General features: G+C 38.2%; 1 long non-coding RNA gene across 1 annotated transcript; it reads right to left on the bottom strand.

The window, feature by feature from the left end:
* Positions 1-17,090: 17,090 nt before the first annotated feature.
* Positions 17,091-95,571, bottom strand: LOC111090432. Its single transcript, XR_005371868.1, has 4 exons — positions 95,459-95,571; positions 93,041-93,418; positions 91,034-91,121; positions 17,091-17,218 (listed from the first exon to the last, which is right to left on the bottom strand). It is a non-coding gene; the product is annotated as an uncharacterized LOC111090432 (long non-coding RNA).
* Between the last annotated feature and the right edge of the window lie 26,325 nt (positions 95,572-121,896).

Here is a 121,896-nt window from a genome sequence, read left to right as displayed (position 1 = left end):
AGAAATAACTTCAAAACAAATAGAGAAAAATTAAATACTAAGCTATGTAGACTTAAGTTTAGGAGTTCTGGGAATGTTGGGCTATATGTGTGGCACAGTGTATGAAAAAAAGATTTCATGGCACAGCTGGGAATTTTAACTATTCTCTTTTCTTGATGGAATTATATTCAAATAAGTTCACACAGCAAATGCCAATAAAGATAGGCATTTAAAAGTGTGTTATTCATAATGATTTAGAAGAACATCTTCTAGAACTTCTGGTCCTCAGGACTTGTCAAGCACTCTCCGGTAATTTAACATTATTTAATCAGGTAGGATTTAAAGAGGAGCTGGCTAAATGGGAATTGTAGATGGAAAGTAGAAGGGATTGACACAAGTATAAAGCACAAAGGTAAGAAATACCCTGGCACACATAACGTAGAGCAGAATTTCATTTCTCCATTTATTTTGGAATGCTGTTTTCCTTCTAGATAAAAACAAATACTGATTCAGAATATTAATGGGACTTCTCACCCAATAAAATTATTTATGGTCTCACACATCTAGAGGTCTATTTTTCTGAAATGATCAAACTATACTTTTACTGAGTCTGATTTGTATATAGAACAGTCTTTTTACAGTGTAGGTCTTTAATATGAAAGCTCAGGCAAATCCAGCAATAATCCAAAATCCCTTTGCATATCATAAAAAGAATGTGTTCAAATAAAAATTTGACTTTTGATACACTTCTATTTCAAGAACAGTGGAACCCCGATATTAAAGACATTGTTTAAGGGTACCTGGGTGGCTCAATCAGTTGAGCATGTCTCCTTATTTCAGCTCAGGTCATCTCAGGGTTCTGAGATCAAGCCATACTTTAGGCTCTATGCTCAGCAGGGAGTCTGCTTAAGATTTTTCTCTCTCCCTTTGCCCCTCCTCCCACTCAGGCACATACACCACCTTTCTCTAAAATACATACATAAAATCTTTTAAGAACACTGTTTAACCACTGTGCCACCCTTACCAAGTATTATCTGCAAAACTGTCAGAAATCTGAACTAAAAATCTCCTAAAGCTCAATGAAGAACATAAAAAAGCATGTTTCTAGGAATGTAAAAGTGGTTTTATAGGGAGTGGGAAAAGAAAAATGGAAGTGAAGGAAACTTTAACTTGAACTAAGCTAAATTGAAAAATAATAAAGATCATAATGGATCTATCCAATAGCTGAGATGAATGAGTGAGTCAGGGGACCAAGGTTGGGATCAATTGGGTTTATCAGGAGATAAAAAAGAATGAAGAGCAGGCATGTGAATCCAACTTGATGTTTCTACAATCTTGAGCTTGACTCTCTTAAACCCCACCCTACCTTGGTCAGTGGAAGCCCTGACAGAAAGACAAAAACAAGACTCCATGAATCTGTTTCTCTAATACTTGAAATCCTTAACTCACCAGGAGACCCAGTGATAAAATTCTTCCCTCCTAACAACTTTATTCTTTTTTGAAAGACTTCCATTCAAACCACACACAAAGCACAGCTATTAAAGGGCTTTTTAAAAGTCTATTGACCCCTGATGATTCAGAAGAAAATCTCAAAAGATTTCTGATCCTAAGGATTTGATAAGAAGTCAATTTCATCTAAAGACTCTGACACCTTGGGGTGTTCAAGAACTCTTTGCCATATAGAATCTGTTTTTGCCGTTTTTTCACCCTTTGTTCTACTTCCTGAAGCTAGTAGGAAAGATAAAAAGAATACTGTTCTAAAATCAAGACCTGAATTCTGGCCAAGGATCTACCATGAATTAGCCTATGGCATCAGTCAAGTCACTTAACCTTTCTGTGTCTTAATTACGTCTTCAGCAAAATAACAGTTTAGGGCTCAGAAGTCCTTTCCAGCAATATGGGCCTGATAGCAACTGAAGATCATGTAGTGATTATTATTCTGTATTGTTACTGCTCTTACAGTACTTCTGAGCTCCTGTGGAAACAATCTTAAAGAGTGCATTTGGGAAGGTGGTAGGATGTAAAAAAGCATTTGAATTTGGAGTCAGATACCTAGGCTGACAAAGTTAAAAGAGCTGCTCTACATAAATAATCCATGTGACCTTGAGCTGATTACTCAACCTCTTTGAGCCTCATTTGAATATAAGTGTATTGTGAGAATTACATAAAGCAACATATATAAAATATTTGGCAAGTTGCCTGATAAATGTCAGGTACATAATTAATGTTCATTCCATACCCTCTTGACCCCCCCCCCACAACTGATTAAAGATGAAGAAGAGAGGCAAGAGTTGAAAATTATAAGGGCTTGACCAAGAGTAACTAGTATAGCGAATAAATAGAAATAGAAATTTGGTAGAATAAAATGGTTTGAAGGTAGAGAGAGTTCAGTTTTAGGAATATCAGTTTGAGATAAAAGCTAAGCAACTCATAGAAAATGTCTAGTTAGCAGATAAGAACATAGAAAGTAAAGCTTATAAGAGATAAAAGATGTGAGTGTAATTCATCAATTCTCTAAAGTTTTTCAAATATTGACTGCAAGCCAACTGAAGAAATACATTTGACATTTTTAACTAGTCCTTGTTAAAGTATGTGTGTGTACACACACACCTATAATTATATATAATGTATATTATTATATAACATTTTAATATACAATGTATACAATATAATATATACACATTTAAAAGTTTGTTTCCTTACTACATGAAATACATCTATTTTTCTATTCTAGCCTATTCCACATTGTCTATTTCATTAAGGAGAAAAGCCTTGGTGACAACTCTAAATTGATTGCAATTCCCAATAAGAAGCTGAAACATAGTTTGAAAAACACTATTTTGGAGGACACAGTCATTATTTGTAAACTATTATCTAAACCAACTAAGTTATGAACTCAATGACCTCCTGGCTTTCTCCACAGAATGAGAACAGTCCCTGCTTTCCTGTGACATGGTAAACTATACCATGTGTCTGCTAATTTGGTAGATGATTAAATGTTATGCCCTTGAATAACTGACATGAATAAAAGCCCTTAACAATTTTAAACTGAGTTCATCTGTACTTAAACCTTTGATCTTACGAACCCTAGGGAGATCGAGGTCCCCAAGGACATCAGCTGTGAGGCCAGATTTCCTGTCCTTCACAATACAGCTTGCATTGCTATTTTATTCAAAGCACCATACAAATCAATAAATTACAGATAAAGTATTCTTATTTAAATCAATTCTGACTACTGCTCAATAGGCAATCGTTTTACAAATTCCATCCAAAACATAGTATGATTTAGACTCGTATCTCCCTCCAAAATGTCTCCAAAGCCAAGGTTCTAGGCATCTGTCTCCTGTCTGCAGCTAGGCTTCAATGCTCTGCTGTTTCCAAATAACAAGAGGATTTGATCATAATTATCATTTCCCCTTAACTCTGAGTGGTTTTCATTAAACCAACTCCTTAGCTAGTCTCAATAAGACATAATTTCTTAATTGAGTAAATACTTCAAATGCAGAAAAGAAGGCCTTTTCTCACAACTCTCCACCCTATAAAAAATTTCCACCTGACAGAGAGAAACGTGAAGAATGTGAATTGGTCTATTTTGATCCGTTTAGATTTCTGCTCTACCCCTTTTATACACTTTGGTTATTTGGTGATTTAGCCTAATTTTATCCAATTTTGCACATGATTTTCCTCTTTAAATCCTTCTCCTTCAAGATCCACGGTAAATGCATCTTTTTTTTTTTTTTTTAAACAAAGATTTCCCTGGCTATAATTAATGACTCCTCCTAATGCCATATAACATGCTTTATGCATCTCTATTTTATCTGTATCATTCTGCTTTCATTAAAGATTAGCAGTCCTGATAGTTCCTTGATAAAAGTATCTCCAATGTCCAGTGATAGAAGTATCTCCAATGTCCAGTGGATTTGATCAAGGGAAACCAAATAAAATCAATATCATTATTTCAAGTTGGGGCATAGGATACATAGGGAAATAGTAAGAAAGAGGCAGAAATTAGATATGAGAGGTGGAAATTCAAACACATTACATCTGTATCTGTGTTTATATTTCCTATTAATTGAAATAGGAAAGAAAAACTATTTTAGACAAGCAATGGTGTAAGGGCAAAGAAGAAGGGATTTGTATCAGACCCAAATTTAAATCCTGATTCAAGCACTTAAGTCAGTGCAACATTTGCAAAGTGCTTAGCTTCTCTGGGCTTTAGTCTCCTTATGTGGAAAGCTAGGTCAGCTCCTTTTGTTGTACTAGTGAGAACTAGGTAATGCACTGTGTATATTTGCAGTATACTAGAGTTTTAGTGAGTGCTAGGTCATTCCCTCCAATTCTTATCTTATAGTTTTACATCTTTACATTGATTTCTACGTTAAATGTTTTTCTAAGTTCCCATTCACCTTCTTAGCTGTTTAATTATTGGAATTCCCCATGGTTGACTGCACGCTTCTTGCTTTGCCTTCTATTGAAGTTTTTTCTCTACCTAACCTTTAATCATAGGCATCTCAGGACAAGCTTCCTTAGGACTTAATATGGAAACAGTAAGAGTGAGGGCCCCCAAAGGGATAGGAAGTCTTGTTTACAGGTAACTCAAGCTACACACTTCCATTGGTTTGGGGCAGATGCTGGTAGGGCAGCGGTTTGGGTACCTGAATAATCAGAGTTTTGTATCAACCTACGATTTCTTTCCTTATTTGCACTGATTGTAAGAGTTGGAAGATCAAATACTTAACAGAATAGCAAATAAGATTTAGCCTCCTAAAAGGCAGTTGAATAAATTATTCTAACCCCAGCCCTGAGACGTTAGTATCTGATTAGAAGCAAAGCGTATCCCTGGCTAAATACAACAATAGTCAAAATCCTAGAAGTAGAGAATAGAACAGTGGTTTCTAGGGCCCGAGGGTGGGTGGGAGGATAAATCTCATGTTACATATTCTTGCTTCCAGGAAGAAAAAAGGACTTATACTATGAAGAGAGGGATCTCAGAGTTCAGGATACCAGTTTTATATACTGAGCCTGTCATCAGCTTCTAATTTAAGTTTCCCGTATTTAATTTGCACAAATGAGCAGATATATTTTTTCCTCTAGTTCATTCTTACATGAAGAATACTGTATTATAAACCTTATTTGGACTTTGTTTTCACTTAACCAATATATTCTGGCAAAACACTCTAGTATCAGTTCATAGGGAACTTCATTCTTTTCACAACCACATGGAAGTCCACTATGTGGTATGGAGGTACCACAGTCAATGCAACATCCCTACTGTGGATGGGCATTTAGATTTTTCCAATATTTACAGTTACTAATGATAAGCTTTGTACATTTGTATTTTCATACTGTTGGCGCTGTATCTTCAGAATAGATTCCTATAAGTGAGATTGCTGGGTCAAAAGGTAAGCACCTATGTTGTTTTGTTAGGTATTACTAAATAGCACTTATGAAGGTTTATATGAGTTTACATCACAAATGGCAGGTACAAGAGTAATGGTCTCCCTACAGCCTCACTAACCGAACATGTTGTAAATACTTTGATTTCACTAATCTTATAGGTTAAAATGGCATCAGAGTGGGGTTTATTACTTTGCATTTCTTCAATAATGTGAAATTTTGCTGTGTTCAAGGGCCATTTTTATGTTAATTTGTGAATCATCTGATCAGATCTCCATTCCCACTTTTTAGTTGGGTTTTGGTCTTTTGTTCCTCATTGTTTAAGGTTTCTTCTTTACATGTAAGGAAGTTGGTTTTTGTAGTATATGTCACAAATACTGTCTCCTAGTTTTTCAGTTCTGGTGTATTGACTGCAAAAACATTTTATGTAGTCCAAGTTATCAGTCTTCTTTTACTGTCTATAGATTTTGAGGCTTTTCCTACAGGATTAAAGGTGAATTCACTTGTTTTCTTACAGTACCGAATGGTTTTACTGTTACATTTAGATATTTGATGCACACTGAGTTAATTTTGTGTGTGGTGTGAAATATGGAATCTAATCTTTTTTCCAAGTGGCTAAACCAGGTTGTCCAAGCTTCCTTTATTAAAAAGCCCATCTTTGCCTTTTAGCATATGCCAAATCTCCATATGAACTTTGGTCTGTTGAGTTTTTCTAGTCCACTGATCTATTTACATTCCAGTACTTAATCATAACTGGCTGTATAGCAAGTTTTAATGTCTGATGAAATTCATCCACCCTTAATTTCTTAATTTACCTCTGAAACTAATAATATACTATATGTTAACTAAATTAAATTTAAATTTAAAAAAATAATACAGTACATAATACATATACCAGAAAAAGTATTCCTCAATTCGCCTCATAAATTGAATTCCAGCAATGGCTTTATCAGCATCTACTGAGAGAATTACATGATTTTTTTCCTTTAGAGCTATTAGTAACATGTATGATATTAATGAATTTCCTAATATTAAGCCAAACAGAATAAATCCCATTTGATCTAGTATAGCATATTATTAATGTAGTACTAAATTGTATTTACTATTTTTGCATCAATATTCATAATTACTGGTCTTTTATTTCCTTTTTTTGTAGCATGTTTATCAGGATTAAGTTCAATATTCAATTTTGCTACATAAAAGTTAGGAAGTTTTCCCTCATTTTCAAAGCCCTGAACAACTTATAGAGCATTAAGACTACTTGGTCTTTGAGGATTTACTAGAATTTGTTTGTGAAACCATCTGAGCCTGGTCTTTTTGTTGTGGGATAGTTCTTTAATAACTCACTATTTCTACTATGAAAATGGAACTTTCTAACTCTAGTTAGGACAATTTTGGTAAGCTCTATTCTCCTAAAAATAAATTCTATTTCATCTAGATTTTAACATTGATGTCAAGGTCTATAGTCATTGATAATTTTTAAATTTCTTGTTTCAACAGTTATTTCTGCCCTGTCAATTCTTATTTTGTATATAAATCTTTCCTCCCTTTGTTCTTGATGAAGTTAGCTAATATTGTTGATTTGTTAAGAACTGGATTTTAGAGTCTACTATTTTGTTATTCTTTACTTCATTAACTTCTTTTATCTTTAGGATTCCCTTATGTTTTATTTACATCATTGTTCTTTTAGTTTATTAAGGTAAATATTTTCAGGATTTCATTTTTACTGGTAAAAGTATTTAGGGATATGCATTTCTTTGACAACTGCTTAAAAGAATCCCATAGATTCTGATCTATAGAGACCTCTCCTTGTCTTAATTTTTAGTTCTATAATTTATTTTGTATTTCCCCTTTCACTCAAGAGTTGCTTAATAAAAGGTTTTTAGATTTCAAGATAGACTTTCTATTGATTAGAAATTTCTAGTTTTATTGCTTTGATCATACAATAGAAATATTACAAATGATACGCTATGAAAATGAGTTGTGTGTGCTAGAGCAGACTTGTACTTGGCTTATGAAAGCCAATTGTATACCTCACTTCCCAACTTCCTGATCAGTGACATTACATGGGTAGCTTCAAATCAGCTACAGGAGGATTTATATCAGAAAAATCAGCAAGTACTATAAATCAGAGCTTCCCCACCACCACCAAAAGAGCTGATTATTTACCATCCTACTGGTGAACTTACTTTGTACTTGAAAATGTACAAATTATGTGACTGTTACATGAGCTTGAGAAAATTTACTCTGTATTGTGCAGGTATAGAGTTTGATATTTATTCATATGATCTCCATTGATCATGTTAGGTCTTCTTCTCATTTTTTGTCTACCTTGTCATTCCTGTATTAAGAGTGCTATATAAATAGGTCCTATTATTTTTTTAATAGGTCCTATTATTACTGTGATACTGTGATTCTATGTTTCCTTCCATCTCTAGTATTTTTTATAAAGATGATTGCTATGTTATTTGATGTAAAAAAATATTCACAAGGCTATGTCTACATTGTAAATTGTGACTTTTCCATCAAAAAGTGCCCATAATTTTCTGAGGTTTTTTGGTTGGTTTCATTTTGCCTTTGACAGTGTGGTTGGTCAGTTTTTGTTACCATACTTTAACTCCTACCTACTGCTTATACAACAATCAATAAGCTTATTCTCATGTTCATAGCAGCATTATTCACAATAGCTAAAAAGGTATAAATGATACAAGTTTCTAAAGGATGAATGGATATTCCAACTGTGGTATACACAAAAAACGATATTTTATTCAGCTTTCAAAAGGAAGGAAATTCTGACATGTGCTACAATATGAACCTCGAGGAGATCATGCTCAGTGAAATAAGCCACTCACAAAAAGGCAAATACTCTATGATTCCACTTTTAGGGGTTACCTAGAATAGTCAAATTCATAGAAACAAATTAGAATGGTGGTTATCAGAGGTTGAAAGGGAGGGTTATGGTTTAATGGGTATAGAGTTTCAGTTTTACAGGATTAAGAAGTTCTAAAGATGGAAAGTAGTAATAGTTGTATAACACAAAACAATGCATGTACTTAATAGCACTGATCTGTGCATTTTAAAATGGTTAAGATAGATTTTATGTTACATGTATTCTATAATAAAAGGGAAAAATACCCTCTGTTTACCAATTCTATTTTGTCTAATATCATGCTTACTATACCTACTTCCTTATTTATTCATTTTCCTGGTGTGCTTTTTTCACCCATTATTTTTAACCTTTCAAAATTACTTTGCTTCAGGTATATATCTCTTATATACAGTATGGTATATGTTTTATGAGCCAAATTGAATGTTTTTCTCTTAGTACATAAGTTAAACCTATTCACACTTATTGATATGACTGATGTTTTGTCTTATCTGTGGAAAATATATGTATTTTATTACATTTGCTATGCTTTTTTTTTTTAAGAATATATGTATTCTTTGCCCTTTGAATTTTTTTTTTTTGATATTTTGAAGTGTTTAAATTTTTGTTCTGGTGATTATCATTGTACTTGTTAGTACTTCTAATTTCTTGGTATTTTTTGGTTGGATTTTGCCTTTGAAGATCTGGTTTACCACTTTTTGTTATCCTGCTTTAACTCCCATCTACTGCTTATACAACAATCAAAAAGCTTATTCTAATTCTCCTCTCTCTCCTTTTCCAGGGCATTATCTACTTTGTCACAATATACAACATTTGTACTTTAGATTTCCACCCTTCTCCCCACCAAGTTTTTATTATATCTACATTTATATACTGAAATATTCACCTGAGTTTTAGGATTTTCAGTAAAATCCTTTGGCTGAAATTTTCCTAGTTAATATTTTGGTTAGCTGAAGCCTATCCTCTATAACTGGCAAAAAAACAATCAAACCTCTTCAATTCATTTTGTTATTCTGCAGCTATGTTGCTATTTTCCATAAACTGAACTAGTGGCAAAATATCAACTCTCTTCCCTTCCCATCCACTTGCCATAGAAAGAATTTTTAAGATTTGAGAGAAAGAGCACTAGCAGGAGAGGCAGAGTGAGCGGAGGACAGAGAATCCCGAGTAGACTCTGCACTGAGCACAGAGCCCCACAAGAGGCTCAACCTCAGGACCCTGAGATCAGGGCCTGAGCTACAACCAAGAGTTGGACACTTAACCAAGAGTTGTGCCACCCAGGCACCCCACAGAAAGAAATTTTTAAGCCCATGGTAATATGTCTTTCACATTGAGGAACCCACTTAGGTTAATGTCATTAAAAGCACATACATATGTGACACCTGGGTGGCTCAGCAGTTGAACATCTGCCTTCAGCTCAGGGCATGATCCTAGAGTCCCAGGATGAGGTCCCACATCTGGTTCCCTGCATGGAGCCTGCTTCTCCCTCTGCCTGTGTCTCTGCCTCTCTCATGGATAGTTAAATAAAAATCTTAAAATAAAAAATAAAAATACATACGTAAATCCTATGGTCGATTTGAAGCTATCCATGTAGTGTCACTGATCAAGAAGTTGGGAAGAGAGGTACTGGCTTATGAAAGCCAATTATATATAAGTCCACTCTAGCACACCACTCATATAGAGTATCATTTATTTGTATTTTATGATCAAATCAATAAAACTAGAAATCACTAACCAATAGAAAGTCTATCTTGAAATCTATGAACCTTTTATTAAACAATTCTTGAGTAAAAGGGGAAATACAAAACGAAGTTACAGAATTAAAAATTCAGACAAGGAGAGATTTCTATAGATCAGACTCTATGGGATACATTTTAAGCAGTTGTCAAAGAAATGCATACCACATGTTTAAAAAAAATGTCTTTCCAAAGACCTTGTAATAATATACCCACTGAAGCATTTCAGCATAATCAGCATTTAATCCAATCTTTACTAAAACCTATAACCTTAATAATGATACTCAATGCTGGCTGGCATCATCCCCAGTCGATTGCAGTTCTATTTATTCATTTGATACCTTAACATTTAGTTGAATTATCTAACCAAAACATCCTAAGAAAAAGACTGGAGTAATTATATAAACAGAGCAAGATGATTATAAAGCAAGACCAGTTAACATTTAGCCAGGTTAGAGAGTTAATTTGCATATGCATATCTCTGGAGGTTTGGGCCTTTGCTATCTGTTTTATTATGTCCTTTGATTTCTGCATCTTTATTCATTTTCTTTAATGAGATGCTATAGGGTGTTTCCTTACTTAGGTGTCATTCTTATACACATATATTCATTTTGATTCAGAGATATGCCTGGGAGCCTTGGAAACATAGGTGGGGTGTAATTACAGGACACTATGGGATAACAACAGGGAAGAAAAGCATGAGAGTGTTTGTCTGGAATTAGACCTTCCATGACCACAGAAGGCACAAGGTCTTAGATTAAAATCCTAAATGGGTCTTCCACTACATGTACACTAGCTTATCAGGAAAACCTCTAGCATTTAGCTGTAAATGAAAATGTCATATAATTTTAGAAGATCTTTTTGTAGTTCTAGGTCCATTTCTTTAGCCTGAAGGGAAACTTTTAAAAGGAGCCATTTCTCTGACCTTATTTTCTCAATATCCTATCACATCCTTTTCCTCCTTACCATCCTCTTGCACAGAAACTATAAATATATATTCCTTGAACCTACATGCTTAGGTCCTTGGCAGCTTGACTCAGTTCCCAAGGAAGATGTGGTTTAGATTCGTGTGTCTAAATCACTTGCTTTAAAAATACTTTTCTCAAAAATACACCTCTTGAGTCTAAATGAAAGCTAGAGATATATAATGCAGTTTGTAAAACTAAAATTCTCTTTGGAAAAAAAAAATTGTCACTATGGTATACTGTTCTGCAATGAAATGGTTGAATAAGTGTCAAGGACAGAACATATCAGTACATGATGTTCTGTGCACAGACAACAAATATTCAGAGGTGTATAACCAGAGCAGATTCACTGTTAATCCCATTTGTTCTATGTACCCTAAAATAAGAAAATGAAAACCTTAAAGGCAGAGACATTCCGTTGTCTTTATGCCCTAAGAATTTTAGGACAGGTGCATGTGAATTTGAATCTTGATGAGGTGGTTAGCGTACAAAGGGAACAGAAATGATTCATTCTCAGTGATTCACTCTCTCAAATTTTTAAAAACACCATGTAATTTCAAAGGTTCAAATTATGTGACTGATTTTTCGATGACATGTGTTAAATCCCTCAGCAATTAAAAATTTCCTGGGATGGAGGGTATGATAGTTATCTATCAATATCTTCTTTATATTAATGTATAATTTTTCTAAATATCTTCAATCCTTTTATAATTATTCTCTAAAGTTTTCTAATAGTGTAATTTCCAGCCTTCTCCAGTCTAGATGAAGATAGGACAACAAGTACACCTAGGAAAATGATATACCGCCAGGATAGGAAGGAGAATAGTCTGAATTTAGGACAGAAAGGGCAAGCATATGATACAGAAGACAGAGGTTTTTGCCCAAAATGGGCAGGTTGAAAAGAAGCCTGAAGCCAATTGGACATTACACCTAGATAAATCTATCATGACATGGTTCTAATTCTCAACCTTATAGTCCTTGGTATTGGAGACTCAGAAATGAACAGATTATGACTAATAGGCACAAAATTAAACTCAAATGAGACTTGTGTATAAACCAGAAGGTCAATTTGTGAAATTTCCTGTTGGGGTGTGGTAGCCATGGAAGTTCAAGCAAACCTGACACAATGAGTGTGGTTAGATCCTAGGAATCTGCTGCAGCGGCTATGCTTTACCTGGCAGCCCCTGCCAATTACTGAGTACAGCACTGAGCAGGGAAACTGCCTAACACAGACTTTCCCTTCCCATAGGCCTGGCCATTTCTGCCCAACCTAGGTCTTCCTTCTATAGGAAATTGCTAGAGCTCCCCTTAGTTTGGAAAACATTTTCTTAGAATTGCATCACAGTCTAAGGCCTATCCTACCCGATTTTCCTTCTTTCCCCCTCTCCTTTAAGAAGTGTGAGATTTGCATTAGAGTGGTCTCTGCCTTCTCCTGTTCCCTCTCCCTTTTGTCTCATATAGACCCCAATAAGTAAATCTTTTCTCTTTCTTGGCATCTTCTAGTATTAACTAGTCCTTAATAAATGTTTGATGTGGAAAGGCTTCTGATTTTGAAGTGACAGCAAAGTAACTTGGAAATTCTCCCACTACAAACACCTACAAATACTAATGAAACCTAAGAAATCTTTAAGATACATTACTAGCTTACAAGGAAGGGGAATTCCCAAATGTCAAGTGAAAACAGTTACAGCTTCCATTTGTAAATCCCCACCGTGATCTAAAATATACAAAAAAGAACACATAGGTGGCTCACTCGGTTGAGCATCTGACTCTGGGTTTCAATTCAGGTTATGATATCAGGGTTGTGGGATCCACTCCCCATTTTGGGCTCCGTGCTCAGTGCAGAGTCTGCTTGTCCTTCTCACTCCCTTGCTGCCCTCCCCACCATGCTCTCTTTAAAATAAATCAATCTTAAAAGAAAATAAATACACAAAGGAACAACCCATTTTGAAATAGAGACAGTTAAGTATTCTCAAAGAATCTACAAGAAAATATGAAACCAGTATTTTTAAAATTACTACATACACCAATGGAAGAATCAAAGTCCTAAGATGATACTATTAAAAAAATACACAATTCAGGAAAACTTCACCTAAATGTTACAGAATTTCAAAGAAAATATAAAATGTTAAAAAGAAATAAAAAGGAAAGTCAGAAGCTGAAGAATGAGACATTATAGGAAAAAATTAAGCCACCAATATATCTCAAAAAAATGTAGGCAGTGAAATTGAATAAAAGATTAAACAGTTTTAGAGACTTAAGCTGGAAAACAGATCTGTGGAAATCCAGAATGAAACAGAAATAGAGTTAGAAAATATAAAAAGTTAAGAGGAATAGAAGACAAAGCAGCTCTAATTTACATCTAGGGGTAAATGGAAAGGAGATTTCAAGGAAGTAGTGGCTGACATGGCCTAGAATGACAAAAAAGGCACTAATCCTAAGATTCAAGAATCGTAACGAGTCCCAAGAAGAATAAAAAATTCTGAAATTGCATAAAACACATGCAAAAGAAAAATCAGAATTAACCAAGGAAAAAAGGAACAATTAGACTAGCAGATTTCTGTTCAAGAACAGAAACTAGAATAAAATCTTGATGGAATGAATTTAAAAAGGAGTTTGATTTAGGCCAGAGAGGACAAGTAGGTTTTATTTTGTATGCCCTCCTCCATTATTTAGTTATATCTCCCTAGAAGGCTTTTAAAATTCATTTAGTTCTAACAGGGAAAAAAAATCCCTTAGTTATTGTTGTCTGTCATTATCAAAAGAAAGGCAAGTAAAACTCCAGAGTGGGGGGTTTGAGTGAGATCCATCTAAGATACAGGTCATGGTGAGGCTCAGTGAAATTACTGCCTCACAGCAGAATCTTTCCTCTATGGCCAGAATCTCACGAAACATGGCCTTTATCTAAGGAGGTTTCAAGAATCATGATAATGTATAGAACATGTCTCTGAAAAGATTTGTGTTCAATAAATGGAATGGCATTTGTGAGGACACTACTGTAAAGCCTTCAGCAATGGCCTCTGAACCCAGCACTTGGCACCCAGACGTGGTCTCTTTAACTCAGCAGAAGTTGATCCCTGTGTCATGGAGACTGAAGATGAAACTTCAGGGAGCTAATACCAGACTAGCCCTGATAAGCTGCATTTTCCTCAACAATGGCTTAGCATTTATGAGTACAGATGTCCACATAATCATTATTGGTTTTAGTTTTCCAAATTAAGGAAATATTCTAACTAAAATACTATGAAGTACATGTTAAATCACTATATTGTACACCTGAAACTAATATAACCCTGTATATAACTATAGTGGAATTAAAATTTTTTAAATTGAAAAAAAATTAAGACTATGAAGTACGTAAAGGCTTTGGAACCTGGAATATATTTTCCCATATCAACTATGTAACACAGAATGATTGATATCTCAAACCAACTTGACATAAATCTGCATTGCTCCTAATGAACCTGAAACAGAATATGTATTACTGGATCCCACTTCACTAATGTGTCTTGTCCCTAAGGCAACGTCCACATGTAGATGCAATGTAAAAACGTTAGATCTAGGACCAGAAGACCAAAGTCCTTACCTCCAGCCCATGGCTTTTCCACTACATAATCCACCAGTCCTCCTGCCTCTAGACCCTGAACCCCACCCAACCCCAAACCAAGAGGAGGTTGAATTAGAGATAAAGGACTCCAATAATGCCTGTGTGGACTTAGGAGTAATTTTCAAGAATGATTTCCTTTCTTGAAGAAAACATAGGTATGCTTGTAAGCTAAAACTTTAAATAAAAAAAAAAGATAAGGACAAAGTGACAAAGGTAGGATGCTTCCATAAACTTCGTGTACTGAAGAAATCAGTGTATCAAGCTCTAACTCAAGTAATAATGTTTGAGATTAAGTACTTAAATGAATCTGGTAAGGTCCTGTACTAACCATTTTTTTTCTCCTAGCTACCTATAAGATAGGTATTAATATTTTCCCCATTTTATAGAGGAGAAGACAGAAGCTTAGAAAAGTTAAGATGCTAGTGTAGGATCAAAGGGCTAGCAAGTGGTGGCAATAGGATTTGATAAGACAAAGATAAAGTCTGGCTCCAGCTGTACCACTACACAAGTCTCCTGTCCAATCCCATTCAGATGTCAGAAAGAATAATTACACACAAAAATGGCAAACGGGTTTTTAACTAATGCCAACTCTGATCTATTTGTGGTTATTTTGATAAAGATTCCAGTGCTCCATCAGGGCTCAATGACAAAGAGTGTTATGATTATTTAGCAATGTCTGCCATTGGTGAGAAAGTGGTGGAGTGACAATATTTGCTACATATTTGCTATTCCCAGAATAGTGAATTCTTTAAAAAGTTTCTATCTTAAATACTCAAGTTAAAATTATGAGGAAAGGAACATTGACAATTGCTGCCACTCCTGATTTTTTTTTTAATGGAAAGACACCCATCTGTGATATAAAACTTAAAAATGGAATACAAGCTGCTAAATTGTTCCCAAGTCTGTATTGGTGAAGGTTAACCTCAAATACTATTCCTCCCAACATTCCATAACTTTAAATAATAAAAAGGTGATAATCCAAGCAGCAGAGACAAAATGAAGTTGTAGGCTTTTTTTTTTTTTAAAAAAAAAAAAAAAAAAGGACAGGAGGAGAAAAAGTCTCATAACTGTCAACCAACTGCCAGGAGTTTCATGAGTCAAGATTAATAAATCCTTGTTTCCTCCTCAAATCCAGGGAAACACAGGAAAATCACATCCATATAAATATATCTAACTACTTCTCATCACTATACCAGCAACCACCACCCTTGTCTCTCATCAGAAAGATTAATAATCCCCCTACATAGTCCCATGGCTTCTACCGTTAGCCTCTACAGATTTTAGCACAGATGCTAGAATGATTCTAAAACCATCCAATGACAGGCCATAACATTCAGTAAAAGTCAAAGTATATATAGTGGCTTACAGGGCTCTCAGAGGCCCCTTTTCCTATCTTCAAATATCTGTTCTCCCCTGCCCTCGACAACTACACCAGCCTTCTTGCTATACTGAAAATGTGCCAGGCTTCCTCCATCTCTAAGCTTTTGTATGTGTAATTCCCTCAGACTAGAATGTTCTCCCTTTCAGTTATTCCCACAACTCACTTTGTCACCTCCTTCTTGTCTTTATTCACCATGTCCTCTTCTCAACGAGGCTTTTTGATCTAAAACTGCCACTCCATACCCTCTTACTATACTGCCTTCTCTTCCTAAAGAAGTATTTTTCTCTGTATCCCTTATAACCACTTTACAAGTTACATATTAACTTTTAGTGTGACTCGCCCCTTCTCTTCACCCCCATTAAACTGTAAACCTTACAACAATGGGGACATTTTCCAGTTTGCGCTCTGCTCTAAGTTCAGGGTCTAAAATTGTGGCTGCCATACAGTAGGCACTCCTATGATCCATAATTCTGTTTCCTGGGCAACAGGAAAAAAGTAAACTCAAATTTTCCTTTTTTTTTTTTTCCTTTTTCTTTACAGTGGGTCTGAAACTCAAATATTTTCCTAAATGTTGCTTTAGGTGCACTATTTCTTGACAGAGATGCCAATTTCTAGAGTCCACACTAAAGCACTCAGACCACAGTGACCACAAGAATATATTCCATTCCTACTACTGCACATGCAGTCCAGAGACATGGAGCATCAGCTACGAGTTTGCTAGAAATGCAGATCTTGGTTCTTATACCAGAACTTATGAGTCATAACGTGCATTTTAACATGTATACACAACAAGGTGGTTTTTATATGCACAAAGTCTGAGCAACATTATGAGTTACTGGCAAAGGGCTCTCTCTCATCAAGAGTTATCAAGGAAAGCACAAGCCAGTTTTTGAGATCCAGGAAAACTCAGATGTTGCTTATTTCCTAGAAAATCAAGCTTCAACAAGTAGTGGAGTCCACGTGCCAGCCTTTCATTTCTAAGTCCATGTGAAATTTCCAAAAGTAAAGAAACCACCAACCACAACCCTTAATATCCCATGCCACCTTTAGTTAGTGTCACACTGCCAGCATGCATCACAGCTTAGGCAGGAAAACAATGCATGGAGAAAGTGATGTCTCAGCTTTTGAGTTGTAGGCCCTTAGATTAATCATATTCTCCTCCTCAGGGTCCAGCTGATTCATCTGTTTAGATGAGTAGGAATACAAAGCTCTCCCTTCCTCGAGTCTGTTTTGAGTTTCAGATGGGTTCGTATTTGTCAAAGTTCTCTGAAAAGAAAATAGTGTTGCATAAAATGAAGTATTTAAGCACTAGTATTTTACTTGCCATTTCCTAACACATGCTTGGTTCATGCTTAGGGAGATGGATTCACACCATATCACGATTGGCATTTGAGGACCAACTGTTGTTTGTTCTTGTACTAGAAGCCATAGCAGCTAAGGTAGGACATCTTCCAATTATATGATTTTGGTTCTAATTATCTTGCACCCACACAGCAATAAGTTTTCCCTTGCCACTAGCAGAATTACAATTATCATCATTCCTTCCTGAATCACTATAATCATTAAAACTGAACTCCTCAGAGAATTTCACCCTTTTTCTGTGCTTCCACTACTAGGTCCCTCATGACTCTTGCCTCACTTTGAGCAGCAAAATAGCCCTGTAACTCACCAACAAGGAAATTTCTTACCTATCATTGGAGATAATGGTCACCCTTGGATCAACAGGCAAGCCACAGCTTCAGAGTAGCACGTTGTCTATATGTAGAGACATGCTGTCTGACCTCCTGGACTGAGCCCTGTCTACCATCTGTTTCCAGGTATATGATCTCTTGCCCATGTGTAAATTTAATTATCAAACTCTTCCATTTCCTGAGGATAGTTGGTTGTCAATCTCAGCTCACCTATTCTGTTTTGCATTTGCAAATTCCTTTCTGACCTCAACATTGCTCTCTCAATTCATAGGATTTACCCACTGTCAGTTTCACTATCCCTCCAAATCCTCCAGTTGTGATCTTTATCTATATGCTGCAACATAAGTGAGAGCCAAAGTACTTGGTCCTGGCCCCCTCTGGGTCTCTTGATCCCAGAACCACCCAAGACCTGGTATTGTGCACCAACATGCTGGTTTTCCTAACGAAACAATATTCTTTTTGCTACATTTTAAGTGCCTTTGTTATTTACAACCCCATGGCTGATCTTTGGGAAACTCCAACAGCTTCCAGGCTATACTCATTTAAAAAAAAAAAACTTGGGGCACCTGAGTGACTTAGTGGTTGAGTGTCTACCTTTGGCTCAGGTCATGATCCTGGGGTCCTGGGATGGAGTTCAGCATTGGGCTCTCTGCAGGGAGCCTGCTTCTGCCTCTGCCTATGTCTCTGTCTCTCTCTGTGTGTCTCTCATGAATAAGTAAATAAAGTCTTTATTTTTTTTATTTTTTTTTATTTACTGAAGTATCATACATACAGAAAAGTACACAAGTCATAAGTGGCTCAATAAATATTCAGAGTGAACATACCTGTATAATGCCATTCAGATTAAAAAAAAAAAAAAAGAACACTTCTGGCATATTAGAAGCCCATCCATGCCCTTGGTCATTAAAATCCCTAAGATAAATATTTCGTCCTCCTTGTCATCACCTACCTCCCCCAAAATAGCCATTCTCTTGACTTTTCAGCACCAGAGATTAGTTTTGCCTGCCTTTGAATTCTATATATGGAATCATGCAGTACGTGATTCTTTTATGCCTTCTTTTACCCAACATGACATTTATGAAATTCATCCACATTGTTGTGTGCAGTTTATAACAATGTAGCATTTAATTTTATGAATATACAAGGGCTAACCAAATATCAAAAATAGGTAATTTCCAATTTTTTTTTCTATTAACAGTATTGCTATAAACATCCTTGTGCAGGTCTTTTGGTGAAGATAATGTACACATTTCCTGTTGAGCATATAAATGGTACTGAGTTATAAACCTAAATAGTTCCAGAAGATAATTACAGGAGAAATGGATTAATAAGTGGATGTTGAAATATTTCTATTTTTCATTTAATTTTAAGTATGATTATATCTTCATCAAAATAATATCATGAGTGTTTCACAGTTAACTTTTGTTGGGTAGCAAACTATCCCAAAATGTGGGGACAAAATAATTACCATTGATTTTTTTTCAGGAATCTAAGGGTCAACAATTTAGGCTGTGCTTACAGGAATGGTTCTTCTCAACCTAATAGGACTCACTCACTTTTAAGCTCATCTAGAAATTGGCTACACAGCTCTGCTCCTGGGGTTTACTGGATAGCTCCTGGGATGACAGAGTACCTGGGCCATGTGCATATTATCCAGAGGGCAGCCTGGGCTTACTCACAGGGTGGTCCCATGATCTGAGAGCAAATAGAAATGTGCAAAGCCTCTGTGTAAGCAGCCTAGGCTCAAAAAACAGCAAATCATTTTTGCTAAATTCTATTGGTCAAAGCAAGTCACACATTGTTGGAGATCATGGAGAGATTGTGACTACTAGTTGACCTGGGGAATCAAAAGCTCCTCATCCCCTTCTGTTCTTGGAAGGTAGACCACACCTATTATTCCCATACTAGCAACCATTTCAACATATAGTCCTGAGAATAAGAGGTTGTTGAGATACCATCTAACTCAAGACTAAGCCCTTTTAAGACCTCTATATAAACTTTTAAGATGCCAGTGAGCAGCTGTAGATATCTACTCATCTTTGCAAAAACACATTGGGAAAAAGGTCACACTGAAAAAGTCAGATATGGGGAAGGAAAAATTGTGGCCATTTTTTGAAAGTATTTACCATAATATATTAGATAAGCATGCTAACTCTATCCTTGTTTGGATTAGAATTCCTGTTATCTTTTAGTAAAAAAGCTTTCCCGGCATTCATTAAGATGAGGATTTATATTTTTCCATCACATGAACAAATACTGAAAACTTAGAATACCTAGAGTTCATAAGGGAGGAAATGGGCACTTTCATATATGGATAGGCATCAAAGTACATTATTTTGAATCAGGAATTCCATGATGATGAAGTTTTTTAAAAAGACCATGGGTTTCATAAAGATATGCCTCGATGGCTATATATTGAAGCATTTTCAATACTGAAAAACTTTAAATTAAACTAATTTTAATTTAATTTAATGTCCAACAAAAAAAAACAACTGGTTAAATACATTATGATATAACTACATAATGGAATGCAATGCCATTAAAATGAAGATTTAGTAAAATATTAAATGATATGGGAAGACAGTAATAACATTAAGGTCAGAAAGACTGTTGGTGTTATTTACTCTACTTGTACTTTTTTGGTATAGCTTTTCTAAAGATATTACAATTAGTTTTGGTTTTGCAATCAGAAGGATAAATGCCTTTTGACAATAAATTTGTCCATCCTCATTTGCTGCAAATACAGCATAAAAAAACATTCCTGATCTACCTTCATCAAGATGGTGTTACCACTGAAGAACTTACAAATCTCATGTACCATGTGGCATTGTTTAAAACTCAAAGCTCTGTAATGAGTCATGACCCTGTACTTGCCAGTCGTTTGCTGTTTTAATGCTCCAATAACTGGTATAGGCAGTACAATTTATTTGTAATAGGAGACATAAAATGTTAATAGATCCAGCTTTGCCATGTTCTGGTTGAATGACTTGGAGAAAGTCACACCATCTCTTCATTTCATTTTCCCATCTGTCAAATATAACAGATTTCAAACTCCAGAAAAGACTTACCAGGCCTAATTCAACTTTGTGTCCTCAACTTCATTTGTGGATACATTACATATGCTCAACTGGTGTATCTGCCTACACATTCATAGAGGTATTTGGGGGGGATGGTACAGTGGAAACTGTATGAAACACAAGTGTACCATCACTCTGCAAGGAAGATTTCTACAAGGAGGGCAGATGAACTAGAGACTTCTTACATACCAAGTCATATCCTTTCATATTTGCCTATCCCTAGGGCATTTGGCCAACCTCAGTGGCTCCAGCAGCTACCAGCTCTGTGGGAAATTTGGCACCTTCACATGAGCACAACCCAAAAACATCTCACCGCGTATTTCTATCACATTCCCTCTTGCCTTCTGCCCCAAGTTTTCACATATGTGACCTAAAAGTACGTAAGAATTAATTACTTGAGGTGAAACCCTGAGCATTAGAAGTCTTTGCTTCCTCTGCAAACAGACTGTTGTGAGAATGGCCATTTATAGAGTCAATATTACTTGATACCAGTTTGGTAATATGCCACCATGGTAGATTTTCCACCTTTCTTGCTGCACTACTCTTTTTCCTGCACTCCTGCTTCCTAAGATTTCAGGCTCCCTCAGGGACAGCTCTAATGGGCAATAGTTCAAGAAATCCTAACAGTCAGAGCTGTGGGTATATTTTATTGTTCATTTTGTAGGAGAGAAATTCCCTGAAGTATAGATATACAAGGAATCCTGAGGAGTGGTGAATGAACTGGCTGGCTGGTCAGAGGCCTGGCAGGAACAGATTAGAATATTGGAAAGAAAAGTCTGTAAAAGGAACAAAATGGACATATGAGCATGGGCAAAACTGTCTCATATTGTCCTCCAGAGAACATGCAGCACTGAGAAGACCATTAAAAATGAAATGGATAGAAATGACTTTTCCTGTGGCCATCAGCCAGGAAGTCTCCTTGACCACTTCAATATAGCATAATGGGACCATGAACAATTACCAGAGTTGTGCAGGAACTCTGCAGCATGGACTCCCTCTCAGCAAGACTCATCTAGTTCTACTACTGCTGAATACACAAACTACCAGCAGTAAAGACTAATGCTGATCCCTCATATGGTACCATTCTGCAGGAAATCCAGCAACCATTAATGACAGATTAATTAAATCAGATCCATTCTATCATAGAGGAAGTAGAAATTAATTCCAACTAGAATCCATATCTATTCTGGATACAGGCTTGCCTTCCCAGCTGCAGTGTTACTTCCAGTATTGCCATCTACAGAGATTATAGAATGCCTGCCTTACTAACATGATATCCCATATAAAATTGTTTTGGACCAAAGGACCAATTTCTTAACAACATTCGACAACGGGTACATGACCATGTGGTCAATTGCTCATTACCTTCCTACGCACAAATCAGCCAACACAACAAAACAGTGAATAGCCTTTTAAGGGCTCAGCTAAGAGGTTAGATTGAGCACCACCATTATGGGGTTGGGGCTCTCTCGTGTAGAATATAGTATGTGCATTTAAGGAATAAATATTATGTCCTCAATACTTAGACTATGGAGGTTCAGAAACCAAGGAATGACACAGGATTGGCCCTTATTCTTGATGACTCATGGAATTGATGTTTCTCATCTTATTTTCCAATTCTAGGTGAGAGTAGAAATGGGATGAGTAGAGTGAGCAACAGATTTTTCCATGGGAAAATGTGCACATAAGGATTCCAGTGAACTGCTCACTGTAATACCAAAGGTCAAAGGCTTCCTCATGCTACTAGACAAAGTCATTCCGTTGGTAGGAGTGATTTGATCCTGAGTGCCATGGGGAGCTAGGAGAGCTGTTACATAAAGGATGAAGGAAAGAGCAAGTCTAGAAGCAGAAGATTCCCTGGAACATCCCTTAGTACTTCTGTGCTCAGTAAGAACAAGAAACTGACAATTGAAGCACTCACAACCTGACATCAACAAGACCTAGAAGTCCATAACCACTAAAGTGTTGGCCACAGGTGGAGAAAAATCTAGAAGAGATGGAAGAAGATGGTAAATATCAATTAGGGACTTATGACTTGCTATAAAAACAGCAACTACAGTTTGCTTCATTAACCCCTTTGTCAGGAAACCTGGGTGGCTCAGTCAGTAGAGATGCATCGCTTGATCTTGGGGTCATGAGTTCAAGCCCCATGTCAGGTGTAGAGTTTACTTAAAATAAGTCAAGAAATACTTATTTTTAAATACCTTTCAGAAAAACAAAGCCCCTTGTCCAAGTCTTTTCAGAGTTTGCAGCTGGTCATTACTGTGATGCAGCCCCTTTGACAGCACCCTCCTCCCCAAGAGGGCACCATTTTGTAATATAGCAGCAAAATGTAACACCTCTTCTCATACCTGCACCAAGTACTTCTTGCCTCCTGCCCAGGGTTTCTTGTTAATACTGAGATGGGACACACGGCAGAGCCCACATATGCATATTAAAGTAGTTCAGAGAAATTAACATCCAGGTGGTTAACTTTTGACTAAGGGCAAATAGGAAGAATTTATTCAGTGGCTCCTTTCTTCCTGGGACACACCTCTTCCTGGCTCATTCACATAATCTCAGAAGGTGATACTGCAAGACTGAGCTCTCAGGTGCTTTTAATACCAAGTGGTAGCTGATTTAATAATGTACCTTTATACAGGCTTTCCCTTCTTTCCTGATTCATTTCCATTTTCCTTTCCTGGTTATGGAATTCTAGGTCTTGTTGATGTCAGGTTGGTATTGCACTCCCTAATAAAGAAGTAGCACTTAAGTCTTTGCTGGAGGCTCTAATTTCTGGCAAAACTAGGATAAGACCTAAAACAATTGGCAGGCACAGCTGTGGTATTCATACTAGTGGAAAGAGATTTGTGGGACAATCATCAAGCTTCCCATCCAAGAGATGGAAAGACACAGCCCACTCTTCCCAGAAACAAAGCAGTCTTCATGAATTTCTTCCAGGGACCTAATCCAATGCCAAGATTAAGGCAAGGAGTAGCCCTTGCTTAAACAAATGGATAGTCCCATAATTCCTTTCTTGATCAGCCTTAGATCATATCTTTCCTATTATGATGGTGCTGGCCCCATCTTCACCCCAAATGACAGTCATGAAATTAGGCCTGGCCTATCAAGCTCCATTTCCCCTAAGTATCATGATTGTGTCAGAAATTATTCTCTGATTAGTGCCAAGCCAGTCAGACTCCTCCCCCAAGATATTCCTACCAGTTCTACAAATGCTTTTTCTCTGCTGGGGATAGGAGTCTAGTGGCCTTCACCAATGCCACATGGAATCTGCCCAATAATGAAGCCAGCAGGAAAAAGCAGAGCTTAGAGGTGAAAATAGAGACTTTTGTTGCTGTCCCAACTGCTGTGGGCCCAGCTGGGATGATCAAGTGATAAGCATACATTCACCTGTAGGAAAGGATCAGGGTTTAATGACCATGGCACTGGAACAGAGTATTGGGACCTTTATTAGCCAAGATTTGAAGGCTGTCAAAATGCCATTAAAGCTAGGATAAGCAGAATAATCTAAAAGTAGTGCTGGCCTCAGACATGGCTAGATCTGGAGGTCCAAACAATATAATCATGACTATCACTTTTCAGCTCTAAGCTCTACTTTTTCTCTTTTGGCTTCATTATTGGACAGATTCCATGTGGAAAGCAGCCATATCCTTTAGGCTCAATGTGGTTATAGTAACAGCAGTACCTGGTGGCTGCAATAGGCAGGAAGTAGGAGAGGGAGCAATTCTGAAAAGGTAGCAGCAGGTCCCTCCCCACGTTAAGAGTAATAGTTGACAAGGGCAACAGGGAGAATAGATGCACCACCCTACTCCTGGATTTGGTGGAGGAAAAGGCAGGCAGAAATCAAAGTCTGAGTTCTAGGGATCACAGTGAAAAAAGCAAGGGAGAGAAACTATACTTTTGATTGGCACTTTCTTCTTCTATAACTCCATCTGTATCCTGCTATAAGCATGAACCAGATCAAACATTAAGCAGATGACATTTGACAGTCATAATGCAGTATTTCCTCTTCTCATTACTCTACCATTTCCTTGCTATACCATTTGGATTTCTCACTCCTGCCCAGATTTCTAACAGCTGAGTCATGAGAAGTGACAGACTTAAAAATACTTTTTATCTTTTTAAGTTGAATGTAAGCACCTAAATGTAAAGCCTGAGCATATAGGAAATTTAGTTTTACAATTAAAACTTCCAACAGAGTTCATGACTTACGCTCCACCATGTATACAGATAGCATTCTTCTGATGCCCAGGAATTGAATATGTGAGATGAATGGCCCAAGGAAATGACTATTGTTGCATTTTTCATCAAGTCAAATCAAATGTGTTTGGGTCTGTTGTAAAGAGGAGAAAGAAAAATGGTTCCCTCTTTCCTGCCAAAGAAGCAATGCTTGGAGGAGATAATCATTGCTTCAAGAACCCCAGCCCCGGGGATCTCTGGGTGGCTCAGCAGTTTAGTGCCTGCCTTGGGCCCAGGGCGTGATCCTGGAGTCCCGGGATCAAGTCCCACATCGGGCTTCCTGCATGGAGCCATTCTCTCTCTCTCTCTCTCTCTCTCTCTCTCTTCTCTCTCTCTCTCAAGAATAAATAAATAAAATCTTAAAAAAAAAAAAGAACCCCAGCCCCATCCTGCCCTTATCGATCAAGGCCAAGATTATGTTCAGGTGGTAACTTCTAGAATGACTGTAACTTCCATCCACACACACAGAAACCTCAGGAGTATCTTCACTCACCCCATAACTAATCCAAGGGATTCCAGGGAAGCTCCCTGTTTCTTTCAGGGAACACAAACTTTCAACAAAGGGATTTTGAAGTTGGCAAGAAGAATCCAAAATGTGTGATAAACACGGAGTTTTGCCAAAAATAAGAGGTTTCCTGTTACCAATGATTTCTGCTTTCTGGAGGATTTTAGTATACCTTGAGCACAAAAAAAAAAGCAATATAGGGTGAATCACAAGCCTTCTAGGATATATAAAATACACACACACACACACACACACACACACATATATATATGTGTGTACAAGCAGGGAAACGCAGGGTATACTGCAATGTTGAGAAGGGGTCCCTTACCCAGCCTCTTAGGGCCAGAAAACCTTTCTGCAGAGTTTAGTCAAAAACTAAAAATCAAGTTTTAGGCAAATGGGGAGGATAATGTTCCAGGTGGAAGAATGACAGATTAGTATAGAGAGGATAGACTCCCTGAAAGAAGTTCAGGAGAGTTCATTCACTGGAGGGTTGGAAGGAGAGAAAAAAAGAAAATGGGAAAACAGGTACGGAGGAGAGAAATGACGAGGAAGGGAGACAGGAGCCAAATCATGGAGAGTTTTTAAAGTCATGCTTTGACTTTCACAATTTATCCGAAGAAAATGAGAAGACATGGAGGAGATTGAAACTGGGAAGAGGGATGAACATATGTATTTGAGAATCTTTATAATCCCAGTGTCTAACAGCAGACTCTTAACAAGTGCTAAATAAATACAGGGGTTATGGGGTGTGGCAAGTATGGGAGAGGGGACCACCATTATAACAGTCTTTATAAAAATCTTTTAAACAAGAAATAAACAGCATAGAAATCTGTAAACAGATACTATAAAAGAGTAAACTTGTTAGATCACAGTCATAAAACTCACCAAAATGTTTAGGATGCCAATGTTGCATCCTAAATATTAAAAACAGAGCCATAAATTATTCATGAGTGGTTCCTCATTGCATAAATCATAGTTTTCCTAATGCTAATATTAGGGTTGCTTTCTGCAGAATAGAGAAGAATAGTGTTCTGGAACCTGGGGCAGGGAGAGAGGCTATAGTTAGAAAAATACAATTTAGAAAGGAAGAGAGTGCTTGAGAATCCTGATCTATTCTGACTTAAAGATAGGCAGCCCCACTTCCCCTTTGAGAATTTAGAATTGAAACGAAGTTTTGGCTTATGGTAGGTTTATTCATTTCCCCAAACATTTGTTAAGCACCTACCATACACTAGGCACTACTTTAGTAACTAGATATTTGACAATAAGGAAAAAAAAAATAGATCAAAAAGAAAAAAAAAAAAGGAAAATTAGAGTAAAAAATTATTTCAAAGAAGCTTTATACTCACAAAAATGAGATGGAGTGATCTGGCTGGGGTTCTTAGATAATATGTGAAAAATGGGCTTATTTTTATTTCCCTAAGCCTAAAGATGAAGTATTGGCAGTAAAAACCCTGAGCCAAGTCAACACACTGACCAACAGAATAGTAATGACAAGTAGCTGGAGATATAGTAGTGAGCACAGCCAGCAGGTCCTGATGTACTGATTAAAGTCCCAGAGTTGGGGCACCTGGGGGGCTCAGATGGTTAAGCATCTGCCTTCAGTTCAGGCCATGATCCCAGGGCCCTGGAATCAAGCCCCACATCAGGCTCCCTGCTCAGCAGGGAGTCTTCTTCTCCCTCGCCTTCTGTCCCCCCCACCCCCCCATCCCCACCCCCACTCATGTTCATTCTGTTTGTCTCAAATGAATAAAATCTTTTTTAAAAAAATAAATAAGTCACAGGGTTGGCAGAGTTTGTGGAGACTTCCTGAAGACTCTTTTCCCTAATTCTTAAAATTTTTGTAAAGTAGAGATAGCACATAGAATGTTTTAATACATTTTTGTTTAGGCCAACAACAAAGCTCAAGGAAAGGTGGTAGAGTACCTGCTCAAAAAATAGGGGTGGGGATGGGAAAGGAGAAGAGGCAACTTTTTCAAAGGTGCTAGAGAACTTAGAGCCATGTGTAGAGGATAGGATATGGGTGAGCGGGTATACAAGTGGGATCAGACTAAACAAAAGAAGAAAACCAGCACAGTTGCCTGGATCCCATTAAAAGGAGAAGGGAAAGGAAGTCATTAAGAATTATAATTCACATCTGTTGCTCAATAAGCATCCAGGAGAACATCAAAAGAATAGACCACAGTTTATAGAAAAGTGAAAACTACAAAGTAATTTGTTTTATCAATGTAACCAGTGTGGGTCCATCTCTCTCATGAATCTTCAAATCCTCAAATTACAATATTTGAGATCCTTATCCTATTTGACTGGATAAGTTTAGTCTTTACCGAATTTCCATTCCAAATATTCTGGACTCCTAGGGAAATGCTTACATGCCCTTCAATTCTATCTTGTCACCTGATACCTGAGCCAGCCACCTGGCTCCAAGCCTTTTATGTGGAACACTGCTTACATATATGACCCCCTGCCACTTCCTCAGAGATTAAAACAACAACAAAACTATAATCAGGCCACTCCTCTCCCTTAGACTGTCTGAAGCTTCCTCAATTCAGTTACAGCAGAGATCAAGTCAACCAGATTTTATTGCTGTTTGGGGGATAATAGATCAAAGAAAGGAAATAAGGCAATAAAATTGAAATCATTTTTACATACGATGCTCTCAAAACCTCCAAGCCAAGACCCAAGACTAACTCCAAGAGATCCATACCTGTAGCTCTCCCAACTAAACCATGTTTTAGGAGCCAGCTTATGAATCATAAATATTTCCTAGCAGAAGTTCCTTGAACACATTCCAATTTTCAGTGAAATGGGTTCTTAATCTCAAGGCCTAGAAAAACAAAAGGAGTTTACTCTTCACTTCCCAGTGCTCATTTCATGACCTAAAACCTGCCTTTCCCCTTCAAGGTAAGACTCCCATGGTAAGGTTTTGCTCAATGGCCTTTAGAATGAGTGTTGGGGGAAGTCATTAAGAAAATGTGACCACCAGTTGACATACAACTGGACCCAGGCAATGAGAAGCTCCTTACCCCTCTTTCTTGTGCTTGGAACATGCATTCAGCTTGCCTAACCATCCAGAAACTTCCTCAAGGACATACCCTTGAAATAATGTGTTGAGATCATCTGGGTGATATATGTGACTAAAAACCAAGTTAGGGTCTATAAATAAACTTTTAGGATTTGGCAACCAGGTATTGGAGATGTACTTGTCTTGTGGCCACCCAAGATAAGCCTTGTAAGTAAGTCTCCTTGCTTATTAAAATTGCCACTTATCAATCTAGAGTGATCTGCCCCTTTCTTTGGTTTCTCCCTGACCTCCACATAAGGCAGCCATTTTGAAAACCAACGGTGAGCCCCAAAATACATAAGAGTTTATGTAGATTAATTCCCAGCTCTGGATATTAATTCCTCAATGTAAGATGTGGAGCCTTAACAGTCTAGCTTATGTTGAGCTGCATCAGATTCAGACCACATAAACTGAAGATCATATTTACACATGTTTTGTAGCCAGGTCTTCTATTCTATTCTCCTATCAGCAGTGGTTTAAGCAAATGCACGTGAACTTATTTACAGCAAGGCAAGACAACACTGCTGTAGAGATATCCAAATCTATACACAGGAAAGAAGCATATTCTAAAGAAAACAATTTTCTGAGATGCAATTCTGTCTGCTGTAAAACACATTTCAAAACTATAAAGTCAAATTGTTTTGTCTTTGAGACCAAGAAGTCTCGACCCTCAATGCTGTTTAGGTAGCTGCTCTTTGTGAGACTCTAAGATTTTTCAACTTCTACTCACCACACTGTTAGGGACTGTCATATAAGGGCTCTGATATATAACCAATTTGATATTTGTGAAGGTTTTTTTTACTATTGTGACAGTAAATATGTATATTACACATTTATCTTTTACAACTAAAAAAAATGTGGAAGGGCAAATATTTATGCAAGAGTTTTAGCAAGTATAGGGTTTTGCCTTAGCAACTCTAAGGTCAGTCTTTGGAAAGCTGAAGACAAACTAGTTTAAAGAAAATGCAAATTAAAATAAGCCCAAGACCTTGCATATCACAAAGAGAGGACAGTGTCCTCAAATTCGTTTATATCCCAAATTATATCCTTAGTAGATCTTGAAAACCCATTGCCACATATCCCTGGCTGGAAGTCTTAGAAGCCATTCAGCTCACTGAACCCTAATCCTTAACTACTTTAAAGTAGAGTCACTAGTTGATCAGTTGCTACTCAAACTGCATATGCTCCTTGTATCTCAAGTCCTCTGACAGAAATGGTATTGAATATAAATGAATTTTCCATCAACCTCAATATCAGCCTTGGGGTTCCAACTAAACATAACTTAAACACATATCTTTACTTATTCCTGACTCCACTGAAATTGCAATGAACTCATTTCAAAAGACCAGCCAAATTCCTTAGACACAGGAATTCCCTGGAGATACCAAATGCCTCTGAAGTCATGGGAATTCAGTAAAAACCCACATGTTGAATGTGAAATCTCTAATTCTTTTCCCAGTTTAACTCCCCAAACTCACAGCAGTGAGGCATATGCTCCTCAGCCAGGAGACTGGAGAATTCTCCTTAGGAAAAACTGTAACTCAATAGAAAGACCCACATATGAATTTTGCATACAGCACTCCCCAGTGAAATTCCATCTCAAAAGTCAGCAAGTCCCATGCTTACATGAGACTTTCCAATGAGCATTTCAATATCCAACTCTTAAAATGCACAGCCCAAGATCACGAGATGTTTAGGAAATACTTCTCAAATGAAGTTGGACCAAAACAGGAATACACACACACACACACACACACACACACACACAAGGAAGGAGAGAATATTTGGAGAGAACTATCAGTCATTATGTTCTAAGAGATAAGAGTTTAGAAAACATTACAAGAATGAGGTACCTGGAGGGGATACTAACATCATGGTGATATAAACTATTTCTCATGTTTGCCCACCTTCCTGACACACACAAATTCAGCATCCATCCATGGACAGAAGAACCTTTGAAGGAACTGTGGGATCTGGTGCCAAACACCAAGGGACCCAGGAAGAGTCTCATCCACCTACAACTTGGGTAGTGAACAGAGAGACCTCAACCTAAGCTATAGACCAAGCAGTGGCCCACAATCCAGTTCTAGCCAGCTCAGCTGCAATCCAGGAGCCCTTACAGAACATGGTCTCAGACACTCGCCCATGGATGAAAGAGCTCTTGCGGATGACCAGAAGATATTTCTGGAGAAATCCCAGCACCTTATTGGAGAAAAAAAAATAGGAATTTGGATGCATTGTAATGGGTAAGAGAACACTAATTAGTAACATGAAAATACACAACACACCGGTAAAAGTATATATCTTTTATGTAAGTCTCATAGTAACTACAAAGCAAAAACCTGCAGTAGATTTGCAAAAAGTAAAGAAGATATCAAAACATACCATTACAAAAATAATCAATTTACAAAGTAAGGCAGCAAGAAAGAAATGAACGAGGGAATTACAAAACAGCTAGAAAATGGTATTAGTAAGTCCTTACCCATCAATACTCTGAATATAAATAGACTGAATTCCACCTCCTCCCAAAAAACCCAGAGTGGCTGAATAAATTAAAAATAAGAAAAAGGACTGAACTATATATGTTACTTACAAGACACTCATTTTAGCTTTAATGACACACAAAAAGAGCAGGAATAGTTATATATGACAAAATATACTTTAAGCCAAAAATGGTAAGAGATAAAGTCATTATATAAGGATATAGGAGCCAATTCTTTGAGAAGATGGATCATAAATCTATATTTTCCCAATATGGGACACCAAAATATATTAAATAATAAAGTCTGAAGGGAGAAATAGATAACAATACACTAGTAGTATGAGGACTTGCATATCAACTTTCAACAATGGTTTTCTGTCTGAATGATCAATCCAACAAAAAAAAAAATTTGGATTTGAACCATACCTTAGACCAATGGACCTAAAAGATACAGAACATTCTATCTAACAACTGCAGAATATATATCGTTCAAGTGCACATAGAAATTTTCTAGGGTAGTTCATACAACAGATCACAAAGCAAATCTTAGCAAATCTAAGATTGAAGTCATATTACCACAAATATTTTTTCCACCCTAATGACATGAAACTAGATATCAATAACAGGAAAAAAACTGGAAGATTCATAAATACATAGAAATTAAACATGCTCCTGAAACAATGGGTTGAAGCAGCATTCAAAAATGGGCATTAAACATCTTGAAAAGATAAAAATGGAAACCTATCAAAAGCTACGAGATAATGCAAAAGTAGTTCTAAGAGAAAAGCTTACAATGATAAAGTCTACATTAAGAAATGAAATATTTCAGGGATGCCTGGATGGCTCAGCAGTTGAGCGTCTGCCTTTGGCTCAGGGAGTGATCCCGGAGTACCTAGATCAAGTCCCATATCGGGCTTCCTGCATGGAACTTGCTTCTCCCTCTGCCTATGTCTCTGCCTCTGTCTCTCATGAATAAATCTTTTAAAAATGAAATATTTCAAATAAACAACCTACATTTACACTTCAAGAACAAGAAAATTAAGCCCAAGTTAACAGAAGGGGGAAAAAATGAGGAAGTAAATTAGACCAGAAAAATATCAAAGATCAATGAAAGAATTGCTTTCTTGAAAAGATAAACAAAATTGGCCAATGTTCAGCAGGACTAAAAAGACAAAAATCAAATGAAAGAGACTTTGCAACTGATACACAAATACAAAGCATCATAGAAGACTACTATGAGCACTTTATGCCAACAAATTTTATAACCTAGAATAAATTCCTAGAAACATACAGCCTACCAAAACTGAAAGAAATAGAATATCCGAGCAGATCAATAATGAGTAAGGATAGTGAATCAGTAGTTAAAAATTTTCCAGACTGTCCAAGAACAGATGGCTTCACTGGTGAATTCTACCAAACATTCAAAGAATTAGCACCAATCCTTCTGAAACTCTTCAAAAACAATTGGAGAGAATAATGCCAAAACTCCTGTTGGGAGGCGATCATTATCCTGATACCAAAGTCATATAAGAACACTACAAGGCCAGTATTCTTGATGAATAGGCCAGTATTCTTGATGAATATAGATGCAACAAAACATTAGCAAATTAAAAACACCACATTGGAAAAAAAAATCATACATAATGATCAAGAGGGATTTTTCCCTGGGATGCAAGAATTAAATACATGAATATCAATAAATGTGATACACCATATTAATAGGATAAAAGATCAAAAACACATGATCTCTAGATACAGAAAAAGCATTTGACAAAATACAACCTTTCACGATAAGAACTCAACAAATTCAGTATAGAAGAAATATACCTCTATAGTTATAGAGGGCATATATGAGAAGCCCACAGCTAACTTCACACTCAATGGTAAATAAAGGCTGCAAGCCTTTCCTCTAAGATCAGGACCAAGACAAATGCTACCATTCTAACATTATTCAACATAGGATTGGAGGTTCTAACCAGAGCAGACAAGAGAAACAAAAACCATCCAATAAGAATAGTAGTAAAATAGTCTTTTCTTGCAGATTATATAATCTTAAGTTTTTATAAAATTTCAGTTAGTTAACATATGATGCAATATTAGTTTCAGGTGCACAATTTAGTGATTCCACACTTCCATATAGCACTCAGTGCTCATCACAATAAGTATACTCCTTAATTCCTATATAATCTTTTATATTTAAAATGCTAAGACTCCAGCACCAAAAACACCCTGTTAGAACCAATAAACAAATTCAGTAAAGTTGCAGAATACAAAAAAAAAAAAATGTAGAAATCAGTAGCATTTCTATACTCTAACAAGATATCTAAAAAAGAAACAGTCCCATTCACAATATCCAAAACAAAACAAAAACACATAAGAGTAAATCTAAATGAAGGTGGCAAAGAACCTACACTGAAAACTACAAGATTTTGGTGAAAAGAAATTGAAGAGGAAACAAATAGAAATCTATCCTATGTTCATGGATCATAAGAATATTGCTAAAATATCCATACTACCCAAAGCTACCTACAGATGAAATGTAATTCCTATAAGTTCCAATGGATTTTTTCATAGAAATAGAACAAAAATCCTAAAATTTGAATGGAAACAAAAAATCCTGAATAGCAAAAGCAATCCTGAGAAAGATCAAAGCTGGAGGCATCACATATCCTGATTTCAAACTATACTACAAAGCTATGGTAAAAATAATAATAATATGATACTGGAAAAAAATAGACACACAGTTCAATGGAATATATACAGTCAACTAATATTTGACAAGGGATCCAAGAACACTCAATGGCAAAAGGATGGGCTCTTCAATAATTGGTGCTGGGAAAACTTGATAACCACAAGACGACTGAAATTGGATCTCTATCTTATACCACTCTCAAAAATTAACCTGAAAGAGATTTAAAGACTTAAACATAAGACCTGAAACTGTAAGACTCCTAGAAGGAAACATAGGGGGGAAAAAAAAAAAAAAATCACTCCTTGATTCTGGCAATTGGTTTCCAGATGAGACACCAAAATCAAAAGCAACAAAAGCAAAAATTATTAAGTGGGACTGCATCCAACCAAAAAGCATTTCAACAGCAAAAGAATCTACAAAATGAGAGCACAGGGGTGGCTCAGGCAGTTAAGTGTCTGCCTTTAGCTCGGGTCATGATCCCAGAGTCCTGGGATCGAGTCCTGCATCGAGCTCCCTGCTCAGAGAGGAATCTGTTTCTCCCTCTACCTCTGCCCTTTCCCTTGCTCGTGTGCTGGTTCGTTCTCTCTCTCTCTCTCTCTCTCTCTCTCTCTCTCTCTCATAAATATTTTTTAAAAATAGAATAAAAAAGAATCTACAAAATGAAAGGCAATCTGCATAGTGGGAAAAAATACTTGCTGATCATATAACTAATAAGGGGCTAATATCCAAAATATGTAAACTGAGTAGCAAAAACCACAATCCAATTACAAAACAGGCCAAGGAACTGAATAGACATTTTTCCAAAGAAGACATACAAATGGCCAACAAGTATATAAAAAGGTACTCAAAATCATTAATCATGAGAGAAGTGCAAATTAGAATCACAATGAGATCATCTCACATCTATTAGGATGGCTATCATCTGAAAGACAGGAGATAAGACGCTTGCAGGATGTGGAGAAAAGGGACCCTTTATACACTATTGGTAGAAAAGTAAATTGGTACAGCTATTATGGAAAACACTATGTCTGTTCCTCAAAAACTTAAAACTACCATATGATCTAGCAATCCCACTCCTCTGTGTGTATGTGTATATGGACACACAATCTAGCAATCCCAGTCCTGTGTGTATATGTACACAAACATATGCAATTAGAATATATATATATATATATACACACACACACACACACTATGTAAACATATATATGTTTACTATATACACTATATATATACACACTCTGTAAACACACACACAGAGGAGATATGTGTATACACACACACACACACACACACACACACAAGCAAATGAAAACAATCTTGAGAAGATATCTGCTCTCCATATTCATAGCAGCATCATTCACAATAGCCAAGATATGGAAACAACTTAAGTGTCCATCAACATATGAATGGTAGGAAGACAGGTATTAGATCTATATAATGGACCATCCTTTAGCCATAAGAAATTTCTGGTGTTTGCAAAAAGACAGATGGACTTTGAAGGCATTATGCTAGTGAAATAGGTCAGAAAGACATAAGTTCTCACATGTGGAATCTAAAAAGTCAAACTCACAGAAAGAATAGAATGGTGGTTACCATGGGCTGGGGAAAATGGTGAAATACTGCTCAAAGAGTACAAACTTCCAGATAAGGTGAATAAGTTCTGGAGATGTAGTGTACAGTGTGATTATTTATACTGTATATATTGTACTATATTACATATTTGGAAATTGCCAAGAGATTGTATCTTAAATGTTCTCACCACAAAAAGGAGATGGTAAATATATGATGTGATGGAGGGGTTAGCTACTGCTATGGTAATAGTCATTTTGCAATATTTAAGTATCAGATCAACATGTTGGACATCTTCAGCTTGTATATCAATTATATCTCAAAGCTAAAAACAAAAACAAAAAACACCACAACGGCAAAAGCTATGATCAATAAAATTTGATATGTATTTAAAAAAATGTATGGTGAACCAAATTATGAACTGATCTCAATGGAATATTTCAGAAAAGTAAGTATTTTTAAATTTTAAAAAATAGGTGCTTAAAAGAACAAAAGGGAACACTATGGAAGAAATATGGTTTGTGATAATTAAAAATACCAATATATATTAAAATTCAGTGCACCTTAGAAGACAACAGTTGAACAAATCTCCTAGGGAGACAAGTAGCAGTGGTTGTTTCAGAGTGTTAAGCCGCTGAAAAGCTGTAACATGAGTGACTGTCACACAAACGGCTGCCACTGGAGTTGTGCCATGTCTGGCCCTGCTCCAGAACAGAGCTTCAAGGGCACTATATAAATTTAGTCCATCCTAAACAATCTGAAGCAGACAAAGCCTTTTGAGCTTTTGTTCCTTCCTCTCAACACAAAGCACCAAAACATTGTAATCAATGTGATTATTTACCTCATTAGACAGACAGTTGGAATGCAGGATGCCAAATATCTCAATACTAGGTTCAGTCTATATAGGCACTACTCTGAAGTAGGGAGAAGAGACCCTCAAATGTCCCATTTACTGTGCAATGTGCACGGCAAAGCAAGAGGGCATTTCCCCCTTCCATAACCAGTTCTAAAGAAATGATTAAAACATGGGAAAATAAGAGCTTTTGTCACCCATCATTGTTGAGTAATGATCACTTTAGTCACGAAGGAGTCTGCTCTGATAAGGAAACACACTGCCTGGAAAATGTAATGTTTCATACTCATGCATCTGCGCTCTTGCAAATGCTTTCTTGGCACCATCATATTTTGTATGATTAATTTTCCACTAGATTTGCAGAGGAATAAAATTCCTTCTTTATAAAAGTTTGACTTGTATTTTTTGAGTAACTCCTGACACCAAATGCTGAAATTCTGCCTTAGTGTCCATCAGGAAATGTTATTTTCATCAGCTGGACATTTTTGTTGGACATTATCTATTCTACTATACAATAGAAGTAGTACATAGTCAATTAGTTATATCACATTTAGCAAAGCACATACTGAATATGCATTAAAATATACTGAGTCATCAGGTCTACTGTAGGCCTCCTAAACTCTTGTATAAAAAGACAACAGAGTAAAATAGAGGATCTCCATTGTTCAGTCTATGATGTACAGAGAAGGCTACTGAAGATCCATCAGAACATAATTCCAAGAATGCAAGCAGGAGAGCTCTATAGGAGAACAGCATGGCACTGAGCTGGGCTTGCTGTCCATTCTAAGAATACAGAATTATCCTGCTTATGAATTTGAGTCATAGTCATAAAAAAGTGATAGAAAACCTCAGGATCGTATGCTGAACCAAGAGCCAGGAAGTAAGCTATATATACTAGGTGCCATGTGTATAGATCAGGAGGCAATAGATTTTATAGACCATTTTTGTAGACTGTGATTCAGAACCACAGCAGTTTTTTTTTTTAATTGGAGTTCAATTTGCCAACATACAGCATAACACCCAGTGCTCATCCCATCAAGTGCCCCACTCAAACACAGCTTCTTTTCACACTCCTTTAACCCACCTTGCCCTCACCATACACTTAACATACACAGACAGAATTTAATTCATTATCTAGAAGATGGTGCTTGAGAACCTATAGCTTTTTAAAGCTCCCAAGTGATACCAATAATCAGCTAAAGAACCACTTTTCCAAGTGATCTTGCAAGTCCCTCTCAGGGCTTTGGTAGACAAGACGGCTATGCCCTCCAGGAACTTGAAATATAGTTAAGACAGAACAGGGAAATGTAAGGTAATATATGAGCTAGGTAAGTATCTTAAATACAAGAGTCCTAAGAATATAAAAGTTCAGAAGCACTTCTCTGTAGGAGAAAAAAAAACCCTGATAGAAGTCTCAGAACTTTTAGCATGCACAACAGGAGAGATGGAGGAGGGTGTTCCTGGAGAGAAATAGAAGAGAACCGGCATGAGGTGTTGCCCACCCAGCAGGGGAATAGTGGCTGAGAGCAGTAACTGCTTGGTCTGGACCCAGTAAAGTCTCCCCCTCTGGAGAGTCCTTTCCCAAGTTTGCTTTCCTAAACATTTCCTTCAAGGAAAGAAGAGATCATCTGATGAGTACTCATCCTACTCATTGATGAAAGCTATACCAGGCTGACTACAGGCCCCAAACACATCTTCTTTCATAAAGCCTTCTCAGGCCAACCCAAACTTTTCTTCTTCCTCTGAATTCAGCTAAAGATGAATTAAAAGCACCTAATCCAACTCCTTTACATGACAGATCATCATACTGAGAGGTTTAGTTGCTTCCTAGTGTCACATGGGTAAGTAGAAGAGCCTAGAGAAGTAGCTCCATGGTCTCCTGTTGACAACTCAACATTCTTTGCATTACTTCATATTCCATATTACCACAGCACCATAGGCTTACCCCAAAGAACAAATCACAATTGATGTTAATTCTTCCAACTGGACTCTGAGCCACTTACAGAGAGGCACCTTATCTTTCACCACTTCTATATCCCCACTATCTCTAGCATGGTCCTGATAGAGAAATAGAACCTAACTGAAGAGTAAATGAATTTTTGCTCTCCATACCCAGAAGTCCATATGACAGGTGCCCTCCAATGAATCAAAGTCATTCATGTAGTAGACAAATAGATGCCACTAGGGAAAGGCAACATACTAAACAAGTTATAGGTAAGTATAAATTAAAACATTTGGTCTTACTAAACTAAAAAAAATTTACACTCAAGTACAATTTTTCAATATTTTATATTTTGTTCTGTAAAGTTCTAGCTTAAAAAACTTTGTATAATCCTATTTTAAGTAGGAAAGTAGTATATCCATGCAATGGAACATTATTTGACAATAAAAAGTGAAATATTGATACATGCTACAACATGGATGAATCTTGAAAACACTGTTAAGTAAGAATCCAGTTGTAAATACACATGATTCTGTATTTATGAAATATTCAGAACTGGCAAATCTATGGAAAGGTAAATCAGTCTTTGCCTAGGGTTAGGGTAGGGGGTAGGGATGAGCTAAGGGGTGATGGCTAAGGGGCATGGGGTTTCCTTTTGGAGAAAGATTTTAAAATTGATTTGGTGATGATAGCACAATTCTGTGAATACACTAAATGCAACTGAATTATACAGTTTAGATAGGTGAACTGTATAGTATGTGAATATTTCTCCATAAAGCTGTTACTAAAAATGTCAGACTTCCATTTTGGGGAAGATGAATAGACCTACTTTCCCCATTCCCTTTATTCTTCCAAGTTTAACTGAAAAATCTTTGGACATGGTACATAAAACAAACATAAGACTTTGATAGGTAGAGAGAAGACTCATGGGTGCCTGGGTAGCTCAGTCTGTTAAGCGTCTGACTCTTGATTTCTGCTCAGATCATAATCTCATGACCCTCTGAACTGAGTTTGGGCCTGCTTAAGATTCTCTTTCTTCCTCTCCCTTTGCCCTTTTGCTTCTCCCCCCTCTTAGAGAAAGAAAAAGAGAGAGAGAAGATTCAAAAACACTAGATATTTCAAAATGCTGAAAAGTTGCTCAACTATGCCATAGAAATGCAGGAGAAAAAAAAACCAAAATGGGAGATTAAGGCCCTAATATGTACATATTTTTAAATTATATTAAATATAAGCAGTGTAAATACATCAATATAAAAGATTCACAGACTGGATTTTAAAAAGTGATCCAACTGTAATACTATCTACAAAAAGCTTCCTTTAAATACAAAAATATAGGCAGGTATCCGATAAAAAGCTAAGGATATATAATGCAATTTTTAATCAAAGGAAAGCAGGAATAGTTATATTAATATTGGATAAGAAGACTTCAGAGCAAGGAAAATTACCAGCGACAAAATATAATGGTAAAAGAGATAATTCACAAAGACAGCAATCCTATATATGTATGCATCTAACAATAGAACTGCAAAATATTCAAAGCAAAAACTGATAGACTAAGAAAAAAGTATACAAATCCACAGTTATACTTTGAGGCTTCAATATTTCTTTCTTAGTACCAACAGGACTCAGAAAATTAGCAAGGATACTGAAGAACTCAATCAACAAGACCTAATAAACACAGAACACTCCACCCAACAACAGATTACACCTTCAAGCAACTCACAGAACATACATCAAAATAGACCATTATCCTGGACCATAAAATAAATCTCGACAAATTTAAAATAATTGAAGTCATAGAGTCACTAACAACAATTAAAACAAACTAAAAATCAAACTAAGCCACCCAGCGCCCCCCCCCCCAACTAAGGAAATTTAAAAATACACTGAACTGAGGGGCCCCTGGGTGGCTGAGTTGGTTACATGCCTAACTTTCGGTTTTGCCTTAGGTCATGATTTCAGGGTTGTGAGATTGAGCTCCACCTGTGGCTCCACACTCAGCATATAGAGTCTGCTTGAGATTCCCTCTCTTCTCCCTTCACCCCTCACCCCACTCACACACAAACTCTCTAAAATAAATATTTAAAAAAGAGGTTCTCAAAATTAAGCTCATCCCTCATGAAATAAAAGAGCAAAGTAAACAAAGCAGAAGGAAAAAAGTCAATGAAACTGAAAGTAGAAAAATAATAATTGCGAAACCAATGAAACAAAAAGTTGTTTCTTTGAAAAGATTGATAAAATTGTCAAACCTTAAAAACTGACAAAGATGATACAAATTACTAATTTCAGGAATGAAACAGGTGATATCATTAGATACTGCAAACATCCAAAGGATAATGAGAGAATACTAGGAAGATCTCTGTGTGCATAAATTTAACAACTTAGATTAAATGGAACAATTCCTCAAAAACACCAACTACAACTCACCCAATACGAGACACAAAGTTTGAATATCCTCTAACTATTAAAAGAAATTGGATTGTAATTTTAGAACTTCCAAAAATATTTAACATCCATTCTACGTAATCTCTTCCAGAAAATGGCAAGAACACTTCCCAACTCATTTTATGAAGCTAACACTGTCCTGATACAAAAACCAGACAATATTTTTAAAAAGAAAACTTACAGAGTAATATTCTTACCAACATGGATCCATAAAGTCCTTAAAGCACTAGCAAATATAATTCTTTTTGTATTGCTGAATTCTAGGTCAATTATACTTCAATTTAAAAACTTAATTATACACCATAACTAAGTGGAGTTTATTCTAAGAATATAAGCCTGGTTCCATATTTGATAAGTCAATATAGTCTGCCATATTGACAGGCTGAAAAGAAAAATCCTGTGATGCTATTATTTTGGGAAATGTATTCAACAAAATCTGACACCCATTCAGGATTTAAAAATAAAAACAAAACCTCTCAATAGGGAGGGAACTTCCCAAACGTGATCAAGAGAATCTATAAAAACCCCACAGCTAAAAATCATACTTAATGATAAATGACTGAATGCTTTGTCAAATTTAGGAGCAAGGATGCCTGCTCTCACCACTTGTATACATGATCATACAGGAAATTCTAGCCAATGCAAGAAAAAAGCCACACAGATTGAAAGAGAAATTGTCCCTGACTGTAGATGACATGACTGTCTATATAAAATCCCAAGACTTACCCCCAGCCCAAAAGAAAAATATACCTCTCCTAGAACCGAGTCTACAAAGTCACAGAATACAAGATAAACATAGAAATCAACTGTACTCTTATACACTAGCAATGAATACTTGAACACTCGTAATTTAAAAATGTAATGCCATTTACTATTGTTCAACAACAACAAAAAAAAAAAAAAACAGAAGGTGTAAATCTAACAAAACCTGACAGGACTTGTAGGCTGAAAATTACACCATGCCAATGAAAAACCTCAAAGAAGATCTGAAAAGTATTACATTTTTATTAGGATAACCAATAGTGACAACAACAAATGCTGGTGAGGCTGCAGAGAACAGGATCATTCCCACATTGCTGTGGGGAATGTAAGTGATACAGTCACTCTAGAAAACAGGTTTGCATTTCTTTAAAATATAAAGTTACCATATAACCCAGCAATTGCCCTCCTGGAACGTTATCTCATAGAAGTGCAAACTTACACCACAAAAACCTAGATGTGAATGTTCGTAGCAGCTTTATTCACAATAGTCCAACTAGAAATGACCCAAATGTCCTTTAAGTAAATGGTTAAACTACAGTAGGTCTATACCATGGATTACTACTCAGCAATAAAAAATAATAAATAGATACACTCAATGAATGACTTAGATAAATATCCAGAGGAATCTGATGAATGCAAAGAGACAATCCCAAAAACTGATATACTGTATAAATCTATTTAGATATCATTCTTCAGGGGCACCTGTGTGGCTCAGGGCCCAAGCATCTGTCTTCAGCTTGGGTTGTGATCCTGAGGTCCTGGGATTGAGTCCCGCATCAGGCTCCCCATGGGAAGCCTGCTGCTCCCTCTGCCTAGGTCTCTGCCTCTGTGTCTCTCTTGTGAATGAATAAATAAAATTAAAAAAAAAAAAAAAAAGACCTTTCTTCAAATTACAAAAATCCTAGAAAATCAGGGCAGTGGCTGCAATCAGGAGGGAAGTAGATATGGCTAACAAAGGACAACATGAAGGATCCTCGTGGTGATGGAAATATTCTGTATCTTGACTATATTAATGTTAATATCTTGGCTGAGATATCGTGCCAGTTTTACAAGATGTTACCAACAGGGCAAACCAGGTAAAGAGTACATGGGATCCCTTTGCATTATTTCCTACAACTGCATGAAAAGCTACAATCTAGAGATCTACCTTCTCAAAATAGTTTTTAAAAATAGGTGGCGAGGAGGGGCGAGATGGCAGAAGAGTAGGGTCTCCAAATCACCTGTCCCCACCAAATTACCTAGAAAACCTTCAAATTATCCTGAAAATCTATGAATTCGGCCTGAGAATTAAAGAGAGACCAGCTGGAATGCTACAGTGAGAGGAGTTCACGCTTCTATCAAGGTAGGAAGACGGGGAAAAAGAAATAAAGAAACAAAAGGCCTCCAAGGGGGAGGGGCCTGCGAGGAGCCGGGCTGAGGCCGGGGCGAGTGTCCCCAGGACAGGAGAGCCCCGTCCCGGAGGAGCAGGAGCTGCACCAACCTTCCCCGGGCGGAAAGGGGCTCGCAGGGGAGTTGGAGCAGGACCCAGGAGGGCGGGGATGCCCTCGGGCTCCCGGGGACACTAACAGACACCTGCGCCCCTGGGAGAGTGCGCCGAGCTCCCTAAGGGCTGCAGCGCGCACGGCGGGACCCGAGGCAGCTCGGGGGGGCTCGGGCGGCGGCTCCGTGGAGGGGGCTGCGGGGCGGGAGCAGCTCGGGGGGGCTCGGGGGCGGCTCCACGGAGGGGGCTGCGGGGCGGGAGCAGCTCGGTGGGGCTCAGGGGCGGCTCTGCGGAGGGGGCTACAGGGCGGGAGCGCAAATCCAACAGCACAGGCCCCGAGCACAGGGCACCGGGACACAGCCCAGAATCCGGCCTCCCCCGGGACAGGCAGAGGCCGGGAGGGCCCAGGACAGCGAGGACGCTCCTGCCCTGAGCTGAGCAGATCAGCGGCCCCGCCCCGAAGCCTCCAGGCCCTGCAGACGGAGTTCCTGCCGGAGCTGAATCCAGGTTTCCAGAGCTGCCCCGCCACTGGGGCTGTTCCTCCTGCGGCCTCACGGGGTAAACAACCCCCACTGAGCCCTGCACCAGGCAGGGTCACAGCAGCTCCCCCAAGTGCTAACACCTGAAAATCAGCACAACAGGCCCCTCCCCCAGAAGACCAGCTAGACGGACAAGGTCCAGGGGAAGTCAAGGGACTTAAAGTACACAGAATCAGAAGATACAAAAAAAAAAAAAAAAGGAACCATGGGGGAGTTTGTTTCTGTTTTGTTTTGTTTTGCTTTTTGATTTGTTTCCTTCCCCCACCCCTTTTTTCCCTTTCTTTTTCTTTCTCTTTTTCTCCTTTTTTTTCTTTTTTTTCTTCCTTTTTTTTTTTTTCTCTTTCTCTTTTCTTTCCTTCTTTCTCTCCTCTCTTTTTCTCCTTTTCCCAATACAACTTGCTTTTGGCCACTCTGCACTGAGCAAAATGACTAGAAGGAAAACCTCACCTCAAAAGAAAGAATCAGAAACAGTCCTCTCTCCCACAGAGTTACAAAATCTGGATTACAATTCAATGTCAGAAAGCCAATTCAGAAGCACTATCATACAGCTACTGGGGGCTCTAGAAAAAAGCATAAAGGACTCAAGAGACTTCATGACTGCAGAATTTAGAGCTAATCAGGCAGAAATTAAAAATCAATTGAATGAGATGCAATCCAAAAGAAGTCCTAACGAGGAGGGTTAATGAGGTGGAAGAACGAGTGAGTGACATAGAAGACAAGTTGATGGCAAAGAGGGAAACTGAGGAAAAAAGAGACAAACAATTAAAAGACCATGAAGATAGATTAAGGGAAATAAACGACAGCCTGAGGAAGAAAAACCTACATTTAATTGGGGTTCCCGAGGGCGCTGAAAGGGCCAGAGGGCCAGAATATGTATTTGAACAAATTCTAGCTGAAAACTTTCCTAATCTGGGAAGGGAAACAGGCATTCAGATCCAGGAAATAGATCCCCCCCTAAAATCAATAAAAACAGTTCAACACCTCGATATTTAATAGGGAAGCTTGCAAATTCCAAAGATAAAGAGAAGATCCTGAAAGCAGCAAGAGACAAGAAATCCCTGACTTTTATGGGGAGGAGTATTAGGGTAACAGCAGACCTCTCCACAGAGACCTGGCAGGCCAGAAAGGGCTGGCAGGATGTATTCAGGGTCCTAAATGAGAAGAACATGCAACCAAGAATACTTTATCTAGCAAGGCTCTCATTCAGAATGGAAGGAGAGATAAAGAGCTTCCAAGACAGGCAGCAACTGAAAGAATGTGACCTCCAAAGCAGCTCTGCAAGAAATTTTAAGGGGGACTCTTAAAATTCCCCTTTAAGAAGAAGTTCAGTGGAACATTCCACAAAAACAAGGGCTGAATAGATATCATGATGACACTAAACTCATATCTGTCAATAGTAACTCTGAATGTGAATGGGCTTAATGACCCCATCAAGAGGCGCAGGGTTTCAGACTGGATAAAAAAGCAGGACCCATCTATTTGCTGTCTACAAGAGACTCATTTTAGACAGAAGGACACCTACAGCCTGAAAATAAAAGGTTGGAGAACCATTTACCATTCAAATGGTCCTCAAAAGAAAGCAGGGGTAGCCATCCTTATATCAGATAAACTAAAATTTACCCCGAAGACTGTAGTGAGAGATGAAGAGGGACACTATATCATACTTAAAGGATCTATCCAACAAGAGGTCTTAACAATCCTCAATATATATGCTCCGAATGTGGGAGCTGCCAAATATATAAATCAATTATTAACCAAAGTGAAGAAATACTTAGATAATAATACACTTATACTTGGTGACTTCAATCTAGCTCTTTCTATACTCGATAGGTCTTCTAAGCACAACATCTCCAAAGAAACGAGAGCCTTAAACGATACACTGGACCAGATGGATTTCACAGATATCTACAGAACTTTACATCCAAACTCAACTGAATACACATTCTTCTCAAGTGCACATGGAACTTTCTCCAGAATAGACCACATACTGGGTCACAAATCGGGTCAGAACCGATACCAAAAGATTGGGATCGTCCCCTGCATATTCTCAGACCATAATGCCTTGAAATTAGAACTAAATCACAATAAGAAGTTTGGAAGGACCTCAAACATGTGGAGGTTAAGGACCATCCTGCTAAAAGATGAAAGGGTCAACCAGGAAATTAAGGAAGAATTAAAAAGATTCATGGAAACTAATGAGAATGAAGATACAACAGTTCAAAATCTTTGGGATGCAGCAAAAGCAGTCCTAAGGGGGAAATACATCGCAATACAAGCATCCATTCAAAAACTGGAAAGAACTCAAATACAAAAGCTAACCTTACACTTAAAGGAGTTAGAGAAAAAACAGCAAATAGATCCTACACCCAGCAGAAGAAGAGAGTTAATAAAGATTCGAGCAGAACTCAACAAAAATCGAGACCAGAAGAACTGTGGAACAGATCAACAGAACCAGGAGCTGGTTCTTTGAAAGAATTAATTAGATAAACCATTAGCCAGCCTTATTAAAAAGAAGAGAGAGAAGACTCAAATTAATAAAATCATGAATGAAAAAGGAGAGATCACTACCAACACCAAGGAAATACAAACGATTTTAAAAACATATTATGAACAGCTATACGCCAATAAATTAGGCGATCTAGAAGAAATGGACGCATTCCTGGAAAGCCACAAACTACCAAAACTGGAACAGGAAGAAATGGAAAACCTTAACAGGCCAATAAGGAGGAAATTGAAGCAGTCCTCAAAAACCTCCCCAGACACAAAAGTCCAGGGCCAGATGGCTGCCCAAGGGAATTCTATCAAACGTTTAAAGAAGAAACCATACCTATTCTCCTAAAGCTGTTTGGAAAGATAGAAAGAGATGGAGTACTTCCAAATTCATTCTATGAGGCCAGCATCACCTTAATTCCAAAACCAGACAAAGACCCCACCAAAAAGGAGAATTACAGACCAATATCCCTGATGAACATGGATGCAAAAATTCTCAACAAGATACTGGCCAATAGGATCCAACAGTACATTAAGAAAATTATTCACCATGACCAAGTAGGATTTATCCCTGGGACACAAGGCTGGTTCAACACCCGTAAAACAATCAATGTGATTCATCATATCAGCAAGAGAAAAACCAAGAACCATATGATCCTCTCATTAGATGCAGAGAAAGCATTTGACAAAATACAGCATCCATTTCTGATCAAAACTCTTCAGAGTGTAGGGATAGAGGGAACATTCCTCAACATCTTAAAAGCCATCTACGAAAAGCCCACAGCAAATATCATTCTCAATGGGGAAGCACTGGGAGCCTTTCCCCTAAGATCAGGAACAAGACAGGAATGTCCACTCTCGCCACTGCTGTTCAACATAGTACTGGAAGTCCTAGCCTCAGCAATCAGACAACAAAAAGACATTAAAGGCATTCAAATTGGCAAAGAAGAAGTCAAACTCTCCCTCTTCGCCGATGACATGATACTCTACATAGAAAACCCAAAAGTCTCCACCCCAAGATTGCTAGAACTCATACAACAATTCGGTAGCGTGGCAGGATACAAAAATCAATGCCCAGAAATCAGTGGCATTTCTATACACTAACAATGAGACTGAAGAAAGAGAAATTAAGGAGTCAATCCCATTTACAATTGCACCCAAAAGCATAAGATACCTAGGAATAAACCTAACCAAAGAGGTAAAGGATCTATACCCTCAAAACTACAGAACACTTCTGAAAGAAATTGAGGAAGACACAAATAGATGGAAAAATAGTCCATGCTCATGGATTGGCAGAATTAATATTGTGAAAATGTCAATGTTACCCAGGGCAATTTACACGTTTAATACAATCCCTATCAAAATACCATGGACTTTCTTCAGAGAGAACACATTATTTTAAGATTTGTGTGGAATCAGAAAAGACCCCGAATAGCCAGGGGAATTTTAAAAAAGAAAACCACATCTGGGAGCGTCACAATGCCAGATTTCAGGTTGTACTACAAAGCTGTGGTCATCAAGACAGTGTGGTACTGGCACAAAAACAGACACATAGGTCAATGGAACAGAATAGAGAACCCAGAAGTAGACCCTGAACTTTATGGTCAACTAATATTCGATAAAGGAGGAAAGTCTATCCATTGGAAGACAGTCTCTTCAATAAATGGTGCTGGGAAAATTGGACATCCACATGCAGAAGAATGAAACTAGACCACTCTCTTTCACCCTACACAAAGATAAACTCAAAATGGATGAAAGATCTAAATGTGAGACAAGATTCCATCAAAATCCTAGAGGAGAACACAGGCAACACCCTTTTTGAACTCAGCCACAGTAACTTCTTGCAAGATACATCCACGAAGGCAAAAGAAACAAAAGCAAAAATGAACTATTGGGACTTCATCAAGATAAGAAGCTTTTGCACAGCAAAGGATACAGTCAACAAAACTAAAAGACAACCTACAGAATGGGAGAAGATATTTGCAAATGACATATCAGATAAAGGGCTAGTTTCCAAGATCTATAAAGAACTTATTAAACTCAACACCAAAGAAACAATCCAATCATGAAATGGGCAAAAGACATGAACAGAAATCTCACAGAGGAAGACAGACATGGCCAACATGCATATGAGAAAATGCTCTGCATCACTGGCCATCAGGGAAATACAAATCAAAACCACAATGAGATACCACCTCACACCAGTGAGAATGGGGAAAATTAACAAGGCAGGAAACCACAAATGTTGGAGAGGATGCAGAGAAAAGGGAACCCTCTTACACTGTTGGTGGGAATGTGAACTGGTACAGCCACTCTGGAAAACTGTGTGGAGGTTCCTCAAAGAGTTAAAAATAGACCTGCCCTACGACCCAGCAATTGCGCTGTTGGGGATTTACCCCAAAGATACAGATGCAATGAAATGCCGGGACACCTGCACCCCAATGTTTATAGCAGCAATGGCCACAATAGCCAAACTGTGGAAGGAGCCTCGGTGCCCATCAAAAGATGAATGGATAGGGATCCCTGGGTGGCGCAGCGGTTTGGCGCCTGCCTTTGGCCCAGGGCGCGATCCTGGAGACCCGGGATCGAATCCCACATCGGGCTCCCGGTGCATGGAGCCTCCTTCTCCCTCTGCCTGTGTCTCTGCGCCCCTCTCTCTCTGTGACTATCATAAATGAATAGAAATTAAAAAAAAAAAAAAAAAAGATGAATGGATAAAGAAGATGTGGTCTATGTATACAATGGAATATTCCTCAGCTATTAGAAATGACAAATACCCACCATTTACTTCAACGTCGATGGAACTGGAGGGTATTATGCTGAGTGAAGTAAGTCAATCGGAGAAGGACAAACATTATGTGTTCTCGTTCATTTGGGGGAATATAAATAATAGTGAAAGAGAATATAAGGGAAGGGAGAAGAAATGTGTGGGAAATATCAGAAAGGGAGACAGAACGTAAAGACTGCTAACTCTGGGAAATGAACTAGGGGTGGTAGAAGGGGAGGAGGGCGGGGGGGGGTGGTGAATGGGTGATGGGCACTGGGGGTTATTCTGTATGTTGGTAAATTGAACACCAATAAAAAATAAATTAAAAATAAATAGGAATAAAAATAGGTGGCATGCTTCATAAGATAACATGAATACAAGTTTGAGTAAGCAAAAATATTTTTTGAACAAAAGATGCTTAAATATCTTGTCCTGGATACTCACCTACTAACCTTCAACCTGATGGTTCTAGGGACTGCTAGGGGAAGCAGGGTGGACAAAAGGCTAAGAAAGCCATACCTTTAAGCACTGGAAATCCATCAACTGAGTCAAACAAAATGCATCCTTAATTCAGCTCCTCCTCCGAACAGGGAGGATACCTGAAAGCTGCTGCAGAGCTCTACTGAGGATAGGCACAATGACATGTGTAACAGTTGAATTCCTTCAGACCCTTAAGTGAGGAATCAACTTCTACGGTGGTCATGGTTGCAGTTTGAAAGAAATTCACAGTGGGAACTTCGAGCACACCTACAATTTGCAACTGGAAAAATGAAGCAAGACTGATGTAGAAAAGAGAGAAGGAAAGGTTTTAGTTCCAAATGGCACATGCTTGATTTGTGGCCTAAGGTAAACCACCCCTCTGACCCACAGGAACTGGACCTTGAGAATTCCCTTCAGGATGTATGCTGCCAGTAACAGCAGAATCCAATTACAATCATGTGATGTCTCCTGTCATACCAAATTGTTTCATCAAATCACTTTCTATAAATTTAGCAGCAGTCCACATTTCACACACAGCATCCTCTCAATTTGAGGAACTGTAAATGTCTACATGCCATTTCAATGCCAATACCACCCTCTAGTGGCTAGAACGGCTGGCTGGCCTGACGGAGCTGAGCGTGCCTGCCTGCTGGTTTTCTTGTCCTATTGATAGCTCTCTCCTCATCAAAGGCCAACTTCGCTAAAGAATTGTTTCTTTTAACTAAAAAACAATCCATTCTATAGTGTCATGGATTAGTATACTTTAACGGTAGTAGCTAGTAGGTTAGCTATTCTACTTAAGCTTCTCAGTAATACGGAAATTCACCAAAAAGTTCAGGAAGATTTCATGGGATTCTATTTAAATATCAATATTCCTTATAAATTTGGACTGTAATTCGATTTGCAAAGGCAATTTCTTTGCCCACAACCCTGGGAATACACCTATGGTGTGAATACACTGGGTTTTTTTTTTTTTTTTTTTTTTTTTTGCCATTTAAAGGGAAAAGGGATGGTTTCTACCTCCTCAGAAGGCAAGGATGTTTAAGGAGTTACGGGAGGTAAAAGACACACATTTTGGAGGATCTCGGATGCAAATTTAGCTCCAGTGCTGTCAATGGTTAAGGTCCTGGTCAAGTCACTCAATTTTGTGATACCTTGATTGCCTCTTCAAAAAGGGGGAGAGAGGGCAGCCCAGGTGGCTCAGCGGTTTAGCGCCGCCTTAAGTCCAGGGCCTGATTCGGGAGACCCAGGATTGAGTCCTGGGCTCCCTGCATGGAGCCTGCTTCTCCCTCTGCCTGTGTCTCTGCCTCTCTCTGTGTTTCTCACGAATAAATTTTTTTTTTAAATTTTTTTAAAAAGGAGGGGGGAGGAGAGAGTGTGCCTAGGTGGCTCAGTCAGTTAAGCATCCTACTCTTGATTTCAGCTCAGGTCAGTATCTCAGGCTCTGTGCTCAGTGGGAAGTCTGTTTGAGATTTTCTCTCTCTCCCTCTTCCCCTTCCCCACTGCCCCCCCCCCACACACACACACTTTCTCTCTTTAAAATAAATCAATATTTTTTTTTAAAAAGTGAGGGAATAAAAATAATGCCTGGCTCACAAAGTGAGGGGAAATGTACGTGTAATTCCTGGCATATGACAGGTAGTCAATAAAGTATGTTATTAGGCATAAGTTTGTACCACCTCACACAAGCCCCAAAAACAAAGTGAAATGTCATTGGGAGAATCATATGAGACAAATGCTAGCCTTTCCTTTGCAATTTAATTACCAAGATAGGATCCTAAAACCTTATCTTTAAAAGCTGTATCTTTTAGTAATTCTTCGAAATATGCTTATTGTATCCTAACCACTGCTCGTGATGCCTTACACGAAAGAGCTCATTTAATCCTACAAGTAAAATAATAATCCTTACAAGAAAATACAGAAAAATTCACATAACTTATATGTGGCCAAATGGGTACCTGAACTGAGATACTTAAACTCCAGCTGCATCCTCCTAATATGCTATCCCATCTCCCTAAAGCAAGCCCAGGCAGGTGGAGAACACCAGTTTGGGATTTTTGTCACTGGCAGCTTATTCTTAAGACTTAAGATCAGGCTCACCAGGTTTTGGAGGATAAAGAAGTGGGCTACTGCCCAAGGTTTGAAATATTTATAATTAAAAACTCTTCCTCTCACCTTCTGTTTGTCATGCATAAACCAGAAACATGCAAAATGTTTACAATTGTTCAGCACTTTACAGTGTGTGGTTTCTTCAAACTACTGAAGACTATTTTCATTCTCACAATAATGCAAGCCCAGGAAAATATTATGTCCTATCTTACACATCTAAGGCCAAGACAATTAAGTGGATCATCCAAGATCACATAGCTCGGAAATGGCACAGCTATAACCCTTAAGCCCCATTCTTTGCTGCCAATCCTGTTCCTTACTTTACTAGGTCTTGATAGATAAGGTCGGCAGAAAACCCTGTTTCTAAGTGGAAGATCTCAAAAGCCTACTTTCAACAGTGCCAGCAATTCAAAATCCAGTTTTTAAATGGGGAGAAAATTGGAGACAAATTTAAGGTTGATCGGGCTAGAGGTACCACATTCTTAACGGGCCATTGTTGCCTTTTTCTCTTTCCCAGGCCAGCTTTGGTCCACCAAACCTCAGAAGAGATTAGGACAGGAGAGGGCTAGGGATGTGAAACTTCATATCTATCTGTGAATCCGCCAGCACTAACAGAAACAAATCCTTATCTGCCAACTTTCTGGATCAGTAACTGCATTACTGTATTTGGAAGACACCATTTTTTGCCTTATAATCAGACAATGGAATTGGTTTTGTATAATAGTATCTTGAGGTATCTTTCAAGCTGTATCTATCACATTCCCAAACCTCACTTTCAGAAGATATTTTAGATGTTTAGCTAGAAGGGCCCAGTCCCTTGAAATCACTCTCCTCTGCCCTGGATAGACTATCAAATATTTATGTTTATATTTTTCACTCAAAATGAAACCATACGGATTGTTGTTGTTTTTTTTTTTTAATTGAAGGGAAAAAAAAAAACCTGTAAAGATAAAATTGGCTGCCTGTCCCCTAGCTACCATGATCTCACGGGAGGGTGGAAGCTTCAGTAGCTTTTCAATTCAAGAGGCAAAGTCACCCTCAAACATATGGGGACAACCAAGACTACACTTTGCAAAGTTGTCTGGCAAATTATCTTGTCCCCTACTAAAAGAAAAATAAATCCCTACAGATATGTGCAGCTGCAAGCAATTACTCATCTCCATTATACACTCACTTAAAAGACTAATTCAAACCCTGCTGCCTACACCTGTGTGAGGCAAGTAAACAAGTTATAAGGGGAAAGGGCAACAATGAAAAAAAGCCTGTCTATAATGGTATGTATATGGTCATTTCCAGAACCCTAGCATTAACTTATCAAGGCATCAAATAACTGTTCTCATTACTAAGTGGTCTGGGTTACTCCCAGGATAAGCAATAGATTGCATCTGTTGCTAAATATTGTCGGTCTCTTATGGAAATACAAGTCTCATGCTACCCTTTAGAAATAGCATAAAATTAATTAATTGAAAGAGACCTTAGGGTCCAATAGCCTCATATTTCCACCCAGGAACAGAAGAATGTATGCTTAAAGGTTTCACGAAGCAACCAAAAATCTGCAGAGCATGAATGAGAGATCTGAAAGTTCTACTTCCATTGGACAGGACCTATGTTCCACATAGTGTGCTGGAAACCTGTCATGGGCTATACGATTTTTAAATTTTTACCACATTGTTATTATCATTTTCAAACTTTAGAGAATGGAGGAAACCAGTCCATGATCACACAACTTGAAAGCCACCAAACAGAAATCAGAATCCTCTGACTCCTAAGACCAAGGCATTAAGCCCTCAGGAGCTGAGTGTTTAACACATGGAATCTCCAGGTTGGCTGCATGTTGGGATTACCTGAAGAACCTTATTATCATTTAATGCTAATTTGATTTAGTAGGTTTCAAGCATGTCCTGGACTTGGGAATTTTCTTCTAAAACTTCTCAGTTAATTCTCCTGTGCAGGTGCTTTTGCAAACCACTGGTAAAACAGAACTGAAAGGGTTTGTGTATTCCTTTTCATAGTGGTGCCAGAAATGGAAGTTTAGCATAGTGCTTAAAAGAATCATTTCAGAGATCATGTAGATCTGGATCTCAATCTCAGCTTTGTAACTTACTAGTTTTATTATCTGGGCAAAATTAACCTCCCTAAACCCTAGTTTTCCCACTGGTAAAATGGAAACTCACGATGATTAAGTTGAATAGGATTATATAAGAACTTAGCATAGTGCCCGATAGGCAGGAAAGTACCCCCAAAAGGTCACTGTTCCTATTATCTTTGAAAAATATAGGAGTCTAGTGATTTAATTTAATCTACATAAGAAATCATGCATAAAATATAATTTATGTTGATAATTACACTGGGGAGTTTGTGAGATATATTCACCTATCTTATTTAACACTCTCACATCTGTGACATATAAGTGAAAATGAAGTTCAGAGATACCAACAATCTTTCCTAATGGCACCCATTCCTAAGTGACAGAATGAGAATTTGGCCATCTAATGGCTAAGGATGGCTCAAGTTCAAATAAAATAACACTTCATACAAATGGAGACTTTTTATTTTTCAAAACACAGCAAAATTCTAAGTTTTTCTTCAATAGAGACTACTTACTATAAACAATTTGAGGAGTTATCATTTGAACTACCTTCAGAGCCAGTTTTTAAGTACAGATACTCCTCATCTTATATACTGGAAGGTATTATCCAGTTTAATCCATGGCACTTACTTTTAAATAATATTTGAGCATGGACTTGATTTCAAGAAATGAACACTAAAGAAAATGAACATGTTTAAAAGATTCTTTAAGTAGTTTCAGAAAAAGAAACTTCAGAATGAAGCTATAAGAACTTACAAAAATCAGTGGATATAGGATATAGACTTTGCTTTTAGTTCAATTCCTCATTTTATTAAGGCAGCTCAATATGTGTAGCTTTCTAAGAAGGCACAAGTGAGACTTCAGGAAAGTCCAATAACTTGTATCATTACAGAAAAAAAAAAAATCTTTTTACCTTCAATTCCAGCCAGTCCAAAGGCCCCCAAATCTTTGTCAATAAGGAGTAAATTTTTTTGATACAGATGAAATCATCTGAGTTCATTTTCTTTCATGTTCTAGAAATGACTTCTGTATTTTAGAGTATCAATTTCTTTATATTTTAATTGTTCCTGAAGTTATATAACTATATTCTATCAATCCTATAATCTTTATGAAATTGATAATATTCTTTTAAAATTGCCAGAAAACAAACCTCAGAAACTTGGTCCTAATATATATGAAATATATGACAAGAAAAATTAAAAGCCAATATAGGCAGCAAATGGAAGTTAGATCCAAAGGCTGTTAAAACTAGAAGGGAGCGAGGCCAACCACCTCACCCAACATAAGAGTTAAACTGCAAACAAAGATGTTAAAGACTTGTCTAGTCTCTCAACAGGCAGAAATGGAAAGTTCATAAAACTTACTTTCTGACTCTAAGAAGAAGGTGCCATAACAATGATTTGCTCCAAATATCAATAGGATAATTCCTACAGCCATGATGATTTTTAAAATATGGTCACAATGAGATATTATAAAGGGAAAGAGAAAAACTTACTGATGTTGAGTCCAGATAGCATAAGACTGTTGAAAGTCTATGGATTCTAGGGGCTAGAAAATCAATAAGCATCTAGGGTTTACAAAGAGTCATCTACTCACTTTATAAGTAAGAAATCCACAAAAGAGAACATAAAAAATAGCAGTAATAATAGCACACACTGATTTTACTTTGGGTTGAACATTCAGCCAAGCCACTGATGTGCACATTCTTATCACAGCAGCATTAATAGGTAGGTTCTATTAGTATCACTATTTTGTTTTTTTTTTAAATGAAGAAACTAAGCAAGAGTGTCAATAACTTACTGAGGCCACATAGTTGTTGTGGTACACAGTCTCTTAAAATGGCCCCTACAATTCCTGCCTTCTGGTATTCATATTTACTATTAACTGATTTCTAAAAAATAGAATATAAAAAAAGTGATGGGAAGTCACTTCCGAGATTGGGTTACAAAAGACTGACATCTAACTTACTGGTACTGTTTCTAGTTCTAGCTTGCTCACAACAATGAAGCCAGATGCCATGATATGAGCTGCTCCATGGAATGAGGCACTTCTGGCCAAGGGCTAGCAACAGGTTGAAGCCCTCAATCCAACAGCACACAAGGGACTGACTCCTACCAGCTACCACATGATTTGAGTTTAGAAACTAATCTACCCACAGTATCTTCAGATAATGGCAGCCCAGGCCAAACACCTTGGCTACAGTTTGTGGGAGACTCTAAAGATCCAGCTAAGCTTCATCAAGATGGCAAACCTACAGAAATTGAGATAATACTGTTTTAAGCCACTAAGATTTGAGATAATTTGTGATGCAACAACTGATAATATATCCAGTACATTAAAATCTCAAGATTTAAGGGTATCTGACTTTAAAATCTATTCTCTTATCCAACAATATCACAAGGACAATCTATGCAGATCATAGTTAGCCTATAATATGATGGCTATGTCTATGTTTTTATCCTTTGATTCATTTTAAAATTACCAAAAATTATTGCAAAGTGTCAGGAACTCCTCTACATTCTAAGATATGAAGATGAGACAAGTGAGCTTATTCACTTTATATTAGGGAAGAAAAACATGCAAACAAATCAACATTGTTAAGTTACCACTCAAATTCAAGTTGTAGATAATTACTTTCATGACAAAATTTTATTCCAAATACTTACTTTCCAGATTTTAATGTAGATATCCCCTGAGCATCTAATTCCTACTTTCGTTAGTTTTTTTTTTTTTAGCAGCACAGAACTGAACCTTATTTTACACACAATGTTATTTAGTATAAAAACCATTATTCACTTCTATCTTTTGCTCAACCTTAGCACCTAAGTATTTTAAACAATGCTTTATAAAATTAATAAAGTAGATATACAGCAGAGGGGGTATTAGAAAAACCTATAGGAAAAGAACAATAGGTGATCTAGAAGTATTGACTGGAAGGGAATTTTTGGGAAGAAAAAAGGCAAGGGTGACAGCAAAGAGCTAAGGGTGTATTGATTGCCTGCTATAGGGAGCCCATGTGCTGACTCCTCTCCCCACCCTTTCTTTTTTGGTGCAATTGCAGAGAGTTCACACTAAGATGATAATCCATGGCATATTTGAAAATGTATCTGACTTAATTAGCAAAGAATGACAGAGTGGATAATGATGGCACTGAATGTTGACTTTGGGTTCTTGATGGTTTTCAGGAGAATTTGTCTCAGTTTGGTTGAGGAGACTGACAGGGCTATGAAGTAAAAACAGTGACAGAATGAAAAATGATGTGTTTTCCTCAAGCTATTTGATCAAGAGCTGGAGCAGTAGATATAGATTTTTCATGAATTTACATTTTAATATCCGTAAATTTCTTTCTGCTTCAGATAGATTTGTCTTTTTCATCTTTTCAAAAATATTAGCTTTGGCTTACTTCTTGGTTTTACATATTTTCCTTAACTGTCCTAAGTGCTGTATGTTCCACCCTACAAATGACTCTTATGGGAATTACAGCAATATTTAAAATTTTTCTCAGAAGTAAAGAAACTTCATACTAAATTAGTAAATCCTAATCATTCCTGCCAGACTCCTTGTCTAGCAGGTAACTATCTTCTCAAGACATTATCCACCAAGAACACAAAGACTCCATTTGAATTTTTTTAAACAACAGACTATTTTCACAGTTCTAGAGAATGGAAGATCAAATTCCCAGCATGGTCGTATCTGTTAAGAACTCTCTTCCTAGGTTACAAATGTCAGCCTGCTTGCTGCATTCTCACATGGCAGGGATAAGGAGGGGGAATGAGGGATAGGGAGATCATTCTAGTCTTTTCCTCTATTCTTATTAGGATACTAATCTTGAGACACCTGGGTGGCTCAGGAGTTGAGTGTCTGCCTTTGGCTCAGGGAGAGATCCCAGGGTCCTGGGACTGAGTCCCACATCAGCCTCCCCACAGGGAGCCTGCTTCTCATTATGCCAATGTCTCTGCCTGTTTCTCATGAATAAATAAAATCTTAAAAAAAAAAAAAAAAGACACTAATCTCATCAAGGAAAGAGTCTATCTTCATGACATCATCTAAACCTAATTGCCTCACAACGGCCCCACCTCCAAGTATCATGTTTTTGGGATTAAGGCTCCAAGAAATGAATTTGGAGGGGACACAAATATTCAGTCCTGACCTTCCATTTAGTGCTAATGGAAGGGCTAATGAGCTTGGATAGGGTGAAAAGATGTTGTGCTCAGCCTTTGTTGCCATAGTCCTGAGCAGCTAAGGCAAAGCAATTAGGTCAAACTGGACTATCTATGAAGCACAACTGATAGAATAACCTATATATGAGGAAAACCAATGGAACAGAAATTTAAAACCAGTATAACAAGTATACAGAAATGACAGGAGACAAAATAAGCATGATGAATGCTAAGACCTGAAAGCTGGGACAAGATAAATGACTTTCAATTTTTGAAAAACTGTATATGGAAGATATGGTGTTGAAACGAAAACTGAACTTAAGAAATTAACAGCAGAATGGACAAAGTTAAACAGCAAATTAGTGAGCTGAAAGATTGGGTTGAGGCAATTGTCCAGAAAACACAAAGAAGTAATATTTTAAAAGTACATATAAAAAGAGATATAAAGTAGAATTGTCCAAAGAGAAAGGAGAGAAATTATTTGAAGAAATGACAGTTGAGACTTTCCCAGAACCATAGACAGACTTCAGTACACAGCAAGAGCTTAGACTGTAAGAGGGTTTGAGAAGAAGTCATCCTCAAGACCAAAAAAAATTTTAACAAAAAGAGTTCTGAAGGGGAAGAAGGAAGCAAATCTTCAGAAAAACCTGAAAATTGATGTCCAATTTCTTAGCTGTATTGGATACATGAATATGACAGGTTAATATCTTCAAATTGCTGAAGAGATCATTAACCCTAAAATATTATATCCTACTATGCTATCATTTGACAGATAAAAGCTTTTTCAGATTTATGAGAGGTGAGAAACTATGCCAACAATTGAAGTTGTTTGAAAGATATTCTACAGAAGAGGAGAAATGAATACAGAAGAAAGAGCTATGGGAAGTAAGCAGAAATAAAATTTATAAATTTTGTGGTTTAAATAAAGAGGAACAGGAAGAGGAAGGAAGGAAGACAAGGAGAGAGGTGGAGCCGGGGAGGACAGAAAAGGACAACAGAAAAACAAAATACACCCTTACTCTGGAAGGAAGGAAGGAAGGAACAAGACCTTAAAATACCAAGAATTCAGAAATGGAGGCAAGGTAGGAAAAGACAACAGGAAGGTCAGAATGTGATACTATCCTCTCCTTATTTGAGATGGAGGAAGGAGCTGGGGCAGGCCTGAGGACAGATGCACTTTATAAATGGATAGGGGAAATAGGTACAATTATGGCTTTCAATTTAGGAGTAACTAACAGGATCACAAAGCTCAGCCTTCAAGCCTACAAAAAAAAAAAAAATGTTGAGAAAGGAAAAATCATAGCAAATAGGAAACAGATCATTGTCAAAAATCTGAAAGTGTGGCAAGTTATATTTTCTGATGTAGAATCACTCCTTGAGATAAACTATACTTACGATGCATTTTTAAAAGCTCCTTTAAAATTTATCTACATGATATATTAAGATTTTTGCATCTATGTTCATAAATGAATGGCCCTATAATTTTCATGGATTGTATGGTGTATATATATCAAAGTTAATCAGCCCATGTATTATTCAAGCAGTTTTCCTTTTTTTTATCCAAGTTACAGAAAACTTAGATATCTTTACTATTTGTGCTTTGAAGAACCTATAAAACACTTTAGGTCTAGCATATTTTATGCAAGGGTGGATTCTTACCATTTTAAGGTCTTTAATGGTTAACAAATCATCAAGGCTCTTTTCAGTCTGGCCCATTTATATCTCCAGATATATTATCCTCAATTTCTTACAATCTGTCATCCAGCCAAACTAGCTTACTTGCAGTCATATGAAACTTATCCCTACCCCTGCCCTGTCCCATTCTGTCCCACTCAATTGGCCTTTGCACAGTTTAGGTCTTCCTGAAATCACCACTCATCCACCTACCTATACTTAATCAGCAGAGATAAATTTGGCATTTCATGTCTCAGCCTGTACATTTATTTCTTCTCCTGAATACTTCTTTAATCCACTCTCTGAAGGGCCTGTAAAGGTCCTGTACATTGGATTAGGTCAACTCCAACAAATACCACTTTTCCCATTTGCACATGTAGTTCAATGCTTGACACATTTTCACAGTTCCCTTTGGTCAGAACCCAAAAGCATGGAACGCATGGTTCCTGCCACAGTTCCCACCCCCATCTCCTCTGTTCCACTGAGCCACACTGACCTCAAGATGCAGGAGCACTTCTCAGGCCTCAGCAGCCCAAGGATACTAAGAAGGGAATTTTAAAAGATTAATCTACAAGAAAGAAGCTGTATTTCTTTATTAGCAGGACCCATCTTTTACAGGACCATCTAGTTACCAAGATATGCCATTCACACTGAGAGAAGCCTCTCCTTTATTGTCTCAATCTCTTCACATGAGCCTATGACCATACCTCACAACCCTGATTTACCACTAACAAAATCCTGAACACATTTTTCTGACACCTTTCCATCAATGTGTATTGCTAGAAGGGAAGTGGGGGAGAGGCAACTGATAAGATGCCACTGGCCTAAGGTAAACCTGAAATCAGAAATGAGGCTAAGGCCCAGCTTGGTACATTGGGATAGTGACTTTAGTATTACCTTCCCTTCTACTTTGATAAGCATCCCTCTCTAGCTCACAGGATCCCTACCAAAGAGGTGATAAAGTAAGATTTCTCATCTGGAGGGGTTTCATAAACTAAAGAATTATACAAACAAAAGGTATGAAGGGAGCAAAGAATTGTTGGCTGCCCTTAAGAAAGGCTGCAATATTTTGTGGCCAGCTTGCACCATTTTGTGTACTAAATAGAATTTTCTAAATAGCAGTCTCCTGGCTTCAAACATTCATATAATTTCTGCTAACTAAACATTTTGTTGACTTCTTAGAGAAAGCACCAGACTTTTCCATCTTCAGATACATGTAACAGGGTCAAAACAATTTAACTCCCAACTCAGATGTGCAAGGTGAATAAATCATTAGTCTAATTAATGTAATCTTTCTTTCAATTCCCTAACTTCTCAATCCACTTTAGACATAATCTGATTCAGTAATTTAAACAGTCCTTTAAAATAGTATTCTATGTCTCTAAGGCTGCTCAGAGTTCCAGGTTCCCTCTATCTGCCCTGCCTCTCCTGCAGTCTTGGCATCCAGGTGTATAGAAGAGTCAGGTGTGTGAGTCCTTGGGAAAACCAAAGGTCCTGTAATCTCGTACTGAGCCTCTGGAACAACAGCTTCAGTCGGCTTGGTTGCTCCAAGGCTCTGCTGGCCTTCCTGAAAATGGTAGAATTCAGGTTTATTCTTGATGTGCTTCTGTGCTGACTCATTATAGTTTGCCAGGCCCATGAGTTACATCATCGTCACCAGTCAAGGATCACTGCACACAGCTCTATCAGCTCCCTTAAAAGGCCCTCAGGCTTTTAATTCAGTGACCTTCTGACAGGAATTGGGGTGACTCAGGAAAGCTCAACTGCTAGCTCTCCTAGGCTGACCCTGCAGTCTGCTTTCCCATGGTGGTACTCAGAAAACAAGGAACAGTTCACCCCTTCTCTGTCCTGCACCAGCCTCATTTACCCAACACACCAATTTCTCCAGTCTAAATCTGAAGGACGAATGAGCAACATGCGTCCTGCTATCTCCCTCCTCACTTCTAATCTCTGCACACAGCAAACAGAAGCAGTGTTATTTTTGTTCTCCTACACCCTCCTCACTCTCCCTCAGAGAGCCACACTAGTATTAACAGACAAGGCATCTTCTTTACACCTGAGAAGATTCTGCTTATTTGTTGATCCATCAGCCTTATTTGTTGATGTTCTTAAGGGAACCAGAACATCCTTCCTCAAGACCATTATGGCTTACAAATCTATTATCTTGCTGACTAATCTGATTTGGGTTATCAAAATCAGAGAAGGTCCTTTGTAAAATATTCTGTTCCCCAGAACTTCCCCCTCCCAGCTCCCCCAAGATAACTGCTGAAGGGAGATGTAGCAAGAGTGTTTGCATTCAGAAAGGGGACAGAAGAAAGCAAACTAGGAAGTTTGAAAGTGTTAACCCCTGTGACAGACAGGTAAATACATTGCGGTGAGATACAACACCTTCTTGGAAGGATGAGGAGTAGAGTGCAGACATAGACCTCCTTTGGAAGCCTGAGCTCCTCAGGCTTCCTTAGATTTTATTTAATACAAAGGACTCCCTGGTATTCAGGAAACCTGGAAGATGTAGCCAGGAAAGGTTCCAAGTCTGAGTGGTCAATCCTAATAATCCATGGTCAAGGTCCCAACTACTAATGATGGTATTAATGGGGAAGCATCAGACTAGGGATAGCTGGAATTTCCGTGTTTGTCAACAGCAGAGAGCACTAACGCAGGTGTTTTCAGGCAGCAGGCTGAGAGCATGTGTCTGAAACAGTTGGCTAGAATAGGATATCAGAGAGTGGAGAGGGCTTCTAGGGAACTAAAGTAGAGAAATGTTTTAAAGCTCAAACACTGGGCAGCCCGGGTGGCTCAGCAGTTTAGTGCTGCCTTCTGCCCGGGGTGTGATCCTGGGGACCCGGGATCGAGTCCCACATCAGGCTCCCTGCATGGAGCCTGCTTCTCCCTCTGCCTGTGTCTCTGCCTCTCTCTCTCCCTCTGTGTCTCTCATGAATAAATAAAAATCTTTAAAAAAAAAAAAATCACAGGTTTCAAATCTTTCTCCATAAAACATGAGCCTGAGACACTAATCCCTTTCATATCTTCTCATCTTTGAAGATAACCTGAGTTGGAGAAAACCATGGATTGATAGGTGGGAAGAGGAGGCGGAGGGAAGGCAAACAGAAAGCCCAAGGCTTCTAGTGTGTTAGTCCTGTAAGCACTCAAGTCTTTCCTTCACTTTACAACATTGGGGCTCTTTATCATAATCCAAATCAGAGTCACATTTGCCTGCAGACGTTTCTTTTTGCTTGTCCAGTGTTTTTAAGTCTTTGAATTATTTTCCAACCTTTAAAAATTGGGAGATTTCAGAAGCCGAATAGAGGATGCTCCCCAGATGGGAATTGTACTCTCCGGTTCAACACAGTACCCACCACAGATCTTGCCTTTTATCACCATCTTGGGCTATTGTTGTGGTTTTTTTTTTTAAGATTTTATTTATTTATTCATGAGAGACAGAGGGAGGGAGAAGCATGCAGAGGGAGAAGCACACTCCATGCAGGGAGCCCGACATGGGACACTATCCAGGGTCTCCAGGATCATGCCCTGGGCTGAAGGCGGCACTAAACTGCGGAGCCACCTGGGCTGCCTGTTGTGTTTTATTTTTAAACAACTGATTACTTAGTTTTTCTGCCTGGCACCACGGGCATTGGAGTCTATAATTCCTCCCCTAGAATTCCTTTCCCACCTCCCCTGCTCTGCTGTGCCCCCATCACCAGGGCTGCATTCAGGATTGCCACTCCATGCTCAACCCTGTTCATGTACACATGGAAATGCCAGAGAGAAAATGCAGTGTGTGCATAGTCAGATGTGTTTTCCCAACAAGGGACTAATGGCTTCAGAGGGATAGTCATGACTCCACTAATCTTGACTCTACTACCTGCCTGAAGGCAGACTGGGCTTTTGACTTCAGCCCCGGACAGCAGTTGGCAGTTTCTGGAGATATTCTCACATAAATGCCTAAAGGAACTTGTTCCCAGAGTTGTTATACATAAATTTCCTCTTTCTGGAAAAAGAGCTAACAGATCTTAGTGTTACCTGCTTAATAGTCATAGTTTCTCTACCTTCTAAGAGGAAACAAACATCAACAAACCTGAGGAGTACTATTAGGAGGGTGTGAACAAGCTATGCTTGAGAAAAAAATGGACTTCCTCTTTTTTTTCTTACTAAGTTTATTTCATTTTCTGCCTCCATGTATGGAGTTATAGAACTTATCAAGATCTTGTAATTAAATCTTTAAAAACCTATACTTCTAGCCTCACTGATTGTAGGGCTTCATCCTTCTCACAGAAACATCACTTGTGTTAATGGCAGCATCTGACCACCTTGGAAGTTTAGCCTGGGACTCAGAGGTGACACTGCCAGGGACCCTCTGAAGATGCAATGGGCTGATGGCTTCTCTTCTACCAAACAAAAGCCAACCCTAAGAGAGTAAAAGAAGTCATTTGTGAAAAGTGGGTACTATCTGTTCGGGGAAAGCAAGCATAGACTTAGAAGTGGCAGGCAGGGAATATAGACAGAATTTTGACCAAGGGTTATTTGCTTGTGTATATACAAGAAACAGGTTTTAAATATTTCCTAGCATATTTGTCCTTGATAACTGTTTTCTTGCAGCCCTTCAATTTTTGCCATAGAGAAGAGAAAACAGGTACCACCTGGGGCACAAGAAAATGTAGGGGCAGGTTCCTATTAGTCAAAGAAGGGAAAGGAGAAGGCCTTGGTGTGAGCTTGAAGGAGCTGTCAGAAATAAAGATGGTCTGTAAGCAGTCAGATACATTTCAAGTGGTGCAGTAGGGAATAAATTAAGAAACTCAATTGGCTATGGGTCTAGGCATGTTCTAGAATCAACTTCATCAGTAATGGAACACATTTCCTCATTTTTAAGCTTATCTTTTTTTTTTTCCAACTGGTTATAAATAGAAAATAGGAGGGGTGTGATTTATCAATTCCTCCTTAAGCCCCAATAAATAGCAGTAGGAGATTGAGTGTAGAAAATCAGAATTTAATCAAAGCTGCACTTCAGGAGAATTGTTAACATCTTAAACAATGATAGGGATAAAATGGGCTACTGAATCTGGCTAAGGATTATCGTCAACCTTCCATGAGAAATAGAAATGAAACTGTACTGTCATATAGCAGGTCAAATGAAAAGGACTTAAGAGATGAGCGAAACAAGAAAACTCAGCTGCAGAACTAAAACTTTGAAGAAACAGTTCCAATAAACCAAAATCAGACTTCTGTTCTTCCCAAATGCCAAGTCCAAGAGAGTAGAAGATGTTATATATACCTGTTCTCTTTCACAAATGACATCTAAAAATTTTATAGAAGAATAAAAAGTTACAAGGAAAGCCATTGGACATTTACAATGTTAACATCAGAAATGTAATGTTTTACCTTAAACTCCTATCAAAAAATGGCAGAACAAATGTTGTTGTTCTAAAACAATTATTTCTTGTGACAGAAACCCTGCACATAACAAAGGACAAAATATGAGAGCGCCAAAGTGAAGGGCATTGTGAAGATCAGAAGTAGAAAATGAAGGAACATGAAGACACATCACCCTATATATCCTGTCCCTTCCTCTCCTGTAGTAAGGTGCATAGACAATGTCCTAACCATCACTCACCAGTGAAGCACACATTCAATGAGTCACCTACAACTTCCTTCATCAAACCTCAACATTTAGGCCAAAGGGAATTTCCCCCCTCCACAAACTTCTTAAGCCCTATGGCTGCTTCCTGCTGAATTCATGACATGGACAAGGCAGTGGGTTCCCAAAGCCCTTCAACTCATGACTTCAATCTTTATTTCCTTTTTTTTTTTTTTCCATTCAGCTCCTCAAACTAGTTCCTCTATACCTTCCCCTCTCCCCAAATGTGCTTTTCTGATATGATTTGGTATTTCCACTCTCCCCTCAAAGGTTTCTCGCAGGATACACCTCACCCTGAAATTTCTTCCTCATCCTGGCTCCTACTCTAGCCAGACACCCCTACTTCATCACCTATCAATTCATGGGCTTTTCGCTAATTTTCCCAAAAGCTTTCACCATCCACATTTTCTAACCCTGACTTATTAGAAAAGGGCAGTCTTTGAGGATTCATTCTGCTTAAACATACCAGTTCTAGGAATTTCTATTTACTCGCAGAATTTTTATATCCTATGCAAGCAAAAGGGTAAATGTAGTTTATGGAGGTAGGAAGGATTTCTAGATTATTCTTTCATCTGCCTCTGGAGGGTAAGAAATGATCTTGCCTCTGTTATATGCCTCTCAGAATAGCAATAACAATGGTTTTAATAATGAAGTTGAAATTCTCCACAAGTCTGCTTCCATTCTTCAAGGCAAAAAAAGGAATATCCCCTCATGCCTATTAGGAAAATTACTAAACAAAAAGTGTTCATGATATGGAGAAAAGGGAATCCTTGCACAGTTAATGGGAATGTAATAGTACAACCATTATGGAAAATAGTATGAAAAGTCCTTAAAAATTAAAAAATTGGAACTACCATATGATTCAGCAATCCCATTTCTGAGTCCATATCCCAAAGAATTGAAAGCAAGGTCTCAGAGAGATACCTGCACATTCCTGTTCATAGCAATATTCACAACAGCCAAGAGGCAGAATCAACCCAAACATCCAACAGATTAGTGGATTAACTAAATGTGATATACAGATAGGAAGAATATTATTCAGGCCTTAAAAAAGGAAGGAAATCCCGCCACATGCTACTATACGGATGAACCTTCAGGACATTGTGCTAAGTGAAGCCAATCATAAAACGACTGCATGATTCCACTTAGGAGGTATCAAAAGTAGTCAAATTCATAGAAACAGTAGAATGGTGGTTGGCAGGAGCTGAAGGGAAAAGGGAGTACAGAATTTGTTTTTCAAGATTAAAAAATCTGGAGATCTGTTTCATAAGAACATAAACATACTTAACACTACTGAACTGTACACTTTAAAATGGTTAAGATGCTTAAGTCTTGTGTTTCACAACACAATTAAAAAGTGCATTCAGCCTCATGTCTAAATGTTACTTGATGCATTATGGTGTTCTCAAAATCTGTTGATTCATACTATACTGTACACCTGAAACTATTATTACATTAGGTTAACTGGAATTTAAATAAAAACTTTTAAGAACAACCCTGCTGATTCAGTCCATTCAATAAAATCTTATTGAATTGAAGTAAAATGAATAGCTCAAGTTAGTTTTTGTTCTGCATTATCTAAAACTTCCATAGACAAGGCCTGAAGCATGTGAAGGTTTCTGTGTGGCTAATCCAGTATATGAAAATATTAATAAGCATTCCCTGTTTGGGACCTCTACCAAATATTGTAATAGAAAGTATAGTAGAAGTGGAGGGGACCAATTTCCCCTTCTCCAAGAAGCAGGAACTGGAGCTTTCTTCCTGTGGTGTTTGGGAATCTGAACTGGTAATAAAGATGGAGACTCTAAGTTTTAATGATTGAAACAAAGGCAGATGGTTTGAGGTCACTGTCCAGAAAAGAGAATCCAAACAGAATGCCCATTGAAGGGGAAGGACTGATCAAGAGAAGTGGATGGAGTCCAAGGAAGAGAGTGGATGAAAAGGCTGGAAATCTCTCTTGACTTCCCTTACCAGGTTAAATGGCCACCTCTTCTACTCTCCTAAAACCACAAGCTCTTCTTTATAGCCTTCTTTTCAGTGAGAGTTATCATACAATAAATGTAAATACTTGGCCTGAACCCAGTACCCTAATTATGGCCTAACCCAGAAGGGAAAAGAGGGAAGCCACCTTCCTAATCATATCACAGACAAGGAAAGCTGATCTGAGAATTGTGGATAGTCGGTCATCAAGATTGGTAACTCTTAAAACTTGAGTACTTGGCCCAACCCACAGCCCCAAATTTAAGTATTGGAACAGAGTATACCTACCCTTTTGAGAGTTAGTTAAATTTCAATCTGGGAGACTGGAATCCAGAGAGAGGTTAAAGTAGGATATTAACCAGCAACTGTTGATTTGCTATTTAATCAGGGTTTCTCTTAACCATTTAACAGCTGCCTTGGAAAAAGGGAGTAGAGGAGAATCAAGAATCTCTCAGATTTGTGGAGACAAATCCAGATATGCTCTTATTGAGAAGACTGGATTTTTTCATAATGTTCATATCTTTCATCAAAGCTTTAACACTGCTAAAGACTTGTGAATTAGGATATTTTTAAAAGGTTTTGGGTTTCCTGAATTAGGAAGTTAAAAACTAGAGGAGGACTAATTTTTCAAATACCACAGTAAATAGTAAGGCTGCCCATATAAACTCAATAAACCTCAGTATCCTTTTTTCCCCCCTAGAAGCCATCCAAGGCAGCACTTATTCAGGTGTAAAGAATTTATCTGAAAAATCAAGAATAACTCACCTAAATTTGAATCCCAATTGTACTGCATTCTTGCTATGTGGTCCTAAAAAGATTTAAGCTCTCTGAACCTTCATCTTCTCTTCCAGAAAATGGGCACAATACTATTTGTGTCATGGGATTGTCGTGAGGGTTAAATGAGTTGATCTGTGTGAATGCCTAGAGCAGTCCTGATCCAGAAGATAGCTGTATTCATGCTAACCCTTATTTCCTAATATTCACCAGGTTGGTTAAGACTGGTTCAGTCTGAATCTTCGTACTTAAACACATGACCAAACCTCCATAAAATGAAGTTCACCCATCTAAAATGAGAAAAACCATGTGTTTCCTTCAGAGTTTGATGAAATTTAAATGAGATAATCCATGTAAAGCATTTCACCTAGTGCCTGGTCCAGGTTAACTTGTCAGTTTTTGTTTTAGCTTTCATACATTCAATTAACAGCTTTTGAAGGCATTTCTACTTAAGGCATTGGGCAAAAAGTCTCTTATTCTCAGAAATCTTATTCCCTCTTACTGAATTAAGATATGTATCATTATGATGTGGGGGAGTTGCTAGAAGAATGGACAGCACAGATAAATCATGGGCAGAGTGCCAAGGACAGAGACTCAGGAAAAGGCCTCATGGAGGGGATGGCATCTGAAACAAACTTTAAAGGATAGACAAGACCTTGAGGGATAGAAATAGAAGACTGCATAAAGACTTATCTTACATGTGAAGAAATGGAGTCTAAAGAGCTAAAGTCACTTGTCCCAGAACCCTTAATTAGCGGGGGTGGGGGTGGGGGGTTGGAATGCAGGCCTGCATCCAGGCCACTTGGCACGGAGCCCATGCTCTCCTACAGTTTCACCCAGATTCCTCCAGAAGTCTTCCATCTCTCTTCTTGCAGAACAATATTTAGAGAATGCATTTTAAATATTAAATAATTCAGAGATGCCTGGGTGGCTCAGTCAGTTAAGTGTCTGATTTCAGCTCAAGTTATGATCTCAGGGCCCTGGGATTGGCGGGGAGTCTGCTTCTCCCTCACTCCCTTCCTCTGCTCCTCTCCTTTGCTTGTCCTTGCTCTCAAATAAAATCTTTAAAAATAAATAAATATTAAGTAAGACTAAACTACAGAAAACTTCCTGGCCCGGTTAACATCCTCATTCCCATGACTATAAACCCTCTAACTGTTCTTTCTCTACTCACTGAGACCTAGGCCTCCATCACAACCCAAACCCTGGGAAGACCCATTGGGTTTAAATGAAAAAGCACACTACGTTTGGAGAACAAGAGACCTGTTGGCCTGCTTTCATCTTGGCATTATGTCTTCACTCCAGATGTTTATAGAGCTGCTGTATCAGGAGAGGGCCAATCCACTGAGGAGGGCAGGAAGAATGACAGCACTAATTTTGTGTAACCTTGAGAGATTTCATCTTGAGTTTTTCCTCCCAGAGTGGGAATGGTGACATTTACTATATATTCCTCCTACATTGACCAAGGCCCAAGTTTATTAACGTTTATGTTTTTCTCAGGGAGGCACTGAAACCTGCAAATCTGATGCTTTCTGATATTGGTTGACACTCATGACCCAATGGGGACCCATTGGTCACCAACAGCAGTGACTTTTCAGAAAAACTCGTCATAAACCAAGTTAACTACCAAGGGTAATAGCCTATCCTCTTCTGCCCACTAGATATATTAATCTGTTTTCTATTGATTTTAGTTTGTTCCCAAGTAGTTTTCTTCCTGTACTCTTTCAAGTTGTGGGTCATAAAAAAAGACCTCGGATGGTACTAGATGCAATTAGATTTGCCAAAATGTAAGAATTTGTCAGAAATAGTTAAGTATATTATTCTAGAGCTACAGCTTACAGAGAAAAATGAAAACCAAGGTGGAGAAAAGTAGGCATATTATTCTGAGAAGGGAAGGAGAGACAGAGTAACAGCTTCCTTCTCCCTCTCCAATATCTATTGAGATCAACAGCTCCCACCAATGGAGTGTTTACTGGATGTCAGGCACTTGCAGCCATGTGCTTTACAACCCCTGGTTAATCCATGCAACAACTCTGAAAGGATACACATTGCTTAGATTTCACAGTTAAAGAAACTAAAGCTGAGAGTAAGCTTGTCCTAGGTCACAGAGCTACTAAGTGGCAGAGCTGGCATTTGAAAATAGCACCACTTGATTCCAAATTTATTATCCCTCTCCCACATACCCTGATCTTATGAATGGGCCACTGGAGACCCCTGACTATTCTGGAAGCAGGAAGAGAAGGTGATAGAAGGAATGGATCTAAATAAGTAGGCACCCATAGACACAAACTGTTGTAACATTTACAAGATAAAATAATCAAGGCATGTAAAGCTGAAGTTGAGAATTCACCCATTACAGAACAGGGTTTATCATGAAATAGAGCTTCTGAGTGCTCTCCTATAAAATAATGCCGACATCACCTGGTTCAGAAGGTTGTTATGTCTCTATAAGTTACTTAATACATATCAACCCATCTAAAACATAGGAAATGCTTAAAAAATGCTAATTCCCTCCAACCCCTTCTCATAATAAAGGAGTGTCATGGGACCTCCCCTATCTCCTAGTTTTATAAGAGATGAGCATACAACCAACCCAACATGATAAAGCTCACTCCAACCAAATGTGTGATTTTGTCAAACCCCATGTTTCTCTTATAAAATTGCAAAAAAAAAAAAAAAGAGAGAGAGAGAGAAATTGTAAAACTCACTTGAAAATAATGTTTTGAATAAAAACCTACACTCAGCCAATCTATTTACTTTAGGTTGTTCCATTTTCTATATAAACTTCACTTATATGTGGGAGACAAAATGTACTTGATAATATGCTTTCAAATAGGAATTCCTTCCTTCCACCTTCCCTAAGGGCACAGCTCCCAGAAAAAGTCTTCATACCTCATAAAAATCACTGACTTTAATAAGAGTTTTGTTCTGGGTAATCTTTCTGTCCCAAAAGATCTGGCTTTTTAGGCTTTCTCCCTGCCCCCCAAAATAAATATTCTAATGAAGATAATGGAAAAACAAACCTCCACAGGCCGGCTGTAAATCTTATCACAGAGGCAGTAGGTAGAAGATTTGCCACATTTGATAAAGATGCAGCTTTAAGAATAAAAATCCTATAATTAGGATGTGATGCAGGTGCTAGTGAATGCTATGTTAGCAATCACTTTGCAAGTGTATCAGATCAACATATTATATACCTTAAACTTACACAAGGTTATAGGTTACTTCTTAAAGCTGAGGAAAACAAATAGGCAGGATTCAACAGTTACAGTCAAATACTTGAATGACATTATCTAAAACATCAAAAACATTTCCTAATTTTATGGGATTACAAATAATTCCATATTTTTATATTATTTGGAAATACCTAAGCACTATTTTTTTTAAACACTACTCACCAAGTCCATGTCACACTGCTTCTAGCAGATCTTCACATTCTTCTAATACAAGGTAATAGCATCTCATGGATGTCTGGAGAAGATTCTAGTCCATGAAGGGGAATACATTTTGGCTCTTGGCTCAGGGTCTTGCACAAAATGGATGTTCAAGAAGCATTTAAAGTCTATTGAGCCACATCTCAATCTCTTGAACATCAAATCCTAAAATATTACTTGGTATCTAGACCGAACTTCTTATATCCTTGGATGTTTTACTGAATTGGTGGTTTGTTAACCTCCTTAGGACAAGCATGTCACTTCACATGGGAAAACACATCGTACAATAAAACATTCCCTGCACATTCAATTGAATGGGAATTAAACTGAACATTCCACGAACAATTGACAGGCTGAAGAAAGTAGCTTGGTGATCCTACTTTATATTCTTATGGAAAATGGGTAATTATGGTTAATTCTTCTAGAGAGCAAAAAAGAACTTACTAAAAGTGTGGAAGTATCCTTTTTCTCAATATGGAAACTTCTCATTATGTGTAAGATCCCTCTCATAAAAGGCTATAATTTTGTGAATATTGCATTATGTGAGAACTAAGTAATGTGGGACTTTTCCTAGAGCATAAAAAAAGTGATGTAAAGTGGGAAATTCTTCTATTCTAGATCAGTGGTTCCCAATTGGGAGCAATTTTGTCCCCAGAAGACAGCTAGAGACATTTTTGATGGTCACAACTTGGGATGGGGCAGTTTACAACTGGTATCTAGCAGGTAGAGGCCAAAGATACTGCTAAATATCCTACAATGTACAAGATAGTCCACCACCACAAAGATTTCTCTACCCCAAAATTCCGATAGTGAGGTTGAGAAACCTGGTTCTGCAAGAAGCTCTGCCACTTATGTGATCTTGACCAAGTGACTTTCCTTAACCATGATCTGGGGCATGGAATTCTTTTCTTATCTAGCTTATGAGTGAAGACATAAAATGCTAATAAAGTATTTGATAAACTACAAGTATGGATATTAATGTGTTGTTAAAGCATAAGAACACATAAAAACTAGTTCCTGAGTCATTGGTAGCATTAGCAGCCAGTGCACCTCAAAGTGAGCAGCCCTAAGAGGCTAGGCCAAGGACATAGTTTCAAACACAACCTTCTAGCAGGACAGCCAATATTCACTAGGATTCATGTCAGAGCAGACCTTAATATCTAAGACTATTCTAGAACAAATGTAGTCCCTGAGAGAACATCTAGGAGATGCCTGGAGCACCACTAGGGAGGAGTACCTGGTTTACTCCGTTGTCAGCCATCATTAGACACCAAAACAACGGCCAACTAGTCTACTAATGGCAAACTTCCAACTTCCAAGCCAACCAGTGAAGCCAAATTTCCTCCCATTACAGTGACTGTTCCTTAAATACAGAAGTTGTTTTCAGTCTATAAGTGTTTGTCAAAGACATTCTACTAAATGTTGACCTCAATTCCTAACATGTGAATACCTAGAATTTAGGAATTAGTAGTGAAGTCCAGACCCAGCCCAAATTTCTATGGAAACAGGGGAAGAGTAGTTCAGAAAAGTAGTTTGTATCAAAATATAGGCCAATTCTTTTCCAACTGAGGAGAACTCTAGTAGAAAAGCAACCCTGAAGTAGTTTTCCGTCTTCTGGAATCCTGAGAGAAAAAAATTTTCTAGACTGATGTTCACAAATCATAAACTTACTTGATGGGGGAAAAGTGTTTAGGGAAAAAAAAAGAAAAACAGACCCATAAATACAGAGAATAAACTGATAGTTGCCAGAAGGGAAGACAGGGGGCTCAGGGGGTGAAAAGGGTATCAGTGAAATGTGTGAAGGTGGGTGGAAGTCACAGGAAGAAAAGGCACAGCACATAGAATATAGTCAATGGCATTGTAGTAGTGTTGTGTGGAGACTGATAGTAAACTACACTTGTGGTGAGCAGAGCATTATGTATAGACTTGTCTATGTTGCACACTTGAAATTAACATGGTGTGTCAACTGCACTTCAATTAAAAAGTTAGTAAAAAAGATAAAAGTGTTTAGGTACAACCCAAAGTTCAAACCACAAGTTTAATTTTCGCAAATCCTCGATATTTAGGACATTTAGTAGCATGCCCCAAAGGCCAATAAACTGAAGTAAAATTTTAAGATTTTTCTTTGAGGTTTGGCATTAGAATTAGTTCACAGTCAACCTGCATCATGATCTCCTATAATAAAGACTAAATTTCTAGATTTATAGAATATTAAAATAAGGGGAATTAATATCTGCAGATTTAAAACTTGAACATGGGAACAAGGAAAGTAATAGATCATAGATGTGTGGTACTTTAATGCCATCTGTGTTGGGAAGTCAAGAGTGAAGGCAAGTTTTCTTAATGTATCTGACCATGAATTAAGGCATGAATAGATTTTCCAGATCACAAAAAACTAAGAAATGTTTGTGTCTGTAATATGTCAGTATTTCTATTTTTTCACTTTTTCCCTTTCAGAAAACTTTGAGACCTGAGAATGAAAAATATTGATTTTTCTCTACATTCTGTAGCTGAAAACATACTAAATCCAAACTTTACTGAAATGTGTTTATTTTTCTTTAAATGATCTCTGGATTAGGGGTTATAGGTGATAAACCATTGACAACTTATTCTCAAGCACTTAAGTGCAAAGCACTTTAACAGCTCTCAAAAACATCCGATCCTACAGGATTTCTGCCTTCATTTTAAAAAATACTTTTAATATTTAATTTTAATTGAACATATAAAATTTACCTTTATTAGAGCAAGAAAATATAATATAGAAGAGGATAAAAAGTTTAATATACTATCATAAAAAATTTTAGGAGTAGGATTACTTGTTCTCTGCATAAGATAAACTAAATGCTACCAGAATATAAAGTCAGAGCAATTACTGTGAACAGAAAAGATGTAGGAAGGTATCACAGATTAGAATCATGTTTTCAAAGATGAATAGGATTATGATAGGCAGAATAAAAAAGGGAAAAGTATTTCATTGTGCCAAACAAAATGCAAAGGTGAGAAAATCCAGGGGACAGAGGATTGAATGATTTGGACCTATGGGTGAAGGTGAGCCACTGCAGGAAAAATTGAAGAGCACATTATGAAGGACTTTGAAAGTAAATTTCAATTTGGATTTTTCCTTGCAAAAGAAGAAATCCTTTGATGCCCTAATCCTGCCAAACCAATAGCAAAAATTAAAACAATATTTCTAGCAAGACTTAGCAGTAAAACACAGTATGTTAGAAAAGGGAAAACCAAGAACTAGATAGACTGAGGCCAAAGACTGGAAGAACTACTGGATCCTCCAAAGCTTGATTATTTCTTATCTATCTATTCAAAGCTTTATAAACGTTAGTAAGAATAACCGAATACTAATTTGACACCTACTGAAAGATAGTTCATATAAACATAGCTGCCAATTATTTAAGTAGGTTTTCTGCACAGCAATCAATATTGTTCTAAATAAATCCTTCTTTGGTGGATTCTATCACTCCATGGTCAGAATGCTGCTCAGGGATAACCAAGGATCATAGATTATCATGAATATTTGAAAAGATTCGGTAGTATTGTAGTGGCTAAATGATAGGAATAGTGTTTGAATTATGAAATTCAATAGTTCTACTGGTTCCGTCACATCTGGAACACTGTGCTAAATTCTAGAGACCATACTTTAGAGAAGGACAGTGGTTGATGTACAAGAGTTATCCATAACAGGGCAACCAGGTAAGTTATAAAGCCAATTCAAGAACAATTAAAGGAAAAAAATCCAGATTCCTTATCAATCTGGTTGCCCCATCCCAGACTATCCTATGTAAAATGTATTGTTTTGTTTCTCCCCCCAAGAGAAAGGAGAATCAGAACCACCTTCACTAAGGGTTGAAGAAGCATCCTGAAGGCATTAGCTTATATGTACAACTGTGCATGTCAGACCACAAGCAGAGGGTATAAAATATAGGGAAATACCTTGAGATGAATATAGTAACTTTAGACAACTAAAAATAATTATTTGACAATAGACCTCCTCAGGTAATAGTGAGCTTTCCATCACTGGGAGTCTTCAATCAGAAGCCAAGTCACCATCTGTCAACGAACCTATGGAGGGATTCTAAATTTGGTGGAAAATCTAGAATTTAATACAACTCCTATCCACAGAGGAAGAGGATTCACTCTTCCTCTGAGACTCTTTTTAAACAAAGAAATGAAACCTATGCTAACTTAAAGGAGAAGTTCTACCGAAAGGACCTCGTGGTGTCTTCTAGAACCACAAGGTCAAGAAGAGTGGTTGGGCATAGGAGGGACTGGAAACTAAAACAGAAGGTGATCAGGAAACAACCTATTTCTCCATCTCTTGTTCCCTCCCCTGCCAATGTCTTATATATATGTTTGTTAAAATATATGTATAAAGTATTGACCATCAAAACATTCAGGTATCAGCAATGCTTCCCAAATATATGGAAGTCTCATTTTGATCCTCAGAACTATAAAGGTTAACAGAGCATATAACCATCTTCATTTCATAGATTATAAAACTGGTTTGAAATTAAATGGAGTCTACTATTCTTAAGGTTAATGGTCTAACTGGACCTGCATCCAGGCTTTCCCAACTCCTTTCAACCGTTCCTTCAACATGCTGCCTCCCTTGATCAACTTTATTTTTTAATAAATTGATAGACTCAAGAATTGTTTCACAGCCAGATGAACAGTCTATTGCTTCTTATACATCTTTTTACAACAAGCAGCTTTCAGCGACTACATGAAGTTGAACTTGGCCTTCAAAATAGTTTCAAAGAATATTATAAACAAAGCAAAATTTGTAACTGCTGTTCCTTCTGCGTGGGACAATCTTCTCACCAAATACACATTTCTTCATCATCTCCCCCATTAAAATATAAGCTCCGTGATGGAAGTGCCTAGAATAGCACCTGGCACAACGTAGGTGCACAGCAAGTATTTGTTGAATGAAAGAGTAAATCCATCTCTCCATCTATGGCCCTCCAGGAATTCTGGATCCTTTTATAATAAGAACCACCTTCCTGCAGTCATTTTGCTTAGGAGAAACTTCATCCACCACATGAAGTTGAATATAACCAAGAGATGTAGATAGGATACATTTCCAAGAACAAATAGGGTCTCCTCTGAAACCTGCCTAGCCAAAAATAAATAAATAAGAAAGGAAATTACAGACCCACACTAAGAATAGTAGGTTAAAGCCTACTAGTGCTTTGGCTGAGATATCTACAGAGCGAAGCTACTAGAGCAGATGGGTCTAAGTGTGGGTACCAGCATCCAGAGAAAAAGGATTGCAGAGACAGATTATCAGCTATCCAATTACCCTGAGAACCTTACAACTCTTTCTGCAAGGGAAGACCCAATCCAACGTAACTAGAAAGCCCAGCATACTGATTTCTGGTACAGCTTTGAGAAGGATTCAAGTGATACAACAAAGGACTCAGTTTCTATCCTTCCATCTCTCTACCTTTTTCTGCATTTGGTTCAACCTTCAAATAGGTTTTTACCCTGGGACTGCAAAAGACTGCATTCTTTCTCGTTTACAGCCTTCTAATTTTAAGTTCAGCAGAAAAGAGGGAATCTGCTTCAATGATGGCAAACCAATGTCCCAACTGGAGGTGTTAACCCCTACTGGCCTGACCTGGATTGGACATCTGTCTCTAATCCAACTATTTTGGATAGGGGGATAGGAGGTTATGACTGGCTTATGTTCTATTTCTAAATCAACTTTTCTTGAAACGCACAGATTAAGTGTTGGGGGAGACAGGATTCCCCCAAGAACTATCAGGATCTATTTTTCATACAGGGAAGTAGATGCTAGGGGCAAAAAAAAAAATACTATTATGTATGCCATTTTCCAATTAAATTTAAATATGGCTTTTATTCTAGTTGGCCAAGAGTAGGCTTTGATCCTGGATTCTCAGAATCCCTCAAGATAACAGAAGTATAAATTTGGAACATGAATTAAAAGCTGGCTCCTACTTGCCATGCAGCCTAAGTTATTTAGCCTCACTAATCCTTAATTTCTCATTTACAATACAATGATAATACCATCTTCCTCAGAGTTATTAGGACTTGAGAATGTACATAAATTGCTTTGCTCATTGACTGACTAGTGAACCCCAAAGATGGCTGCAATGATGATAATGATGATGATGATGATGATGGTGATATTCACAGTTGCATCACTGCCAAGAGACCTCTGTTCACCTATTTCTCTATTTAACCATGCGTGGCATACTCTTAATGAGGCAGAGTCAGCCTGAAGAAGGGACAGTGGCTATCCTAATGCACCTATTCTACCTTTCTTTGATTGCAACCTTATCTATAGGAGGCTAAGATTAATTCCACCAGCCTCATTCCTACTATATCTTTTAGCATAGATTATATTAAGCAAAAAATATTTTTCTTCTCCCACAAAATTAAAGATTTCATTTAGTTCTACCCTAGCAAATACCATAAAAAAGAAAACAAATGCCAAATCCCTTTGGAACACTGGTCAAACACAGAAAAGTCCTATTTAAAATAAACACATTTTGCTTCTGTCATTCTCTGCATCTCCAATTTTGACATTCTCTACAAAATCCCTTTTCTTGAAGAGAAACATTCACAGTGTATCACCCCCTGTTGGTAGGGCCTAATTAAGCTGGTTCATCCACAGAAATGGGAAAATCCTCTCTCCCAGCACCTTCTCAAAGTCTGGGAAAATGGAGTTTCCATCTTGAATATAGAAAGTCCTCATTTCTTTTTTCCTTAGAACATGCTGCCTAAACTTTAGGCTCTCAATGACACTGGGAAGGACTTACTAGGACCATTAGATAGAAGGCAATATTTCTCTGCACATTTTAGTGCATCTGTATTTCAAATGCTTTCTCTATGTCCTTTGCCTTTCACTATCACTAGCAAATCCTCAGAAGACTTCATGGCATGGTCCATAATTCAGTATGTCCTCATCCAATTTTATTCTACATTAGAGAATAAATATAGCTCATTATGGTCACTCTTGGCACACTGTGAGCATCCTTTACATCAGAGGAAAAACTCAGTTTTATGGTTTGGGTCATAATCTGACATGTTCTTAGCGCATGTTTTACTATTGAAGGTGTCCTAAAAGAATCTTTTAAAATCTCTTGATTCCATAGGACATTTTTAAAAGCCCAGTTTTCTGACCTCTTCTATAAGGTTAATTTGTCAGCAATAGGCCACTTACCATTAATTACATCCTTTTTCAGATTTACTTTAGGAAATATTATAGTGCAAGGTGAATTATATATTCCAAACCATGTAAATTCAGAAGAATGCTTCAAATTGTAGGATTCCTTGACCACATTGGATTCTTTTTCTCCCTCATTATGTTCAGCAAGTATCCGGGCCCCACACACAAAAGCTCAAAAATCAGAACAATCAAACTCAAGTGGGTGTCATCATCATGTGTAGTCTTGAAATGACTAGCACATTCTTTTCTAATAAAGATCATTTACAGGAGATATTCACTGTTAAAGTATCTGTGTAAGAATTGTGAAAATATAGGTTTCTAAATATTCTCTTTAACGTAGATAAAACTTCAACCGAGTAAATTCTCTTCCAGACTAAATTGAGTTAATGAAGCCAGAACAGACCATCTTCAGTGATCATGAAAAGGATTTCTCAGGTTAAGTCTTTCTAACCATCAAACTGACAACATCAGAGAACCTCTGCTCCTAATCCTAGCATATTTGGTAGAGCTCCAGGAGGGTAGGAGAGGATGTTGATAAGGTCCAGGAACCAAAATCCCTCCACACTATGAACTAGCTTCCTTACCAGCACCCCCTTGCTTCCTCCATTCTCATGGAGCTTACGGACAAGCACTGCTGCCATCAAAACACAATATGGTAAGTGCCACAGTGAGAGCACATGGGGAAGTCACCTTACCTACCCTCAGCACAGCCTTTGTGGTTGTACAACTTGTGTAGTTTTACAGGACCCCATGCTCTGCAGGATCCCAAGCTTGGTTTCATGCTCTATTGTGGTCTTGAAAAGGTTTTTTAAAAGGGGGGCCTGTATTCATGTTGCCCTGGGCCCTGTAAGCTCTAAAGCTTGTCTTGATTACACATACTATCCGAGGTCAGATGCAGGCCCTTCTCTGGTCAGGCCCAGTCTAGCATCAAGAGCTCCTTCTCTGGAGCAGGTTCCAATGACTCAGCATGCTTCCCTTACTTCTTCAGTGCAACCACTGCATTCTTTATTCCTTTATTCCTTGAGGCTTGATACCCTCCTAAATTGGCTGCAGAATGATGCTTAATACATTGGCTCATCTGCTTCCTAGCTGATAAGGGTATCCTTTTTCACTTGATGGTCTTATAAACACTAAAAACTAACAGAGAGAAGCTATAAAGTTACTAACTAAGCAAATGGTAGATTACTTATACTGCATCTCTTTTATTACCAGGAATGAAATGAAAAAACTCCAGCCCACCAAGTGCAAACAGCAAGCGGAGAAAGCAGAAACTACTTGGGTGACTGGCCTTTCTGCAGCCCAGACTGGGACCCTAACACCCAAGGAGGAGAACCCAGGAGGCATTTTCTCAGAGGTTAAGACTCCATGAAGCTTCCAGAGTAAGCAAGTCAGATCAGCTCAGCAAATAGAACCCTCTACTCTGAGCCAGAGCATGCTTCCAAGAAACACCTTATGATTAGACTCATTTCAATGGGAACTGTGGGTCTTAAAGGGGGTGAACTTTGCAAAGCTCACACAGCTAATAACTGAAGGGTGCAAACCCAATCTGCCGGACTCCAGAACCTCTACTCTTGAACTAGGCTGCACTACTTACCATGACTTCAATCTTCCAGTGCAGGGCTTTGTCTTCCCCATTATTCGCCCTAAAGAATTTTCAGCTGTTCTTTAAGTAAATGGGTAGAAATAGAAACAAGCAGCTCTACTACTCCATCAGCTTCAGGTCCCAATCATCAATGTGTGCTTTGGGGAAGAGGTGGCAGCCTAGTCGGGTCTGACTTCTGGGGGAGCCAGCCTGGAGATGGGGACAGGTAAAGGCACACCTTTCCTACTTTCCAGGGAGCTGCACAGTCTAGAAAAGAGTTTCTCTTTACAGAGAATAGAGACTTTGGAGGAAGATTAGTGGTATGAGGTCACAGCACAGGAGAAGCGAAAGGAAAGGACTAGGGCAGTGCAGGGAGACTGCCAGAGAGGAACAGTTTCAGCAGCTGCCATGAAGTGGAAACCATGAGGAAAGGAAGAATGTGAAGGCTAATTTTTAGAAAGCCTTCTGAGTGGAATGCTGCATAAAACACTGATACTGCCCTTCTAACAAAACAAGGTTAAAAAGACATTCTTCACAGCTCCTGAAGTTAGACTGGCATTTCCTTGATGCAACATCAACCTAGCCTGGGCTACAGGAGACTCTGGGATTTAAGTTACATGGGGAACAAATCACCACTTCCTCATTTCTACCACTTTGGAAATAACTAGAAGCCTCTCTGGTAGGATTCATCCTACCTCATGAATTCCACCATAAACCCTAACTCTAGTAGATACTAGATACCCTTTATAGTCAGAAGAAACTTTTTTATTTGAGAGAGAGCATATGAGAGAGAGAAAGAGAGAGAGAGAGAAAAAAAACTCACAAGCAGCAAGGAGGGGCAGGGAGAGAAGCAGATTCTCCCTGGAGCAGGGACTTGATCCCAGGACTTGGGATTATGACTTGAACGGAAGGCAGACACTTAACCAACAGCCACCCAGGTGCCCTAGTCAGAAGAAATTTTTAAGGATAAAACAAAGCAACAGAAATAGAACAGTAGTTTTTAAGAAGCACTTCAGAAGAAGATTCCAGTAAAAAATTAACCAGCTACCTAGAGAACTGAAAATAAACCAGATATACAATGACTAGATGAATTCTGTCCAAAATGTTAAAAATAAGATTTGGTTATGGGGACCCAGCAGGGACATCAGTTTCCCTATTAAGTATCTGGATTCCGGATGAGACCTGTAGATGCTCAAGGACTCTGGGAACATGTGTATGTATTCAGAGATAATTAGTCATCATTTACTAGACCCTTATGCCAATTTTTTTTTTTTAACCTTAGCGAAGTCTCAGGTTGAGAGTCCATTAAATTAGAGTTGCTCCTTAGAGACGGACTTCCCGATTAACAAAGCAGAGTAATGAAATAGGGATACTCACATCAGGGGAAGAAATTAAAGAGCCTATTTTCATCTTAGCAAGGAATAATTCACCTGGTAAACCACCCCGGGAGCGGGGGGTGGGGGTGGGGGGGAGTGAGAATAAAATGTCAAAAGTAAAAAATCTTGATCAAGTGAACTCCCAAGCTCCTAAAATGGTTAACTTAGCTAGCAAAAGAGTTTTCTAGACTCTTTAAGGTAAAATATTCCCTGACGTAGAGACTGGCTCTAAAAGTGTACGGTAAGGGGAACACTGATTCCTTGGAGAGTAACACAAGCCACTCCAATGAAACTGGATTCTTAAGTACACAAGGAACTTCCATAACTTTTGCCTAGATCTTCCCTTATGAAGGGAGAGGATGTGTTATCATGTGATCCTAAACACCCTCAGTACCTTCATTGTTTCCATTTTGTTTTAAATTGAGGTGAAATTCATAGGAGATGAATCTTTAAAGGGACACCGGGATGGCTCAGTGGTTGAGCATATGCCTTCAGCTCAGGGCATGATCCCAAGGTCCTAGGATCAAGTTCCACATGAGGCTCCCCCTAGGGAGCCTGCTTCTCCCTCTGCCTGTGTCTCTGCTGCTCTCTGTGTCTCTCATGAATAAATAAAATCTTTTTTAAAAATGAATCTTGAAAGTATATAATTCAGTAACATATAGAATATTCACAATGTTGTACAATAACCATCTCCAGTTACAGGATAGGGTCCTCACTCTGAAAAGAGACTCTGTACATATGGAGTAGTCACTCCCCTCCCCACATCCCTGGCAACCACCAGGTCTGCTGTCTGTTCATTTAGCTACTTGAATGTTTCATATGAATGAAGTCATACAATATGTGTCCTTTATCTCTGGCTTCTTCTATGTAGCATAACATTTTTGAGATGCATCCACAGTATAGCATGCATCAGTAATTCATTCTTTTTCATGGCTGAATAATATTCCATTGTATGCTCGTATCACATTTCGTTTATCCACTTGGTTGATGGACATTTGAGTTGTTTCCACTTTTTGGCTATCAGGAATACTGCTGATAGGAGTCTCCTTATTAATAGTCTTATAAAGCGCTTCTTATTCCTCATTTTATATATGTGTATATAAATGACCTCGTCTGAGCCTATAATAAGATCCTGCTCATCTCAGGGTTTTCCTTAGACATCAAGATATAAATTTCAAAGCTATAATTCCAAGTCACCCATTTACTAAATGGTAGGACTCGGGTCCTTGCACTCTTAGTAAAGAGTTCTATAGCCTACACAATACTAGTCCTTAACTATTTTCATCTGGGACCAGTTTTCCTTGGGCAGGTGAAGCCATACTAATCATTTCTTGTTCCAAACTCCACTGAGAACAGTAGCTAGACATTAAGCTCCAAGGAAAAAGAAATTAGGTTTTATTCATCTTTATAGTCCAGCACCAAATACAGCATCTATCTAGCACAGAGCTGACACCAAAAAAGGTTTGGAGAGAGGGAAAGGAAAAGAGGAAGAAAGGACACACAGTGTCAAGCGTAGGAAGATATCATAGCACCTCCCACACCTTATCCACAGGGGCTACATTCCCAGCCTCCCAGGGGATGCCTGAAACCACAGAGAGTACTAAACACTATTCTATATTTTCCCAATTGTTAAAACAATTCCAAAATGAAGTCATCTACCCCCACCCTCCAATAGCAAATTAGGACCTAGTTTTAACTTAGCTCAGAAATGTGACCTTTTAACAGTCAATCTGATGTTTCCTGATCAGTTCTAGGGAGGTAATCTGCCCGGTAAAAATTCCTGCCATTCCCTTACTCTACAAAATAAAAGATGTAACCATTCTTTTTCTTTTGCTAACTTCTTGCCTTGCCTTCTTTCCTATAAAAACCTTCCATTTTGTACAATTCTTTGGAGCATCTCTCCATGGTACTTGCTAGATAAGATGTTGCCTAATTCATGAATCACTTAATAAAGCCGATTAGATATTCAAATTTACTTGGGTGAATTTTGGGTTTTAACACTATACATATAGATCTAGTTTATATATAAGATTAACAACTAAAGTGGAACAGTTGTAAGAATAGACTGGGATAAGAGTCCTATGAATGTGGTCTCTCAAAATCTTATTGCACTGTACTTACCCTTTGTGTGAGGAGGTACAATGATAAAAGGTCCACACAAGGAGGAGAATGACATAGGCATTGTGACGTAGCATTAGGCTACTGAAGACTTTCTGACGATTTGTCAGGAATATCATCTGTTTCTGGACTGCAGGTAACTGACACTGCAGAAAATGAAACCCCAGCTAAGGGGAAAACAACCATATTTGCACCTGTGATTTCCTGAGTGTTGTGCTTTCACACACGGTGGGAACATGAGTCCCAGGAAAGTCCTGACTATAAGTAAAAAATAAAAATAAGTAGTAGAAAGTGCTATGGTCAGATCCCAAATCAGCAAAATTCCTGCCACAATATCAAGCCTTTTTGTCTTTCCTGTTTTGAAACCATTTCATTGTCTAAAAAATAAACATATAAAAGCTAAAAACTGCAGCAAAAGAAAATACTTCCTAAAGGGCATTAGTTCTATCATCCTACTACCAAGGTATACTGCCCAACCCATTCTCCATGTCCAGGAGAAATTATAGCTCTGAGTACACAATTCTGTCCAGGTGAGCTCTAGATTGATGATCCTACCAAAGAGGACAGAGTTTCTATGACACTAGACAGATTCAAGATGGACTCCAATCCTGGAACCACTGTAGAATCAAAATCTTAGAAGCCTATCCAAGCCCTACTCCCAAATTTATTTTAGAGAGAGCACACATACACAGGAGAAGGTGCAGAGGCAGAAAATCTTAAGCACACTCCTCGCTGAGCACAGAGCCCCATGCAGGGCTTTAATCCCACAACCCTGAGATCATGACCTGAGCCAAAATCAAGAATCCAATAGTTAATGAACTGAGCCACCCAGGAGTTTCCCTACTCTTAATTTCTCACCTATTGCAGTACATATAAGAAATATCTCCAGAGCATGTTGGGTTAAATGAAGAGCTACTCAGAGCTGAACACATTAGGCTTAGACCACTGAATGATATGGGAAACTCTTCTCTAAATAGAACAAAAATCCAACCAACAAAATCTACGGCAATAATTTAGTGCTTAAAGTTTTCCTATTTCCTATGGGAACTTTCATATTAGCATCATATAGTCCTCATAATGACTACCTGAAATAGGTAGCAGTCCCATTTTGCAGATGAGGAGACTGAGGCGAAGTATAATTAAGAGATGTATCCAGCTGACAAGGAACAGATCTACTGCCCTAGATCAGGTCTTCTAATTACACCCATTGTTTAGGACATAGATTGCATTCTAACAGGCTTCTGATTCTGATGCATATCCAAGCTTAAGAACAGATTCCCAAAGATTATGGAAATCTGTTTCCGATAAGCCACCAGTGCAGCCACTCTTGGGGCCCATATTCAGGAATGAGTGCTGAGTAGACCACTACTGCCCAGAGAGCTTGAGGTTGGCCAAGTGCTCAGGGCTGCCAACTACTCATGGACTTGGCCTGAACTTCAACCAGGTCCCTGAACTTGGACTTGTCCCAAGACTGAGCAAGCACCACAATGCAGATCATAGAGCTCTTAACAGCCCACCACTGGTGATGGGCCAACCACATTAAGACTGTTCCTGTGAAACCACCCCATCCTGCCATCTATTCTACCTTAATTGCTTGTCCAAGTTCCCCACAGAACTACTTCTTAGTCCTGCTTTTCCTCCCTAGGAAAGAAAAGCCTTTTCCCCTGCTTGGTTCTGGGACACTTTGTAGATCGTGAGATCTGAGTGCACCCCTCATTACATTTGTCTCTTTGACCGAAGTTTTTCCTTACCAAAGCCCAGGTTTGTTTTCATTTGACAAAGTCCTCAGCCACTGTCTGAGCCTAAAGCTTCAGAGAATTTGGGGACACCATTTTGGGTTCTTTTGTGAATGTAGGACTCTGGCTGGGGGGCGGGGGGGGGGCTGATTTCATCATGGGCAGCTGTGGGGCACAGTACAGGCTGACTGGTGTTTGTAGTTTACCACAGACCTTTCTGACCTTAGCTTCAGGACTCCATTCCTGGCATTTGAACATCAGGCCTGTGGCGATCCTGAAGTGAAAGTCTTCTATTTCTCCAGTTTTCCTCAAAACTCAAAAAGGTAAAAATCTCTGCCATGAACTATTTTTCCCTAGAGATGCACCCAACATGCATATTTTGCAGAGCTGTCAAGGCCCCTTTTGTCGAAGGGATCTTAACAAGCGACTATCTACCTCCCCCACACCCCTCAACAAACTGCTTCCTTTGGTTTGTGACTCAAGGTTGAGACACTTTCCTAAAAGTATGACTAAGCAGAAGCTCAACAGACCTAGGCTGCCCACCCCACCCCTCCATCTTCCAGCTCAACATTGGCCGTGGCTGAGCAGAATTCTCGCCAGGAAATCACCCAGGCTCTTAAGATGCAGAGGAGAGTGCCAAAGAGGGAAATTAAAAGAACGGTTTTCTAAATGTAAAATCCCTTCCCATCAGAATTAGAAAGCGTTAGGCTGTTTCTCGTCTAATGCTAAAAATGAGTTCATTTGATGGTTGTTTCTATAATTATACAATTATACCCTATTACACAATTCTGTGATGTTGCCAACTTTGTCTTTCAAGAAAAAGAAAAACAAATTCTTAGTCATAAATTTAAGAAAAGAATATCACAGGAAATGCTGTCTGTAATGCTACCAGCAGAGTTCTGAAAAAACTATGGTAGAGCTTTAAGTAGGTAACACCTTTCCTATACCCCTAGGTGATTAAAAAAAAAGTGACCAAGAGGTTAATAAGCAGCACATGTTGAGAAAAACCATGGCGTGGAGACACCTAGGTTTAAATCACAGCTCACCACCCAAGGCAAGTCACACCACTTCAATTCGATTACTTGATCTAGAAAAGTAGGCATAAGTAACACAACCTAGTCTATCTCATTTGGTAGGGGAAAATGAGGCAATTTGAGAGCATTTTAAAAGTCAAATGTTTTAGAAAAGCAAAGCAACAAATATGAGTGCCATCATTACGGCATTCCAGTCACCAGAGCTCGATTGCTACTTGTCCATTATTTTACAATTCCAAAGAATAAACAATTCTCCCCTTTGGAACACATTCTGAAACCTCCATGAAGATTTTTGTCAAAAAAGTTGATTATACTGGTCAGCTTTGTTACATTAACAAAGTCCATGATGTATGCAAATCTTTCTAGAAAAGTCTTAAATCCTATACCATGAATTTAGTAAAACAGCACTCCACTTGTGCTCACAAAGCCTCATTTGAACTCTTTTGGGGATTAAGCAATTTATGTAACTCAGTAAATCTGGCAGTATACATAAAGACACAGATTTTTCTCCTTTTTACAGACCAGAAACTTTGTCATGTTTTCCAAGACAAGTCTTATAATGTCTCATATATTCCTGTTCTCATGATGCACCTGCAACAAAGAATTCTTGTATTACCCCTGTTGTAGAGAAGGAAATTAAGGCACAAAGCAATTCGGTCAAAAGGAGCTTTTTAGTGTCTATTTTGTTTCTCTAATCCTGGGCCTGGAAAAGGAGTTGAAAGTGAAGTCTCTACCTTATGTGACTTTACCTTGGGTGGCGAAGGGGTCCTGACACCCCGGAGTGGCAAGAGAAGATCCTGAGAAAAGGCTGAGATTCCGAATTGAGATTTCAAAAACAATGGTCACCACAAAAATTCATAAACCAGCTCACAGAGCACCTGGGCCTTTCTCCGCTAAAACACTCTCCTTTTCGGCAGTGCTCAAAATGCTGCCTTGGGGCCAGCAGCAGAAACAGCAGCTTGTTAGAATTTCACGTCCTCGGGCCCCACTGGGCACCCACTAAATAAGAAACTCTGGAGGCGGGGCCAGTCTGCTTGACACGCCCTCCTGGTGATCCTAAGGCTCACCTACTTTTCAGTACCTCTGCTTACCTCACCCTATGATGGAAGTTTAAGGATGTGTTCCCAGTGCCTGAAGTGGTCCTGGGTTCAGTGCAGACTACCTTCATCTGACACTTTATAGGATTTTTATTGAAAGAAAAAACTGAAGTCATTAGTTTTAAAACAAATAAACCAAAGCATTACAGAGCAAGTAGAGGACACCTGAGATCCCGCAACCCAGAAATAAGCACTTAGGGCCACTGCATTGCACGACTCTGGGGCTATGTGTCACGTAGAATGCACTGAACATTATATAACATTATATAACAATTTTATATATAAAATTCACGCCATTCATATTTTTGTGAATATCTTCCAATATCTCCTCCATGGTTTGATAACTTGATTATTTACAATTTAGAACCCTTGTATTATAATAAACAACCTACAGCTCTTTCTTTGTGCATATCTGTGGCTTATCCCCTTATAGTCTAAGCAGAGAATAAGGTTTGCTCTTTATTTGCAGTGTTGCAATTCTGTTCTTCCTGGTAACACGTACTAATCTCCATTATTTTGAGATCTTTCTGACTTACCTACTGATGCTTGCTCAAATACATTAGGCTTTATCTTTATTAATTACTAAAGCATCTAGCTCAAAGAATCAATAAGAAAACCCGTGGATTTGTTCACATGCTGCCATGTTAAAATTCAGATCCTAGGATAGTTCTGGGTTCTATTATTGTTTTGGAAACTCCACACCATTTTCCAAAGTGGCTGCACCATTTTTTATTCCCACCAACAGTGCATAAGGGTCGCAATTTCTCTATTTCCTCAGCAGTATTTGTCATCCAATGATACCAAAATCATTCTGGCTCTATACCCAAAAGCATTGAAAGCAGGGGCTCAAAGAGATCTTGCACACCCATGTTCACAGCACTGTTCAAAACAGCAAAGAGGTAGAAGCAACCCAAGTGTCCAACAACAGATGAACGGATAAACAAAATATGGTATACACATAGAACAGATGATTCAGCTTTAAAAAGAGAAAAACCCAGTCACAAGAGGAGCCTTGGGGACATCTAGTGAAATGAGCCAGGCCCCAAAAAGACAAGTACAGCATTCCACCTAGGATGTATCTCAAGCAGTCAAGTTCATGGAAACAAAGCTGGATGCTGGTTGCCAGGAACTGGTGAGAGGGGAATAGGGGAAGGTGTTTAAAGGGTAAGAGCTTTGGTTTTTCAAGATGAAAAAGTTCTGGAGATCTGTTTCACAACAAGGTGAATATACTTAATATTACTGAACTATACACTTAAAAATGGTTAAGATGAAAAAAATATAAAAAAATAAAAAATTTTAAAAATGGTTAAGATGACAGAGTTCTAGGTGATGTATTTTTACCATAATAAAAAAGAAGAAAAGTACACTCAGCTTCATGTCTAAATATAACCTGCTGGATTCTGATGTTCTGTTTACTTATGAAACCTGTATCTAAAATAATCAACCTCACAGAGGCAGAGCGTAGAATGCTAGTTGCCAGGGGTGGGGGGAGGGAGAAACACAGAGTTGCTGGTTAACACGTAGAAAGTTTTGGTTATGCAAGATGAACAAGTTCTAGATAGCTCTGTACAACATGCTGCCTATAGTCAATACTGTATTGTGCATATAAAAATCTGCTGAGTAGATGCCATGTTAAGAATTCTTACAATTGGGCTACCTGAGTGGCCCAGTCAGTTAAGCATCCAACTCTTAATTTTGGCTCAGGTCATGATCTCAGAGTTGTGAGGTCAAGCCCAGCGTCAGGCTCAGCTCTGGGAATGGAGCCTGCTTAAGATTCTCTCCCACTCCCCTTTCTCAAAAAAAAATAATAATAAATATTCTTACAATAAAAAATAAAAGTGAATACAAATTCTCAACCTCACCGATAATCAATGGGGAAAAAAAAGAGAAGGGGGGGAATGAAGATCCTAACACTGAGATGAAGTTCTTTCCAGACTGAGGCCATTAACAGTGATTACCCACATGCTTCCTAAGATCAGTACTGCCCTCGGTTCCACGCCCCAGCTTTGAAGGAAGCTAATTAGCCAAATTGAATCCTGTCAGCTGAATCACAAAGGAGACTTCCCCCCCATGTTCCAGATGCTCTTTGGTCACTGAAGTTCAGCTACTTCCCAGTATCTGGAATCCTTCAGTGGCCTTTTTTTCCCTTCCACCTCTGACTAAATGGACCTTTAATCAATTTGCATCGTGTAGAAGCAAGCTGCTCTGGAATGGATGGCGTTCCTGTGCTCTCGGCGCTGGAGGTATACTGTGGTCTCTCCAAGGAGCCACGTTCATAACAGAAGGCATGACAGGCACTTTTATAACCCTGGAGCACTGTGATTGCAAGCTCCGGGCCTGCATTAGGCAGGCAGGGAAAATCTGCACATCAGTACAGGAGAGCCAGGCCCCTCGTGGAGCACTGCAGTTGTCTGGCTGAAAGCTGCTGAGTCTGCTCCAATGCACCAGCTGGGGGGAGGAAATGAATCACACAATAACACCGAATGTGCTCACCTCCCTGGTTGCCACACATCTACAGACAGGCTGGCTCCTGAGCTCCAGCATGTCCAACTGGGGCCCTTAGCCAGCTTGCATGGCTGGAGAGAATTCGGTTTTCTCATTCTTTCAGATTATCCCTTGGTTTTCTGTGTTATTAAACAAACAAACAAAACCACCCTAACAGAGAGGGAAGCATCACGGTCCCCAGGGGAAAGAGGTCAAGTAGCTTGCAGAAGTAGAAATCGCCAAGGCGTGGGGTTCTCCTTCTCCACTGATAGCTCAGTGACCTGTCAGCTGGTGAGAGTGACAGCTGTATTCATTTCTCCCATACATGGGCTATGAGGTTGGGCCAGCAATTCTTACCACTTATGAATTTTTCCTCCACTACCACCTTCGGTCTTCAGGGACAAGCCCCAAAGTAACAAGGAATTAATCATGTCAGAAGTTAGAAGCATGTGGGCCTTGTTTTGCCCAGTTGAAATGGTCTCTTCCCAGCACCGCCTTCTTCTCCACCTGCTTGAATGATATTTACCCTTGAAAGGATGATTCCTTCCAAGTCATATCAAGTGCCTCACGCCCACCACCAAGTTCTGGCCATCCAGGCCATGTGGGCTGATGGGTCACTGAAGGATTCCAGATGCCAGAAAGTAGCTGACCTTCAACTTCATATCCTTCAACCATCTATTTTTGGCCACTCTCCACAGTGGGCTCTCCCTTCCTGTGTCTCCTACAGCACTTGTCCCTCCCACTCCTTAAGGGCTGACTTGCTGTGTTATAATCTAATTTTTTGCATATATATCTCATCTCTACCACTAAATTATAAATCCCTTAAAGTCAGAGATTATGAAGTATGCTTCTGTATGTGCCCTACAATGTTTCCCATCATGGAATTTATCCTAAGAAAATTATCATAGGCACTTAGATTGATTAATGGAAACCAATATGTCAACAATAATAACCACTCCAAAAGTTTCTTTTCTCCCCACAGAGCCTGTGATAGTCTGTCTTTCCCTCACTTATCACTGTCATCTGCTTCCTCATTCTTTATATTCTACAACCCAATCCTCTGGAATAAGCCTTGTCTGTTCTTTAGCCCTCCTCAAACTCTGGAGACCTCTGGACTGGGGAGGATGGGGCAGGGGTCATTGCTAAAATATTCTGTAGGGTAGAACTTGTTTGGCAAAATTCCACATTGCCTCCAGTTTCCTCAGAAACATTCTCAAAAAATTCTCAATATCAACAACACACTGTCTTTTAGGGAATTCTAAACTGAAATGAGTGAAGATGGTGGAATTGTAGAAGAATGGGAATCACCAACCAGGAAGAAGGCGGTGATTCTCAATGGTGGTGAGGCCACTGATATAAATGACTCCTAGGCTCAGTGGTCAGCAGGAGATGACAGCTCAGTCCATATGGGGTGGGCTTCATGGTCCACTCCTTACCAGTGCTTGACATTTATTTTAAAATAGAATAAACCCTTTTGTTCTTCAATCAGAGATCATATGTAAAATCAAATACCTTCAGTGTTTAACATTATGGTGCCAGTGGTCTTTGTCTAATCCTTTTCTCAATGCAGGCCTTGATAGAACAATAGTTGGAGACTCACCTAAAAAAAAGAATAGGAGGAAAAAGTCTTCCTTTGAGGACAAAAATGGATTTTATCCCATTTTTTTTAACCCTGATACCATCTACTCTAGAGTAATATTAAATCAACAGAATCAAAAATATACCTTTATTCTAGGAGAATGGGAGGTGATTTATAAAATACCTTCATCTCCATTGCTTAATTTGTTTCCCAGAAAAATCCTGTGAGCAGAGTTCCCACTTGGGTGCTACATTGTCCAAGTCTGAGGGCTCTGCACCTGATCCATGGACAATATCCCTTCCTATTTCCATCCAACCAAACCTCTTTAGAGAGTCCACCACATAGGGTTTGTGCCAGGCACCACTGCAAACAATGATGTCCCAGACTCAATCTGCATGTGAAACAAGCATGTGAACAAATAACTCTAGAACAAGGTAGAGAATAAGGACTGCCTCTTGATAAAAGGGAAGGAAATAATCAGAGAATGATTAAAGGGCAGTCTTTCCTCAAGATTTTGGATACTTGGGTCCCATTGTTTCCTGACACTTATTATAGCCAAGAAGTCAGAGACCATGCTGATTCTTTCTGTTTTATGCAATTTCTCCTTTTACTTTTTGCACGTAGGCAAGTTTTATTCCTGTAGCTTTGCAATTCAAATTTGACCCTGAGGTCACTTTTCAGTGATTTTGCTGACAGTGTAGAGGGTTTTCAATCAGTCTATTCACATTTTTTTTCACTCAAGAAAGTTTTCTTCAAGTTTAAATATATCATTAGTTATTGCTTCCATTTGGAATATTCTGGTACATCCTCAGGAACACACAAAATGATTAAGTTGGCTCCCAATTCTCTGTGTACATGTGTGTGTTTATGTATATCTGTACAGCTACATTTATCTGTGCATACACATATACATATATGTTTGGATGTACAAGTATATATATAATCTGGTATGCATATGTATAGAATTTCAACTTATCTCTCATCCTTATTATTGCTCTGTCCTTTTCCTCTGAATTCTAAGAAAGCAATCCTGCCTTCTACATCACTGATTTGACGTTCAGTAATGTCCATTCTTCTCATTATTGCCTCTAATGAGAATTTAAATTCTACTTCATTTTTAATCTTTTTATCCTTTCTTATTACGTTAGTTGTCCTGATTATGTTTCTGGTTGTTCTTTTGTTATAGTTTTCTATCATGTCTTCTAGCTTTTTATTGAGGCAGCTAGGTATTAAGTTTTCTTTTGTGGTCCTTACAGTAAATAATTTTAATAAGTGTGCTCTTCCTTTGAATTTTCAGGATGATATAGCTTCTCACTTATTTTGCAGAAAGTTCTATGTCATAGAAAACATATTTTCATGGAGCTTTTTTAAATTTCATATTATTTTATTAAAACTCAAATGAGGGCCTATCTATCCAAGCCTGCATTTGCCAAAAGACAGGAATTTGTCTTTGACCCAACTCTCTGTTTCATGTAGACCTTATGTAAAATCACTTCTCAAACCCATAGGTTGCTGGTTATAACTCAGACCAGCTTCCAATCTTGAGTGGACTTTTTTCTAGAGGAGCTCCTCCAGGCTTCTGTAACATCTTCCCCAACCCTGACTGGCTACTTCTGTGGTGTACTGAACAAGTGGAGTAAGTAGAAACCTCTCTACAATTGCCTTCAGCCCATTACTCATGAGATCAGTACCAATAAGGATATCAGGACCAACACAAGTTCTCCACCACTACCACTTCCTGCCCACCGAGGTCCCAATCTCTGAGTGGAGGTATGACACTGAAAGCAAGAAAGGAGATGGTATTGTGACAACATTAAATGATTAGCACATTAGCCATGCAGTAATGGAGAGGGATATACAGTCTTATGGTTGATACCAATCTCATATTTCACATATGGGCAGCCCACATGAAGTGGCCACAAACAATATTTTGTACTTACTTTTAGGAAGGTAGTCTTAGTTCATTTCCAAGCACAGGCAGCTGCTGACTGGCTTTTTCAGTTCAGTTCTTCAGCCGAGTAGTTTGGGAAAAGTTCTCTCAATCTCAAGCAGTAGATTAACTGTCAATCATAGTTCCCATATTTTTCAGTGTCTTCCAGGATACTTTATTCAGAAACTGAGAAATGTTATATAGGGACCATTTTAACCCCACTCAGCACATAGTTTTCATAGGGCCATCCTCTCGTTAGCATCAGGACTCAACTGCAAGAACTATCTCCAAAGCTGAGGAGATAGCAGGACAGTGGATATGAGGGCTGGAAAAATTCACTCCACTCCTCCTGGATCTGAACACCCACCTCATCTATTGGACATGGAATCTAGAATGCAAAGATAAGGACTTTAACTTTTCAGTGTTTATCCTTTCTACCCTTGAAAGAATGCTTCCATGAACACAGGACTAGAATCCATACCTGAAAACTTAGTGATAAGCAAACCAAAAATAAAAACAAATATAAACATAAAGGTTAAACTAGAACTAAGATCTCTAGACTCAAGGTCTACCTCTATTCCCATGTGGCTATTTGACTTTGGGAAAATTCCTTTACTTTAAACATTGGCAACACTTACTTCATTCCAAAAGTTGCTGCTCTAAATTAATGGTTCTCAACCAGGAGAGATATTGAGGATAGGACTGGGCCATACACAATGAGTGTGGAAGCAGATAAAGGATTTCAAACCCCAAAGTTTGAAAGTTTGGGGTTTTTGTTGTTGTTGTTGTTTTGTTTGTTTGTTTGTTTTTTCCAGAAAGAACTCTAGAGCTTTATTACAAGTGGAGCTGACTGCGAGGGAGCCCCATTCTCCAGTCTTTCTTCGCCACTCTCTTCCCCTCAACACATCCCTCCATGGCAGGTCACTAGGCCATGAAGGAAGAGCAGTCTGGGGAGAATGAAAAGGGGCAATGCCTTCTCCAAAGTCCTCTGAACAACCAGAGTCTTTCTGGCTCCAGGTGAGAATATTCTAGTGGAAGGGGTGAGAGATTCAGCTCTCATCTCCAAGATCCTCCATGTCTATATCCTGGGGTGCTTTTGTCTTCTTTTGCTGCTTGGGTGGTGGTCCACTAGTCCTGGCTGGCCTTGTGGGGGCTTCCACCTCTGTGGCTGCTTTCTCTTTCTGGGCCAGCCGGATCTGCTGGAGGAGCTTTCTGCGCTTCTACCCAGAGGGAGTAATGTTGGCACATGCACTGGACACCCGCTTCGTCAAGTGGTGCTGTGTGATCAGCCCTTTGTCTACCACAGCCCCAACTACCTAAAATCCTATGATTTTATGAAAATCGAATTCAGCAAATGAGAAGTAGAGTTCTGGGTGATATTTGGTCCCACATCCTGAAGGCCCATAACTTTCCTGAACAGCCAGGAAATGCTCTTGCCAAGATTTCTGGAATGGCTTAGCCCAAGATTACTTTAGGGCTGGTGTGTGCTTACTAAAGTGGTAATGTTCTCTAGATTGCCAAACCAGCTGTGCTGGATTCAAACAATGACAAACAATAAATGTAAAACCCATTAAACCAAACCAGGCATAAAGTACTTTAGGCCAATGTATATTGCACAAAGTAGATAGTGTTACTTCATTTTTATTTACTTTCCAGCAGAGTAGGGGAAAGGAAAGAAAACCTATGGCTCCTGTATTTCAACAAGGGAGAAATGGCGCCCTCTTGTGACACCTTTACTGTTTTTCCTACCTTTATAAGTCACACATTGTGCCACCTCATAGGGTTGTGCACTCATACCGACTATAATATAAAAGGCATTATTTATGTTATTTACTGAACATCCTAGACAACCATACACAGCTACTCTTTTACATATACATATGAACATATGTATGCACATACCCAACGTAGACACATACACTCAACATATACATACGTACCTAGGCAACATACATGCAAGTACCTTCAACAAATACACCCATACATAAACACTAATGCATACATGCAAATACAAGCACATAAATTACACAGCACATATATATGCTAACATATACACATTCATACAAAAAAGTATACCCACACACATATGTGCACCCTCACATGTGCACATATATATTGAAACATATGTTCATAATAATCATGCATATGCATACACATGTACATATCACAAGCACACATGTACCAACATAGATACAAAGTTATATATCTGCACATGCATTTACATGCTGACTTCATGAGAATAAATTATAATTAATCAATGAGAACAATAGTAACTTTATTGAGCACTCACTATGTGCCAGGCACTTTTCTAAATGACTTGCATATATTAAATCATTTCAAACCAAAAAAATTCAATAAGATAGGTCCTGTTTTTCATCCCCTTTTAACTGATGAACTAACTACAGCAAAGAAAGGTTCAGTAACCTACCTATGATCACAGAGCAAGTAAGGTTTGGAACTCTGATTTGAATAGGGTTCCTACTCTCACAAATCTACAAAAGCCAGTGAATTATATCTAAGGTATTAGGGAGCATGTCTGTGTGCAACAAGTATGTCATCTTGGTAAGAAAATGGTTTGTGACAATGTCTGTGAGGTAATAATGTCAGATTATAATGGTCTCTCAACAGTCCTTTCAAAATGTTTCTTTTCCTGATGCCTCTTCTAAGTATCCATGCCTCCCCTTACCATTCCTACCTCTGCCCTCCTACACACACACACACACACACACACACACACACACACACATTCTCACAGTCTTTCATACCTTCACCTTATGTATCCACATACATAATGGGTAGTTTTTTATAATTAGATCCAATATGTATTGAGTGCCTACTGTATACAAGATGCTTTTCGTGTATTTTTATATTATTTAATTCTTATAGCATCCCCAAAAGGTATTTAGTATTCTTCCCATTTTATAAGAAGAGACTTCAGCACAGAGAGAGGGAATTTGCTCAAAGACTCACAACTTGTAAATGGCAGAACAGTTGTGAAAACCAGGTGTTCCGGCTCCAAAGCTCACAATCTCTTCACGATGTCACCTGGCTTCCCTCTTTTTACCCCATAAGAGTTGCTGCCAGAGATCACTGCAATTGTGAAAGATATGATCTGGTGAGGAAAAAGATTTAAAAATGTGTTAAATATGACCGCTGAATTCAGTTGTAAATAATAAAGTCATTGTGGCCATGCTTGGGAGAAAGAATTTTAATACAAGTGATAGGGTGCTTACAAAATTATTGGAAGGCCAAAAGGAACAGGGACTTGGCTGGGCCTGACTTTCAAAACACCACTGCAAAACTGCCCACCAGTGTAACTTCTATCTCTATCACAGCCAAGAATCTGGAATTAGGAAGATGCTGTTCCAGCTGATGGCTCCTGGGTCATACCTACCAGTGGTGATCTGAGAATCCCATTAGAATGGCTGGCCCTAAAGCAATGCCACACCGGCTGAGAAAAACAGACACCTCCTACAACACTACCACTCTCCCTTCTGAGCTGATTTCTGAATTTAGGTCTCCTTTGACAGCACCCAGTTAGTGGAACCCAAATCACATCCAAATCCCTACTGCAAGGAAGTCTGGGAAAGTAAGTTTATAGTTTTCCAGCTTCTGAGGATACATGGCACACAAGAAAGATGGAAACAGATGTTGGGAGACCCAATCTACAGTTCCCACCCAACATTTTTAACAAAAAAGGAGTGAATATCTAAAAGAGAGATTTCCGAAAGTGTATTATATTCAACTGAAGGAGCCTCTCATGCATCTAGCAAGTAGCCCTGTAAAGCCAATCTGCTGTGCTAAAGAACCAGCTTTGCCCTGGGAACTTCTAAATATTCCACTTGTGACAAGTATGGCCTTCAAAGACTGTTGTCATTAAAGCTGTTATGAGAGCCAGGGATTATCAGCGGACCCACTCTCAGTCTCAAACTTCAAGTGCATCTTTCCCATCACTGAGACAAGACAGACAGGTGCTAAATGCCCCTCAGTGGGCTGGAAGAGGTAAAGCACTTTCAGAGGGCTCTCATTTACTGGTCTCTCACCACTTGGATCCTGCTCAACACCTGGCATTTTCGTTCTGCACACTAAGGACTTGGCAGGGAGAGAAGTCATCCCAATCCAAACCAGGCAAAATGAAACACTTCCCTCTCCTAGTTCTGAAGCAAAAAAAAAGTGTTATGATGACTCCTTTCTTCCAAAATCACCTTTATTTTGATTCATCTGTGTTTCCCTAACTTTGCATCTGATGGGCTACAAAGTGGATATGACAAGTCAAAGAACTAGACAGTTATTTGAGTGAAAGAGTAAACTTAAAAAAAAAAAAAAGGAAAGAAAATTTGTTTTTGAATATCTTCCATGGATCAAACACTGTTCTAGACAACTGTTGTAGATGTTACTTGATAAATCCTCACACCATATCTAGAAAATAATTATTATTCACTCTCTCAATTTTGCAGTGAGGAAACTGAAGCTTAGAAACTGAGCAACTTGCTTCAGATACACAGCCGCTATGTTGTGGAGCTAGAATTCAGACCTAAATCTCTGATTTCATAGCCCTTTTGGCTCTCATTACATGGTATTTCTCCCCCCTTTTTAGCCATATCCCATCTTAAAAACTCTGCCAAACATCCTTTCCATGGCTTATTAATACAAAAATAATGGGCACTCATTTCACTTTCCAAATATGACTTCATATTTCACTTTCAAATATAGAATTATTATATGATCATATTTAATCTAATCCTCCAAACCACACACATCCCAACTCTTCCAGTGGTTTCAATGGCACGCCTTTTCCGTCACCACTACTATTATGCTGTAAAGGATTAACAGAACGTTGGCCACTGAAAAATAATTGAAAGGGAAGTAGAGGCAATTTCCAAATAAAAAGTCATGACATTTGTAAACACAGTCACCTTAAAATAAGATATTCTGAATTGAGGTTTGGATTTCTTGGGAGTTGGCTTCTTCATTTATACATTTATAAATCCCATATACCTTAAAGAGTTGTAAAGATTAATTATAAATTATATCCTATGCAAAATGCCTTTTAAGTTGGAAGACAGTACAAAAGAAGAAAAAGTGTTACTTTGGATATTTGGGTAATATTTTGGGATAATAAGACAGCTGTAACTAAATTCATCCCTATGACTTGAATAAAACAATACTCATAGTAAAAAGCAATTGCTTTCTTCCTTAGATAGACATGAGCATAATACTCTGAAAGGAATTTGTCTCAGAATTCTATGGACAAAAAAAAAAAAAAAAAAGAATTCTATGGACATAAATTTCTAGAGAATGGACATTTTTGTTTTTTGGTTTGGTTTGTTTACAGTGGAACCTGGTGAAAGAAAGAGCACAGACTTTGGAGTCAGAAACCCGGGACCTGAATCTAGTTCCTCCACATGCTTACCTAAATCACAGCCTTCTGATAAGAATCATGTGAGATGAAGTATATGAAAGTACATAAAATTACTACACACATAGTAATTATTACCTTACACACAATATATCAGCATCCCTGAATTGACTGTGCATCAGAATAAACACCAAACTGACTTTTGATAAGAAGCTTATTATTTCATTTTTTTAAAAGAAAGGTTGTATATCTGTGTTGCTCCTGAAGGAAGAAAAAAGTACCTAATCCACTGACCTAGTACATAAGGCTTTTTAGTGAAGAGTAAACCTTTTCGTTTCCACAGCTTCTTCACTGAAATATTAAGATGAAATTATTGCATCTCTTTAGTTTCTATTTTGAACTTTTACATTCCAATACAATTCACCCAGCAATACATGATTTTCTTGATATTACAGGTAGCCCTGTTCAGCAGGAGCAGTACTGAGTTGACTCTGCAGCACCAGAGAAGCACATAGGTGGGAAGCAGTTCACATGCAGCCTCTACAACCTGTGTGGGTGTAATTATGATTTCTCCATGTTTCTGAGACATTATACAACTTAATACTAACTTCTAAAATGTACACTACATATTGAAATATATTAAAGAAAGTAAGCTGATTTTATTCATCCACTTAATGTTTATTAAAAATGTAAAAAGTAATGTATTTTTAAAGAAAATACTTTTAACAGATTTTGTACTCTTAGAATATGAGAAAAGCATGCTTCCAAAAATGTTTAAAATACCCTTTATGTACATATATCTAGGAATAATTTTGGGAAAGTTAATATTATTAATAAAGAAAAGATTTTTAGCAAATATTGCCCCTCAAGTGGCAAAATTTATATTTTTAGTCACAGATTCCAAGTACCAAAGAACATTTAATTTTTTTAGAAAGCGACCAAAAAAAAAAAAAAAAAGAAAAGAAAATGCATATAACTTGATGGGATGGATACTGATGCAAAAATATATCTGAATATTCATAAAGTGTCAAAGGTAAAAGCACACACACAAACTGCAAATTATGTGATGTACTTTTTCTGGGGCTACAAATACAATTAAGAGTTACCTTTATCTACATTGAAGAGGTGATAGAGTAAAGGAGAATATGTCCCTGATGACCCTGGGTAATTTGCCAATACCCACCCTAGGCTAATTCTTTTCATTTAAAAAGATAATAAGGGATCCCTGGGTGGCTCAGCGGTTTGGCGCCTGCCTTTGGCCCAGGGCGTGATCCTGGAGCCCCTGGATCGAGTCCCGCGTCGGGCTCCTGGCATGGAGCCTGCTTCTCCCTCCCTCTGCCCCTCTCTCTCTCTCTCTCTCTCTCTCTTTCTGTCTATCATAAATAAATAAATCTTTAAAAAATATTTATAAATAAATAGATAGAGATAGATAGATAGATAGATAGATAGATAGATAGATAATAGATTCATGACAATCCCTGGAAAATTATCATGTAGTATCCTGGAGAGCAGACACCCATCAAATTCCATCCCATAGCTAACTTGTGAATTCAGAGATTTTGTTTTTATTCTACTAGTAATTTTTAAGTCTGAAATAATTCAAATATATGGAAAAGTATAAAGAATGATGAACCCACATAAACACATTCTTTTTCCAATGTGCTTCAAACATTGCTTTGTCTCTCTCTTTTATTTTGCTTTTAAAAATAAAATATTGCAGAAATTGTTGAAGCCCTCTCTTAACAACTCCCCCATCCCACTTCCTTTCTTCCTACCCAGAGGTAATCACAATCGTATTGTTATGGGTGTTTCAATTTTAAATAAATGCTATCATACTGCATAAAACATTCGGCAACTTGCTTTTTACTCACAAGTTTTCTTTTAAGTATCTATATTGATAAATGTGATCCCAGTTCATCCATCTACACTTTAGTATTCCCATGTATTCTTATATCATGTTTCATTTTTCCATGTCCCATTGATGAGTATTTTGATTATTAAAACATTTCCTGATTACAAACAGGGCCTTTAATTTAAATGATTATGCATTTAAACACATGTGCAAAAGTTCCTCTAGGGTGCAATTGTACTATTGCATAATATCCAAAGTAGAATTAATGAGTAGGCATATCTTAAACTCTATTAGCTATTGCCAGATTAACCATGGAAGTAGTTGTATCAATTTACACTCCCACTAGTATGAGAGTCATCACCACTTCATATCCTTTCCAACACTTGGTATTATCAGACTTTTAAAATGTTTGCCAATCCCGGGGTTCTGGATGGCTCAGTTGGTTAATTGTCTACCTTTAGCTCAGATCGTAATCCTAGGGTCCTGAGATCGAGCCCCATGTGGGATTGCACGATCAGCAGGGAGTCTGCTTCTCTCTTCCATTGCTCTTCCCCCTGCTTGTGCTCTCTCTCTCTCTCTGTGTCAAATAAATAAATAAAATCTATTTAAAAATATTTGCCAGTCCTATGAGATGGTACTTTATTTTGCTTTGGTTTGTATATTTTTGATCACTACTGAGAGTGAGCACTTTTTCATTTGTTTCTGGTCCATTCAGGTTTACTCTTTGTGAACTATCTATTCACTGTCTATTTTTATATTGAAATCTTTGTTCTTCACTCATTGATTTCTATAAGTTGTTTAAATATTCTAGAACTAATTATTTTTCAGTTATGTGTGTCTTTTTATAGACTGTGACTTGTATTTTCAATTTATTTGTAGTTTTCTATACAAAAAGAAAATGTTTTTGATGGAATCAAATTTAGCAATGTTTTCTGTCAGAGTTTGTTTTTTGGCATGTTGAGAGGATTTTCTATTCTTAAGGTTGTAAAGACAGTCTCCTCTATTTTCTTCTTTTAAAATTCCATTTTTAACATACAAGTCATTAACCCATCTGGATTATTTTTTATAAATGATTAAACAAAAAATTGGTCTAACTTTTTTCCCATGTGCATAACCAGCACGATTTACTGAAAAACTTATCTTTTTCTCAGTGCCACATAATACCACCTCTATCATATATATACTAAGTTGTCTTTTTTAAATATTTTGGCTATTTAGGGTTTCTCTACTTACTTTAATTGGTCTATTTGCCTTTCCATAGGTCAATACCTCACTAAATAGAACTTCAAAATAAGTTTAGGTATCTGGTATGTACTACTCTTCTTCAAAATTATCAGTTTGTCCTGGACTTTTTAGTCATTCATATGAGTTTTAAAATTAATTTATCAAAGTTGCCCCCAAATCCCAATTTTTATTTCACTGGAAATACATTTAATTTACAGATTAATTAAGAGAATCGGTATTAAGATATTGATATATCTTGATATTGACAAATAGTTATCTCCTCCACAAATATTTTTTTAACTCTCCATTTAATTAAATACTATTTGATGTCCTTCAAAAGCAAAAAGGTCATGTACCTGTTTTGTTGAAGTTATTCCTAGACACCAGATAGTTTTGGTCTATCTTCTAACTTCCATGGTTATTTAACATCTCAAAAAAACCTCAAAAAACTTAAAAATTAAGGTTATTTAACATCTCTGTCTTCTTCCCCAACAAGATTAAGATTTCAAGGGTCTTGAACTCTTCCTTTAAATATATCCCATCTCATTATGTCTATGTACACTTTACTTTCAATGTTCTTTGTGTGTATAGACCAAAATTAATTCTTATCCTTACAGTCCATACTTAAAACTTACTGACATTTTGGGTGTGTGTGTGTTCACCACAGTTTCTTGCCTCTACACCTACCTCTGGGTTTACTTTTACTTTTGGTTATTTTAACACTTCTTTAGTTTAGATTCATCAGTAGAAAACTCTTAGCACTCATGTTACCGCAAAGTCTTACTTTGTGCAATAATTTAGGCTGTACAATTCTAAATTAACAGTTATTTTTTTCCTAACCCTCTGGAGATATTGTTCTTCAGTTTAATTCAGTGTCTCATTACTGATGAGATCTTTGCCATTGATCTAATTGTCATTCAATGGCAAGAACACTGCCTTTGGTCTCTTATAATTAAATTTTAAGATTTTTCTTTATTCTTTAGTCAGCAATAATATGGGTAGATATGGATTTTTTTATTTATTTGATCTGAGAAACTTTGTCTTCAGTTCTGGAAAAATCTCAGCCATTATCTTTCAAATATTGCTTTTATGTCCTCTATCCTTCTCCTTTGTTAGATGTAAACCAGAACTTGTCAACCTGTCTTCTATATCTTTTAACTGTCTTTTCATATCTTCAAAATGTGCTTTCTAGGTGAATTCCTCTATATTTGATAAATCTCTCTTTCATTAGGTCAATGACTACTTTTATTTCCAATATTTGTATTGGTTTATTTTTATATCTATCTGTATTGATTTATTTTTGTATCTACCTGATATTGTTTCATATCTCCATGTTTTATTTAAGAATTTGTCTCTTTTATTTATTTTTTTAAGATTTTTATTTACTTATTCATGAGAGATAGAGAGAGAGAGAGAAGCAGAGACATAGGCAGAGGGAGAAGCAGGCTCCATGCAGGGAGTCCAATGTGGGACTCGATCCCAGACTCCAGGATCATACCCTGAGCCAAAGGCAGATCCTCAACCACTAAGCCACCCAGGCGTCCCTGTCTCTATTTTTTAAAGTAAGTGTTATTATGTCTCCATGCATCTTCTTGAGAGTCCTTGACATACTACTAAACTACTGAAGTGTTTATTAAAGCTGGATTCTAAAGCTGCCTTATTATTTTCATATCAAGTGGGTTGTATTCCTCTTTTTCATATCTAATTATTGATTATTTTGGCTGCCTTTCTCATCTCTTCCTTTGGGATTTTATTCATTAGCTTATTTTTGTATGGACGTTGCTTTTTTTTCCTTCTCTTCTTCTTTACCCCTTCCTGTCCAGAGTTTTCATGGTTACTTACTCCCAGATCAGAATTTAGAGTACTGACAGTACTAGAGTAGTATTAAGAATATCGCAGATATGCATCTAGAGAGCACCTTGATTCAGTTCTTGTTAAAGAGTCTGGATCTGAGTCACTCTCTAGAGATTGATTTTTTTTTTTAAGATTTTATTTATTTACTCATAGATACACACACAGAGGGAGAGAGAGAGAGGCAGAGACACAGGCAGAGGGAGAAGCAGGCTCCACGCAGGGAGCCCGACATGGGACTCGATCCCGGCTCTCCAGGATCACACCCCAGGCTGCAAGCGGTGCTAAACAGCTAAGCCACCAGGGTTGCCCTAGACATTGATTTTAAAAGCTTCAGCCTAATGCATTGGTCAGCAGCAAGGTTTTTTCTCCCAGATTTAGTAAGAAGTAGAAGTACTACCAGGCCCTGGTTTCAAATGTTTAGCCTGACTCTTTTCCCACACTGTGGGAGAATTTTAATACCACCAGCCCAAAGGGACCAAAATTCCAGCTACCAAGCATGACAGGACCTCTAGTCCTGATTCCAGTCTAGGGCTTCAGCCTCACCACCACTTAGTGTTTCTGATTCAGATCTTGTTCATGAGATATTTACTCTGTTCTTTAGTATGTGGATGATTTTAATTTTTCCTTTCACACATGTTATCCTTCATTGGAGAAAAAGGGAATGCTTTGAACACACAGAGCTAATTTTACTAAGTCTTTCTTCAGTTCTCAAATTACATTATTATGACAGGCTTAGGCTTTAATTCCCAAAGATATTGAATAGAGAAATGTTTCTTTAAGTATTTTGAACAATCTATATCTGCCTGATACCCTCAAGAATTCCATGGGAAAGTTAGTATCTACTTAATTCAACTAACATTGGATTGTCAGAGTAATCAAGAATCTGATAGAGATAATTTTTTAATTCCTGGCTGAGGACTTTAAATTCTAAGACTAGTAAAAACAGGGCACCCACCTCTACCACTACTCCCTCCAAATCCATAACAAGTATCATGAATTAATCATGCTCTTCTTCCTCACTTAGCCCTGAAGGAGCCTCAGAACACTTTTCAACACCCTGCACAGTCAATTCACTTGAATCAGTCGGTGCCAATCTAAGAAATGAAACTTTTTTGCCATGTCGAGCTTAAGACAATAAAATCAAGAGTGTGGCCAGAACAAGAGTCGCATGTATAAAAATTCATTACAACAAAATATTAGCTCCATTTAATAAGACATGTTGTGATTAATATTGTCAATTACAAAATAATATAGTGTATCTGTTGAGAATAGTCAAAGGGAGAATGTGTTGCCTTCATTTGTTTGTTTTACTTTATAGCCTAAGTAAACCTCATTAAAATCTACCCCAGTGTGGAAAAAATTAACTTTTAAAAATTAAAATACGTCAGTGTCTGCTACAAGGATGGCATTCTTTTTAGTCTAGGGTGATATTTTTTCCCCAGGCACAAGAATGTCAGCCGAGGGACTCAATATTGCTTAATTTCTTTTGTTCTAACAGCTTTCCTTGCAATATTTCCCCCATCCCTTATGTAGCATTCATTATCCAGAATGTTCCAGCTCATATTAGCAGTTTCCATCATAAACCAATGGGATTTCTAAAAATGATGGCAGAATTTCAAATCAGTCTGCAGTCTTTTCTTGATATTCACTGGTAACTCACTGCCACTAAACACTCGGTCTGCAGTTTCCTAGCTTTGCAGCTACACTTTCTGAAGACTCTATTATTTTAGAGCAATTTTCATCAACTCTGTTTTATTAAATGAATCATAAAATCTCCCTTCATTCATTTCTTTTCTGAGATAACTTTTGAAAGCACTATAATAGAATAAACTTTTAAAATCTTGCACTGCCTCTTGCTTCAAGGTTTTTACACCATAAGCTGAACAAGGATTTATATCATAAGCTAGGAATTATATCTTCCTGGCTAGAGATGTGAAATGTGTAATATATCCAAATAGAAATATTTGGCGGTACTATCGGGTTTTGCCTTCACTGGGAATCAGAGTCTTGCTGGCTATCAAATTGCCAAGAGGGAAAATCTTTAAGATTTCAAGACGTTATGAAACAAAAGAAATTATCAGGATTACTGAATGCATATTTGCCAGTAAAAATTATAAGAAACTTACAAAAATATTTATATGTAGCAGTGTATAGAGTTTACCAACTGGTAATAAACTTTGACTGCAACATCAGAGGGAACAGTTGTGCTGGTCATTATTCCACGTTGATGTGGCTCTCCATCACTGTTGTTCCCCTAAAAGGTCCTATTTCAGAATCCTTGTTACTCTCATAGATCATTTGTAGGCTTCTGTATTGACCCCAGGGGGCCACAAAATGATGCAGCTCTCCCTCTCTGCCTCCATACCTGGTGTCTGCATAGCAGCCTCACTGTAATTCTAAAAGACTTCTCAGCACTGTGACGTTAGAGGGACAGTGGATGGTGGATTCATTGCCTTCTGCTAGTCATGTACCTGCAAACAGATTCCACATTTGCTTTGTACTATGATACTTAGTGTAGAACATCAATAGACACTCTCCAACCTCCTCATAAAGATAACTAAGGAGTATACAGGGCATTATGATTGAAGTCCCCTTCGTGCCCAGTCATCCGACCGCAGACGGCCTTTGACAGTCACAGGGAATCATCAGAAGTGATTGATCTGTTTTCTGACCTGCTTGACTTAGAATATCCTGAATAGTAGAGCAGAATCTTGGCCACAAAGTGAGCTGAATATCATCAATACCAATAAAGAGTATTTTCATGGCCATCTCTAGGTATAAGGGATGTGTAGCCAAAGGAATAGAAATTCACTGATTCAAATGGTAGAAAAGGAAACAGATGCTATGGCTAAATCTTATCTATCTTTCATTTCTACTTCTTCCACTAAGCCTGAATCTCCCTCTCTACTAATGTCTTCCTTCTTTGGACTCCTGCTGCCACACATCATCACTTGGCTATACACCAACCCATATACTCTGCCACTGATCCTTTCCCTAGTCTTGACTATACAATCTATTTTTGAGAATGTGTGCTCCCCAATACACGAGTCCCTCCCCCCCCCGCATCTACCTTATATCTAGATACATGTCACCTGATCAATAAATACTATTGTTTGATTTCAGAGCACTCATGTTTCACTAAGGATATGATTCACCAGGATCTCCTTTGTCTATCAGCCTTCCCCAAATAAAAGCTAACATGCCACAAAACCAAACTCTCTCAAGTAGAGCCATTGTCAAGCATTTCTTCTTGAAACAGACTAGATATAGGATAGAAATTGGATAGTAACCACCAGACCATGCTCCTCATCCCATGACTTAACACCTGGTCTGCAGTTATTACCCAAGTTAATACAATATTAGTACTGCATGATGCCACCATCAGAATGAATATCACATCATCACTGCCAATCTCCCCATGATGATGCCAACATCTTGCATTATCCTTGCATTCCCTCAGGTTGGCCCATAAGTCTTAAACAGGAGTCTGCAACATGGTGAATGTTCAGAGCAGAGCACCCATGCTCTACTCTGGGGTAAAGAAAGGCTGACTTTTGATCATTTTCTCTCTTTCATAGGTTATTCTGCAATGGCTTACAAAGACATGGGCAATGGGGCCAATTGCAATAAAGCTGCTATTAGACCTATGACCCTAACAGAGAGAAAAAGAGATATATGTGGCCTGCTGTGCCAGTGAAGCATGAAATGAAAGTCTATTCATTTTTTCCTACATAACCCTATAGCAAAAGTAAACCAAATGTGAGCTCTAACCTCCAAACCAAGTGCCATTATTATACTGATCCCCACTTCAATGAATCTATAGCTCCTTCTGTCTGTAACAATGAGTTGTAACTTCAACTACCCAAGGAACATTTCTTTAAAATTAAAACATGATGCACACTCCAACACAACAATTATACTTTGATTTATTTATTCAGTCTGCAGATAATGCTTGGCACGCATATAAAGTCACTCATAAATCTTGTATAATTCTGCAGCCCCTGGGATGTATAGTCCACTGATTGAAAATGACACCATTCATTTCACAAGTATTGGCCACATATGAGATTGTCTTGAATCACTATATTATTTATCTAAAAGTAAACTCTGTAAGGAAAAGGATCTCATGTGTGTTGTTCAGTTTTATAGCCAGGGTCTAGAATAGTAAGTGTCATATAGTAGGCATTAATTAGGCAATTGGGTTTTTTAAAAGATTTTATTCATTTATTTATTCATGAGAGACACAGAGAGAGAGGTAAAGACACAGGCAGAGGGAGAAGCAGGCTCATGCAGGGAGCCTGATGTGGGACTCAATCCTGGGACTCCAAGATCACACCCTGGGCCAAAGGCCCAAACTGCTGGGCCACCAGGGCTGCCCGAATTAGGCAATTGTTATATGTTACCTGAACTTATATAATTTAATTTCACTTTTAATATATTCATGGTTTCTTTCTCCAGTTAGATTTTGTGTTGTTGGATTAGGGGCTGTTTTATTCATTGCAGACTCCAAAGCATCCAACATTATGAAGTAGCTGCTCCTTAAATATCTGAGCATTTCCCAAATTGTATTTTCCAGGTGATGTGACCAAGGTGTAGACTGAAATGTTCAGTAGTCAAATAAATTTGCAACATAAATATGTCAAAGATTCACAATGCACATTTTGAAGACTTCAGAAGTCCTGCAGTGAAGAATCCCAGTTTTCTTTCTGCAACTAATTTTTCTCAAATTTGAGCATAGTACTTCCTTTCCATGGCATACCCATTAATTCCTTGTAGAATAATGTTCCATGATTTACCTACCAGTTTGAAAATGCAGATCTTCAAATCTGTGTCTCTGTACATGAATACAGTGTTCACGTAATGATATAGTGGAAAGAAATTTTAGGTACCAAAAAAAAAAAACAAGCACTAGCCCTAGTTCTCATACTAACTAGCAACATCATTTGGAGCAAATCATTTCATGGGGGTGGTTTGGGGTGGAACTCCTGCCAGGGAAAGTAGCTGAAAAGTGAGAAAATCAGTACTGAAAAGTTTTTGTTCCTATTTACTGACATGAACATGAAAGCCCTGACCATGGAGCTTTGGAATCTAGATTCCTAGTTATCTTAACTTCTATTGTATCTTATAATGTCATTGATTTGCATCTGAAAAGTCACCTTAGAATCATTATATAGGGATCCCTGGGTGGCCCAGCGGTTTGGCGCCTGCCTTTGGACCAGGGCGGATCCTGGAGACCCGGGATCGAATCCCACGTCGGGCTCCCAGCATGGAGCCTGCTTCTCCCTCTGCCTATGTCTCTGCCTCTCTCTCTCTCTCTCTCTCTCTCTCTCTCTCTCTCTGTGTGTGTGTGTGCGTGACTATCATAAATAAATAAAAAAAAATTAAAAAAAAGAATCATTATATAAACTGTAATACATCAAAACACCAAGTTATACACCTTAAATATATTCAGTTTTTATTTGTCAATCATACCTCAATAAAGCTGGGGGAATGGGAAAGTTACCTTAATATTGCAATAAGAAATGAGCTGTATAGAAAGAATATAAGCTAATTGGTGTTGATTAAATAGGCCTCTATGGTAGAGGTGTCTTTCAATATCTACTCTCCTCTCCTTGTTCAGCATCCCTTGGAGCTAGCATAGCTATGATTAAATTCTGGCTACAAAATGCAAATCGAAGTGTCATGTAACATATAGGAACTTTAGCTTCATGCACCCTTTGTCTCTTTTCTTCCTTGTCCCTCTCTCTATCTAGCTCTTTGGAATGTCAATATGATGGCTGGAGCACACCAAGACAAGGTCCGTCCCTAGGAATAGTGTATGGGTGAGCAGGGAAGAACCTGGATACCTGAGGGCCTTGTGGCCAGAGCTGCCGCAACAATTTTAGACTGCCCATTTCCAGACTTTCACATGAGAAAGAAATGGGTTTCTATCTTAAGTCACTGGTATGGAGGGAAGGGGAGGGAGGAGCAAGGAGGCAGGAGTTTTTATTATTCTCAGCTGAACTTAATCTTAGCGGATACACAATTTTATGCCTGGAAGTCGGGGGCTGCATGAAATCAAACCTAGAATACATGGCACTGGCTCCAAGCAGGCTGGTGGGGCAGAGTAAAAAGGATACCGATGATACAATAGGACAGAGAGCTGTATCCTTGTTTAAAGTGGCAGGATTTATGATCATACTCTCCCCTACATACTTTAGGAGAGTGTGTGCTGACCAAGGCTGCAGCATTCAGAGAAATGGCAGGGGAAAAATCAGAATGTTGCAATCTGTGCTTCTTGATTATGAGAGAGATAGGTTCAGCCTGGAGCTAACCAGTCTGCAAGCTGCGATAGAAAGTTAGAAGCCCTATAATGAATGTTCTTTCTGCCTGCAATTTGGAGCCTTGCCGGACAGAAAAGCCAACTATTTTTACATACTAAACTGAAACAATAAGCAAGTTTATTAAAGCTGCAGCCTTACCAAGAGATCACTGATGCTCTGGCATATAAAGGTGACATAAAGGTCATAGAGTCCTGTGATTAGAGACCAGATTAACTGTTGCCTTCCCTCCCAAAACCATTGTTTTATTCAGTCTCAAGATGGCAACATTAAATTGAAAGAAGAGAAAAGCACAGGGTCCAGGAGGTAAAATAAATAAATAAAAATAAAAACTAGTGTCTTCAACCTAAAAATTACATCTAGCCAAGGACTTGGCTATGGATACTTGCACATGAAACTACCTGGGAATTTACTAAGTTAGCCTGAGAATTTTCTAGTCATAGAAACCCTAAGCCTAACCTATAAAAAGCTTATGACAGTTTAACCTCTTGGAGCTACTTTGGCCCTCAAATTTGCACCTGCATAAAGCAATCTTTGTAAACCATGGAGTCCCCCAAGAAATGCATCCTTTTCAAAGATCTCAGATTTAACCTGGAAGATTCTAGTCCAGGACAGAGCCAAGGATCACAGAGGACAAATGATAAGGGAGTTCTACCCAGAAAGCAGAACCAGGGGCTCGAGATGAACTAACCTAGAAGCCTACATACTGCCATGGAAAACAACCTGCACCACTCCTGCCTAGCGTGCTAGGATAATTGCTATGGACCAGTGTCTGTGATGTATTTCCCATTCTTCTCTCTTCCAGTTATCCTGTTTCTGCTCTACCATTTTGTATTATGTTATTTGGAGGCAGAGAGCTTGTGTGTTTTTTTTTTCTTTTTTTTAAGATTATTTATTTATTTATTCATGAGAGACAGAGAGAGAGTGTGTGAGAGAGAGACAGAGACAGAGGCAGAGGGAGAAGCAGGCTCCAGGCAGGAAGCCTGATGTGGGACTTGATCTCAGGATCCCAGGATCACGCCCTGAGCCAAAGGCAGACGCTCAACCGCTGAGCCATCCAGGCATCCCTAGAGCTTGTGTTTTCATTTATGGATTGCTAGGCCATAAAGAGCCACATCTGAGATCGTGGAAAGGAATTTGTATTACCCAGAGATCCTGACTTTGAGGCTGGATGGGACTTGGGGCTCTCTACCTTGGGGATATATTCTACAAAGGGAAGAAGAATGTGTATGGATATTGCATGGTCAAATAGGCAGACTGTATCAGACTTCTAGTCATCACCCAATCTATTTTTAATTTTTGTTCCATGATAATAGTGCTCCAAATTTTAGAGGGGCATGTGGACACCAAAATAAAGATGTGGTTGAAGTGATGAAAATTATCAGATTCTGCATATACTTTGATAATATAGCCCAAAGGATTTGCTTAAGGAGGGGAAGTCGGACGGAGAGAAATGAGGGGGTCAAGGGTGACTCCAAGTGTTATGGCCTGAGAACCTGAAATAATAGAGCTGCCATTTCCTGAGACAGAAAAGATTGAACAAAGAGCTTGTTAGGAGGATGGAAGCCCATGAAGGCAATTTTGAACTTATTAAGAAATTTATGCAGAGAGACAAGCAGGCATTGAGATGCAATTTGTAGTTTAGAAGAGATGATAGGGCTGGAGACAAAAATGTTAGAATCATTGGCTCACAGACTATTTAAAGTCCTAGGGTCTGTGGAGGAGACTGAGGCAACAGGTATATATGGAGACAAGAAACCCAAAACCGAGTCTTGGCTGCCTCCACTGCTTAGAGGTTAAAAGATGTCCTATAATACCTTACTTTTCCATTCTGGAAATGGTCAAATCTTAGGCACACACTTCCATGCTTTAACTCAGCAATTAATGTGGGACTTTGGAATATTATGCTAAAACCCAAAAGGAAGATACTTGGGGGTTCTGATTAAAGGTGTTTCTTACAGCCCTCAAAACTACTGTATCATTGTGCTTCATATATTGAAATGACATTGCAATGTTTTCTTTTCAAAGCTGACTTCAACAAGTGTTGGGCAAAGCAAACCCCAGCAAAACAATGAGAACATAGAAGAAAATGGGTCAGAAAAAAACATTCTATGAGGACGCAATACATGACCTTGCCTGGCTAGTCCCATAGACACTTGGAGTAAGAGATGCGGCCCTAAGGAGTGAGGGAAAGGACAAGAGAAGGGAAAATTTGCCAGCAATCTTCTATATGCAGCTTCAGACTTAACTTAAATGGAAATTTTAGAATTAAAAACCCCTTGAGTATCTTTGAGACAGGAGAAAGGACAATGGAAAACATTTAAATCATCTTTCCTTGTGAAACAAATCAGAGTTGAGACGTTTTTATGACACATAATAGAAAGTCAGGTTTCAACCCCGCAGAAGAATAGGTGATTTTAAATTTGAAAATAGAGATTGGGAATTAATAGTATCATTAACATTTAAAAATGCTGTTCTGAGCACATGTACTAGAAAATTATAATAATGTGAAGCTCTTGTATTTAATAGCTCACTGCTTCTATATACCCTGCTTTCGGAGCAAACACGTGGAATTGAAAAAAAGCCACACTTGCCCTTTGTTTGCTAGTATATATAAAAACAGTAGACTTTTTCCAATAGCTCCTATCCTATCTTCGTGATAACTGTGACCCTCCTGCAGTTTTCTTCCTATACTACTTCCTTCTCTGTCTTCTAAAAAACAGACCACAGCAGGACTCAAATATGGCATCTTTCAGTTACCAACATTTTTCCCTCTCTTAAAAACCTGATAAGACATTGCAGTCAATTCCAACCTATTTACATTAATTTATTGAATAATACCTTTGGTTCTTAGGGGTCATCACATCCAATCTGTTAGTAAGTTTTTAGTATTCAGATATAAGGGAAAATATAAAATCAAGATGTGAGCAAAACTCTCAAATCTCACAATGCAAGTCAAATTAAAGAGAATGCATGAATATGTTACTTTCTTCTAATATTTGCATTTTCATCATCAGAAAATCACTGGGGCAGAAAAGGGGGACTATCCTACCTCATAATCTCACCTTACCACATTTCTTTGTCTCTTTGTAGCATTAAAGATAAGCCTGATCGAGAAGCAGAGACCCAAATTTAATCATGGTTCTTTTCCCTCCGCCTTACCCCCTACCTCACCAATAGCTGTGTGGCTTTGAGCAAGAATTTCTTGGAACTTTGGTTTCCTCATTTATAACTTTATTCCAGACCCTCTCTTGAGCTCCAGATGCATAAATCCAACTGTTTCTCTGACATTTTCACCTCAACAATCTCAAAGTATCTCAATCTAAAAAGAAATTAACTTGTGATTTTCCACCATGAATTTGGCTTTCTTCCATCACTCCTCATCCATCTATTTGAACTAGCCAGCAATCTAAAACCCAATGCCTGACATCACTCTCTCCTCTTAGGCCCAATCTATTACCAGGTTTTGTTAAATTTATGCTTTTCATGTTAAATTTATAACTCTATTTCTGCCTACTTCTCTCCATCTCCACCACAGCACCAATCCCGCCCAATCTACCCTCACTCAGACTACTGTGAGAGATTCCTTACTCGTCTACCTCCAAGTACTCTTGCTCCTCCAGTCATTTGCCCATCTAAATCAATATCCTTTTTGAACAAATCTGATCATGTAACCTCCTCCAAAAAAAAAAAAAATTTAGTGACTGACACTATCTATTTGGAAATTTTTTTCCCTAGTGAGAGTACTTTATTTTTTTTTACATTTTTTAATTTAAATTCTTAATAAGAAAGCAACCACCTATCAGGGCAGTATAGGAAAGATCTATAGGAAGGGAATGTTTTGATGGAGGGGTTGAAAACAAGGAAGAAAAAGTGGTTCGGACAAATGCTGACAAAGGGAACAGCCTACATAAAAGATATTTGAGGTAGTAAGGGGAAAGGGGAATGCAGCTATGGTGTACACAAATGGGAAGTATGACCCACATAAGGAGAAAAACAGATAGGAAATTATGAAATAATAGAGCTAGGTCATTTATCACCATGAACAACCTCACCTAACCTCACCTCTGATTGAACAGGTGCCCTATAAATTAGTTTAGGTCTAAAAGTTGAAATTTTTTGCTTCGGACAGCAGTTTTACTATAGTGTTTTCATTTTTGGCAGCCTAAGAGATATCAGAGCAATGATTGTCTTCTGCCAGCAGTGTGCTATTTTGTTGGCTATGCTTGTGACAAAACAGTTTGATTCTAGCTATAAACGAGAGTTTCTTCATTACCTGCATTAAACCCCTTACTTACAGCTGTGTGAACAGATTCTGGGAAAGGGCACTGTTAGAAGAGCTTCAAGAGCTCCCAAGAGAATCTAACATACACACAGACACACATGTATGCACATACATACATACATGCACACACGCACACACACACACACACACACAAATGTAGGCCTCTTAAGCACAGCACAGGTAATGCCTTCAGGACTTTCTTATTCAACTAAAAACAAAAGAAAAACATATGTCACCTGTTTTAGAAATAAGCACCTTTTCTGGAAAGCTCTCTGTCCCAATGCCACATTCACACAGCCAAAAATCTAAGGGACTCTATAATTCGCTCAAGCCCTTACCTATTATTACCTATTTATGTCAAATCCTCCAAATAACTTAGAGGTTGCGATAATTATTATACCGCCTCCTTGGTAATGAGTACAATAAGCCCAACAATTTGTGCTCTTCCCACAAGTCTTAAGCCAACAATTGGGAGCATCTCTTTCTTAAGGGAGTTCCCAGCCCAGCAAATAAATTAACAGCTACTCTCAGGGATAGCACCTTGTTAGCAGTTCCCTCTGGCCTTCATGGCTCCTGGCTTCTCACTAAGAAGTGAAAACACAACCAATGGTGTTTCAGAGCCTTAGAAGTGTTCTGTTGAGCCCTCTCTTAACAATTTTGTTGTACAAGACAAAATTCTTGAACAGAACATGTTCAGGATGTCTTAGTGTTGAATTAGGGACTCTAATCTCTGAAATACCACCTAGTTCATACCCTTCAAGTCTTTGTCCTCTGAAGGAATATGTGCTGACTTTCCCTCAGCACTAGATCATTTTCATATGCAAAGAAGCCTTCCCTAGCAGTTCAAAAAAGAAACCATAATTGTCTCCTGGCAGATTCATACATGGGTATTTTAAGGACCTTATCCCCAAATCCATATACCCTTCCAATAAGACATTGAGACATGTTTAAGAATTGGAATCAGGAAAAACCCTACATTTCCTAATGTTGCCATTCAAACTCACCTCCCCAAATGTACAGGAGAGTCCATTATTTTTTTAAGGAACCATAGACTTAAGATAAAAACCATGCTTTCCCAACTATATACAATGAAGTTCATGCTATCTCAGAAAAATGTTTGAGCAGAGGAAATGGGAAAAACATAAATTACTTTTAGACACAGATGAATCTCTGGCAAGATCTTATACTTAGTCTTCAGTACCTGACTAATTTTTACCATGTGAAAAATAAAGAAAACATGGACATAACATGGATCCTTGGAATGCAGAATTATCTCTATCCTCAAGTGACCTAACATACCTTCCCAACATATTGAGAACAATATACATATTAGATTTAAGACAACTGTAAAAGTTACCTAATAAAAAACCCAGTTACAAAATAACAGGAACATTTACCATACAAAATAAACCAAAGAAAATTGTAAGCTTCATTATTAATCCAAATTTTACATCTGGTTCTAGTTTACATTAAGAGGAGAAAGTGCTATTTATATTATCATGAAAGCATAAACTGGACCATGAACACACAACAAAAAGATCAGAGGGAAGGGTAATGTTGCCTTAACCTAAAGCATCCCGACATACTGCTTAGAAGCAGTATGACATTATCCCCATGATTTGCCTTTCCATGTCCTCAAACCACCCTAAAATCTTCTAACTTCTGTGAAAATTTTTCTCCCAAAGTGGAAACAATATACTTAATTTTTTCTCTCAGGATAATACATTATACCTCCTGACTAGTAAGGCATATATATGAAGATCACACCCAGCGTAAGATACAATTGATACAATTATGGTTCCTTAAGCCTACATATATGAGATAAATAACTGCAGTTTTCTCACTTTGTTTCTAATAGCAAACAATCACACTGAGAAGCATATTAAATGACTGTTTAGTCTAACTAGAAAACATTCAGTACCTCATTCTCTGTATTTCTGCACTGGATTTTCCTAAAGCAGATGCTTCAAGGATTCAAAATAATTACTGTGTACTTAACAGCTTCCTAAGTAACTTCTGCACATGTAAACATAGTTTTGTGGGGGGCGAGGGGATTCTGGCATATTCTACAATAGGAGAATCAGTTGTTAAGAAATGAAATGGTCCTACCTACCCAGTATATGAAATTATATGTATAGGCAATGTGTATAGTACAAAATACCTCACAAAATGTTTAGTCAGTCAGTCACACCCCGATGGTGGCTTAATTTGTTGGCTGGATGGCTCCAGATAAAAGACAATGAGCTCAAATTCTAGCTAAAAATAATGTCAAATTAACATTTTTCATTGCTGCCATACAGAAAAGGATCCATTCTAAGTCCCAATGGGAAAAGAAAATTATTACACTCAAAATAAAACTTCACATTCACTTTATTACCCCAGTCCCTGCCCCTCATGACATATGTAGGCATTCTTGCTCTTTGACCACACCCCTTTTTCATTGTTTCTCAAAGTTTACAGACTGTCTGAAGCTTGCATGCCACATACTGCCACTTCTGGCTCCCTTGGGGTCAACTTATTCTCCACGCATGGGATAGTTGTCAGATATTTCCTTACTGTCTAGACACCCACGGGAAGGCCCACCTTACATGCCCTGTGGGATGGGGCTTTAGCCCACAATCCTTTAATGTAGCAGCTGTCTGCACTCACTTTTGCTGTTCCTCTGTCCTTTCTTGAAAGCTGTATACATTCATTTTCCCATGCACACACTGTAATATTTATGTTAATACTGTCAAACATAAGAAAACTAACCATTCATTATGGCACAAGCTTTAAATAAGGATGGCAAATACCTGCCCAGCGACCTCTTGTAGCTCCTGTAGCCAGCCTCAGTGGTGGTGCTCTGTCCTGCTGAGATGGAAGTAATAAGGTTCTAAGTATGGCCTTCATGGAAAAATAATGAGTGATTCCTGTTCCCCCCTTTTATGGAAAAAATTAAAGGAAAATATTACCAGAAGAGCACAAAGAGCTTGAGGCTACCTACCTTTCAAGTCATATTGACTCAACAGTCTGGCTAGATTATTACCAAATTTACTCAAAAGACCAAATTCATTTGATATTGCCACTTTATGTAGGTCTAAATATTTGGATTGTGACTATTTAAGGAATTCACTTTTTATAGTTTGGGAGAGTCATTACAGGCGAGCTCTTCTTGTTTTTGTTTTGTTTGTTTTGTTTTTATTATTTTTTTTTTATTTACGATAGTCACACACAGATTGAGAGAGAGAGAGAGAGAGAGGCAGAGACACAGGCAGAGAGAGAAGCAGGCTCCATGTACCGGGAGCCCGATGTGGGATTCGATCCCGGGTCTCCAGGATCGCGCCCTGAGCCAAAGGCAGGCGCCAAACCGCTGCGCCACTCAGGGATCCCTGTTTTGTTTTTAACACCAAGAAACTATGTTCACCATACTGTGCATTACATCCCCAGAACTTAATTATCTTATAACTGGAAGTTATAGCCTGGGACCACTTTCACCCATTTCCCCCACTCTCTCTCCTCTGGCAACAACCAATCTATTCTCTATTTAAAATATACTTGTTTCTAGCAGCAATGTCCACAATAGCCAAACTGTGGAAGGAGCCTCGGTGTCCATCGAAAGATGAATGGATAAAGAAGACGTGGTTTATGTATACAATGGAATATTACTCAGCCATTAGAAATGACTAATACCCACCATTTGCTTCCAGGTGGATGGAACTGGAGGGTATTATGCTGAGTGAAGTAAGTCAGTCGGAGAAGGACAAACAGTGTATGTTCTCATTCATTTAGGGAATATAAATAATAGTGAAAGGGAATATAAGGGAAGGGAGAAGAAATGTGTGGGAAATATCAGAAAGGGAGACAGAACATAAAGACTCCTAACTCTGGGAAACGAACTAGGGGTGGTGGAAGGGGAGGATGGCGGGGGGTGGGGGTGAATGGGTGATGGGCACTGAGGGGGGCACTTGATGGGATGAGGGGGGCACTTGACGGGTGTTATTCCGTATGTTGGTAAATTGAACACCAATAAAAAATAAATTGATTAAAAAATATATATACATACTTGTTGTATCCATTTACTTTGAGTGTTTCTATAGCCCCAAATTCAAAGTGTATCTCTTATAAACAACATATAGATTAATTTTGTTTTTTGATCCAGACAACCTTTATCTTCTAGTATATTTAGTCCGTTTACATTTGATATTATTACTATATTTGAGGGTTTTAATCTACCATTTACTTTTTTTTGGTCACAACTATTCTATTTCTTCTTTTTCACTTTCTTGCTTTACTCTGGATTAAGTAGTATTTTATTTTTCATTTTTCCTTCTATTCAATTCCCAGCTACACAATACATTCTTTTACTATTCTTGCAATGGTAACCATAAAAATTGCAAATGCAACCCTGTTTTATTAAAATCTAATTTAAATTTGTAGTTTTACCAATTGCTAAACAGTACCAGGATCCTTGAACATATTAATTCCATTTTTCCCCTTCTGTCTTTTGTACTATTGTTGCCATGTATTTTAATCCTCTATACATTCTAGACCCTACAAATGCCCATTGCCATGGTAGCACTCTGACGTGTGTACACACACACACACACACACTCAGCTTTTCTAGTTTTTTTCAATATAAGTATCGGTCAGTAACAAGCTCGCGCTGCCATTGTTGGATATGGAAACCCAAATAACTCTATTTTATTTTTTTAGGATTTTATTTATTTATTTTTAGAGATAGAGAAAGAGCGGCAGAGGGGGAAGGAGAAGGACAAGCAGATTCTCCAGTGAGCATGGAGCCCAATAAAGGGTTCCATCTTACAACCTTAAGATCATGACTAGAGTCAAAATCACCAATCTGACACTGAACTGACTGAGCCACCCATGCACCCCCCAAATAACTCTATTTTAAATGGAGTTAGTAAGCCCTGATTTGTTCACTAATGTTTCTAAAGATCACCTTTTTTATATTCTTATAATATAGTAATAGATTTTTATATTTTTATCAGCAGTTAACTTTAAGCTTCCTTTATTTAATTTAGGAGTTAGAAAACTAGCTTGTGAACAAGGTCAGGCCTGCCACTTCTTTTTGTAAATACTTTTATTGGAAAATAAAGGCCAGGAGATCCCTGGGTGGCTCAGCGGTTTGGCGCCTGCCTTTGGCCCAGGGCACGATCCTGGAGTCCCGGGATTGAGTCCTGCTTCGGGCTCCCGGCATGAAGCCTGCTTCTCCCCCTCCTGTGTCTCTGCCTCTCTCTCTCTCTATGTCTATCATAAATAAATAAATAAATATTTTTTTAAAAAAGGAAAACAAAGGCCACACCCACTTATATATTGTCTGTGGCCTTGCATGCTCTAGACACCATATGGCATTCAAAGCCAAAAATATTTACTATATGACTCTTTGCAGAAAAAAAGCATGTTAAACCCCTGATTTAATTACAATTTTGAAAATCAAGATTTCTCTCCATTCCTATTTCTCTGGTCTCCTTACCTCCAGCCTATTCTGGACCTCACTGATAGATTAAAACTTTAAAACAGTTCTCATCACATTACTCTTCTGCTCAAAATGATAGTATTTTATCTTATACAAGTTATTTGTATGTACTCATTTTATTTTCTCACTAAAATATGTACAGTATTCTTTCTTTGGAAGCAGAATTTTTCCTTTGTATTCTGAAATTCCTTTTTAATATGTTACACATGATAAGTAATCAATATTTACTCATTTAATTAAATAACAAGTTTATTGTTAGAAAAACTTAAATGTTATTTTCTATTCTGCAGTCTGAACATTAGTTAGGCATCTGAAATGATATATATTATTTCCAAATCATTTAACTGCAATTTCACTTGAAAATCATTCACTACCACCTCTCTTGTGCTGTTTCCTTCTCTGCCATGCATCATCCCCTAGGGGATCCAATTTTATCTTTCCATCCTAGTCTCTGTTATCACTGGCCAATTCAATTTTGAGCCCTCCTAATTAAACATTCCTTCTTCCAACCATATCCTTCTCAATGTGTATGAGATGTATTTTTTTCTTGATTTGTCTTGTCCTTTTGTTCAGAAGTCGTGGCTTATTAGATAAAATCCTGTTCTGTGAAACTGTATTTATAGCCAACTCACTTCCCCACTCTCCTTTTTATTCTAAAGCCGTAAGATTTAACTAGAAGGATAAACGAATATAAAACTTGAGTAACCTGTACCTTTCACTTCTATTTTCCTGTCAGGAGACTTAAGTCTCTGTAGAAAATTAGAGATGACTCATACCAAGTGACTCAGCAGATGCAGAGAAGTTTTGGGAGAGCAGGACAAGCTACAAGGCTACAATATACAACACACAGTCTGGAAGGGTCTCCATTCAACTCTTCTAGGCCTTTTTGTTTATCACTGAGATACATTTAACTCAGAGTTTTGCATAGGTTGTTCTTTAAAACATGGGTATTCCTTGAATGTTCATTGGGATTGTGTAAAATGATTTTCATTATACTTTGAGAGTTATATGTTAAATAGGTTTTTCTACTGCAAATGTCTCAGAGTTTTCCCTGTTCTAATAGGCATCCTAGATCTTTGAGGGAGGAGTACATAGCAAGTAATTTCCTAAGCTCATTTCACCTCATTTTTGGAAATCAGCTATTATATCCTTTTTGAACTACCAGTGTTCCCTCTGAAAACAATTTGGGAAATGCTCCTAGAACTCCCGACTACAGATTGGTTAGAAAAGGAGAGAAGCTTTTCCAAGCTAGGACACCAAGAAGATGTTTAACACTGAGGAGGGTTTTGTTGAATTATATTCCTCTCATTATCCAAATATTATTCCTCTCTATTGAAATACTGCTTCATTGTCAGTTTAAGCTCATAGTTCCCAAGAAAGCTTAAACTCTCACAGCACAATATTCCCAGAAAGGCCTAATCTTGTCTCCTAGGAGCTACCCTGGGGAGTTGTGAATAGCAACATATCTCCTGATGGTGCCTAATTTGAATTGGATAATGCTGAAGTTAACTAGCCAAAGAAATTACAGAAAATCCTAACCTGGAGTCTTTATATTTCTATATATTTCTTTTTAATTTTATCTTACTTGTTTGATTATAAATAGCTTTAAATGATACTCAGGGTCATAAAAGGAAAGTAAACTACAATTATACAATTATATTTGTCTTTCCCAATCCTTCGCTTTTTTCTTTTTCCTTAAAAGAAAATAGCCCTGACTGGTTTGTTATGTGTTTCCTTTTCCTCTCTGGGTAAGATTATTAAATCAGTTGGGTAGAAGCACCTGGGTGGCTCAGTGGGTTAAGCATCCCACTCTTTGATTTTGGCTCAGGTCATGGTCTTAGCTGAGATGGATGATGCACAGTGGGGAGCCTGCTTAAGATTCTCTCTTGCTGGAATGTCTTGGTGACTCAGTGGTTGAGCGGCTGCCTTTGGCTTGGATGGTGATCCCAGGATCCTGGGGTCAAGTCCGATAGCCGGCTCCCCACAGGGAGCCTACTTTTGTCTCTGCCTCTCTCTCTCTCTCTGTGTCTCTCATGGATAAATAAATAAAATCTTAAAAAAAAAAAAGATTCTCTCTCCTTTGTCTTCTGCTCCTCTCTCTCTCCCCCACCCCACACACAAAAAAAAAAACTGATATGTATACATCAGTTGAGTATTGGTTTATCGCTTGGACCACCTTGTTGTAGAAACAATTTTTTCAAAGCAATTTCTCATCTCTAACACACTGATAGAGCAGCACACAATTAGTTGATGAATAGATGCACACTGCAGCTTCCTTCAATAAATGTAACCACAAAAAACATACTTAAGAAGCAATCATATCAGTCCAGAAGCAGTTATGAGGCCACTTGTGATGATCAGAGAAGCCTGGTAGCATCCTGGTAAGAGATGGGAGATGGAGAAGTTATAGGTTACGAACCTAATTCATGTTCAGCTGAATTTTTAAAAAAATCCACTTCTAAGCCTGTTATTTTACTACTGGTTTTAAAAATAGAA

Source organism: Canis lupus, chromosome 17, assembly GCF_011100685.1.
Source record: "Canis lupus familiaris isolate Mischka breed German Shepherd chromosome 17, alternate assembly UU_Cfam_GSD_1.0, whole genome shotgun sequence".
Taxonomy (NCBI): Eukaryota; Metazoa; Chordata; class Mammalia; order Carnivora; family Canidae; genus Canis; species Canis lupus.
This window is presented reverse-complemented; position numbering and strand designations above follow the sequence as displayed.